Raw genomic sequence first — 112,000 nt, 5'->3', positions numbered from 1 at the left:
TCAAATTCTTTGGTTTGAACAACTACTTATAAAACTGAGAATTCACAAATAACAGTGTTGCATTTTTAACTTTAGTTTGTTCTTTTTTCCTCCAAAACCATAGCTGAAGAAAAGGAAGAAGATACAAGAGAATCTGAACTCCAAGAATAATGGACATAACGTAAATTACAAAAACATGGAAAGAAATTAGTTTTAATTCAGTCACACTAAAGTTCATTAATTGAGAATTTGAACACGTTTTGAACTCTCTCACTGAAATCATTGGTTAATTTTGTTGAGTATATGACTTTTATTTCTTTAGTTTATTAGTTGGTTTGCTTGCTTAGTGTTTGAAGCAACAGACTTGCTTCTTTTTTTATCTGAGATAAGATTTCCACTTTGATCTTTACTCATTCCTGGCCCTTTTCTTCCCTCCCTGTCCACTCCACCTAAAAATATTAAATGCTATCTTCTCTGAATAATTTTCAACACTTTTATAAAGTTTGTTATGCATAGTTTAATGGATCAATAAAATTTACATTGACTAAATTATATTGACTTATTTTTCCTCCTAAATAATATTATTTTTTTTCACTTTCTGTTCTTTTCCTTCTGGTCCGATAAAATTGCAAATACATTCGATTCAATTTTCTGTATATCCCTCCAAGAGATTTTGTACAATTCCAAACCAAACTCTCCTGCTAATTATGATTCTAAGGGAATTAAAATTAAACACAACCAACTTCAACCAATGGTTTAAAATGGTTGAAAGAAGATACACAGACTGGTGGGAAATAAGCATGGGAACAAAAACCAAGATATCTTCTTGGCTCTATCAACATTCTGCCTTACTCCAGTTACATAAATGTTCCCAACATATTCCATAGGACTTACAGGCAACCCTTAATCCAAAACAGGTAACGTGTCCATTGCAACAAGTGACTCTGGACAGCATATATCCCAAGGGTGTGTTTCAAATTTTTTTACTACTGTTTTGGTGGGTGTAGCTAAGTGGAGAGGCATGTGACTGAGTGACTTGATGTCATTCACGCACATTCACATGACATCCCACCAAGTGATTAATTTGGTTCCCATAGTGTTTAAATTCATGATTCTTAAGAAACATCTTAAGAAACCCCAAAGACAAAATCCAGCTAGAAAACCAAGGAGTCTATGAAATACCATGCAAAATCTGCCCTGCAACATACATAGGAGAAATGAACAGGAGAATAAATGCATGCATCGCAGAACACAAGAACGCAGTAAGAAAAAAAAGAAAAAAATTTCCTCCCCTTTCCAGCACCTTAAAGGACAAGAAATTAATTTTGAAGGAACCAAATTAATCTCCAAAACTGAGCACTTCAACAAGAGAATAATTATGGAAGCTATCGAAATAGAGAAACACCCCCACAACATGAATAAACGTGATGATACCTCCTGCCTACCAGACATCTGGAAACCCGCACTAGTCAACAAACGAGCCCCACCCACCACCCAGGCCATTACAACACAAAACAATGGACACACAGCCAGCACCAATCAGCACTAATCTACCAATCATGATACAACCACACAGCCAATCAATCCACTTACTGAAACAAAGCCAACACTCCACACACTCCCACCAAGATTTATAGAAAGACGGCAGCTCCGACCACATATATATATATACATACGAGCTGGTCTTGTTGTATTTTGGTCTTTTCCCATGTAAGATTGAGACTGTCTTGACAATGTTTTGGTGAGGTCTCACTCGCCATCTTCAGGCTGGTGCCTTTGGCTTCATGCTTGTGTGAGCAAAGTGTGATCGGAGCTGCCGTTTTTCTATAAATATAGGTGGGGATGTCTGGAATGTTGGCTTTGTTGCTTTAAATGGATTGATTGGTTGTGTTGTCACATCTTGATTGGTTGATGGAATTGATGTTTGGTGAGGGTAATTGATGACCAAAAAATATCCAACATCTTAAGAAACCCCAAAGACAAGATCCAGCTAGAAAACCAAGGAGTCTATGAAATACTATGCAAAATCTGCCCAGCCACATACATTGGACAACTAATAGAAGAATAAATGCACGCATAGCAGAACACAAGAATGCAGTCAAAAAGAAGAAAAAACTTCCTCCCTTTTCCAGCACCTTAAAGCAACAGGACATGAAATTGATTTTGAAGGAACCAAATTACTTTCCAAAACTGAACATTTCAACAAGAGAATAATTATGGAAGCTATCGAAATAGAGAAACACCCCCACAACATAAATGAACGTGATGATACCTTCCACCTTCCAGACATCTGGAAACTAGCCCTAGTCAGTAAACGAGTCCCAGCCACAAATACCAACACTCGGACCCAGAACAACACAAGACACCATCCCCAATCGCCCTCACCAAACATCAATTCCATCAACCAATCAAGATGTGACAACACAACCAACCAATCCATTTAAAGCAACAAAGCCAACATTCCACACCCACCCACCTGTATTTATAGAAAAACAGCAGCTCCGATCATGCTTTGATTGCACGAGCATAAAGCCAAAGGCACCAGCCTGAAGATGGTGAGTGTGACCTCATCGAAACATTGCCAAGATACTGTCAATCTTACATGGGAAAAGACCCGAATATGCCAAGACCTGCATACCTATACCTGTGAAAATCTACGAAAACAAATACACACACACACACAATGTAAACATTTTTGAGTTAATGTAAATGCTCATATGATTAATAGGCAATTACCAGTTGGAACGGGATCCAGAACCCACCACTGTTTCAGTTCTATGATAAAAGTCTATAGAAATATCTGCCCAGGGTGCTGAAGGCTCAGCTACAGTTTGGAGGAAGCCTGGCATCTTCCCTTGCCTTCACTTCACTGAAGCACAAATTGGCAGCTGGAGTCAGAGCTTCTGATGTCCTTTTTAAGGGAAGGCCACCAAAACTGTCTCCTTATGAGGTGTAAAGTTCTTAGAAACCCAAAGTGTCCCCCCTGTTTGGCTTGCATTATTTTAAGTCTTTGACTGGCAGGCACATACAGCTTGGTCCCTACTGAAGCCTGTTCATCCTGAATTTTTATGGGTATTAAACCAGGTGTCATCCTTTAGCACAACCTTAAAAGCAGATGCTGTGGCCCCATCCACAGGAGGTTTTTTCCCCCCCCCTGTGTTCTCATGGTCACTTGGGCTGCCAGCAGGTGTGGTGAGAGTATAGGTTTATAGAGTATAGTATAACGTCTATTTTAGAGCTGTTGTACTGAGGCATTCTTAACAAAGCATCAGCCAGGATTTTTTTCCTCCTGGTAAGTAGTGTAAGTAGTGTAAGGTACCACCGAAAGTATTGGGCCCATCAGAGATGTTTCAGAGAGAGTTTCCAAGGAGTTTTTAAGGCTTCCAGGTTTTTGTGATCAGTTCATACCTGGAAAAGGATTTTACTTCCCTCCAAGAAATGCGTCCAGGAAAGGAGCACCCATCTAACAACATAGGCTTCCTTTTCCCACACAGCCCATTGCTGTTCAGTTTTGGTTAGTTTTTTAGACATGTATATACAAGGCTGTAACTGTCCATGCTCATTCTCTTGCATCGGTATGGCTTGCATCGGTACTGCTGCATCACTGGCATCTCCTTAGATGGCAAATGGTTTGTCTGGGTCAAGGTATTTTAGCACTGGCTTGGCAGAGAAGAGTTGTTTGAGCTTTTTAAATACCCCGTCATTCCATGGTCCATTTCAGTGGTTGGCTCAGAACGGCAGCATTCTGACAAGGACCTGACACATGCATCCCATTCAATATATAACAATAAATAGGACAATTATCTGTGCATTTGTAGAAAATATAAGTTTCCTGACCGATTATACATTTGGTAGGCTAACATAAACCACCTCTAAACTCACCTGTACTATGAAAAACACCTCTTGAGTTTTGTGTGATTGCAAATGAATTTATTTCTTTAAACCAGCAGATGATGTTTTTAATTAAACCCATTAGATGTCGACTTCCTGTGGTGACGTTATCGTGCTTGGAGCTGAGGAACAGGAGTTCTCATAACCTCTATCTCTAACTTCTTCGTTTGAGCTCATTTCTGAGTACTGCAGATCCTGAAGGGACTGGCAGATTAGGGGGAAAACTCTGAAGGCCCTGGGGTGATAAGGCAAATCCCCCAGTGGGTATGAGAAACTGACTAAATGGACGAGGATCTATCCTGCACTTAGTCATGACCGGAGCGATGGCGGCCACATAAGAAGGAAGCAGAGAGAGAAAGCAGTTGAAATCGAGACATCTGTTAGTATCATTGATAACCCAAAGAAAAGGAGAACAACATGAAATTGGCAGAGAGGGTAAGCTGGAAAGAAGGAGGCTCTGTGATGGAGAATGTTTTTGCAGTCCAGATTTTTGCCAAAAAGTAGTGAGAGCTGAGATGCTGAGTTGAAATTGACAGCATGAATAACTTGAACAGAAGTGAGAACTAAAACCCAGCGTGGACAACAGGAGTGGGATATAGTAGCTGCTGAGAAGACTTGGAAAGCACACAAAGGATTATGTAACAGTTGGGTTGGTTGTTGATTTTTTTCCTGCTCTTCCCTCTACTCTTTTGTCTTTCCAAAAAATAGCTGAACTTTGAGCTTTGAACAGTTTCAACTGTGAACAATAAACTCAGGTAACGAATGGAGCAAGTGCTCTTTTTTTTTTCTTTTTGGAGAGGACACCTTATAAATATACAGTATATACTCTCCTCAGAAGTTGGAACTGTACCAGAGACAATAGTGAGAGAATTGTTTTGGAATGATTGGAGGGCTTCTTTACCCACCCTGTTTTGTTTTGTCTCTGTCACTGGGCTTGCTATGCTTACTTAATGTGACTGATGGAATGGACAGTGATACTGAGGAGAGGGTGACACCTAGTGGATTATAAATTTGAACCGTGAAGTCTGATGCAAGAAAATCAATGGTGACACAAGTATATTTATATATAGAGAAACTAATTATTAGAATTGAGTACCTGTATAATTGACACAACTGAGAGACATCTATTTGTATAAGATAACAGTGTGATATATAACTCTATGACAGTGGTCCCCAACCTTTTTATCGCCGCGGACCAGTCAGCCTTTGATAATTTTACCGTGGCCCGCTGAGCGCGCGCAGGGGTGGGGGGGCGTTGTTCGCGACGACACATTGATTGTTTATATATCAGATTGTTTTGATTAAACAACTTTTATTTTATTGTATTTAAACATGCCTTACAAAATAAAATACAATTACATAAATATAAAGTGCTTTAATATGCCCCCCCCACCCGGACAGACTTATGTTCCTCAAAGACCATCCTGAACCCTCAACCCGGACCAACCTTTCTGCCCGCCCTCCCCCTCCCCACCACATTCGGCGGGCAAAGAACAGAGCGCGCGCGCGCGAATGCCGTGGAGAGAGAGAAAATAAATATATATATAAATATATAACTGTTTGGGAGTAAAAGCGGGGAGGCGCACCTGGCCGGGGGGGGGGGGAGGAGGAGGAAGGAGGGTGGGAAGGAAGCTGGCAAGCGAAGAACAGAAAGTAATTAGCAAGGATTAAAACGACCTGCCGGAAAAAGGAGAGGGGGAAAAAAAAAACACCAGATCTGACGGCTAGTGCAGCCTCCACCGGAGGGGCTGCAGAAACACACACCGCCAGTCCTGTCCTTCCTTTCCAACCAGTCTCTCTCCGCACGCGCATACACACACACACACACACCACACAAACACACACCCGCCGGCAGATATGCACGCACACACACTTTTTTTTTTGCAATTGGCAGAACTACGGTTTTCTTTCTTTTAAAAAAAAATAATTAAATGGAGGTGGGGGGTGTGTGGAGAGAAAGGGAGAGAAGCGGACACATAAAACCGAGCCGCACTCACGAACCACAGCATGCATCTGGGTGACAGGGAGAAAGCAGGAAAAGCCAAGGAGAGAGCTTTAGGAGCTTTAGCGGAACAAACGGTGGTGGTGGAGGAGGAGGAAGAGGGTGGCGATGATGATTGGGGGAGGTTTGAAAAAGCAGATCCAAGCGCAAAAGTTACTGAGTCATTTCAGTGGCGGCCGGAACAGTTTTCTTGACTCCCTCCCTCTCTCTCTCCTCTCTCACTCTCTCACTCTCTCTTTCCCTGGCGATGGATCGGTGCGGGAGGGGGGGAGAGAGAAGGGAGGAGACGGCGAGGGAAGGAGGGAGAGAGAGCCGAGGGTGGGACCAAAGGGGGGGGGAGAGAAATGCATTTAAGAGGAGCGGATTTAAAAGAGCGATCATGGCCCCCGGCCGCTGCGCGGCCCGGTGCCAGGTACTCCACGGCCCGGCACCGGTCCGCGGACCGGGGGTTGGGGACCACTGCTCTATGATATATAACAATTAAGGATCAAAAACAGAATAGAATAGTATATAGGAATGTTTAGATATTGAAATGTGATATTAAGGAAGGTTAATTACTGTTAAATATTGAGATATATAATTATTGATACTGCTGATATTGATGATAAAGTAGAAATAAAATAGAATCTGTATGCAATTGTGGATGAGGATAAATAGAGGGATAAAGATGGCAACTTCAGTGAAGTCAGGGAAAAAACAACATCCAACCCTGCTTCAACAACATCCTCCCCCTCAAATCAAAGATCAACTGAGAGCGCATTGGGCCTGAAGAAAGGTGGAACGATGGCAGGAACAACGGGACCAGCACCAACAATGTGGACTATGCAATTGATGCTCCAGATGATATAAGAGACATTGATGAAAAACCAAGAAGCGATGGCTACAAATCATGAAGAGACAAGGAGGAATCATGAAGAAATGAAAAACAAAATGGGAGAATTGAAAGCAAATATCAAAAACATGGATGACAAAATTGAAAGGATACAGAATGCCTTAGTAATCAACAAACAGAAAATCCAGAACCTTGAAACAAAAATAGAACAAACAGATCAGAAGATGGAAAAAATGGAGCTGAAATATATACAAGTCAATAAAGAATTAGAGTTATCAATAATCCAACTTGAAAATGAAAGAGCTTCATTTTATCTAAGATTCCAAAACATACTGGAAGAAAAAGAGCAAGAGCTGAAAGAAAAAATGATCGAAATCTTCATTGAAATTTTACAGAGAAAGGAACAAGAGTTGAGAGGAGACATCAATGAGGCTTACCGTGCGCACACTAATTATGTCAGAAGACATAGGCTCCCGAGTGCATGTAAGATTTGCCAAAAAAACAACAACAACTAGAGACAAAGTATACAAAAAAACCCAGAGAAGGGACGATTACATTCAAGGGAAAAGAGTTGATCACACTTAAACAGATTCCACAGAGAATTCGTGAACAACGCAGACAATATCAATTTTTAACAAATCAGTTAAATAAAAACAGAATAATGTACAGATGGTTGGTACCAGAAGTGATTCTGGTATCTTGGCAAGGAAAAAGATATAAAATAGAGAATATAGAAGAAGTGCAGGAATTCTATGAAAAATACTGCACATGGGAAGAAGAAAAAGGAAGTAAAGAGGACCTAGAAAGTAGAAGTCAAGAAGAAGAAACATCAGAAGACAAGGAAAAAAACAGGAAAGAAGAACAGAGGCAAGAAAGAGAGAGATTAGAAAGGGAAGGCACAAGGGGGAAAAGTCAGATATAAACCAAAGCAACAAAAAACACTCCATCTAAAGATGGATCAGGAAATAACAATTATCTCGATAAACTTGAATGGACTGAACGCACCTCCCCCAAAAAGAGTGCAGATGTTTAATAAACTTAGGAAACTGAAGGCGGATATAACCTGTATACAGGAAGTGCATATTAAAAGGGAACATAGGAATTTACTGGAAAACAAAAAATTAGGGAAATTATATGCAGCACTGGCAGATAAAAAAAAGAGGGACAGCAATCTATATAAAGGAAAAAATAAACTCCAAAGAAGTCTACTCTGATGAAGAAGGCAGGATGCTAATGATTAAATAAGAGACAACAGAAAAACCGATATTATTAATAGTCATATATGCACCAAATCAGAAGCAAGAGGAATTCTATAGGAAATTACACAACAAAATAAATGAATTAGAATATGAAAATATTTGCTTAATTGGGGATTATAATGCAATAGTGGATTAAATAATGGACCATGAAAGCAAAAAGAAAAACAAAACAAAAAAAATACATTACCCAATTCCTTTTTTGAGATGGCAATGGAATATAAACTACATGATATTTGGAGAGAAAGGCATAAAACAAGAAAGCAATGCATCTTTTATTTGAAGCCCCACCAGGCCCTATCAATAATTGACATGGCCTGGATATCATCTGATCTATGTAATCAATTAAAGGAAATGGAAATTGAAGCAACTGAGTGGGCAGATCATAACCCAATAAAATTAAGATGAAAAGGCCAAAGAAGAAGAAAAAGATGGTTGATGAACTCAAATATGGTAAATAAAATAGAATACACGAAAATGCTGGAGAAAAAATTAAAACTATTTTTTAGAATAAATAAAAAAGATGACACCTCAATTCAAAATCTCTGGGATACTATGAAAGCATACACAAGAGGCCTCACAAAAAGAGCAACGAATGTATGCAAAAAGAACTTATGGAAACTGAAGCTGAACTACAGAAAGACCCAAAGAATAAAATTAAAAAAGAAAAAAGAGAGGTGATAAAACATAAGATCAACTTAATAACTCAAAAGGAATTAGAGAAAAAAGGATGATATACCAATTAAAAGATGATGAGGGAAGAATTCAATACAAAGCCGAAGAAAAGAAGCATATTATTCATAAATACTTTGCAAAACTAAACGCACAAGATAGTATGGAGGAAATCAAAATAAAACAATATTTAAACACAGAAAAGATAACACCAATCTCAAAAGAACAAAGGGTGGCGATAAACAGGCCAATAGCGTTAGCCGAAGTGGAATTAGTCCTGAAAAACCAGAAAAATAATAAAACCCCAGGACCAGATGGAATACCGGTAGAGCTATACAAATATAATAAAATAATATTGGAAGAACTAGGAGTGGAAATGTTTAATGAAGTTTTAGGAAAAGCAAAGATGCCTGAATCATGGACAGAAGCAATAATATCGCTACTCCCGAAAGAAGAAGCCAACCTACAAGAAATTCAAAACTGCAGACCAATTTCATTACTAAATTCCGATTATAAAATATTTGCAGCAATTATGGCAGGAAGAGTTAAACAGGTTTTAAATGAATGAATACACCCAGACCAAAACAGATTTTTACCTCACAGACATATTAAAAATAATACGAGAGTTATCCTAGACATAATAGAATATTACGACGCACATCCATAAAAACAAATGTACTGTTTTTCCTTGATGCACAAAAGTATTCAACAATGTAATTTGGAAATTTATAATAACATTATTAGACAGGATGAAATTCGGAGAAAAATTTACAAAAATGATAGAAAAACTTTATAACAGTCAGATAGAAAAGTTCTGATGAACAGAGAACTAACAGAAAAGATTGAAATAAAAAAGTGAGTCAGACAGGGATGCTCCCTCTCTCCTTTGCTGTTTATATTAACTCTGGAAATTTTATTAAATGAAATTAGGAAGGACCAGGGAATAAAAGTTTTGAGACTCAAAAATGAAGAATATAAGGCCCAAGCCTCTGCCGAAGACTTAGTATTTGTTCTAGAGGATCCATTAGAATCCAGTCTGAAATTAATTCAAAAATTAGAAGAATATGATGAAGTGACAGGACTAAAAATCAATAAAGACAAAAGAAAAATGATAACCAAGAACATGACAAAAAAAGCAAGAAGAGGAACTGGAATTAGCAACTAGAATGCAAATAACTAAGGAAGTGAAATACTTGGGGATCTGGGTGTTGGCAAAATGTTCCACAATTAAAGACGATAATTATAATAAACTAGTGACACAAATAAAGAAAGATTTAGAAAGCTGGAAAAATATTCAGCTATTACTAATGGGACGTATAGCCACAGTCAAGATGAATATTTTACCAAGAATCTTATTCTTGTTGCAAACCACACCTATTAACTCGGGTAAAACTTTCTTTCAAGAATTAAACAAAATAACTGCTAGGTTCATTTGGCAAGGACGAAAAGCGAGGATTAAACTAAAGTCTATGCAAGACAGCAAGGAGAGGGGAGGTTTAGCATTACCAAATTGGGAATTATACACATTAGCAGTAACAATAACATGGGTGAAGGATTGGATAGAGCTAAAGAATAAAAGAATTTTGACCTTAGAAGACCATGATTTGCAAGCAGGCTGGCATACATTCCTATGGAATGATAAAAATCAAACACACAAATACTTTAAAAAACATTTAATTAGAAGAGTGTTATTGCAAAACTGGCTCAAAATCAAAAAAATCCACTATGTGAAAATCCCGAATTGGCTATCACTGACAGAAAGGACAATCCATCCAAATTTTATAGATATGAATAAAATGCTAAGATACAGAGACTTAATTGACAGACAGGGAAATTTAAAAACAATTGAAGAATTGGAAGAACAAAACACTGGAAAAGTTGATTGGCTAACCTACTTGCAAATCAAAACTAAACACAGTAATGATACTAAATTATATGACATTGAAAGAGAACATAAATTAGATAAAATAATTCAAAGCTCAGATAGAAAGATGATAGAGAGAATATACAAATTTCTCCTGAAGCATAAAATGGAAGAGGAAATTGTGAAAGAACAAATGATAAAATGAGCACAGAACTTTGACTATAATATTGAATTAGATAAATGGGAAAAAGTTTGGGGAACAAACTTAAAAATGATACAGTTGCATACAAGGAAAACCAGTACAAAATGTTTTACAGATGGCACCTGGTACCAACAAGGTTAGCTAAAATATCAACAAATACCTCCCCAAAATGTTGGAAATGTGAATCAATACATGGAACATACTACCACTTATGGTGGATCTGTGAGGAGGCTAAATTTTTTTGGAAAAGGATCAAAAAGTGGCTAGAGGGAATAGGAGGTGTCAAAATAGAATAGAAACCTGAAGTTTTTTTATTAGGAATAATGACTGCGAGTAGATATAGTTCATACCTTTTAGCCCTCCTCCCCGGCTGGGATGTGCATAATTGACCCCACGTGGTGCAGGTTTCACAAGATCATAACCCTAGCCAGATATGTTGTATTGGCCTAAGCCCATTATGATGAGTAGCCCTAACAGATAAGGTGTTGTGCAATATCCTAGCCCTATTTTTTCAGATAAGACGTCTTGAAACTTACCCCATCAAGAAAGATGGCAAGACTCTGTGTACATGATTAGTTTAACCCTAGATTAATTCTATGGACATTCAAGGGTGGTGGGAGGGGGGGTTGTGAAATAAAAAAATGTTTTTTATTTGTAATCAATCTCCTAAGGGCTGCATTTAAACCCACTTTTTTCCCCTAGAAGGTATTTATTTCTAGGCAATGTTGGTTTTAATTTTTGTTGAGACATGGGGTTTGCATTTAACCATTTTTTTTCTCTAAAAAGTATTTATTTCTAGATAGATTGAAGCCCACCAACAGGAAAGGACAAGGAATATTAACAGGAATTAAAATGTTCACAATAGGCCACCCCGCCAGGTTGCATGCAGGGGATAAGCCTGTTCATGCATGCCTGGGACATGTCTGGACATGCCTTACATGCCCACCCACCCTACTCCCCTGTGATTCTGGGCATGCGCAAGGCACACTTGTCATTACAAGAGCTGGTTAGTTTGCCTTAGTTTCAGCTGTCTCTTGAAGATGGCAACCTCAGATGAAGATTTGTTTGATATAAATTTGACCCCCAAACTTCCCAAGTATGGGCATAGAATAAGAAAAAGACCTGGCTTCATTGAAGAGAATGAACATATAAAGCCCTGTTATTGCAGATTCTACAAAATATCAAATGGTAAGTCAATATAAAAATTAAGAAAACAATATTTTGATTAGTTGAAACACCCCAACCTAATTCTATCTTATTTCCTGTTTTAGAAACAGTGGAGCCTCAAAATGTCAGCATGCCGCAAGTTCTGGAAGCATGTGTTATTAAAATAATACATCATTGTTTAATTAGATGTTTAAAATCAGAAGATAATGTGGATGGAAACAGTGAAACAGAACTTATTAACAGCTTATGTATTCAGCTTTCTATGCCGCATGTTCTCTGGGTCATCATCAGTATTACTGACAAAGTGAATAAATTATATTTCACCCGGGATACACTTGACGATCTCAAGACATTCATACAGTGTATCGAGAAGAGTCATAAACCGCTGTCATTAATGTCAAAGATGGAAGCTGAATTGCCATTGGCTCTGAAGAGGATCATATGCCAAAATGTAACAGAAATTAATTACAAGAAACTGTTAAAGCTATGAAATTTATAATAAAATGTGCTTTACAAAACATATGAAAGGTGTATTATGTTTTTTTTCTTTTGCTGACCCTTCTGTTTAAACTTGTCAGATGTTAAACACAGAGATACAGTTTAATTAAAGCTCATGTGATATGGGCGGTGAAAAGAAAGTGGGCAAATATTTTTTGGATGGTTTTGCGGTCATAAATGGAACCCCCACGTCTTTTGAATTTCACGGGTGTTTTTTTCATGGGTGCCCTGTCTGCTACTCTGAAAAAGACTTCAACAAATTACTTGATTCAACATATGGTAGCCTGCACAGCCGTACTAGGATTAAAGAATACCTCAGGGCACAGGGTTATGCTGTGCCCTGCATCTGGGAACATGAATGACGTGCCAACTGAAGCAGTTTCTAGTTGAGAATAAGCTCCCAACTCCTTTGAATCCTCGAGATGTGTTTTTTGTTGGTAGAACAAATGCTACATGCCTGTACTGCAAACCAAAACCTGGTGAACAAATCTTATACTACGATTTCACCAGTTTGTACTCTTTTGTGAATAAGACCAAGGAGTATCCAATTGGGCACCCTCAAATCATCTATCAAAACTTTGGGGACCTAAAGCAATATTTTGGGCTAGTCAAAGTCAAAGTGTACCCGCCAAGGAATCTCTATTTCCCAGTCCTACCTCACAAATCAGGGGGCAAATTAATGTTTAGTTTGTGTGCAACCTGCACAGAAAAACTGCAAACCTCCTGCTGTAAACACAGTGATGAGGAAAGAGCTCTGACCAGAACATGGTGTACTGTTGAATTGAATGTAGCCTTAGAAAAAGGTTACAGAATTGTTGAAATCTATGAGATCTGGCATTTTGAAAGAACTTCAAATGAGCTATTTTCAGGATATATGAACATGCATCTCAGACAGAAACAGGAAGCCAGTGGTTACCCTGAATGGTGCAAAAACAGATCAGGATAAAGAGCGATATATGCAGGATTACGAAAAGATGGAAGGTGTCCGTTTATGACATGGCCACATTGAAGTAAATCCTGCCAAAAGACAGATTGCCAAACTCTTTTTAAATTTATTGTGGGGCAAGTTTGGCCAGAGCACCAATCACCTGACCACATCAGTGGTGACAAACCCTGAGGAATTATTCAAATATCTTTTGTGTCCTATTATGATGTTTCTTCATGTGAGTTTGTGGATACAGAGACAGCTGTCGTGACGTGGAAAACAGCCAAGAACCAACCCACCAAATCCTCATGCACTAATGTATTCATTGCCAGCTTTACGACCGCTTATGCATGGCTAGAATTATACAGACTACTGGAGGGGCTGGGCGATAGGTGTCTGTACCATGACACCAATTCAGTCATCTTTGTAAGTAGAGAGGGGGTGTGGACCCTAGAAATGAGGGTCCTCCGAAAAACTCTAAAAGTAGTGTATAATAAAAGGTTATTAAAGAGTGAGGATTACTGTACACTGCCTTACAATTATTAAGGATTATGGAAAACATTGCACAATTTGTAAACCCTTTTTCCTGTATTATAAGTGGGCCGTCCAATTCTGGCAAATCTTTTTTTATCAAACAAATGTTAGAACATGGCGATGGAGTATTGTCTCAAAGTCCTCAAAATATTGTATGGTTTTATAGCCGTTGGCAACCTCTGTACAACCTCTGTTCCCTTATATTAAGTTTATGGAAGGTCTTCTGTCTTCTTTTGAAGATGATGTTTTGTTTCCGCCAAATCAAATAACTCTAGCTGTGATAGATGATCTCATGGTATTTGCCAGTGACAGCGACCAAATAGAAAAGGCTTTTACACAGTACGTTCATCACAGAAACCTGAGCATTATTCTCATACTACAAAACCTGTTTTTTCAAGGTAAGAAAATGAGGACAATAGCTCTGAATTCCAAATATTTGGTTTTATTCAGAAGTCCCCATGATCAAATGCAAATTGTCACACTGGCCAGGCAGATGTATCCCACTAACACAAAGTATTTTTTAGAAGTATTCCAAGATGCCACTCACAAACCACACAGGTACCTATTAGTAGATTTGTCAGCCGCCACTCCAGAATCCTATAGGCTAAGAATGGGACTCTTCCCCCCTGATTGGCCTATTGTTTACACAATGAAAAAGAAGAGTAAAAAGTTGTAGCCCGGTTACCTTAGCACTAGTTCATTTAAGATGTCAGAGAGGTTACGTAGAAATTGGGGGCTTTTAAAAATCTTAGTAAAGTCCAGACCAAGACAGAGAAAAGCCATCTTATGCAATGCTAATAATGACCTGGTGGGGTCAATAGCAGAAATAGCACTGAACACCCTAAAAGGAAATCTTCCTCTGAAACCTTCATAATTCTGGTCTCTAAAGAGTAAGAAGGGTGTCATTAAAAAGCTGAGTGATAGAAAGGTTTCACTCAAAAAGAAGAAACAGATCATACTTCAGTCAGCTGGTTTTATGGGTCCCTTACTAGGGGCTGCTATTCCTCTGTTGACTAGCCTGTTGGCAGGGTAAACCATGGACCATGCAGAGAAAATGTATCTGGTGTTGTGTCTTCAGATAGAGCAGCTACAGGGCAGGACACCTACTATGGGGACTACAGCCACTAACTGGTTGGATGATGAGATGCGCAACATACTTCAGAGGCATGATTTGAGTGAGGATGACAAGATTAAGCTCTACAATTCTGTACTGCAGAAGTATCTGTTGTGACTCAGCAGCAGCTTGCTGTGAGTTGCATTGGGATGCAGGAATAATAAGCAGCTGTTGCTCATTAGGGTCTTCTGCAGATAAAAGATGGATGGTGCCACGCCTTAGTTGCAGAAGTCAACGTTCGTTTGTGGTTCGTGGTTCGTCGTGTGTGGTTCATCGTTTCGAGATTCAAAGAGGCACTTGGATAAGTGATTTGCTTTCTGTAAACCTGATTCAAAGAGGCACTTGGACAAGTGATTTGCTTTCTGTAAACCTGATTCAAAGAGGCACTTGGATAAGTGATTTGCTTTCTGTAAACCTGATTTGCTGTAAGAGCTTTTTGTTTTTGTTTTTAACTTTTTGCCAGAGACTTTATCTACTTTTATTTTGGGCTCGCAGCCAGCTTGAGCCAGGACTGATAAAGATATTTCCTTTGAAGTTCTGTCTGACTGTCATTTGTGAATGGGTGAAGAGGGGGGGTCTGAACAGGTATCTAAGACTGACCAAGCAAAATGAGTCTGAAAAGGACAAACTGAATCTCATTTATCCACCAGGAGAGCCTCAGCCACCTCCAACATTACCAGAACAGCTGCCACAACCAACTCCACAGACCACCGCTATGGATGATATCCTAAGCAGTGTGAACGCTTGTTATAGGAAAAATGCAGAACTTTTGCTGAACAAAATGAAACAACACCAGGACATCTCAACCTGGGATGATCGGGGTACCTTTTTATACAAAGGTGTACCTATTCCTGGTACTAATATTTTAGACTTGGTGAAAGGCGCCTCGCAACACCGAGCCCCTACTGAGAAGCGGAAACCTAAAGGATGGGATGATTTTATGAATGCTATGGCTGAAGTGAATGTTCCAACTTCTGTGTTGGGGTCTACTGCCGTTAAAGAGCAAATAGAAAAGTTGAAAGATACTCTGGTTGTTAAGGATGACACTGCTACTAGCCCCGACTCTGTTATGACAGCACCTTTTGGGGCTCAGAAGGCTATGTTTACAGGCACACCCACTAGCCCTTGGACAATAAAACCTAGAAGTTGGCTCAGGTTTGGTGACTGGCTCAATTTTTAAAATGAATAAAAACACAGTGATACACGTAAAAACATTTAAGTCTTTTTCTTTATTTTACAGTAAGGCATGCATGCCTACATGCAGTGGTGACGGTTACAGGGTCCAAGCCCCTTTATAGTTTTTACAAACAGCTTTACCATTTGATCATTTTTAATATCTGCATTGAAGTATATCTTTAAAATATTTTCATAGGTCACTCCTTTAGTACGGTTCAGTAGAAAAAATGCACAGCGTTGTCTGCAGGTCACAGCACTGGGGTGTTGCAATTGGCATTGGTGAAATGTGTACTTCTCAGCTTGCTACTCTAAAAACATCACTATGGTGCCAGGAAAGTCATGGCTATTCGGAGGTCTTCCATAAAAATAAAAAGTTCACCATATCCTGGAGATGGAAAGTAGAGGGCCAGCCAGTGCTCCCCAGGAAGAGTGTGAGGATGGGTATTTACGATTAATCCAAAAGGTCTTTTGGTGATCTGTCTCTGGGGTAACAAGTCACAAGGGTAGACCCCTAGAAAGTATTTCCAGAGAACAAGTGGAGGAGCTGCTGTACTCACATATAATCAAAAAGTATATTCCTTGTGTGATGTATTTCAATAAGGTTTTCAAAGATTGCATAGAGTATCATGTTAACGGTGTTGGGGAGGGGCTGTGCAAATCTAATTTCGGCTCTGAGTTTACCGTTCCTGAATGAATAGTGCTCAGAGCATCCCTGATCAGGACTCAAGTCAAAACAATACAACGTATACCCTCAGTTAAACTCTTCCTGGCTGATTAACATCGGTCTGTCTTTCATGCCTTTGCCTGTTGCTTGCACCATCTGCATGTACTCTCTCACAAAAAGACCATGCTAATAATCGGGCTGAAGAGGCTTTGCGGGGATCTGTTCGACATCACAATGCGGGCGCAGAAATTGACATTACAGTATTGAAAATTGAATGGATTTCTTTCATAATCCCCACTAAAAGCTGCATTGTCCACAAACCCAATCACCAATTGTTTAGGCAGTTGACCCAGAAATAGATTTTCCTGATTACACACAAGACTACCTGCGGGAATGCTGTAAACCTTCATCCACACTCGATCAATGGGGTATTTGGCATTGGAGGTGAACAAAGCTTCTGCATGGCCAAGGCGCACTCTCGGGGCTACTTTTACACATTTTACAAAGAGAGAAGCCGCTAGGAGTTGCACTTTGTAATTCTCATTGCCATCCTTCATCACGCAAAATTCATTTCTGCTTCTTGTGAGTTTGACTTTCACATCTATGCCATTAATTAGCAGTCTGTCCTGAAAAAACAGATTGCTATGCAGAGGCCCAAGCAGGTCCCATTTACGACTACTGGCCATGTGTCTCGCTTTGAAACCAGAGTTCCCAGCCGCTGTCAGTAGAGTACTCTCCATGAGATCTGAGTCATCTTTGTAAAATCCCCCAGAAGTAAATTGGGTGCCCAACGCATCACCACCAAAGTTGAGAATCAGTTCAATTATGGCCCTATATGAATAGCAATGATGGCTCTGGGTAATGAGTTGATCTCCCAAGGTAACATCCAGCTGGTTAAACAGAGATGCTATGGAGTAGTTGGCCAGGGCCATCTTTGCCCCATCATCAATATCCGACCCGTCCGCTTTTACAATCTTGCAACTCACATACAGGAGGGTGTTGTTTAAATCTGTGTAATGCTCACCATGCCCCGTGATGAAAAATTCCAGGGGTCCATTGGACATTAGCACTGAGAAAGGGGGGATCTCGATATAGGTACTGTTTTCAATACTGGTCTGTGTAGGCGCCAGTTCTACAAGATCCAGTTCAGATTTAACACATTCCTCTGAAGCAGAATGATTAAATGACATAATGTATTAGAATATGTCTTCCTTGTCACAGGGTTTCCTCTTCTGCGCACGCCTCCTCTTGGTATGACGGGGCTTTTTCACAAGTCTTCTCTTTTTAAATGGAATAGGCGGGCCTGATGCGTAATTCTTCCTGGCTATGGCCAGCCCTGACCCATCCTGCCCATTCTCAACAACACGGGATACAAGATGCCCCGCAACATCTCTGGCAATGTTTTTGGCATCAGATTTCACATGCGGTTTTATGATTTCTAATCCTCACCTCAAAAAAGGCATTGCTTTTTGAAAAAGTCCAGGGAACAACCCTCCTAAACCAGTCCCATACATAATGGGGGCTCCTTGGAAGTCTGGAAGGCCTCCCCCAGTTTGTACCCTGTAGTAAGCCACATAGTCTTGAGGTCTCCTGTGCTCCTTGTTTACAACTATCCTTCACTTTTCCAAGGCCTAAAATGAAGCTTGACAATCACCTTCCCGTGATAAAAATGCATGTTTTTGTCCTCGTCGGTTTTGATTTCTATAGTAACGGTATCAATGTGATGTTTGCTGACTGGCACATAATGTGGACGGTCATAGGTCATAGTTATGAAATCATTGTCTTGTCCCTGCACAGGTACACAGCGTAGTAATGGCACATAGAAGTCACCTACTATCTGGAGCTCTACAATGTCTGTGTAAACATATAAGGTGCTGAATCCAGGAAACATACCTAACAGATGTCAGAAGTTCTCCGCTAACTAGAATGGTATGAGGTTCATCTCCTTTAAGATTAATTTTTCGACCCATTGAATCATAATGTAGGGTTGTCTTAGGTCCATCCTTGGCATTTGATATAAGTTTGTTACTTCCCATGGCCCTGAAAGATCCAACGATCTCACTAATTGAATAGTAAAATTAGAATTTTTGTTTTGGGGAAAAATTGCTGCTGATGCATTGCTGGGGAGGGCGATATAAAAACCTGACATTTCAAAGATGTTGTACTTCAGTGGCCTTAACCCAACTGTTGAACTTCTCTGGCCAGCCATTCCATTTGACTAGAAACTCTCTGTGTCTCCCCCGCCCTCTTTTTTGGATAAATTTCTCTATTCTGTATATACGCTGTTGGTCAGCTGGAACCTTTTGGAGCTCCTTAAAGTAAAAAGCTCCCTCTACCGGGTCACCTGCGTAATCATTTAATCTATACAACACTCTTTCCCCACTTGTCCCCAGTTCTTTGACAATGAATATCTCATCTGTATAGGTTTTCTGATAGCCCTTTTCAAACTTCCCCTTCAGTCTAGATACCCTGAAATGATCCCCGCCTTAAGACATTTTTCTTTTCTTTTACTTTTTAAACCTACCCCATAAAGTCTCAGCCACACATCCCTTTCGTTAGACAAATTTACGGCTTTAGGAGCAGTCCCAATGCTACGATGGTAAGCGCTATTTTACCCCTGAAGAGTGTCTGCCAAAATGTCCACATACCGATGGGTATTTCTAGCTGTGAAATATCTCCAGAGTTTGTTTTTTAGGATTCTATTAAACTTCTCTATAACTGCTGCCTTAGTTTCACTATGTGTGACAAAATGATGAATGCCATAACGTGTTAAAAGTTTCTTCAGCGCCGTATTCAAGAACTCTTTACCTGCATCTGTCTGTATTTTTCGGGGTGCACGTCCTGTTTTCAAGATATTCTGGAAGGGGGATGTAACTTCCCTCCCTGATTTATCAGATAAAGGGGAGGCCCAGGCATATTTAGATAACACATCAATAACTGTTAAGATGTATTTTTTTCCATAGTTTTCTTTAGAAATTTTGGAGACATCTATGAGGTCGGCCTGCCATTGATGATCTAAGCTGGACACTACTGTTTTATTTCTAGGAAAATTAATTCTTGCAGGCTTATGAAGCGTATAAGCATCTTGCCCTGACAGCCACATCTTGACTTGCTTCATGGTCAGGTTTTTATCATGTTTTTTACTTTCCTGAAAAGGGGTATTTACTCCTCCATAACTCCCTACATATCCTGGAGTATAATAAATATGGCTTAGAACCTTTTCATGCTTCATTATATTGAAAGTACACTGACAAATGGGGCAAGCGTTGACATTAACACAATCTTTTATTGGCTATACAGAGTTCAGAGTGTCATGTCCCCACCATCAGAAAAATATCCCTCATCACCACTATCAGAAGCAGAATATAGAGGTGCATAACATGCTATTTTACAATTTGTTGAGTCTGTATTCCACAAATCATGTCTGCAGCCGCAATCAAACCAGTCTGTACACAAATTGCAGCTCCTTAACTCACTGTTTAGATAGCGTGGTCTCTGGGATAGCTCAGAACCCCAGTTATAGTCTAGACCATAAAAATCTGCAGAAGCTTTATGACCACGGCAAATAGCACTGGAATATAAAATCGGAGTGTCTTGAAGAGCTTGCTGTCTAGGAGTTATTATTTTGGAGTCTGTAAAATATAAACCGCATCTTGTTAGTAAGTTATCCACTCCAGTGCCATTTACAACATCATAAATAAAAAAACATATTTACTTACCATTGCAGGGCGATAATGAAGGATCATTTGCTGTTTCACATACTGTCCAGTAAGTACTCTGCACATCATCGTTAAAATTACAACACTCCATGCTGCAGCCATGCAAAACAGGTCTGAATAAAAAACTTTCTTTATCATAATCCTTGCAACAGGGTTTGTTGCATTCTGGGGGCAGGGGTCTTGTGTCAGAGCATTCGATGCTGGCTTTTGCTGTTGTTTTCAAAACATCTTTGGAATCAGAGGTTGCCATCTTCAAGAGACTGTTGAAATTAAGGCAAACTAACCAGCTCTTATATTGACAAGTGCAGCTTGTGCATGCCCAGAATCACAGGGGAGGGGGTAGGTGGGGCGGGTAAGGCATGTCCGGACATGTCCCACACATGTCTCTTGCCCATGCCCAGAATCACAGGGGAGTGGGATGGGTGGGCGGGTAAGGCATGTCCAAACATGTCCCAGGCATGCATGAACAGGCTTATCCCCTGCATGCAACCTGGCAGGGTGGCCTATTGTGAACATTTTAATTCCTGTTAATATTCCTTGTCTTTTCCTGTTGGTGGGCTTCAATCTACCTAGAAATAAATACCTTTTAGAGAAAAAATGGTTAAGTGCAGACCCCATGTCTCAACAAAAATTAAAACCAACATTGCCTAGAAATAAATACCTTATAGGGAAAAAAAGTGGGTTTAAATGCAGACCTTAGGAGATTGATTACAAATAAAAACATTTTTTTATTTCACAACCCCCCTCCCCACTTGAATGTCCATAGAATTAATCTAGGGTTAAACTAATCATGTACACAGAGTCTTGGCATCTTTCTTGATGGGGTAAGTTTCAAGACGTCTTATCTGAAAAAATAGGGCTAGGATATTGCACAACACCTTATCTGTTAGGGCTACTCATCATGATGGGCTTAGGCCAATACAACATATCCAGCTAGGGTTATGATCTTGTGAAACCTGCACCACGTGGGGTCAATTATGCACATCCCAGCTGGGGAGGAGGGCTATGCACGTCACATCCGGGGTTTGGTGGCTGTGCACATCACTTCTGTTTAGGGGCATTATCTGGTGACGTAATAAGCACGTGGGTTTGTTTACTTTAATGACGTCACTGATCAAAAGTACTGATAATTTTCATTAAAAAAAGGTATGAACTATATTATCTACTGCAAAATACAAAAAAGAAATCCAGTATTTAATGTTACATATAATTATGGCGGCGAGGATTGCCTTTGCCCAAAAATGGAAAAACAAATTAATTCCAAGCAAAGATGAAATAATAAGAAAAGTTATGGACTGTGCTGAAATGGACAAATTAACAAAAGAAATCCAGGGAAAAGAAGAAACAGAATACTACAAGATATGAGATAAATGGTATAGGTGGATGGAGGAAAGAAACAAGGATCAATGAAGGAATACAACAAAGCCCAAAAATAGTAGTTAAGGACAATTAACAGACATATTTATGTATCCAAGTGGCTTAAATTTACTAGAGGTAATCAGCCAATATAGCAGACAGATGAGTAAAATAAGAGGGTTAAGAATGGTGAAATGCAAATGAAATATAATAGAAGGGGAAATAATATAAGGTGAGCAGTATCGATTGATAATTGCTATTAGAAAGAACAGGAAGCTCCTGTTCGTATTGTATTGTGTAAATGTGGTGTACGTCTAAGTAGTTTCTATGTATTTTACCTGTTTGTAAATAAAAAAATAATTAAAAAACCCCACTAGATGTCACCCAAGACTGTTGTACTGCTATTACATTAAAACATTGGGAAGATAAAAATGGAAGCAAATTTAAACTTACCTGCATTTCCTAGACAAGGCTTTTATTCAACAATTATATTTATTTAAAAACTGAATTTGGGGAGTGTATACCTGTGATATTCCCTTATTTCATTTGTAACACTCTAGTTCTCCATCTCTCCCTTCCTCTTCTTTTTTTTTAAAAAACCTGTTAAGGCAAGGATGGGGAACTTGGCCATGCTGGCTCAGAAATTCTGGGAGTTGAAGTCCATAAATCATAAAGGGACAATTGTTTTGCACTTGTATGTTAAGGAGAAAAATGCATAAAACCTTTTATTTGTAGTCCTAGAAAGCTTCAGACTGGAAGGACCTCTTTCCTAAAGCATTTCTCTACAGTCCTTCTTTTATACAGATTCCTCCAATCATCCAAGGAGGAGAAATGTATATAAATTGCATTGTTATGATGATCATACTCTATTTATCTTTTTATCAAGGCTGACCACTGTTGCTGCTCTTACAAATCTAACGTAGGATGAGTTAATGAAAATAATATGTCCGTTCCCTTTTACAAAGAGTTGTCTCAATGGCTCAAGAGTAACAGTAATTTGGTGCCACTCTCCGCCCCCCAAGAACTGGGTTTTTTATACCATGCATTGATTACTAATTGAAGCTGTTGATTTTGAACTATAAAGCCCTTCATGGCTTGGCACCCAACAGTCTACAGATAGTTTTGCTCTAAGCAATTAGATTTAGGATGGAGAAACTGAATCCCACACTTTCAAGGTATTTTTTGGGGGGGGAGCTGAGGCCAGGATAGCACTATCATTGTTAGTTTTCTGCAAACCTTATGTGAGCCCGCTGAGAATTTTTATTGCTCTGCAGCATAGAATATGTTTATTTATTGAATTTTTATGTCACCCATCTCCTCTATAAGATGACTCTTGAGTGGCAAACAAACAAACAATAGGAAAAAAATAGTCAATGAAACTTTGATTTGTAAAAGTGTTGGAAGAAATGTCCTTCTGGGTTCGGCTCCAAGTGTGGAAAAAGACACTGGAGACATGGAGGCTGTTGGTATCCATCTGGGTGTGTGTGTGTAGCAGGGGTGGGTTTCATCCGGTTCGCGGCGGTCCCTGCGAACCGGTTGGTCGGCAAACCTGGAAGTAAGTAACTTCCGGGAACGGTGAAGGGCCCACCCGTGCGCCTGCGCCCGCTCCTTACCCAGTTTTGACGAGTTCTGCGCTTCCACGCATGCGCAGGATGCATACAGCGCCTGCGCGATCCTCCAGGAGCAGCTGGAGCATTGCACAGACGCTAGTACACATGTGTGCGCTGCACGCGTGCATGAGGATGCCGCGCGTGTGTGCGAGGACGCTGCCGGCCTCGTTCCAACCGAACCAGTTGGAACGGGGCGAGAAACCCACCCCTGGTGTGTAGGGCGGGTTTTGCCTGCCTGAAACATACACACACACAGGGATGGAGAGACATCGTACCAGAAACATCTTTCCGGCCTAAACGGTCAGGACTCATTATGCAGCCTCATGAACTATGTGAGCCAGCTACTCCCACACCTGCCCCTTCTCCCCCCTATGCTGTGCTTGTAACTTTCTATTCCCCCTTTCCCCTCCCAATGCCATGCTTGTAACTTTCTATTCCCCCTTTGCCCACCCTTTGCCATGATGTGATTTTCTATTGGTTTATTTGTAGAATGCTGTGATTTTTCATTAGTTTACTTGTATCATGTGTGATTATATATGCCTTCTGATAAACTTCTTTTGATGACGCTGTAACTAACTTTTTAAATAAAAGAGACCTTCGATGTTTATTCGAAGCTCGCTCATCCCGAGGAATTCTGCCTGATATTTTCCTTTCAATTCGGCCAAGGACACATGAGCGGCCCTCCAGTGTGGCAACAACACCGCAACTGGTGACCCCGACGTGATTTGTGGATCGAACACATCTCTTGGCACCCCATTACTCACTCAACTGGAAGAAGTCTCTGCAAACCAGGGCTGGTCGTCTGCGGATGAAGCACCCTCCCTTATTTGTGAGTATTGGAACAGGATTTTCTAAGCCTCAGGTAGCTCACCTCCACAAACTTAGAGAATTAGCCAAGTCCTCAAATTTTGTACTTAAAAAAAATTTGCCCTGCCAACAAAAACTGAATTAATTGCTTTGCTAAAATATATTTATGAACACTGCCCGGCTTATCCGGAAAAGGGTTCTATTAAACTATCCACATGGATTAAATTAGGCACCTGTTTGCATGAGCCCCCAAGGGCTCCGGTGAAACTCCTCGCCATATGGTGGCTTGTTATGGAATGTTTGCAAATTCATGAGGAAGCCATGACAGGGGAACCGGGCCCTCCACCGCCATATCAAACGAATTCCAAATTGTCCTCGTTAGAAGATACCACTGTTTTGGTAGCCTCTGCACCCACGCTGCCCTCACCGGAGGAGCCGACAGGTATAACCTCCCCTGGCTGACTCCTCTCATACTGCATATATCAAACCTGTGGTGCTGCCCCTTCCCTTTAATCTGTGGGGACGCGATTTAATGCAGCAGCTAAAAGCAAAACTCACGCTACAATAATGACCTCCCCCAACCTAGCCCCCTTGCGGTTGACTCTTGTGTCAAAGGCACCCATATGGGTTAATCAATGGGCTCTCACATTGGAAAAATTAGAAGCTCTTCAAAATTTAGTCACTGAACAATTACAAAGGGGTCACATAGAGATATCCCACAGCCCTTACAATACCCCAGTGTTTGTCATTAAAAAGAAATCTGGCAAATGGCGATTTCTTCATGATTTGCGAGCAATTAATAAAATTATACAACCCATGGGTCCTTTGCAATGTGGCCTACCTAATCCAAATTTAGTCCCGCAAGGTTGGGATCTAGTGGTAATAGATATCAAGGATGCATTTTTCTCCATACCACTGGCTAGCCAGGATCGCCACTTGTTTGCTTTTACAGTCCCTGAATTGAATAATGCTAAACCGACTGCCAGGTACCAATGGAAAGTATTGCTCCAGGGTATGTTAAATAGCCCTACCATGTGCCAATTTTTTGTGAACCAGGTTCTGCAGCCATTTTGTTCCTCACATTCTCAACTTTTAGTTTACCACTATATGGATGATATCCTGGTGGCTGCATCAGGGCCTGCAGGCACCGCATCAGCCTTTCTGGATGAGTTAATTGGATGCTTGCAACAGGGAGGCTTGTACGTAGCACCGGAAAAAATACAAACAAAAATGCCCTTTCAGTATTTGGGCCACAAACTTTTGGCTTCTTATGCATCCCCATGTTTACCCCAATTACACCTGGCCCCTACTACTACTCTTGTACGCTTGCAACAATATTTAGGCTCCATCAATTGGGCTAGACCCTACATGGGTCTTACCACCTCACAACTGGCTCCTTTATTCTCAGCCCTTACGTTGGGAAAAGCCCCAGGTGACTTGATCACCCTTTCTGAGTCATACAAAAGCATTCTCCACTTAATGGAGGAAGCCTTGCAGAAAGTATGGGTAGACCGAATGCAAGCAAATGCCCCCTTAGTTATAGCCTTACTCAATACGCCCCAGCTACCAACAGGAGCGTTGTTACAAAAAACATCTCAAGTACTGATTTTGGAATGGTTCCATCTCTCCCACACCCCAAGGAACTCAGTCAGCCAAAAACCAGACCAGTTTGCCTCCTTTATTTCTAAGGGCAGGCTCCGCTGCAAACTCCTGACAGGGACAGAGCCCACAGTCCTGTATGTTCCTTGTTCCCTGCAAACATGGGAAATACTGTGTGCCACCTCGGAGCAGCTCCAGTTCGCTTTGGCGGACTGGCCAGGGGAGGTTTCCTGCCACCTCCCCCCAGATCCAAGGCTCAGCCTCACTAAAGCTCTCCCACTCCAATGGAAGCCTCCTTCAATGGCCTTTCCTATCAAAGACGTTATAACTGTCTTTGCTGATGGGAGCAAAAATCGGGGAGCATGTGCCTGGCAGGAGGATGGTACATGGCACACGCAGCTCACAGAGCCACAAAAATCTGCTCAGAGAGCTGAATTGGCTGCTTCCATCTTGGCCTTTCAGTTATTTGACAAACAACCATTTAACTTAATTCTTGATAGTCTTTATGTGACTCAGATTATAACCTCTTTGTATGAGTCATATCTCTCTCCTTCTATTGATTCACAACTTTTGTCTTTGTTCCTTGCTTTACAAGGTCTTGTCTCCTCTCGCTGTCATTTTTTTCATGTCTCCCATATCCGAAGTCATCAGCCCTTCCCTGGGCCTCTCCAGGAGGGCAATGATGTTGCTGACGCTGCGGCATCAGCCCCCCCACGCCATGTCAATGTTTGTTCTGCTGTCACACCTTGGGACAGCCACTCTTACTTTCATCAAAATAAAAAAGCGCTCATAAAACAATTTGGCCTTACATCGGCTGAGGCATCTGCAATCATTCAACAATGCCCCACCTGTAGCCGGCAAGCGCATTCCCTCCCTATGGGGGTTAATCCCAGAGGGACAGAATGTTGCCAAATTTGGCAAATGGATGTGACTCAATATCCATCCTTTGCTCCTTGGAAGTATCTACATGTAATTATAGATACATTCTCTGGCTTCTTGTTTGCTACCCCACAAAGGGGCGAAGCCACAAAACATGTTATCAACCACTGCATTCGAACCTTTGCATCGCTGGGACGCCTAAAAGAGATAAAAACAGACAATGGGCCCGCTTATACTGGTGCAGCCTTTGCTGCTTTTTGTAAACAGTGGGACATTGTGCATAAATTCGGCATTCCATATAACAGCCAAGGACAGGCTATGGTTGAGCGCGCTAATCAGACTCTTAAGCATTCCCTTGATCGCTACATTGAAACAAAGGGGAAAGCGCCCCCTAGCCTCCCAGTTTTGCAAAACATTCTTAATCTTTGTCTCTATACGTTACACTTTTTAAATCTCACCGGTCAGCCGCCTTCCTCAGCAGCAACTCATCATTTTGCAACTCCGCCTTCTGCGAACTCTTCTCGACCACCTGTCTACTATCGCTGCTTGCCTGACCTGACGTGGCGAGGACCTGCTGACCTGATTACCTGGGGAAGGGGCTACGCTGCAATCCAACTAAAAGACAAAGTTTTTTGGATCCCAGGAAGGCACGTAAGACCATATTTGCCCAAACCACCTACACAAGCGCAGAAGCAGCCTGACCATGACCAACAAGCAGGAACCACAGCTTGAGGCTGTCTCTGTCTCTGACCTGGAAAACAGGGCAGTGCACCCTTCATCCTACCACTCTTGGGTGTCGCATGGAACGTTAAACAATTGCGTATTTTATCTGCTCAAATGGAAACTCTAGCTAACACCACGATATTTGGGCTACAAGCCCTGCAGGTGGAAGTCGACTCTTTAGCCGGAATTTTAACTCAACATAGATTAGCTCTGGATTACTTGTTAAGCAAGGAAGGAGGCCTATGTGTTTGGTTGAATGCTACCTGTTGCCATTATTTGAACCAGTCCGGAGAAATTGAAACCAGTGTGGAAAAATTACATGATATCGTTTAAGCAGTTAGACAAACATATAAGGCCTCGGACTCCTGGTGGGATTGGCTGACCTCCTGGCTATCTAATTTTAGCTGGTTGGGAAATACTGTCAAGACCATTATAACCCTTGTTGCTTTGCTGGTACTGTTGTGTTGCTGTATTCAATGTGTACCCTCTTTATTAACTATGTGTAAGAATGTACTCTCTAGCTTGGCTCCACAGAAGAAAATTCACATTGTCAACCACATGGAGTTACACGAACAGTCAACCCCTTTCATGGGAAAAGATCCCTTCCGCATGCCCAGCAACGAAGAGGGAGACACTGCCTTTTAAAAACAAAAACAGAGGAGATGTTGGTATCCATCTGTGTGTGTGTGTGTGTGTGTGTGTGTGTGTGTGTGCAGGGTGGGTTTTGCCTGCCTGAAACACACACACACACACACAGGGATGGAGAGACATCGTACCAGAAACATCTTTCTGGCCTAAACGGTCAGGACTCATTATGCAGCCTCATGAACTATGTGAGCCAGCTACTCCCACACCTGCCCCTTCTCCCCCCTATGCTGTGCTTGTAACTTTCTATTCCTCCTTTCCCCTCCCAATGCCATGCAGCTTGTAACTTTCTATTCCCCCTTTGCCCACCCTTTGCCATGATGTGATTTTCTATTGGTTTATTTGTAGAATGCTGTGATTTTTCATTAGTTTACTTGTATCATGTGTGATTATATATGCCTTCTGATACGCTTCTTTTGATGACGCTGTAACTAACTTTTCTAATAAAAGAGACCTTCGATGTTCATTCGAAGCTCGCTCATCCCAAGGAATTCTGCCTGGTGTTTTCCTTTCAATTCAGCCAAGGACATATGAGCGGCACTCCAGTGTGGCAACAACGCCGCAGGAGGCTGCTCGGAAAGATGGTTTAATGATGAACAGGACCACACGGCTTGAGTCCTGAACAGAAAGGGTGATCACATGCTTCAATGTTGGTGGAGAAGAAGAGAAGGAAGGGCTGAGATGCTGAGTCCCTGGTTTTATGCCCTCTCTGGCCTTTGATCTTGAGCTTGTATTCTGATTGGTTGTCAGACTCCCATGGGGCCATGCAAGGGCAACTCTCTAGGCCAGTGATGGGCAACCTTTTTGGCGTGGTGTGTCAAAAATCGGCAAAAAATCGAGCATAACTCGCGTTGTGTGTCACTTCGACAAAAACATAATTTTGCGCAATTTATAGTTTAAACTACAAAAATATATAATTGCAATATAATTGTATTTAATAAACCAAAAACAAATTATTTAACATACCTGCTTAGTAACTTCTTTGTTCATCAGTCACTTTTTTCAATGCCATTGTAACTCTGGTCACTAAATGTTTTCCCCCTTCCTCGAGACTCCTCACTTCTTCCTTCATTCCTCTTGCTTATCTACCTTCACCTTATCTGTCTTCTGCTCTTTCCCTCTCTTCCTTCCTTTCTCCTTCCATCCTCTCTTCTTTCCTCACTCACTCCCTTCCTCCTTTTCTCTTCCTTCCTCCTTCCATTCGTTCAGCTTCATTTCTTTTGCCTATCTACCTTCTCTGTCTTTCTGCTCTTTCCATTTCTCTCTTCCTCTTCGCTTCTGTTCCTTCCTCCTTCCCTCCTTCCCTATTTCTTCCTTCTTCCTTCCTTCTGCCTATCTACCTTCACCTTCTCTGTCTTTCTGCTCTTTCCCTGTCTTCCCCTTTCCTCCCTCCCTCCCTTCTTTCCTTTCTAGTTCCATCTTTTCTTCTTTCCTCTCTCCCTCCCTTTTTCTTTTTTCCTTCCTTCCTCTTTCCTCTTGCCTATCAACTTCATCCTCTTTGTCTTTCTGCTCTTTCCCTCTCTTCCCCTTTTCTTCCTACCTCCTTCCCTCTTTTCTCCCTCCCTTCTTCTTTTTCTTCTTTTTTTCTTCCATCTTCCTCCTTCTCCTCCCATTCTTTCTCCTTCCATCCATCTTTTCTCCTTCCATCTTCTCCCCCCTCCCTTCTTCTTTTCCTTCCCCCCTCCCTCCTTCCTTCCTCTCCTTCCCTTTCTCGCACACAGGAAGGGGAGGGGAGGCTTTCTAGTCGCTTTCACAGCATTTCTTTATCTAACTTTTAAAAAACAGTGTGCAAATCAAACTTGAGATTTTCGTAACCTGCGAAGCACCAAGTTATTATCTTCTGTTGTTACAAATTCGCAGCTACTCCATTCTTTCCGATAGGGAACTGCATTTCCCAAGATGCCTCAGGTCCTCAAAGCGCTGAACGGGGTTTTGCAATTGACTCCAGCGAGGCCCGGTAGCCACCGGCTGGCGGACATCAGCAGCGACTGTAACGACCGCGCGGGCGAGGTGCGGAGGAAGAACGGAAGGTCCCTCCCGCCCGCGACGACGGCTCCAGCTATGGACGAGCAGGCTGGCCCCGGCGTCTTCTTCAACAACAACAACAACGCGCTGCTCTTGCCGCCACCTCCGGGTGGGAAGCAACCACGCCTTGCAGACTCGCTTCCCACTGCAGCACAGGGGCCGCACAGGCGTGGTTGCTTCCCATCCGGTGGTGGCGGCAAGAGCAGTGCGTTGTTGTTGTTGGGGCCAGCCTGCTCGTCCATGGCTGGAGCCGTCGTCGCGGGCGGGAGGGACCTTCCGTTCTTCCTCCGCACCTCGCCCGAGCAGTCGTTACAGTCGCTGCCGACGTCCGCCACCGCCGCTTCTAATTAATATAATTCTCCCTCTCTTTTTCACTCTCTCTCCAGCACACAAACGCAAATGCATAGGGCAGCCCACCTCACACACAGGTAACTCCGGGCAGCTTACAACATTATGATGCACGTCTCCCCATAGGAGAGGAGATGGGGAAGCCGGGGGCCCGGAGATCACCCGGGGGATGCCGAGGATGCCTTACCAATCGAAAGCCGGCGTACCTCGTCATAATGGGGGATGGATTTCTTGCCAGGAAACGCGAGGGTTGGACAACAGTGGAGGCTCGGGTTTGTTTTTTTCCCCGGGAATAAAAGTGAACATAAGACTTCTAAATCCCCAGCAAGAAAAGAAATGCAACTGTAGTGGTCTCTCCCCCCCTTCCTCTAAAGAACAAATGTTATCCTGCCGCAGAAGCGAAGAAATCTCAGATTTCGCCCTTCTGCAACAGCCTCCCTCGGGATCCCGCTCCTCCGCTACCGATGCATCGCGTCCCAACAGCGGAACGTCTGGTCACCTTAGGGATGAATCCTGTGCGTGTCACCCCAAATGGCTACGCGTGTCAGCACTGACACGCGTGTCATAGGTTCGCCATCACTGCTCTAGGCTGTGTTTTGAATCCAGGTTTGGTTGAGTTCTCAGATGCCATGTGGTGAGTGGGTAAAGGCTAATCATGCCTTAATCCCATCACCCTGGAGCTGAAGGGGAGAACTCTATTATGTAAAGCGACTGGCTAGGGCATCTTAATGGCCCATTGGCAAAGGGGGATGGGCAGGAAGCTGCAGGGAGCTACTCTGTGTTTAAAACATGTTTCTTCCTTTTCACATTCAGGGAAATATTCTGCTTTTTCAATATTTCCTAGGATATTTCATTTTTCTGGGAGAGGGCTGGGTGATAACTTCCTGCAACAGCACACAAAAAGGTAACCTTGATTTTTGGAATGACTAGCAACCCAAAGAAAGCAGAATTGAATCATCCTGTGATAATTCACCTAGGATTAGTGGTCTCTTCAGGGATTTCTTACATCAACTTGAAGCCTATAGTTGCTGAGCAGTTCTCAGTTTCTAAACTATTCAATTTTTTTTAATGGTCAACTAATTGTATATTATTTTTATAGTAATATATTATGAGCAGCTCAAAGTCAGATGATGACTAAATTGAATTAAATAAATAATCCAGGAAGCATTCTAGATTATGTGAATAGCAGAAACTACTTTGTTATAAGAGGGGAAAACTATATAAATTGGAACAGTTAGACAAATTTAAACTGCTTCAGCTGTGGGTAAAACCAAGGTTCGCAAAGACACATCCTTTTAACAACAGCTGGGCAACTTTGTGCTATAGTAAGAAGGATGTGAAAATGACCCCTGGGCGAATGGTGTAACTACAAGCTTTTATTGCAAATTTCACTATTGGCCTGTTGGAATCCTTATTTTTTTCTTCCACAATGCAATGGATGTTGTGGCCAAAATCCATCCAGCTACAATTTGATTTTTACAAATTATTTCAGAAAATTAATTGATAAATCCACACATCAGTAGTAGATGTACAAAAGAACAATTATTCTAGTACAAAAGAAGAACAATTGTTTATTATGTATGCCGTTGGTATCTTAAGAAAATGAATGAGTAACATTTTAGACTGAAATTTGAGAATGCTGCTGTTGCCAAAGTTATGCATACTTATTTCCTGACCATCTAGAAAATGGTTTCAAATGTGTCAAGATCTAAAAAAGCTTGTCTGAATAGTGAGAGTTGTGTACATTCATCAAAAACACGTACATCTATTTTAAATGCATTTCCACTCATTTCCCTGCCAGTTTTCACCTACAGCAATCATTCCACCAGAGGGCGCTATTCCGCTTCCTTTAAGCTTTGCAGAAAGTCCAACTCCATTTGGCTCTCCGTTCCACGTTTTCAATCCAGATAGACTGTATAATATATATGACTTAACTTTCACAGCTACTGTACTGCCTGAATTTTCAATTATTCCTAAAAGGTTTTAACAAGAGATTGGACAACCATTTGTCTGAAATGGTGTAGGGTTTCCTATCTAAGCAGGGGATTGGACTAGAAGATCTCCAAGGTCCCTTCCAACTCTGATCCTATCCTATCCTATTCTGCTTTTGACTAGAAGACTGTATGCAGGGATTGTCTTGTTTTTAGTTATGGTATGTACATTAAATTATTGTAGGTGTCATATGCATTCCTATCATATCAGGAAATCTCCAGCAAATATTATATGTCAGCTTAATTTTTATCAGGATCATGGATTTTAGAACAACAAAACAGTAAACAGTCATTGTTCAATTGTACTGCAAAACACTAGCATCTTATCATTACTAAAATTATCTAGTTGAAACTAAGCCAATTAAAATGATATAAGCATCATTCTTCATTAATTCCAGGCAACTTTATTTTAGATTAATTATAGTTAAAATGTGCATTCTAAACTTTAATTTAAAGTTCAAATATAGTTAAAAAGTAGATTTTGTCCTTGTCAAGGAATTATTTTAAAAAGAATAGAAAAAATCCTGTCAACATGGTTTACTTGAAGTTCCAAACAAAAAATCTTAGTGAGGCCTTTTCTTTCTATTAATTAGTCAGTTCCTGAGTTCAGAACAGATTTGACTCTTAGCCCAAGAAAACAGACTGCAGTGCAGTCTTTTTGGCTATGAGTCTCCAGATATAAATTCAATTATTGTCTAATTGTCCAAAATGATGTGTTTCCAGTTAAATGCAATATTGGCTCCATGAGTTAACATTTCAACTGGTGGATTAACCATCTGCCACCTTTTCTCCTCTTTCATCTCTCTGCAGAAACACATGGCTAGAGATGGGACCTAATAAAATAGAAAATTCAAAATGTGCATGAGAAGGGATACAATAATTTGAAGAAAAACAAAAAGAAGCTTTATATATGGCAACATCATAAGACATGGTATTCAGCCGGTTTGGACCAGTTCGCCCAAACTAGTAGTGGAAATCGCATGGGCCCATCCCTTCACCCCGGAGTTATGCCATCCTATTTAACTATATTTTTGAGACTAGGCACATGTGCAGAAGATGTGTGCATAAGCAAAGCGCATGTGCGGGTGGATGGGCATATGCACGGAAGGTGTATGCATGTGTGAAGCTTGTGTGCACGCCCGGGGTGAACCAGTAGTAAAAAGAAAAGTGAAACCCACCACTGAACATCATAATACGATCAAATAGTTTTCATTATTTTTCCATTTGAGTTAAGGATTAGGCACTTGAGACTTTTTAAGGACCTCTGGAAGGAAGAGAGAAACTATAACCTTGCTTCTTGCCCAATAGTTAGAAAGAAGATTGAAAACAAGAAATTCAGAGTCCTCTGAGGTCTACACATGGATCATCAATGTGAAAATGCAGCATCTGAGTGACTTGAGCCAATTACTCTCTCTCAGCACAATTCACCTTACAAGATTGTTGTTGTGGGGAAAATAGGAGGAGGAAGGAATATTAGGTAAGTTTTTCAACCTTGAGTTATTTATAAAAAAACCAAAGGAAGATTAAAAAGAAGTAAATAAATTTGAAAAACATGAACCAGGAACCTATGTCAGCAATATAAGGCAGGTCTGATCTTATACACTGGTCTCCTTGGTTTATTTTCATATGTAGCACTGTATTAAAGATACTGCTAGCCAGCTTATTTTATTTCTATCCCCTTAACAAAAAGGGACTGCTTTACTTCAGAAATTGCCAAGTGTAATGCCTGATATTTCCTAAAAGGTAAGATAAGACATCACAAGAAAAGCTGTATCTGAAATCCTTGAAATTTCTTGCAGGATGGGTAGGTACCCCAGTCTAGTGCAAAGCAGTTGTTCATATTTTGAAAAATAAACAGATACACTGAAGTTCTCTTAGCCCTGGTTAAGGCACCAAGTTAGAAAGCAAGAGATCATTAATTCAAGGTCTGTCTTAGCCATAAAAGCCGGGTGACCTTGGGCTAGTCATTCTCTCTCAGCCCAACCCATCTAACAGGGCTGTTGTGGAGGAGAAGGAACGTGTGTTGAATATGTGTCTCGCCCCCCCCCCCACATTGAGTTATTTGTAAAAATAATAAAGTTGGGATAGAAATAAATATGAACCTCTAGACTCCACAGGTATTAAGACTAGGAATGATGCAAACTCGAATAGTTCAAAACCTTTGAATGGTGCCTAGTTGGTGAAGTCAGAATAATAGATATAAAATGTTAAATTATAAAGAACCAAGAAAAGGCAAAACTAAATAAGGAAGTTATAATGGCAATGTACAATGTCTTACCCTTTGAACAAACTTAGCAAATTCGCTGCTCTCCCTGGCAGGCAAACCCAGTAATGGCCGAGGGAGGGAATCCAGAGATGAGCAATGAGCAATAATCAGTATGGTGCCTGTAGACAGAAATGAGATTTCTTGAAGTGTCGTATTAAGGTACTGGATATGAACGCTCCTAGACACGTTTTCTCCAATCTGTGGTGTAGAAAAATATTGGGTATCTTGGCTAGACAATTTTGAAGTCCCTAATTCTAATACATTTACACCATTTTGGCAACCAAGGGTTTATTTTTCAACAGCTGGAGGTTTAAATAGTGTAGTATCAGCCCCACTCAGCAGACTGGACTAGGGAATCAACTTGAGGAAGGAGAAACTACTTTTATTCAGCTTGGCTGTAAAAGCAGAATCTTGTAAGTCTGATTGTGTTGCACCTCATCCCTTTCTTAAACTCTAGTGCAGGGCTGTCAAACTCACGGTCCACGGGTGCATCACACGCTGGCCGCGCCCATGTCCAGTTTAGCGAAGGGGGGAAAAGCAATACATCACATGACACCGCCATGATGATGTGAGTTTGACACCCCTGCTCTAGTGAATCAGGGTGAATGAAGTCTGCCTGGCCTACCTTTGAATGTTATCTTATTCTAGACCTTAAACATGCTCCAGCCGCCCTGTCCAAAGGCAATGGCTTAATGGGGCTTGTGAAAACTTGGAGGATTTTAACTCCATTCTTTCTTGTTCTTGTTTTCTTTCTTCATAGATATAGATATGTCAAGCTTATCATTCCAGCATTTCTTTCATTTTCTCCTATTAAAACTAGGAGGAAAACACACTGCTGTCATTGACATAAACCAAATCTCAGTGGTGCCCAAAATTGAGCCACAGGAAATCAGAGATAGTTGCCTGCCCCAACAGAGGAGAATTTTCTATAGCAAAGGCTTGGTTTCATTTTAATCACTGACTGAAGAATAATGAAGCTTTACCTTTTGATGAACAAGTATCAGAAATCTGTTTTATACTTGAAGAGCATCTGTTAATATAGTCTTCATAGCTTTCAGACGGTATCAAAGAAGAAGAAGGAAAGTGACATCTGTTAAAAAACAATTACGTTAATAATTTAAGTGTAGTTGAAGTCTCACATTATTATTATGTTTTTTCTTACTTGAAAGTTCTTAATCTGATTCAGAAGGATATTGTTCAGGTCTTTTGCCTGGATTGTTTATACCGTACAAATATAACTTTATATCTTCCTTCTTATATTGTTACTCAAATGCTCCAACTATACTTTTTGTGCTCAGAAACCTGAATCTCAAAAAATATGTGCACTTTCTTCATATATAAGGCTACTCTTTGTCCTCTTTTATCCAATCTATTCTTTTGATTAGTTATATACTTCATTCCTTACTTTTCATTCATGGGTTTGATATCTATTAAATCATATGTGCTGTCCTGCATTAAGATTCCCAGTTATTCCTGATATAACTTGACATGTTCCTTATTATTCTTTACATGCTCATTATTGGGTGCCTCCACACTTTGCATATGCCTCCCAGTTCCATTCCAAGTATCTTGACCCCTTCCAGTCCGGCTTCAGACCTGGTTACAGCACAGAAACCGCTTTGGTCGCATTGACCGATGATCTCTGGAGGGCCAGAGATGGAGGCTATGCGTCCATCCTGGTTCTCCTTGACCTCTCAGCGGCTTTCGATACCATCGACCATGGTATCCTTCTGCGACGACTGCGGGAGGTGGGAGTGGGAGGCACTGTTTTGCGGTGGTTCTCCTCCTACCTCTCGGACAGGTCGCAGTCGGTGTTAGTAGGGGGGCAGAGATCGTCCCTGAGGCCCCTAACATGTGGAGTACCTCAGGGTTCGGTCCTATCCCCCCTACTATTTAACATATACATGAAACCGCTGGGCGAGATCATTCGGAGGCACGGGATAAAATACCATCAATATGCGGATGATACGCAATTGTATCTGTCCGCCCCGTGCCAACTCAATGAAGCGGTGGACGTGATGAACCGGGGTCTGGAGGCCGTTAAGAACTGGATGAGTGCTAACAAACTGGTGCTCAACCCGGATAAGACCGAGTGGCTGTTGTGTTTCCCCCCCAATAATTTGGCTAATACACCAACGCTTAGGCTGGGGGGTCAAATTTTATACCCCTCAGATAGGGTTCGCAACTTAGGAGTCCTCCTGGATCCACAGCTGACTTTTGACCATCAGCTGTCAGCTGTGACCAGGGGGGCATTTGCCCAGGTTCGCCTGGTCCGCCAGTTGCGGCCCTACCTAGATCGGGGGGCCCTCACAACAGTCACTCGAGCCCTTGTGATCTCTAGACTGGAATACTGCAATGGGCTCTACATGGGGTTGCCCCTGAAGTGCATCCGGCGACTACAGCTAGTCCAAAATGCAGCCGCGCGAGTGATAGTGGGCGCACCTCGGTTCGCCCACGTTACACCTGTCCTCCGCGAGCTGCACTGGCTGCCTGTTGGTCTCCGGGTGCGCTTCAGGATAATGATGACCATCTTTAAAGCACTCCATGGTAGTGGATCTGGGTACTTGAGAGACCGCCTTCTGCCGATTACCTCCCTAAATCGACCAATCAGATCGCACAGACTGGGCCTCCTCCGAATTCCATCTGCCAGTCAATGTCGACTGGCGACCACACGGAGGAGAGCCTTTTCTGTTGCTGCCCCGACCCTATGGAACGAGCTCCCCATGGAGATCCGCACCCTCACCACGATCCAGACCTTCCGCGCAGCCCTCAAGATCTGGCTCTCCCAGCAGGCCTGGGGATAGGCTTCCAATTACCCGCCCGAGTGTTTGATTGCTGAATGAAAGTTGTGTTTTATTATTTTTCTTTTGTTCACAAAGTGTTTGTTTTGACCTTGCACTTCCCCTCCCCTGTGGTTGTAAGCCGCCCTGAGTCCCCTCAGGGAAAAGGGCGGCATATAAATCCCAATAAAACCTAAACAATAAAAACCTAAACCAAGTATTTGATGTCACACTATTTTCAGAACTTTCTTCTCCCATCCCCAATAATTCAGTTTAAAATACTTTAGATTGTTTTGCAAATCACCTTCCAAATACGTTTTTTCTCTTCTTGTGAGGTGTAGTCCATCTCTTTTGAACCTCAACTGCCATCTCAGAAAGGATCTAAACCATTCTAATTGGCATCTTCTGACAATCCATTTGTTCAGTTTTAATATTTTCCAGGAAGGAAGCAAGTTCCTTTTTATGGATTATTGTGCCAACAGATTGTGGCTTCAACCTTTCTGAGCAGGGAGTCTCTGATTATTGCCATCCATTACTCCCTATTTCAGGTTTAGGGCAGGAATCCTTCCCTTTTCAAGCTTATATTTTCAGTCCCTCAGGTCTGTGGCAGCTGCTCTTCATCCATGCATCCATAACGTCATCAACAGGGAAGTCCTTAAAATTATTCTGAACCTCCAAAGTGTAAAAGTCCTTCCTGACAGCTTTGAACCTTTCTGTCATATTCCTCCATTTCTTTTACTTTCTCTATTTTCCTGGAGATGTCTTGGTGTTCTTGTCTGTATAGAAGTGCTTCCTGTCTAGTCCAAGATTTCTCCATCTTCCTTGATAAGCTAGGAGGTGAACACTGTTGCCTTTAGCCTCTTCACCCTATCTCCAGAGTAACAATCAGCCAAACCTTACAACACGTATAGTTCTTTTCTTCAGGAAGGTTACAAAAACATTTTCCTCCATCTCTAAGTTCCTGTGATGAACAACAAGAAAACAGATTCCTTCCCCTTGATCTCCCTTGCCAAATAGCTATTGAGCAAAAGCACAACCAGCATGTAAACAATTAACACACAGTTTTGCTCTACCAAACATTGTAATACTTAAAAATTGCATATTTATGGATATATTGGGGGTGTGTGTGTGTGTTGAATATGTGACTGCTATGTGATTTAATATGTAGATGTTTCAAAGAAACAATATGAAACCTTCCATTATTGGTTGCAATCATGATAAATATTTATTCACTGATCTGCATGTGCTTTGCAAGAAATATCCAATTGGTACATTAAAAAAAAATACAAAGGAAATACAAGTATAATTTTAATGTCATGTATAAATTTGGCACTGAATTTTCAATGTTAATGACAAATTTCAAGAGAAGGTAACATCATTTTCAACTGTATCCTGTCTATTTCACACCCCTTATATAGTTTCAGAAGATCTAAAGATTATTGCAGAAAACATTTCAGGTGGTATCATTGTTAAAATACGATTTTGACCAAAATAAAAGCAAAATGATGCTGCTAACAACCTTGCTGAGGAACATAATTTATTGCAGAAGTTGTCTTTCCTTTGCAATGCACGCTTAAACCAACAGAACCTCAAGTCACTTCTGTCACCTAAGCATTTTTCACAATTTCAGCATCAATGTAAGAGATATTTCAAAATCTGAACTGTACTTTGCTGCAATCAGTCAACGGCTAACATTACTTCCTGTTCTGTTTGTGGGTTTGCAAATGTTAAAAAACTGTTCTGAACCACAGAACTAAGTTGCTATGGAAAATATGGAAACAGTATGGCTAGTAGTTGTAGAAAGCAAATAATTTCTGGCTGTCCATATCAACATATATGACAATGAGTTATTATTTACCTTGTGTGATTTTCAACTTAAAAAATCTTGTTGCATTTGTTCAGTGTGACTCTTGGTTTTACTCCTAAAGTTGCTTATTAATTGGTTTTTTTAAAAAAAATCCTCACAGAGACTACCCAAAATAGTATAATAGTTTTGTATGCCCCAATGAGAATCATTGGCACATGCCATTTTCAAATTGAACTTTGATTTATGAATAATGCCATTCATTCCCTTGCACAAAGCAATTGCTTGCTTATCCAAATCATTCACCAGGAAGGCATTGCATTGGCTATTAGAATAAAAACTGTAGGCATAGGAGTAGCATATATAAGCTCCAGAATCTAAGATTTCGAGAGTTCAGATCAAATGCATTTTTCACATGGCATCTGTTTCTAGCTATAACCAGTGCAATGCTTTAAAGAAACATATAAGTAAGATATAAGGCCAATTGCCTTCTTGTTTTAACAGTTTACCCCTAATCCTCAATTGCATAGAAACTAGGGATAATTCTGTCATTACCTTCTGTACTTCAATATGCAATCAGCAAAACTAGGCTGGACTCAGCTTCTAATCAATGTTGTAACTATGACTGGTCAGGACATAAAACCAGTAAAATCCACTAAGGCGTGTCCCAGTTACTGACCATGACTGGCAGCTGATCAGAAGATTAGCAGGGCATCATTGTTCTAGAGGGTGGTGAGGATAAGCCAAGAGATTGCATTTAAAATTAAATGCAATCTATTTGGATTTGTAACTCACCATAAGTAAAGTGACCCCACCCTGATTGGTTTTATTTGACAAGACTTCCATAACTTTGGGTGGGTAATTTCCATTTAGTTACTCCCCATTACATTGACATAGTCAGCATATGAGAAACATATTTGAATGGCAACACCTACTTGTATGTGGTATCTATGCTGTAACCAAGCTCATTCAGTTCTTCTTCTGTCGTAAAAGAGGGAGCAGTTGTGCTTGCCTCCCATTTAGTCCATTCAAACAGTCCAGGTTCTATCCGAATTTTAGCTTTCTGTTCTATCCGAAGCCCTGTAATTGGAAAACATTTAAAAAAATAAGGAAGACCACTGTTCAGATCTGATTCCTTCATTCAATAAATATCTAGACTTCTTTAGCTTCTAAATTCAAATTAAAAACAAAAAAACAAAGTAAACAGATAACATCTAAGAAGGAAAGAAAATCATAGATGAGTATGAGACTTAAAAGGTGTAGACTTGACCTAAAATGGATTTTCTCTGAAGCAATAGAAGATAAAGCAAGATGGTTTTGAAATTTCCCTTTTACTCAGAAGGGCAGGGAAAATTAGAAATAACTAGTTAAAAAGGATATACTTCTGTCCCCTTCCCCTCCCCCAATAAAAGGAAAAAGGGGAAAGGGAAAGGACAGTTTAAAAGCATTACAATGATTAATTGTAATCATTGTAATTGTAATTAATTCATACAATTACAATGATTAGGAGGAGAAATGTTGAAATGATGTATCTAGAATGCTCTTTTATAAGCTGCTTTTATTGGCAGCCATATTATTGAAAAAGTAATGTGAATTTCTTGTCCAAACCAGAGGAATAATTTCCTTGAATTCCAATCCTTTGAATCCCAATATTAATACCTTTGGAGAGGGCTGGGATTGTGGTACTTAAATTACGCTACGTAGGAAAAAAGAAAGTTATCTTGTAGTAACAGGAACAGAAAATTGGTAGAATTTTCTCAATAAACAACTGTTCATATTGGAAAGCCTTACCTTCTATTAGATGATAAGCAGTTTGAATACAGTATAATGCTGGAGAAGAGTATACACAGCCAACAAACACTTCTTTTTCTAGCAAGGCTTCTCCTATTAGTAGAAAATATTAATTTTTCTTTTTTCCAAACAAAAAGGGAATGGGCGCAAATCAATACATTTTCATGAATATCAGTTGAATTTTTTTCAAACAATCCAACTGGAAACATTTAATTGAGTTCTGTACAGTTTTAATGTGGTCTCTTAGTGGATTCCATCCTCTCCTTATATACACACACCTTCATTCCCACAAGCACCCACCCACAACCCCTTTCAAAATGAAAAGAAGCTATTAGAGTCTTCATGATAATTTGACTTTAATAAGTAGATAGATCATTAAAATGTTATATAGTGTAAAAAGGATTATTAATTCATACTTATGTCTATGGAATATGAGCTTGATATAAAATCATGATTCTACATTGTTTCTAAGGATGCTCCTAATGCTGTTCAGGCATTATTCTCCCATAGCTAACTAAATATAGTATTAAAATACATTTTCCCAAAATATAATGACTTTTATGACCCAGACTTTTCTCTAAGACTTAATGTCAGGTGCATCCAGTTTAAAGAGGCTTATAATTATGATGTACGTGTTTAAAAAATAAATTTGAATGTAAATTTGTATGGGTGTTATATCAAAAAAAGCCAAATAAGAATTTCTTTTAAAACTCCTCATTTTTCTTCCTCAGTTGCTGACTAATATACTAAAAATCTTACCAGTCAGTCTAGATTGAAATGTGCCACAACATGATAAAGGAGGATCATATTTATAGCGTTTAATATAATCATCTTGATTTGGTAAACTGGAGGGGAAATTGAGGTCTCGTCGATAATATTTTCCTGAAACAAGATGACATTAACCTTATTTAATTTAATTTTGTTAATTACCCAGCTGATCTTAACATGCTGCTCTGGCTAGTAAGATTATTGCTTAGTTTTTCTTCAGAATTATAATCCCAATCTTTTTTCCAAATGTAAACTATCATGAAAATCTCCTGGTGAATGGATGTTTTATTTATTTACATGAAAACCATTTTAAATTCCCAGTACATTTGGGAACTGATGTAATACAAAATAGATGAGTCATTGTTCTTTTGTTCATTTCTCCTCACATAATCCATCGCTTTAGATCACACCTCCAATATCAGATCTCTAAAACTTTACTTACCATCTGGTCCAAAACATTGCTGTACCCAAGATTTCCCAAACACCTGGTCTACTCTTTCTCCATGACAAATTACCAACATGTCTCTCTGGGTTGTGGTTTGTGTTGACAGCTGAAAGAAATTATTTTATAACTCTGCTTATTGAAATTATTGAAAGATTAGTAGTTCAGATGAACAAAAGTGAATTCATATAGCAACTAAATTGATGAGATCTGATCAGCCTTTTTCAGCCTTCACAACTTTGCTGGTTGGGGAATTTGGGGAGTTGAAATTCACACACCTTAAAGTTATCAAGGTTGAGGAATGCTGCATTTGACTGTATTATCATTTTATATTTATGCAGCGAACTTGTGAAACTCAGAACAATGTGAATAATGTAGCATGTTTCAAGTAGAAAAAAACATTTGCTTGAATAAAGTCTATCAATAATAGCTTTCTGTCTCAAGAAAAAAATGTTGCTATGAGAAACTCATGAGTAGGATGTGATGTTTGGTTATAGCTTCTATGAAGGGGCATCTACAGCAGGCTACAAAGGAGAGCAAGTGAAGAAGTCAGCCTCATGGCATTGCAATATTTGATTACAAAGGGCAACTATCCTTTGCAACAGATCTTCTGCAGATACACTGAAGATTTAGGTAATATGTTACATAGTTATTGAATATTTAAACATTCATTCACTATAATTAAACTGTTAAGAATACAGTGTAGACTATCTTTTCCAAAATGCTGTCCCCCAAAAATATTAGATTACAGTATCCATCATTTTCAAACAAAGTACTATGCTATGTGGAAATGATGAGAATTAAAGGCAAATGCCTCTGAGAAAGCGCCAGGTTGAACTTAGTCAATTAAGATACTTTCTGAAAAATGATAAAGGAACATATAAAACTAAAACCATAAATATTTCTGTTGGGTATTTATATCAGAAAAATATAATAAAGAGACTATGTATTTAATATTACATGTATTAACAGCAACTAGAATTGTATTTGTACAACATTGGAAAAGTGTGGAGATCTCTACAGAAGAGAAGATAATAAAAAGATACTACAATGTACCAAAATTGATAGATTAACACTTGAAATTAAAGGGAAGGAAGACATGGAATATTTTGAAGTATGGAATTCATTTTATCAATGGTTAACTAACAGAAACAGAATTGAAAACATTTAAAATTATTAGAGAAGGACTAATTTTACTATGAGGGCTTATTGTAATATGTTTATTATTAATATGAATTAGTATTAATAATCAATAAGTATTAATATTATGAGAAAACACTGTTATTATATGACCACTACTAAGGAATATTATTACTATCATGATGTTTATTGCTCAAACTAATTATAACCAGACAACACACTGTTCATATAGATGTTGAAATTGTTGCTCTTTCTTTATATAGCAAAAAAAAAAAAAAAACCCTTTCTCAGAAGAATAGCAGGAAGAATTTACTTATGTGGATGCTGTAGATAGAATAAAATCTTTAGGGTAACTTTTTAAAAAGTTGGTTGACTTCTGAAAATAGATGTCATTGCCCTTTGGCAATTTTGATAATGTTACTCTTTCATAAGTATAATCTTTATTGTCATTGTACTTAAATACAATGAAATTGGTTTCATCTAGAAATCCTGAACTAAAATTTGATAACTGGATAAATGTTTTCTGTATCTAAATGTTTAATACCTAACTTGTCTTCCCCTTCATTCTTACACATATTCCATAGATCAAGATCCCTGAATTTCAGTTACCTGATGAGCAAGCATTTTGGCTACATTCCTTGGCACTGGACTTGGAATCTTTGTTTTAAAGCATGTTTTGATTTGGTTCTTAGGATGTTGGCCTGCATCTGCAGAGAAAATATATTCTCTGAAACATAAATAGCAAAGAACAAAACAGAAAACAGTGAGAACATTTGGAATCTCATATATCTTTGGACTGAATGTAAGATAACACATCTCAGAAGAGTAATTTCCCTCATAAATGGAACACAGTGTTCTTACCAAGAAACCTGCGTCTACACAAAACTGTCTCCTGTGACTAAAGTGGGAAGTAGGAATTCTAGTACTCTCCAGATAATTACAATGCTCATAACTCAGTATATAGTGAATAATGGGAGTTGTATCTGAAATATATTTGTGTTGGCAATAAGGAAATAAAAAGAAGGAGAATTATGGGCTCAATGTGCTAATCAGTGAAACTAAACCATTTAGTGACAAATGAGCAATACTCCATTTTCTTAGCATTCCTTACTAGTATAATTAAACCTGCATTTTGTGCAGAGTAAATGGCATATTTCCCCTTCAGAGCACATCTATCTATTTTTGATGCTTTCTAGCATCTACATAAAAAAATGCCTCCATAGCTATTTTAAGCAAAAACCATTAAAAAAAACCAACATCCTTAGCTGTCCAAGATACAGAAACAGTTGTAAGATTATCTCTCAATGTAATGGCCGTGACAATATATTCATTTTCATTCTGATTTCATGAGTCTGCCTTGCAATGCTAAAATGACAGATAGAAAGCTGAGACCCAATTCCATTCATTGGCTGGGTTACTCATATTCCTTGAAGTGGAATGGGGTGTATCTTTTGGTTGTTATATGATTTCATGTTAAATTGCATTTAGATAGGGATAGCACTAGTAAAGATCTCTCTCTCCTCTCTCTCTCACATACAAGCATACACAAATAAGTACACAAAGCTCTTAATTTAGGATGGGGAAGCCTTATGAGCTGATCACCAGGTTAATCACTTGTGTTGCTGCAAGTGAGGCCCTGTCCAGTGGTGGGTTTCAATTTTTTTACTACCTATTCTGTGGGGGTGGCCTGTTTGTGGGCATGGCTTAGCAGTCATGTGACCAGGTAAGAGTGGCCAACTTGTAAAACGTGGTGAAACTCATTTAACAACGCTCCTGCTTAGCAACCAAAATTTTGGGCTCAATTGTGATCATAAGTTCTTTTTCTTTCTTTCTTTCTTTCTTTCTTTCTTTCTTTCTTTCTTTCTTTCTTTCTTTCTTTCTTGTATCCCTCTCTTCCTCTTTCTTTCTTTCTTTCCTTTCTCTTCCTCTTCCTTCCTTCCTTCCTTCCTTCTTTCTTGTGTCTCTCTCTCACTTTTTCTTCCTTCCTTTCTCCCTCCCTCCCTCCTTTCTTTCTTGTGTCTCTCTCTCCAACTTTCTTTCTTTCTCTTTCCTTCCTTCCTTCCTTCCTTCTTTATTCCTTTCTTTCTTTCTCTCTCTCTTTCTCTTTCTCTCTTTGTTTCTCTCTTTTCTCTCTCTCTCTCTTCCTTCCTTTCTCTTTCTTTCTCTTTCTCTCTCCCCCCCCCCCCCCCGCTCTCATGCACACATCCCTTCCGGTTGGCGAAAATTTTTGTTTTGCCAGCTGGGAGGCTGGCAAATGAACCTTACTATCCATTTAAAACTAACCCTATCACCCTAGCACATTTAACTAGAGTGAGTGAGGTGGGGGTGATTTTCATGGGGGCAGAAGGGGGACTTAGCACTTGGCACAGAAGGCTTCACTCCCGAGATGCCCCCGTCTTCCTATCTATAGCCAGAGGCATTGAAAGCCTGAAAATTCTACCACATTTTCATAAGGGAAAGCAGCTCCATGGATTGTATTGGGGAATTGGGCCAATGGGGCAGCGATGACTGGAAAGGAGAGACGTTTCGCTTTGGGGGCTCCTGCTTCGCTTGTCTCCCGGAAGGGCTTAGGCGGTGGCAGTAGTGGCGGCTCCTGGGGAGTGAAGTCATCATGGCCATTGTCTCCCCTGAGCTGCCCGCCATGTCTCTGAAGCACCTGTCGCTTGCAGCAGCAGGAAGAAGGGCAGCATAAAGCAGTGTCGCCTTAAACTAAAGCCTCTGAGTAATTGGGAAAGAAAGCCACGCTTGGAACCTGCCAAGCACGGTTTTCTTTCCCAGTTACTCAGAGGCTTTGTTTTAAGGTGGCACTCCTTTACACCGCCCCTCCTCTTCTTCCGCACTAGATTTCTTTTCTTCCAGAATGGCAGGGGGAAAAAACCCACCTCACCTCTGAGCTCCAACACTCTGCCAGAAGGGTAGGGTGGGGGAGATGGGGGACTCCTACTTACCTGTGGGGATTACTGGATCTTAAATGGCTCATGCAAGTACAGTAGGTGTGTCATTCCTCCCTCCCTCCCTCCTTCTCTCTCTCTCTCTCTCTCTCTCTCTCTCTCTCACACACACACACACACACACACATGCACACACACACCATTTCTCTCATGTGTGCCACTGACAGCTCTCAAAGAGAAGGAAGTGTAAGGACTCATGCCTTGGGAAGGGGTTGGATTAGATTACCTCCATGTTCCCTTGCATTCCTTTATGTTCTCTTTCCCATTTAGTCACAAACAGCCCCATTCACTTGGAAGTTGGTCACAAACTCCACTCATCCCACATGCGCCCTGGTCCCACCTGAGGAGGTGGGCTGTGGGGCGGGGGAATGGAGCAGTATGTGGCTCCGCATTTCTCAATCTTCTTCCCCGTCTCAGAGCTGTGCATCCAGCACAACTAACTGCCCCGCCTTTCTTGGGGCTTTGCCTTTTTCTAGCAAGTGGGTAGGGGCTGTGCTGGGGGTGGCTGTTGTGTGCCCTGGAGCTGTGGGCAAAGGAGCAGCCGGTGCTCGGGGCAGCTGAGATCGGTGGGACTTGGCTCCCCCCGCACCCCAAGTCTGGGTGCCAAAACTTTGGTCCTGCCCCCACAGGCTTTGGACACCAAAGGCACTTGGTGAGGTTGTGCAGATGTCTGCCACCTTGCTTGGCTCCCAAAATGGAGGACAAGAGAGAAGCAGCGGCCAGAACAAGGTCCAGTGTGGTCCCCAGCCCTTCCACAGAGGATCCTGGGACAGGGACCCTCCTTTGGCCCCGCTGTTTCTGGGGGGTGCAGAGCCCTGGGGAGCCTGGCAGGATGGGCTTCCTCCAACCACCGGGTTCTCTGCTCCTGTTCCTTCCTTGGCTGTTGGAAGAAGCCCACACATGCTTCCTTCTCTTTGACAGCCACCTGATTTCCAATGGGGTGCGGAGAAATCCATGCGTTAGAGGGAAGAGAAGGCTGAGCATCTGCTAGAGACTGCCTTTCCTCCCTCTCTAATGCATAGATTTCTCTGTTGGAAACCAGGTGGCTGTCAAAGAGAAGGAAGCGCGCATGGGCTTCTTCCAACAGCCAAGGAAGGAATAGGTCAGGAGCGGAGGATTCAGCTGTTGGAAGAAGCCTGCATGGCACGTGATTCCTTCTCTTTGGAAACCAGGCGGCTGTCAAAGAGAAGGTAAGTTTGCACCGCACGGGCTTCTTCCAACAGCCAAATCCTCTGCTCTGGTAAAGGAAGTGTGTGGGTGAGGCAAGCATGGTGTGGACAGGTGGGGTGAGAGAGAGAGAGAGCGGTGATTGGGTGGGTGGGGGGAGTGAGTGGGGGAGCAAGCCAGGGGCTGGACCGTACCAATAAGGGGCCTCCAGGGGGCCCGGTATGCAAACAAATGCCCAATTTCTGCTACCGGTATGTGCATACCGGGGTGTACCGGTCAGAATCCACCTCTGGTCCTGTCTCTAAAATGATGAGTTAAGACATTTTCAACCAATTAATACTAACCTGTGTTTAACCCAGGTATCTGACTCATTGGCTTTTTCTGTGTAATTTTCAGGGAGAAATCCCCGGCATCCAGTTTGGTGAGATATACCAATTGTCCATCCATCACATATTTCATGTTGCTGTGACCGATCAACATATATAAGATCCCCTGAATTCAACATTAATTCATCAATATTTTGAGGCTTGTACTGGAATAAGACCCTTAAAACCTTAATAGAAGCCAGTAAAAAAAGTCAGTATTAAATTGAAAAATATTTTGTCAAATCCAAGAAAAGTTACATTTGCATATTTGCATCCATTAACCTGATTCATAATGTTGACATGCAATTATAACCATAACCTTACATCATTAAGCATGTCCTTCACTTGGTTAAGAATATTTCCAAAATTCATTTCAGAATTAAATCCCATTGATTTCAATAGAATTTATTTAACAAAAAGGAGATGGGATTTGACTGCTGGAAAATCAGCTATATTATATCAATAGTAGGAGAAAACATAGGGTGGACAAGGTGATGCTCTTGAACTTTCAAGAATGTGATAATCTGATGGTGTGAAATGTTATCATAGAAGGAATAGTTGTCTTCTGCAACACAATTATCAATGCCAGCCAAAATAGTTGCTCAGTAATACATAGTTATTATGGTTAAATCAAAGCCTTTTCAGATCTCTCTGATTTTGCACTGTAGTTATTTTTATGTATATGATTCAAATTTTAATTCAGTAAGAAATTCCTCAATAAATAAATTGACAAGTATAATGTTTTTTTATTCATTTGGATTCCTTTAATCTACTTTTCACATTTGTATGGTGAATAGTGATCATGTTTTGTTCATATTTATGCAGAAATATTGAAAATTTAAAAGATTTCACAAACTTTTAAGCACTGCTCAAACAGATTTTAATTTTAAGAGATTTAACAAACAGCATGCAAGTGTGATGGAAAAATTACTTTAGTTTATATTTTAGTGAAAGCTTATCAAATATGTATTTCGTGAAGTAAAACTCAGTTCTACTTTAAGTTCAACATATTCAAAATTGTATGATGCAATATTCCCATCAAAACTATGCATAAATTATAACAATTTGGGCAAAAAGTATACAAGATTCATATATTAATGAAACAGTGGAAAATGACATTCAAGAATATTGATTTGAATAATTCTTTAACAGGTTCAGAGCAGTTATTCATACATATATGAGTATGAAAATTAATATATCTTTCTGAGTGCCATTCTAAACATCTATAAAAAGATACAAAAATGGGTGAACTTAGAAACAGAGCAAGCCTGAAGTGGATGGATTCCAGGTAGCACTTACTTGATAATGGACGAAGCGCATATCCCTGGAATAGAGAGCTGCCACCCACTGGCAACTTTGCTTAGGGTTGATTGATTTAGCCAGTTGTTCCAATGTCTTTTGGTGATGAGGATAAAATTTGTGGGCTAAAGTGAGGTGGAGTTGCTTTATTGAAGGCTTCACACAGCAATCTGTAGACAAAACATAACCAAACTGTACCTACAAGGCTGTATCAGGTATTACTGTATTATTCTCAGACTTGCATTTGAAAAAGTGTTGCAGCATTGAACGGATGCACAGAGAAATCATTTGACCAACGCTTCAGAAAATACCCCCCTTGCTTTCAGTGGTATACATAGATCCCTGTATTCTTAGAAGTTAAATACATACAGGCAAGTATTAGAACATATTCTAATACTCCCAAAGCTACACGGAAGGGGCTGCTATATAGAAGGAGAATGTAAAGGACAGCTCCCCCTCTCACAAACCTGCTTCTCTGCTTGTACCAGTAGACATCATGACCTCTGGATTATTGTTACCTGCTAAGACTGTGGCCTCTGCAGCAAAAGCAGCAGCAAATGATTTGATGACATTTTCAGGGCCATCACTAAGAAAGAAGCCAATGTAGGTGCTGGAAGAATGTAGTGACAGGGAAATCATCACAGGAAAACTGCTGGAAAATTGGCTACCGGCTTTTTCTAGTGCTTGATATAAGCCATCAACTTTTTGGTCTTCACACTGGGGGAAAAAAATCTTGAGTTAGAGTTACAGACTAAAGAGCTGAGTTAACTGTTGAGTGTAGTATACAGTGATATATAAAACTAAAACCTTTAAAGTAAAGATGACATGGATATGATGAATTATAACAACTGAAATAAGTATAGGTCATTTCATCCAGCTACTGGCTTAATTTCTGAAATCCAAGATACTTTCATGCCACCACAAGTCTCCTGACCATTTTCTTGCTGGCAGTTGCTCAGTTCTTCTCATGAACAAATTGGAACTCTTCCAGCGGGACACCAAGGTTGTATGAAAACCAGCATCCTGTCAGCATTCCATTCTATTCTACTCTATCCTACTTTCTCTGTTTCTCTTGCAGCATTTCTTCTTGCAGCAAGAGAAAAAAGCCACTCACTTGAAAAAGCACAGGGAAATAATGTCAGTGGTGTCTTGCAGGAGTTACTCAGCAGAAAATATTAAGGAGGCAAAAATGCTTGTCTACTGAATCACCTGCCCAACATCTCCAGGGCTAACACTGCACAATAAACTTCATAGTATTTCCTCCTGTACCACAGATGAGAATGAAGTTAATGAGCTCAGCTATGGAAAAGCATCACTGATGTAAGAATAGCAAGTGTGATACAAATCCCAGAGTAGCAGACATGCAGAGTGAAATTATCTCTGACCTTAATCTTTAGCTTAACCCAAATAGTGCATTAAGCTTTACACAGCAAGGTAAGATTGCAACAAGAGATACCAGAATGTTATTTAAGTCATTGTCATCTCACACACAAAAGTAACTTACTGTGAAGAAGTCAGAAAGGGTAATGTGTGGAAAATTTTCATGGGCTTTGTTTTTTCCACACTGGCATTTGCTTTCTCTCCAAAACTCCAGCAGAATGTCATTCAAGGGGCCCGTTGGACACAAATAGAGGGCATATTCCTGAGGGATGGGATCTTCTAAAGAAGGATCATTGCAATGAGAATGCAACCTGCAATTAAAAAGGAGAATGGCTTCCCTTCTGAGAATGGATAAGGTTAAAAATTAGGCAACTTTTTCTTGCATTTTAGAATACTTTAAAAGGAGAAAACAGCTGTTTTAAGCCTTGTAGATCCTGAAAGCACCCACTCCACTCCTTAAAAACTGGCTAATTTTCTCAGAATGTATGCTACTCCCACCTATTTTAAAGTATGGCCCTTCACATGTTGCATAAAGCATCCGAAATTACCCATAGAAATGTAGAATGGGAAAAGCAGTAACAATACTATTTTTTTTTTATTCAGGACAAGTTGTGCTGAAGCTTTTCAGACAGATGACTATCTGATGACCTCCACTGAAGGGAAACAAACCACTTTGTAAGTCAATTTCACTAGTTGATAATTTATTGTCTTGTTTATGGAGATACTCTATCATCCAGGTCATGGTTGTCCCAAAGGTACTTTTTCAAAGGTGGTTTTTTATTGTCATGAAAATCCTCCTAGAGCCTAATTTAAATCTATCATAGGTTCTGTTCCTGCCTTATGGAGCAATAGAGAAAAGCCAACTCGCTCCTCTGCATGGCAACCATTTAGACTTCTGCTGTCATATCTTAGTCTTCTCCTCAGTAAAACAGATATGCCCATCTCCTCCATTGTTCCACATAGGAATTGGTTTCCAGGTCTCTTATTAACTGAATAGCCCTTGTCTTTATTTGTGCCAATTGATCAATGTTCCTTCAAACTATGATACCAAAACTAAACACATCTCCAGAATAGAAATGTTAAAACTACAATTCTTGTTACAAAAAATTCCACTGAAATTATTCTAGTTTAAAAGCACCCTAGGTTCATCCTTCTCAAGATTAAATAACAGCTAAGCCTACAATAAGATCTTTGGAATAGATTTTCCTAAATAAGCCCCAATTTCAGAAGCATATTTTGGTTGTATGCTGCTCACAATCATTTAACTATAAATATTATGAAATAAATAATAAATACATATTTGTTCCCAGAACTGTAAATGTTACAATTTTTACACATTTAATAATCACATTTTTAAAGAATCTGATCGTGTCAGTTTCTGATAGTTCTGATGACAAAGCAGTCTTTCTCCACTGCCAAGTTAAATAGTTGTCCACCCGTCCATGAGTCACTAGAAAATAGTGCTAGCATATTGTTTGATTTTTCCTTGGCAGTTTCCCACCCCACCTCTTGTTTCTATTCTGAATGGCCGTGTCCATTTTTGAGCATGTGCTGCCTTTTGTTTAATTGTCTGGTGTTGACCTCTGTTATTTCTGAGGGATTCCAAGCTAGTGGGAAACAGTTACCAATCCCAATAATACTGGAGTGGGACAGGAGGGAGTTTGGGGAGATGATAAATTTAGACAGGTGGCATGATTCCCCTTTCCTGCTTTACCCTGCAGAGCAAAGCCAGAGAAGATGAGATTGCATCTTAATTTAGGAAGCTCACCTAACAGCTATTAGACTTGCTGAAACAACAGATTTTGAAACAATGTCCATTCAAAACCATAGTAGCTGACTTGCCAAAGACTGCGGTTTTGAAATATCACATTAGATATGGTCATGTTGGCTGCTTTTGAAAGAGATACATTTTTCTCTTTTTTTCACACATTTTCAAGTAGATACTGTTCTTTCAAATCCATGTACTTCCTCACCTTTTTTAAATGGGGAGGAGAAAAATGACAACAGAGAAGATTGCCAAGAAAGTGAAAAGAAAATTTATGTTCACATCACCTTGAAGTGGCCAATAGAAACTGAATAACCCCCTTTGGATCACTCGACTGAGCCGTGTCAACATCATGGGCAGTGAAACATGTCATTTCGAAATTGTTAGTGGTTACTGTCAATTTTGGAGGGGAAACAATACAGGAACAACTAAGAATGACTTAAGATTGCCTCAAGCTTGGGCCAAGGATGAGAAGAAAATTCTCAAGGACCAAAAGAGCAAAGAGATAGGCCGGGAATTTCATACCTTGATTAGATATTAGTGGGAAAGGCTCCAAGATAGGTAGGCCGAGTGTTGAAAAACACTGTACTCCTTGCATATAGTCGTGACACCAACATACTCTGAGAATCTCTTTATCAGCCATATTTCCCTAAGGCAACTTTAATGAATATCAAGATCCAAAGCTCTTCTTCCATATCATTTTTGAATTATATGTAATTCTATTCCCTAGATCAATGTTTGTCAACCTTGGCTACTTTAAGATATGTGGACTTCAATGTCAGAATTCCCTAGCCAGCATAGAATAGCTGGCTGGGGAATTCTGGGTGTTGAAGTCCCCAGGTCTTAAGTGACCATGGTTGAGAAATACTGATCTAGATTTCATTTAACATAAATGAAAATCAGGGCTCTTCACAATAGAGTTATTGAATCAGAAAAAAAACATTCAAAATAAATTTCTCTGCAGCAACATGCCATAGGACTTTATTTAAAACTTTTAAAAAGTTGTCCATTTTATATCAAATTCTGAGCAGCTCCCAATCAGTAATTAAAATCACACCCAAACTTACCATTGTATTGCTGCTTCTGCTGTCTTTTGTCCAGTAGCTGCCAAAGCCTTTAATCTAAAGAAAAACAATATATTCATTTTGAGCAAAAAATGTGATAGATAATGTTTAAACAATGTCACTAAAGATTTGGCTTTGCCATATGTATAGCTATTGCTCTAGTGGTTAAAACCCCAGGCTAGTAATCAGGAGATCAAGAGTTCTAATCCCTTCCTAGTTAGGTATGAAAGCTGACTGGGGGACATTGTGCTAAAACCCTATATAGGTAGTCCTCAACTTATAACAGTTCACTTAGTGACCATTCAAAGTTACAACAGTATAACTTAGGACCACTTTTCACCCTTATGACATTGCAGCATCCCCATGGTCATGTGATTTATATTCGCACGCTTGACACCTGACTCACATTAATGACAGTAGGAGTGTGGTGGGGTCACATGATCCCCTTTGTGACCTTCTGACAAGTAAAGTCGATGGGAAAGCCAGACTCACTTAACAACCGTGTTATTAATTAACAACTGCAATGATTCAGTTAACAAATGTGACAAGAAAAGTCGTAAAATGGGGGCAATATCAATATATATATAGCAGTAGACTTATATACCGCTTCATAGGCCTTTCAGGCCTCTCTAAGCGGTTTACAGAGAGTCAGCATATTGCCCCCAACAATCTGGGTCCTCATTTTACCCACCTCGGAAGGATGGAAGGCTGAGTCAACCCTGAGCCGGTGAGATTTGAACCGCTGAACTGCTGATCTAGCAGTAGCCTGCAGTGCTGCATTTAACCACTGCGCCACCTTGGCTCACTTAACAAATTTCCCGCTCAGCAACATAAATGTGGGGAAAATAGGAGGAGGGAGATTAGGAAGATTGTTTACTGCCTTGGATTATTTATAAAAATAATAAAGGCAGGTTAAAAAAAAAGAAAAATCACTAAGTTCAAACCCTGGTGCTAAAAATATTCTTGTACATGCAAGCATTTCAGTAAGGCATTACCTTTTTCTATCTTTTCAACTGACCTGGTATAAGGATGGAAATTGTTAGCTATAACAAAGTTGATGTGCATATAATTGTCTGTGAATCAGCAGCAATTCTCCAGTTCAGGTCCTCTAGGTTTAAAGATGGTTTTTACTAAAGATAGTAACCACCATTTGGACATTTCCTCTTATAATTATCGGCATGCAAGAATTACAGAATACATGAATTTTAGAAAACTGTGCCCTGATTAATTGGAGAATTAGATTACCTCTTCTTAAGAAATAATGAATAAAGCAATCCTATCTGTGATTTAGCCTTAGATAAAACTTAATGCAGGTAGTCCTTGACTTACAATAGTTCATTTAATGACTCTTCTAAGTTACAATGGCACTAAAAAGTGACTTATGACAATTTTTCACATTTATGACCATCCATGGGCACATGATCATACACTATATTGCCAAAAGTATTCGCTCAACCATTCACATAATCAGACTCAGTTGTAAGTGAATACTTTTGGCAATATCATGTAATTCAGATGCTTGGCAACAGACTCACATTTATGATGGTTGCAGGGCCCTAGGGTCAGCAACATGCCCCCATGGTCGGCAACAACTAGTGGAGTAAAATCCTCAGGGACTCCTTTGCCTTTTACTTTTTATCAAAAATAAGCTATTATTAGTTTAGATTCACTCCTTAGCTGATATAGATTAGCAGCTCATTTGTACGTGTGACTGGGAGAGAGAAGGATGCTATGGATCCATCAGTATTCTTAGTATGTCCTTTGATATGTCTCTTTAGCCCTTGTTTGATGTTGGGCCCAATGTCAGAATGAACCTGCTTTAGAGGCTTTCATGCAGCTGAGTTTATCTCTCTGAAGTTGGAGCTCTCTCCGCACCTTCAGAAGAGAAAAACCAAAGAAGCTTTTATTCCTTAGATACCTTTCCAGGAATATTAAGGTTGTGGCCCACATCAGTTGTCATTCAAATACTGCAGCCCCGTTGAATTGTATTTATTTAGAATCACAGTGTATCCTGCCATTCTACTTCAAGAAGCTGAAGGTGACTAGCAGCAACTGTATTAATAAGCAAGCTGTTATAGCCTATACAAAAATAATCACAGAAACCCAACAATTAAACACATATTGATTTTTAAAGAAACAATGGACATAGCCAATGAACAAACAAATGTTAGAAGCTAATTTAAATTGTAGTTAACTATAAGCTAACTAAACATGCTAAATAATATCTCCCTGCCAGGGAAAATAATCAGGAAATGTTTTTGTCGTCCCACTCAGAAAAGATATGAGTCTATGAGGTTCTTAGTATATTTAAGTGAATGAGAAATGTAAATATTCCCCCCCCCCCAAAGCCTGCTCCTAAACCTTTGTATTGAAATTATTCCTAAAATGTTATTTGCATTGTAAGAAGTAATTCATCAGAGCAAACTCATTTGAAAGCAGCCGGCAAAAATTATATGTTGCATTCTTTAAATGCCTAGTATGCTACATAGCAATGTAAAAGCTAGCACTTTTAGATTTAAATGATAGAAATTGGCTATCCAAGAACAAAAGGAAATTGTTCAAAGCACCCCTAGAATTCTAAAATGAGAATGCTGGAAGGGACATTGTATAATAGCTCATTAACTTAGTTGCCTGTTTGTTGCAGGAAAATTCAAAGCACCCCAAACAAGTGGTTGCCCAGTTTTTACCCGTGAGGACTCTTAAAAGACTCTAAGAGTCTTCACAAAATGACACATTCAATAATTCATTTGCTTACAATCATAGAGTTTTAAGAACTTCCAAAATTTTGTCCCCTTTAAGAATTTAACTTCAATAAATTCCAAACAATTTCCAGTTTTAATATTGTATTTGCTTTGCTTTGGTTCAGATATACTTTAGATGATTATATTGTGATTGAATTTAACGACACTGTCAAATAACCTTCTCCAGCAGATTGACCTGAAAAATGTAGGCATATCCAAGAACTGAATTTGCTTTGTTCTCAAAGGAGATGCTATGCTACAAATGAATCATTGATGACTCCATGTAGTTTTTTAAATTGTTTATTTATTTATTAAATGTATATACCTCATTTGAACTTTGGTGCTGCTGTAAATTATTGCATATATACCATCGAAAACCAGGGCAACCAGCAGAGAGATGCTGAACCGTATAAAACCAGACAAATCACTAGAAGCCAAAATCACAAGACTACATCTGATTTACTTTGACGATGACATGTGTGCAAATTCATTGCAGAAATCAGTGATGCTAGGAAGGGTTAATAGAGCAAAAGATCTCGCTGTCCCGATACCATCAAAGCTGTACCAAGATGAACATCCAACAAGAAAGAAAGCTGTGCTGGACAGCATGGAGAGCACTTGCATTTAAAATTGCCAAGAGTCGGACACGACCGAATGGTTAAAACAATAATATATCACCCATCTCATGATTGAGTAATTCTGGGTGGCTTACAGCACAATAAAAACAAAAATATATAAACATTAAAACATTGAGAAACATTAACATGTTAAAATGAACAGGAATTGGGTAAACTGGGAACCAATACATAAACAGGGTGGGGTTGAGATGTTCTTCTCATAAGCTCTTTCCATGAGCTCTTCTAAACATAAAAGGGTGGATTTCTGTGACAGTGTGAAAATAACTGTACTTACGCTACATGTACAGAGAAACCAGTGGCCAAGAGAGGCTCCAGTAAGGAATTGGTACTTCTGTTTTTTCTCTTGTTTAAGACCTTCGAATAGAGCTGAGTCTCAGCTGCCGCCATCTCTTCCTTTCCTTCTGTAAATGTGTGTATAGAGAAAGAGAGGCAGAGTCTGCTAAGATAAAATCAAACCCTCAAAACCTCCTTCAGTCTTTTTGACACAAGCTTATATCCTGTTTTTACAGAATGCTGCGGTTCTTACAATTATTACAGTAGGCAGACTACAAAGAGGAGGAAAAGGAAAGCAGATTTTTAATATACATGCCATATAGCAGCAGATTCAACATGACTTATATTGCCTTTGAGATAGTCTTGGGTCCTGGAGACAGCCTGGATTAGTATCTGCATGTTCCTTGGCAAGATTTTGGAATGCTTGCCATTGCCTCCTTCCTAGGGCTGAAAGAGAGTGACTTGTCTAAAGACACTCTCTTGTGCCTAAGACAAAATTAGAGGATGTGGTTGGTGGTATCTTTGGTGTCTGCACCCAACTGGCTCTCTTTCAGCAGGAATTACCAATGAATTAGCCACATTCCATATTGCTGCAAGTCAGTGTTTCCTAGTTTGTAATTCTTTATATTGAACTCAATGGCAGTCCAGTTCTGACAATTCTTGGAAAATAGACAATTGATGTACTCATCAAAGCTAATGACAAGACTTCCTAGTAAAATTAGAATTAAGTCAATAATCTTTAAGGAAAAAAATAACTTCATCCAAAACATTATATCCCCTTTCCAAAGTACATAAGTGTTGTGTATCTTGAGTCATAATCTTATCTGAATTGTTGTTGTTTTTTTGTTCTCTTCCCACTCTTTCACACTCTCCATTCTATGTTCAATCACCATTTGTAATTAAACTCAGGAAGTTAATTTATGGTAGATTGGAATCTGCATGTAGAATCTCCAGATGTTCTGGAGTACAATAGATTCCTCATAATCTCCAACCACTAATTTTGCTGACTGCCACATGTGAATGGAAATTCTTGGGCAAGACATATGGATAAACCTAGGTTGGAAAAGTTTAATATTCCCTGATATGACAAACTGCTCTCCTGGATTTAGAATGCAAGCAGGAGACAGGACATCCTGCTTGCATTCTATTGCTGAGCATAAGTTCCTCTGAAAATACTGGGTCAAAATCCCACTTATGAATTTCAGGAAAAATACTATTTCATCCCTACTGATGTGCTATGGGTCATAACTCTCAATTAGTATGTGAGAAGTCAATTGAGCTCTTTCCTGGACCAGGAGACCTTGCTCACTGTCACTTATTCCTTGGTCATTTCCTTTTTGGATCACTGCATGTACTCTACGTGGGCTGTCCTTGAAAACCACCCAGACACTTCAACTGCAGCATGCACAGTAATGTGTGTGTGTGTGTGTACATTTGCCCATGTAACACCTCTGTTGTATGTGGTGCACTGGCTTCCAGGGTTTTGTGTGTGTGTGTGCAATTCAAGATGGGCATGCTCCTGGTCCTTTCTCCCAAATATTGCCATCTGATTGGAGCTTGGAAGTGTGCCTTTTCCATGGCAGCCCTTGCCCTATGCAACACTCTGCGTCCTGAAATTCAGCAGGCCTCTACCTTCCTAGCTTTTGGTGAAGCTTTAAACTTCTGGCTTTTCCCTGAAGTGCTGGGATAAGATTGGATGACAGCACATTAGAAGTCTGACGGTGCAAGATTTTTGTTGTTTTAAATATTTTAATTGTGTTTAGCTTTATAGATTTACTGTGATTTTATTTATCTTTTGGTCTTTTATTGGGAGCCACCCAAGTGGGCTGAAAGATGGGTGACTATATAAATGTTTTAGATGATTGATAGATAGATAGACAGACGATAAACAAACTACATCTTCGATTACCAGAATCTCTTTATTCTTGTCTCTCATACTTGTGGGCTAATGTAATAATCATCCTATAAAATAGAACACTTATCCAATTTGGTTTTGCAGCTTTTGTGGAAGTAGTGCAAACAGAAACATTATCACTCTTTATTGTCCAGTTTAGTCATTGAACATTTCTGCTGGCACCCACTGAGGCAAATAATAAATGTCCTTGTCTGCAAGACCCATTTTCTCAAAAGGTGGCTTTTTTGGACAAAAGACAAAAAACATACAGTCTCTAGCAGTATTTTAATTGTCCATTTATCTAAATATTTTAATTGGTGTGAAGCTTTTCATGCATACTTCATAATTCTTTAATTTCCTGTCCAAACTCAGGATTTACATGCATTGCAAAAGATCATGAAAGATCCTGGATATTGTTATAGGATTATGATAGGCAGGTGTTTTGTTTTTACTGACCACTGCTATCTTTTCAGTATCTCTGAAATTACATCTCTTCTCTGTTTGAGAGGCTATTTTTACCAACAAATAATGTATTAGATGTTATTAGCTATCATATCAGCAGAATTTCTACTAAAGACAATCTGACCAACTAAATGATCAGTTTCAACTGTTTTGCCTGAAAAGTAAAGGCAACAGTTTCCAAGATTCTTGGACATATTTGCATCTACCTCAAATGCTCCCTTCTCTTGGTTACAATTAATTAATAGGACTGGTGCCTTTTTACCTTCCTGGCCTTTGGAACAAAGCCATTCTAGGCCACCTGATATCTTTGGTCTGATTGAATTACATTAACACCACTCATAGGATCATCTGTGCAAAGAGTCCACTATCAATTCCTGAAGGGTCGGTGAACATATTTGCAAAGAATACTGTGGGAGTTTTGACTAGAAAACCTTTATAATGAAAAGAGGGAACATTCAGGCTTTTCAAGATGAGTTCAGTGGAACAGGTAAGTGAAACCCAGGAAAGAAGAAAGAGGGTTAAAATGTTTTCTTCTATTTTCCATTGCGTGCCACATTTTGGAAGCTTGTTTCTTCGACTATTGCTTGTTCTCTCAACGAAGTCCCCCTAGAGAGAAGTAGGTAGGAGCCAGATGAGGGCAAGTCTTTTTGAACTCACATGATGGTGAGTCATTAGTCTAGCATACAATAGATTGTGCACCTGGTTAATTCTGATTGTAGACAACTCTTTGAAATCCAAATGCACTAAATGAGAGGGGTATAAGAGCACCTTCATTCATTTCCATAGTACCAGACAGTTGCAGGAAAATTATCACCTGTTAACCCAGCTGCATATTCAGCTCTCCACTGGATTTCTTCAACCACAAGTTCAATAGATTCTAACACTGGGCAATTTTCAAATCAGTGAGGATTGTGGGTAGAGTATGAATTTATTTAGGAACAGGTTCACTTCTAGCTCAATACTAATTGTCATGTGTGTTACATAGTACCCACATGTGCAGAGGTGGATACATGTACACAAATGCATTAACTCTATGTGCACAATGGAAGAATTCTCCCCATGAAAATTCCATGTACACACCAAAATAACTAGTTCATAGTAATGGAAATCATGTTAGTGCTAAGGACTTGTTTTATTTAACAGTTCTTTTTTTTTTGCAGAATTATAATTGTGCTATGAGCAGAATATATTTTTCCTTCATCAATATGTTTCCAGAGAAAATATAATTATTGGGGGACATACAATAAATTATGTCTGCCCACAGCAAACATTCATCCATGTAATGAATAGGGCACTAATTTTCAACAGTTATTCCTTCACCAGGCTGCATTCCTACTTCCTCCAAATCCAGTCCAAAAATATGGACCTGGTTTGAAGGATGTAACCTTCTTCAGGAGGAAGAGAAGTTACAGGGAAAATGAATAATAAATCCTTTGTCTTCCCATTTCAGATATATCTTTGTGTCAGTGATTTCCATTATTTCTATTATAGTTCCTACAGACAATATTAAACTGAAATGATATTTGTTCAAGAAGCACTTCGAAAAGAAATGGCATGCATTTAATTAGGTCATATTTAAAACATTTGGACATAATTAATCTACTCCGGGGTGAGATTTGGTTTATTATATACATATACCTAATGTTTATGCTCAGTTTTCATATACATTACTAAGCCAGAATCCTTCCAACAATCCTGAAACATAAGTTTAGTTTAATTTAGTTTAATAAATTTATAGGCCGCCCAATCCCAAAGGACTCCGGGCGGCTTACAACAATACATTTAAAAATAGAAGTTAAAAGCACAAAAACATAGATTAAAAAGACCACAACATACATAAGATAAACTTACTGTGCCGCAGTTGACTATGGGACTCACAAGACATCTGTACCTATCCTGATCTAGGCCCCAAGAACAGATTCCAGTCTTGACACCACTGAAATTATCTCTGCTGCAGAAGATGAATTGCCAGATTCTAATATTTGTTTCTGCTACAAAAGGATATTCTGTATACAGCAAGCAAATGTGGATCACAGTGAACATGAAAATGGTAAGAAGCATAGAATTCTTTGATGTAATACATTATAGGTTGTTGCCTCTCTAAATGTTTTTCAAGCCCTGTATTCTTCCTTTTTATACTAATGTTTGTTTGTTTTTTTGTTTCTTTTAGCAAACATGTCTGACATATTTTAGCTTTTAGAAGAAGGATAGATACCAGGAAAACTGAAAAGATATAGAGTTAAAAAGAGAATGGTATCAGTGAACATATTCATTACTATTCAGGACCCTTCTTTCTTAATTTGAATGAAAGAATGGAAATAATAGTAATAGTAATACAATTATTGACAGTTCTGTCTTGAATATCTGTGCCTTGAGTTCTGCCTATGAACAGTCAATATAGTTTTCAAACCTGTCAAGTTAAAAATGGGTAGTAGCATCTTTGTTGGAATAAGTCTTCTACAAAACAAGCATGACAATTTGTTTTGGGGACACAACCATGATGTAAATTTGGGGTCGTCTCTCCACCATTGTTCTGTACTTAAACTCTTGGTTGTTTTAAGATTATTTAAATGCTTTTTTTCTTTTCGCTTGCTTTCTTTTAATAAATGAATATTTTGAAATTCATGATAGCCATTTTATGAATATTCAAAAGTTCCATCATATGTAAATTCATTTTTTGTTCCTGTTTCTGAGAATGTTCTGGATTATACAATTCACTGTAATCTGTTTTCTGTCACAACTTTTCAAAATTAAATCATACATACTTTGTTTAGAAATAAAATATTGATGGGAGGTGAGAATGACATACTGTTAAAAATACTATAGAAAGAAACCCATGTCAGTGTATAGTATCCAAAAGTCAGAGGGTGCCTGTGAAGATATTAATCCTGCAACATTAAGCCTTGCAACAAAACCAAGCATCTACTTTCCTCACACATTTATATCAACAGCATCATCATAAGCTCCAACAACTTTACACACTATCTTCACATGTTCTTTCTCTAATGGGATATATGCCATTATCCACCAGCAATGACATTCTGATTCTACAATAGACAAATCTTGAGACAAAGAACTAATGAACACAAATTTGATATCAGGGTTCAAATAAGGACAAAGGTAATCCCAGGACACTCTAGGTTAAAGATCCCAGGGTTACTGTTTTGGAAGAAAGAAGCCATACCACAGAGTGAGAGGCTGTGGAGCTCACATACATCAAAAGAGTATTTTGAAAGGCCTTAAGAGTGGCTTTTTCAACATATTACAATTGGTATTTTGAAGAGGTGCTTGTAATCTGAATAATTCTTATCCCAACTTGAAATCCTATACCAATTTCACCACTCTATACATGCCTTTTAATAAAATTTACTGTTAAAAGATGCTATCAGGCTCCTTCTCATCATCAACAAAAACTTTTCCTTTTAGAAATATGTTTCAAGCTTTTGCATGTAAATTCATATGAAGGAAACTTGGGTCTTTTAAAATGTTATCTTGTTATACAGTAAAATCTTATAATTGCATGCCTTTGTAGACATTTTTATTTCTCACTTTTCTGTTTGATTCCCAGAAGAGATCGCAGCACCTCGGTGCCATTTTTTAATCCCACTAAGGCTGCTTGTCTTTATCCTTGCCTTATTTCTCACTTTAATCATAGCAACAGCCATTGCCTTGAGTGGTGAGTACAAATTATTTATTAGGTTCTCAGTTAACAGTTTGCATTTTTCATGACTCTCCCACCAAGAATAATATAAATTGGATACTAAAAGTTGCATCTTGAATTATTGCTGTTGAAGTAATGCTAATAAAAAACCTCTCATGAGCTTTGTAAAGTAAGACAGTCACTAATAGGTGTAGTCTGGTCTTCCCCCATCTTGATGCGCTCCAGAGATGTTGGACTTCATTCCTCAATTATTCCCAGGAAACCTGGCCAAAGTACAAATTGCCTGGGAGATCATGGAAACTGAAGTTCAGCTACTTTGAAATGCAACCCTCAGCCCTGGGAAACAGGTTATTGCAGAGAGTCAAATCCTTCTTGAGACCCATTATATCATTTCGTTGTACTCTCACTTTTCCTAAGTATTTCAGGTACCTGCTAGCTTTCTTTCACAAAGTCAAGCACCTGAAAGTTCGCTAAGCTTTCAATCATTTCTATTGCTATACAAAAGTCAACATACATAGATTACCTTTTGGGGGACATGCAGTCACATTGACTACATATAATACCACCTTTATTTATCTAAGTATCAGCAAAGTTGAAGTGGCACTGGATTTTCCTCAGTCTCTATTTTCTTATGGAATAGTGTCTCATTTTAAGAGCTACCATAAACTAAGAAAAACTAGGGGAAAATAATTAACCAAGATTTATGGTTCACAAAAAGCTTTCAGTACAGAAACATATGGGGGACAATAGACAGGCTCACAAATGTCTATGTAAACATTTTTGTATAACATATGGGATTATAAAACATATGGGGAACAATAGACAAGCTCACAAATGTCTATGTAAACATTTTTTATTGACGGTGAATAAGTGTTAGCCATTTCACATTATATTTTGTTGCTGTATGAGGACGTGGAGGAAAAGCAAATGGGAAAGAAAGAGACTCTGGATGGAGAAAGTTAGAGAAAGGAATGGGTTTCTATTTTAGCTTCCATCACAAAACAATTATAACATTTCCTTCTTTCCAATGTTCAGAGAAAGAGAGGGAGGTTGCGCACATAATTCCTGTTCCAATTTGTGAGGGCCAATCGAATATCAAAATGTTGCTGTTTCATTGTAGATGGTATTTTGAATGAACAGCATAATAACATTTGTAACCACAGATGATTCTTCAATGTACCCTTTTTCATTTCTTCCTTATGCATCTCTTTCCTTGTACTTTTTAAAATAAATCTCGACCTTGTGTCGATTTAATACAATATGCTTTTTTCAGTTTATTTCAATTGCAACGGGAGGTTTCAGTGCCGATCTTCCTTTAAATGTATTGATCAAACAGCAAGGTGTGATGGCGTCTTCAATTGCAAAGACGGAGAAGATGAGTACAGATGTGGTAACATTCAGTTTTATTATGGATGTTATGTGCTATTTCCTATCAAGGATTGTTTTGAAGTGAAAAAGAATGACTACGCCAACATATAGAAATTTCCATATTATGTTTCAAGCTGTAGATAATATTCCACATTACTAAAAGGAGAAAAGTATTAGCTCCAGGGGACCCTTTTGTGAAGGAAATAATAAAATGCATACAATGTTTCCTTCTCAGTGAGTCTTTTTTTAATTTTAAAAATTTAACATTCCTGCCAATATGAATACATTTCTTTATTGTGCACTCATCAGAAACTACAATTTTAACTGAGCATGTGCAGAAAAACTACCATTTTATACAATGGTGGAAAGAGCTGTTGAGATGACCTTGAAGAAACTATGTGAAGGCAAAGTGATTTAAGTTCAAGACAGGAAGAAAACATTATAAAAAACTGAGTCCACTTTTTCTTTACTCTCTTGAGTTTAAAAGGAAAGGAGGAATAAAGTAGCTACTGTATATTTTCAAGTTTCTGTTATTTATTAATAAAGTAGTATTCCAATATTAGTTGTGGAGCCTGTTTCTTTCATCCAGCTTGCCACAAAGGGGTGACAAATGTTAAGAAGGTTCATTTATTCCAGAAGCAGCATTGATTGCAAAAACGTCTTTAAAAAATCACATAATAAAGTTATGCACAGTATTATATTTTACTTCCTGAACTAGTCTACTGGAGGTCTTACCCAAATAGCGTAAAGAGAGAAAAGCAAGAAGCACTTAGCCGCTGCAGTTGTCCTGTCCTTACAATAATTATTATTAAACACCTGGTGACTTTTTTTGTGTCTCCTTAGTCAGACTGAGCGGCAAAAGGGCTGTGCTGCAGGTGTTCAGTTTCGGAACCTGGCGGACTGTGTGTTCCGATGGCTGGAAAGACAACTATGGGAATGTTACATGTAAATACTTAGGATTTTCAAGGTATTACTTAGCAATTTTGTAAAGTCACAATGGAAACAAAATGAGTCAAGATGTAGTTTGAAAGTTTTTGCTATACTATATAGTGAATTAGCTTTTGCATTTGGTGCTTCTTTTTTAATCACTGATTTTGATAAGCAACAACACAATTTTCGAAGATATTCAAAAGCAAAACTTTGCCAAAATGCAACAGGCTTGGTGTTGCTGACAATTATGTCAAATCTGCCAGGAATTTTAGACACTATATGGCACTGGAGAGGTAGGTCTCTTTGCAATGTTTACAACTATGCAGAGCAGGGCACACTATAAAGTAGTTGTTGTGCTGCAAAAGGAAGAATTGGATGCTGATGCTGTAATATATGGAGAAGATGCTGGGGATGCTGATAAGAATGAAACTCCAGCTTTCTGAGGAGGTTGTAAATTTGCTATTCTGCATTAGATTTGTTTTATAGTCTATCCCAGATTTCAAAAATGAGGTAATATAAAAAGTCTTAAATATACGTAAGAGTTAAACAAAGATTGTACTGGAACATATTGGTTAATTCTTACCTTCTGCAGTTTTGTAAGTTCATCTGGCTTCCCAGTGGCTGCCATTGAGAATGAATTCCAGAAATATTTTGTTACTGCAAATCATTGGTTATCAGCTGATCAACTCACATCACCACAAAATGCTACTGATTTACGGTATGTTTTAGATACTTAGCTTCAGAAAGACATGCAAACGGGCTCCATGGGCTTCCATGGAACTGCAGAATTTAAACCTATATTATCTGCATGTATGAACCATCACATAATGCTGTTAGATAAGATGCCCTGTGTTACTAGTCCTTCACCATTTCTCAATTGGCAAATTGGTAATATGCATTGATTCCTGTTCTAAAGGAAATGTTCATTGATTTAAAATGCTTTCCCGTCTTCAATTGAATAGAACAACTAAAATAAAAGTCCTAATTCATTTCAATTCTCATTCCTAAGCCTTTGCAGGGGACAAGTAGCAATGAGTTTATTAAAATGGCCAGTCTCTTCCTGGAGTTAATTGTAATACATGTCCATGTAAAGTAATGTGACCTCTCTCATATTCAAACTCATGTATATAGTTTATTCATGATCTGGACATTCTTAGGATCAGAACACCAAATAATTTACATCTGGGAGATTCCATTTTACCCTATTGGGTCTTTAATATGGAAAGGAAGTGCTCATATATTAAATTAAGTATCTGTTTCCATATATCTATGTGGAAATATGTATGGAAATTCAGACTTCCAGTGATGAACTCATATTGCTGTTGGTGAAGACTATGCTGACAAAATATTTACAAGATTGAGCCAATAATCTTTCTTGTTAAACCAATCATTGCTAATCTAGTCCCTTTCAAATGTATTTTGAGTCTATCTCCGAGGGAGATGGGCAATTAAGAAATATGAAAAGGAAGGAAGGAAGGAAGGAAGGAAGGAAGGAAGAAAGAAAGAAAGAAAGAAAGAAAGAAAGAAAGAAAGAAAGAAAGAAAGAAAGAAAGAAAGAGAGAGAAAGAAAGATGGCAACTCTTAGAATTTCCAGCCAACATAATGAAAGCTATCTGGGAATTCTGAGAGTTGTAGTCCTAATACATTTGGAAGGGATGAATTTAGGAAGGCTGGTTTAAACTTATAGACTAAACAAATGGTATTTTGATGAATAAAGCTGGCAGGGAAGAACAAGTAATAGACTTTACTTTTTTCTATTTCAGAGAAGAATGTATTTCAGGCAATGTAATTGTCTTAAAATGTTTAGGTAAGTGATTTGGAAAATGGTATAGAATGTTAACCCAATTTCCTCACATGAACTAGGGAAGAATGCAAATGTTCAAGTATAAAGACTGGAAAAAATCATTATGTGCAAGTTTAGTTTTAATGAAGGGCAGCTATACAAAAGAAGATTATCAGTTTCAATTAATTTCTGTGAAACTTATGGAGGAGAACCTTCTGGTGGTAGCATGTTTGATATAACTGCAGTCCCCTAAAATGATAAGGGCAAAATAAGGATAACAGCAACAACAACTATTTACATAAATAATATCTAAATCATCCAATTCAGGATTATTCAGAACTAGAAAGATTTAATCTTTTCTATTAGATAAATTAAGAATGAGCATTTTATAGTGACCGGCATATGCCAGTGATTTTATTTTTTCATTCTGCCAGCATGTGGTACCAGGATTTGGTACTCCCCACGTATTGTCGGTGGAAATGTGTCCCTGCTCCAGCAATGGCCATGGCAAGCCAGCCTTCAGTTTCAAGGATATCATTTGTGTGGGGGATCAGTCATTACCCCACGGTGGATTGTTACAGCAGCCCACTGTGTTTATGAGTAAGCATCCCATCTAGAATACTATTTTCTACACATTTTGTGATGTTATCTCCAGTTTCCTGTTCCAATTTCCTTGTTTCAAAATGCATCCATATGAACTCTCTCACTGGATATTGTCTGAGTTTTATCTTTCTGGTCTTCATGGGTTCAGCCTATATACATGTTTGCCATTTTCTGAAAAGGTAGTCTCTCTATTGTTTTTTTAACCTGACCATGCTGCTTCACATTTGGCATCACAATAGCAGCAAAACATTAATATTTATCATCTGTATATTTTAGTTATATGTACTTTTCATTACAGCAATGACATGGAAATCAACTTTCCTTGATTGTTTTCCAAAATGCTGGTGTGATATAGAGGCAACTAATTATCGCCACCTTATCCTGGTTGGGCCTGAATGGCTGGATGTGGGCTATAAGAAACTTTTAAAAAGTGAATAAATATGATACAAAGTCATCTTAACAAAATGATGCAATTATAATTTCATATTACATAGGAAATATCAATTTGGTTTTGTGCTCAAGCTGTAAACTTCTGCAACAGTGCCAATAGAAACCTTATATTTTCTTTCTATTTTTCTTACAGAATCACTCTGAGTTATATTTCAGTGGCTATCTTCAAGCACGATGTCTATGAAGATTCTCAGTCATCCAGGTCATGGTTTTCCCAGAGATGCTTTTTCAAGAGCAACATTCTCTGTTTTTCCTCAAACGCATTTCAAAGACATCAGAAGTGAAGAAGCTTTTTGGATGAGAAATGAAACGTCTTCAAGGAAAAACAAAGAAAGTCCAGTTGCCTCTTGAAAAAGCACCTTTGGGATCATCTTCAAGCATGGTTTTGATGTTTTAATTTGAATTCTGGAGCTGATCAGGAGAATGGAATTATTTGCCAAAATGTCCCTGAATATTGCTATGAAAAGGTGATGATGATGGGAAATACAATATAAGACTTCTGCTGACACCGCTTGCAGAAGTTTATACAAGTAGTCCTTGATTTACAACTGTAATTGAATTTGGAATTATGGTCATAAGTCTTTGCAGTTGTAAGCTGAGGCATCACATGACCAGACCTTATTTTTCATCATTTTTTTGTGGTATTGCTTAAGCAAATGCCATGGTGGTTAAGTGAATGCCACGGTGATATGATATGATATGATTCATATGATTCTATATATTTGGAAATGAAATCTTTTACATCAAAACTTATTGAACATAAAATTCAAAACTCTACACACATCCAATTTTAAATGTTAAAAGATATTTAAATGTTTAAATGTTGAATTTCTTTTTATTTGCAATGTTTTCGCTGAAACAGTTTGTACCTACCAGGAGCGTGGAGTGTTCATGTGGGTTTAGTAATCCTGGAAGAAAGTCCTGTGAACCCATACTTAGTGGACAAAATTATATACCATAAAAATTATAAGCCTAAAACAATGAAGAATGATATAGCATTGATTAAGCTGGCTACTCCACTTGCACTAAATGGTAATTTTGACTCTCTTGATTTTCTTTTTCTCTTGTTTTGTATTTAAAATTCATATTGAGAAGGGTAGCCTAGATTTCTCACATGTATTATTTGCTACAGAGTTAGTATTCACTTTTGGAAAGAATATTTTATGACCATGAGAAGGTGAGACCTGTATGAAGTTAGAATAGTCTTTTTATGCTTTTCATTTCTCTTAAATACTGTGTACTTGCCATGGAAAGGAAGAGTAACCATTTCCAGAAGGCTTCTGCGCAGGTTTCTGATAATGTGTGATCTGATGCTCATTTTGCAGAAGCAGTTATGATAGACAGGAAGGAAGGAAAGGTGTGGGTTATGATTCTTATCTCAGTATAGCTACCCTGTGTGAGAGACTACCAAAACCCAATTTGCAGAGAGAAACTGTTTCATAATCTGTACAATTTTAAGAGTAGTTGAAGACAAGCCAAGAAGACCAAGAAACATGCCTTTTGTTCTTCCTTTTTTGATAACTTTGGGGTGATTGAGAGTTTGTTATATCTTCAAAATAAAATCCAAAAAGAGAAGTCACCTTCTGGTTGGTGATTCAATCGTAAGTAGTGGTGGGTTTCAAATTTTTTTAGAACCTCTTTTGTAGGTGTGGCCTGCTTTGTGGGAGTGGCTTGCTGGCCATGTGACTGGGGGGAGTGTCTTGCCAGCCATGTGGCTCGGTGGGCGTGGCTAACTTGTAAAATGTGGTGACACTCACTTAACAATGCTCTTGCTTAGCAACCAAAATGCTGGCTCAGAAACTCTGGCATTTGAAGCACACAAGTCTTAAAGCTGTCAAGTTACAAGACCCTTGCACCCCTAACCCTTTAGGAAAAAACCCCCAGGGGTGTTCAAACTTGACAGATTTAAGACTTGTGGACTTCAATTCCCAGAATTTCTCCTCCAGTCATGTTGGCTCAGGAACTCTGGCATTGAAGTGTGCAAGTCTTAAAGCTGTCAAGTTACAAGACCCTTGCACCCCTAACCCTTTAGAAAAAAAAACTCTGGGGTGTTCAAACTTGACAGATTTAAGACTTGTGGACTTCAACTCCCAGAATTCCTCCCCTCGCTTTTCATCTTGATGATGTGCAGATGGACGGGGGGAGGGAGCTGGAACCGGTTCTAAACAGCCATTTTGAACAATGATGAGAACTATCTTGAATGCATTTGGGTCAATATTAAAGGGGAGGGGGATATGACATTGTCATAGGTCTATACTACAGGCCACCCAACCAAGCAGAGGAAGTCGATGAACTTTTTGCTAGTCAGCAAACTAAGGTATGTAGGAAGCACACCACAATAGTAATGGGGGATTTTAATTACCCTGACATCAACTGGGAAACAAACTCTGCACCAAGTGGAAGATCCAACAGGTTCCTAACAAACCTAGCAGACAACTTTGTTCCCCAAAAAGTAGAGAAAGGAACAAGGGAATCAGCCATATTGGACTTAATTCTCACTAACAGAGAGGAAATGATAGAAGGTGTTGAAGCCACAGGAACCCTGGGGGCAAGTGACCATGCAATATTGGAATTCAACATTACACAAACACAAGTAGTAGAACAAAGTCAAACTAGAGTCTTGGACTTTAAGAGAGCTAATTTCAATAAACTTAGAGAGAGCTTGGGAAGAATTCCATGGATGAGAATCCTCAAGGGAAAAACAACTCAAGAAGTTTGGGAAATTTTGAAAAATGAGATTACAAAAGCCCAGTCTAGCACAATACCAATGAAGAAGAAAAATAACAGCTACCAAAAGAAACCAGCATGGCTGCATAAAGAACTCTGACAAATTGAAAGACAAAAAAAGATAAGTATAAAAAGTGGAAAGAGGGGGATATAACTAAGGCAGAATATCAGCAAATAGCTGAGCCTGTAAAGATGAAGTGAGGAAAGCTAAGGCTCACAATGAAGAAAGGCTTACCACAAAAGTAAAAAATAACAAAAAAAAACCTTCTTCCAACATGTTAAAAACAAGAAAAAAGTTAAGGAAACAATTGGTCCATTGCTGGTAGAAAGTGGAAAGAAGGTGACAAGCAACAAGGAGAAAACAGAACTATTTAACTCATTTTTACATCTGTCTTTACACAAAGGGAAAACACAGTCCAACCTATCAAAAACAGCACCACAAAAATCAGATTAGGAACACGAGTTGAAATAGGGAAGAAAATGGTAAGTGAGTACCTGTCTACCCTAGACAAGTTCCAATCACCAGGACCGGATGGATTACACCCAAGGAACTGGCAGACGAGATTTCAGAACCACTGAACTATATCTTTCAGAGATCCTGGAGCACCGGGGAACTGCCAGAGGACTGGAAAAGAGCTGATGTGGTTCCCATCTTCAAAAAAGGGAAAAAAATAGATCCAGGAAACTACAGACCTATCAGCCTGACCTCAATACTAGGAAAGATTCTGGAAAAGATAATCAAGCAATGAATTAGCGAACACCTAGAAGTAAACAAAGTAATAGCCAAAAGCCAACATGGGTTCGTCAAAAACAGATCATCTCAGACTAATCTTATTGCATTCTTTGACAAAGTGACAAAATTAGTGGACCAGAGGAATGCCGTTGATATAATTTACTTGGACTTCAGTAAGCCATTTGATAAAGTAGACCATAACCTACTACTAGATAAAGTAGAAAAATGTGGGCAAGACAGCATCACCACCAAATGGATTCGTAACTGGCTGACCAACCACACTCAATATGTAGTCCTCAATGGAACTGCATCTACATGGAGGGAAGTATGCAATGGAGTACCCCAAGGATTTGTTTTAGGCCCAGTACACTTCAACATCTTCATCAATGATTTGGATGAGGGAATAAATGGGGAACTCATCAAATTTTAAGATGACACCAAACTGGCAGGATTAGCCAACACTCCAGATGATAGGCTTAAGATACAGAAGGATCTTGACAAACTTGAACATTGGGCACTATCTAATAAAAAGAAATTCAATGGTGAAAAGAGTAAGATTCTATATTTAGGCAAGAAAAGCGAAATGCACAGATACAGTATAGATGGTACCTTGCTCAACTGTGAGAGGGATCTTGGAATCTAGTGGACAACCATTTAAATATGAGCCAGCAGTGTGCAGCAGCTGCCAAAAAAGCCAACACAGTTCTAGGCTACATAAACAGAGGGATAGAATCAAGATCACATGAAGAGTTAATACCACTTTATAATGCCTTGGTAAGGCCGCATTTGGAATACTGCATTCAGTTTTGGTCGCCACGATGTAAAAAAAGATGTGGAGACTCTAGAAAGAGTGCAGAGAAGAGCAACAAAGATGATTAGGGAACTGGAGGCTAAAACATATGAAGAACGGTTGCAGGAACTGGGTATGTCTACTTTAATGAAAAGAAGGACTAGGGGAGACATGATAGCAGTGTTCCAATATGTCAGGGGTTGCCACAAAGAAGAGGGAGTCAAACTATTCTCCAGGGCATCTGAGGGTAGAACAAGAAGCAATCAAGGAGAGAAGCAACTTAGAACTGAGGAGAAATTTCCTGACAGAATTAATCAGTGGAACGGCTTGCCTCCAGAAGTTGTGAGTGCCCCAACACTGGAAGTCTTTAAGAAGATGTTGGAAAGCCATTTGTCTGAAATGGTATAGGGTTTCCTGTCTAGGCAGGGGGCTGGACTAGAAGACCTCCAAGGTCCCTTCCAACTCTGCAAAAAAATAATAATCCAGATTTTAGAAATTATGCAAAGTATGCAGACTCATTTTCCCCCATTAATAGTATCATTTTATATTTTACTCTTTCATCATGTTCAGTGAAATGGTTTTATTTTATTAAGTTATACTGTTCTATCATTGTTGTATGTTATTATGGCACAATCAGCCAGATGTTTAGAATGGATTTGGCATTTTTATTCTACCTTCAAGTGCTTCCCAAGGATCTGGGCTAGGCAGATGTTTTTTAATGGTGTTAAAGATATTGTTGTTATTATTATTTGACGGGTTATGGATTTCTGTAGATTCAGAATTGGATTTTTAATTCAAATAATTTAAAAACTGGATGCTCAATTCAATAATAGGAAGTCTCTTGTCACTTTTCCAATCCTCTATAATCTCCCAATGCAGTAGTTTTACAAAAGTAGTATTAAAAAAAATCTGTATTTAATTTTTTAAAAGTTCTGAATCTTTAGAAAAAAGATGAGGGCTGTGATCTCAGAGTGGATGTTGTTTGCTTAAACAGGTCTTATAGAGCCAATTTGCCTTCCTAATTTTGGAGAACATTTTCCAGAAGGAAAAATGTGCTGGATATCAGGATGGGGAGCGACAGAAGAAGGAGGTATTCATTTAAGTTTTTGAAATTTTCTCAAACAGTCACATGTGAAAAATGAATTCAAGACATTCTCATAAATATCTTTCTATAAGCTTCTCAATAAACCCTAACCCTTTATTTCTAAAAGAGAAAATAAATTTATGAACACAAAATAGAAATAAAATTACTATGAGCTGTTATTGCTTTGTGTACAGGTAATCCTTAACTTACAACCATAATTAAGCCCAAAATTTACGTTGCTAAGTGAGAAATCTGTTAAGTGAGTTTTGCCCCATTTTATGACTTTTCTTGTCACTTTTATTAAGTGAATCACTGCAATCTTAAATTACTAACACGGTTGTTAAGTGACTCTGGTTTTTCTATTGATTTTGCTTGTCAGAAGGTCGCAAAAGGGGATCATAAGACTCTGGGACACTGCAACCGTCATAAATGTGAGTCAGTTGTCAGGCATCCAAATCACATGACCATGGGGATGCTGCAATGGTCATAATGTGAAAAATGGTCATAAATCACTTTTTTCAGTGCTGTTGTAACTTTGAACGGTCACTAAATGAGCTGCTGTAAGTTGAGGAGTACCTCTACCAACAAATAAATAGCTAGAAATGTGAAGATCATCTCCTGTCTCCTGCTTTATCTAAGGTAAAAGACTGCAGGAGATGTTCCAAACATCTGACAATACCAAATTGTCTACTTCCTACGTATAAATACTACACATTACTTTTGCAATATATGGAAATTTGATTAGTTTGATCTGAATATGATCAATTTTTGACTTTGCACTCCTCTGAATTTTGCATTGAAATTCCTGCTTAAAAATTACAGACATTAAAAAAAATGTTGATTTTTTTAAAAAAATGTATCCCACCATTTTATGTTGCTAAGGTGGCAAAAAAACATACTCCTTCCTCCTCCTCTTTTTCCCACAACAGCCCTGTGGAGTGAATTGGGTTAAGGAAGAGTGACTGGCTCAGAAGTGGTATTCAGCAGGTTCTGACCAGTTCTGGAGAACCAATAGTGAAAATTTTGAGCAGTTCGTAGAACTGGTAAATACCACCTCTGACTGGCCCTGCCCCCATCTATTCTCTGTCTCCTAAGTCCCAGCTGATCGGGAGGGAATGAGGATTTTGCAGTAACCTTCCCCTGGAGTGGGGAAGGAATGCAGTTTTTACAGTATCCTTCCCCTGCCACGCCCACCAAGCCACACTCACAGAACTGGTAGTTAAAAAAAAAATTCACCATGTGACTGACTCATGCCTAAGGCAGGACTAGAACTCACAGTTTCCTGATTACTGGGCCACGCCTTAACTACTAAACCAAACTAGCTCAAAATTGCACTATATTAGGACAAATCACAAAATGTGCATAGCAGAAAATGCTGTACACAAAAAATGCTTATCATGAAAAAACATATACATGACAAAAAATTCATTTTTTTAAGTTGCCAAAATTATACAGTAATTACTTTAGTTGATCATACACAAAATAAGTCAGATTTGGGAAGACTGCTCCATTCCTGATCCTAATTTTCATCCACTGGAAAGTAGTGGGAATTAACTTCACCTCTCTAGTTGAGATTCATAATTTAATGTTTTTCTCATTGAATGTCAAACATTTCTAAATTGTTTTGAATTAATTATTTTTGGATATTAAAATTCCTCCTTAACAAACAAATAAACAAAAATAGTTGATACATATGATCCAATATCTTATAAAACAGCAATATATAAACATAGTTAATGAATATATATATATGAATATAAGACTAATAAAATATATTAAATTGTAGGAAATCATCTTAGGTTATAGTGTATATTTTATCGCTGCTTATAGCTTTTTTTTTTACAAAGTCATCTTATCACAGAAATGGAAAAGCTAATTATTGTCTTGGGATATCAGGTGATACTTCAGAAACCATGAAATATGCTGGTGTCCCTCTAATTTCTAACAAAGTGTGCAATCATGGAGAGGTCTATGGAGGAATTGTAGCATCATCAATGCTCTGTGCAGGTTATTTAAAAGGAGGCATAGACACCTGTCAGGTAAGAACATTTCTTATTGCTACATGTCTAAATTTTATTCTTGATTAAATGTGTATTAAAAATATGAATTCTGCTGTCAGTCTTATGCAAACATACTATCTTTTAAAGAAGACCTCTAAGTGGCATTTGATGACAAATTTTCTTTATCTCAGCCATCGAAAAACGTCCATGGGTCACATCAGCCTGTGGTCAAATTATAAATGCATGCAAATAAAAATGATATAGGAGATGTGCAGAAACATCACTGGGTATATTGTAAATTAAGAAATTCACCTACTATGTTTTGTTTAGGAGAATATAAGAAAAGGAAGAATGGCAAGAATCGAAAGCTTAGCTGTTAAATATAGAAGAATTCAGTTTAAGTTTTTGGCAAAGATCTGCTCCTGCTTCTTACAGAAATATCCCTCTTCATATATGTTGCCTTTGGAGATGGTGGTTTGGGATTCTGGATGTTGTTTCCTATCTTTTATGGAGAAGCCCAAGTTGAGGGAGACAGTAGTAGAGAATAGCCATGATCAGCCTGATAGGCTATAATAAACTGTATCAGTGTTTCTCAACCATATCTGCTTGAAGATGTGTGGACTTCAACTCACAGAATTCCCTGGCAGCAAAGCTATGAATTTTGGGAGTTGAAGTCCACTCATCTTCAAGTAGCCAAGGTTGAGAAAATACTGAGCTATATGACAATGACAAAAGGAAGTTTCTTTTTTCATAAAACTTTTGTCAGTCTCTCAGAAAAGTCATGCTGTGAACTCATCACAGAGACAGTCTTCCTCTTCATTTGCAGTTGCTAAGCAGCTTGAATAAAAGCTTACAATTGTTTCTTTAATTAATTGCTCTACTGTTTTCTAAGATGGCAGTCCTTAAAGTATGAGGTAATTAAAAGGTAGCAAATGTTCTCCAGACTATATAGGCTCAGGTAGTGCAATATTTTTCAGGCATGGCCACATTATGTTTTTCTGTCTCTTTCAGGGAGACAGCGGGGGGCCACTGGCATGCAAAGATTTGAATACCTGGAAGTTGGTGGGAACAACCAGTTTTGGGGTGGGCTGTGCAGAAGAAAACAAACCTGGAGTCTACAGTCGCATCACCTCATATCTGGATTGGATACATGAACAAATGGAGGTTTACTCTCTTGATAGTTTCTTTTCTGGGCTTAAGCGTATTGTATCCAGTGGGAGCAGGCAGACAATTATGTTTCCTTTTGCTCATTTGCAACCTTTTCTCCGCCCCCCCTGGGGACATCAGTAGTGGGGGATAAAATAGTCAAGATGGTGGCCTCAGACTCCAACCCTTTTTGGCATCCATCAATGTAAAAGGAAATGGACTTCAATGATGTGGTTGTGTTTATCATCTTAATTCCTTCTTCCCTGCAGATGTTTGTGTTTTCCTCTGTTGTTGCAAATATGTGAATGGCACAACAGAAAGGGATTTTCTGATGTTATACTATATTAAGTTGGCAATTGTAGGGGCAATTGTTGAAATCCAGTTGAAATTGTTTATTGTGTGGGTGGGAAGAAACCAAACCCAACTCTTCATTTCCTGTAATAGGAAGAAAGACTTTGATAACATGCAAAGATTTACAGTATGCCATAAGGCTGAGTGCCAATTGAACTTTGATAGTATGGTAGTCCTGCCACACCCTAGTATGCTTCTATTTATCCAGGGATAAAATAGAAGAAAGATTAGATTTGCAAAGTTATGCTTAATCATTTCCTGCTTGGTTTTGCATTGCCAATCAGAGGCAATTACTTCAGGAATATGAGCACGTATTCTTAAGAGAGAAGCAGGCTTCATGCGAGGCACCTCCCAATGTAATATTTTACTAATCTGCAGAATGGCAAACAGCGTAAGAGTGATCTAGTCATCCGACTGATGCTATCACTCTTTTATCACTCTTTCTCAGCAGTCCTTGCTCAATCCTTAGACTATGCAATGGGTGCAGTAAAGGAATGAACAAGCTCTATTGTAAATGAAACAGAATCATAGCTCCTTATCAGCGAGTTATGGATGAACAAAAAGCTACACTTTTAATAAGTCCATTGAAAGAGTTTTAGAATGCAATGACAATTTAGGAAGAACATTTGTTGTACATGAAAGCTGCATCATTGTTAGCCTAGCACCTTTCCCATGATTGGTCTATGTATAGATCTTCTGATTTTAAGTCAACATCTTTCCATAAACTTTGGAGATGCTGATTTTGCAGATCTATGTAAATATGTTCACTAGTATTATCTCCATATGAACTCTCCACATACGTTTGACAGTAAATTGCATTAACAATGACAGCACCCTTCTGTAATGAAGAACATAGTTATCAACTATGTGGAATCATAACTTTTAGTTTTTTCAACCACAGACAAAGGAACAAGTGGTCAATTGATTCCCATGAATTACAGTAAGTAAGATATTTAAGTACTTGGACAAAGTATTTCAAGCCTCTAGGAAATTAACGGCCCAAGTAAATCCTGTCACTTCTGCTGCCCAAAGAGCACACTATAAACTAAATTTTATAGGCAATGTGGCAAATTACATTCCAGCATCAGTCAAGCTATTTATGGCCAAAATAGTTGCACAAATTTCATGCGGGATGCAACTTGGCACATATACAAACCTATGGGTTTATGAAAGCACTTAGGACTTTGTTCAGTATCCCAAAATGGTCTCCTAATGAAATCTTGATTTTTATCCATAGAGAGAAGAATGGAAGGGAGACAGTTAGCATCATCATCATCATCATCATCATCATCATCATCATCATCATGCATTCATCAAAATGCTCTACAATTAATTTTCAGCTTTGATAATTTTTGTACTTTTTAACAAAAGTGCTGCAACATTTCCTGTAACTACACAATATACTTTTACAATAGAGATTTTTTTTACCTTCTTTGGATGACTTTGTGCAGTCTGGAAATGAAAGCTTATCTGTAAACCATTGGTCCTTTAAAAAAAATATCCTATCCATAATCTGATTGCTTTAAAATGAAACCAGAATGTAAGATCTGGCCAAACTGAGCAGAACAAACTAAAGACATGTTTAAAGAATGAGCTAAGGTTCTATACCAAGAATGGAAGAAATACATATAAAAGGGGAGAGGAGACTACTGAATGCTACTGTATACTATATATGGAATTCTGATAGAAATACAGTTAGATATCAGTTGAATGTTGAACTTATTTAAATATATGTTCACTTACTTACATATTTGAACACAGCTTGGCTTTGGTACTTTGTCAATGTCGATGGTATTCAAATGGTGCTCCAATTGTTTTGGGATTGCATGTAAGGTATCCATGACTATGGTACTATCTTTGCTTTCTTTTGCCACAATCATTCTATTTCTATTTGCAGATCATAATGTTTTGTTATCTTCTGCAGTTCATTCTCTTCTAGTCTACTTCTCCAGGTATTGCCATGCCCTCTATCCAGACATTTTTGTCTTTCTTATCAACAATTGTTAAGTCTGGGTGTTATGTGTCAGATACTATTTGAATTCTAAAGTCCCAAAGCACTTTAACTTCTTTGTTTTTTATTACTGTATTTTTGGAGTATCTCCCCCCCTTCAAAAAAAGAGGGTGGAAATCTGGGTGCATCTTATACACTGAATGCAGCATTTTTGGCCTCCTGAAACCCCACCCCACTTATCCCATTTTTCACAAAAATGGATGTGCAGATGGTTTGGGATGCCTGTACAGTGCTCCCAGGGGCTGTGAAGGGCAAAAACTAGTGAAAATGGACCCATTTTTCACAAAATGGGGTTGTTTTTGCCCTCCCCAACCCCCAGAAGCACTCTGCAGGCCTTCCAAACCCTCTGCATGCCTTTTTTTGTGGCAAAAAAACAGGTGTGTTTTCAAGAAAAATGAGCATTTTTTGCTCATTTTTGCCCTCCCCATCCCCCAGGATCACTTTGCAGGCCTCTCAAACTCTCTGCATGTCCAGCTTTTCACAATGAAATGCGACATGCAGATGGTTTGGGAGGCCTGAAGAGTGCTCCTGGGGGCCGGGGAAGGCAAAACCCTTTTTTAATTTACCTCTTGGTGCGTCTTATACTCCAGCACAATTTTTAGTCCACAAAATTTGGTACTTTCCAGTGGTGGGTTGCAGGCAGTACATCCCGGTATGGGCGTACTGGAGCCTGCCCAGAGCACCAGATACCGTTACGGTACGGTACTCCAGAAGGTGCACCCATCCACCTGCGCTCCTTACCTGTCTTTAAAGTCTTTGGTGCTTCCACGCATGTGCACAGCATGTCCAGCACCTGTGTGACACTCTGCCGAGCAGCTGGAGTGTCACGAAGGCTGCGGAGGCATCACTGGATGGTAAGATGCATGCGCACATGCTGTGCACTTCCATGTGGATGACACCGGGCCCGTTCCAACCAGTACGGTTGGAACAGAATCTGGAACCCACCACTGGTACTTTCTGTATTTTATAGTCCCACTAGTTCTTGCTTGCAGGCAAATGGTACTTCTTCCAGTGCACCATTATTGCTACCTTGTTGTGCCTTTGTCATCAGTCTGGGTGATCTTTCTGCAGCAGCTAACCAGGTGATTGACTGTTTCTTTAGCTTTTTTACAGAGGTGGCACTTGTTGCTGTCTTCTCAATTCTGACTTTGTATGCATTTGTTCTTAAGGCTTAGTGTTGTATAGCCAGAATTAGCCCCTCTGTCTCTTCAATTTTCCTGCTCTTAATCATTGCCAGGTCTTCTTAATATCTGTTTTGCCTGATATTTTTTTAAAAAATGCACTGGCCCTGTTATAATTTGTCTTCCAATGTCTCTTTTCTGTTCTTCATTTGTTCTTTCTTGGAGGTCAGTTTGACCTTCTTGGTAGTTAGTAAGCCTTCCTGGTACACTAGCTTCAGTGCATCTTATTCTCTGTGTTTCAGATATTCCTCCAATGGCCTTTTTTCTCCTTCAACTGTCTGATTTACTTGTAACATTCCATGCCCACCTATTTTCCTTGATAAATGTAGTCCGTCAACACAGCTGCAAGGATGAAGATCATGATTCATTGTCATTATTTTTTCTGGTCTTCCTATCCAGGGCCTTTAGTTCCCCTTGAGTCCAGTCCACTCTTCTAGCGTGTATCTAAAGATTGGAATTGCCCATGTTTTAATTGCCTTGATGGTGTTTCCTTCACTGAGTTTGGACTTCTCCATTCTTTTGATGTATTCACTTCTCACCTTCTCTTTACTTCAGTATGTTTAATGTTGTCAGCTTGAAAGATTGTCAGGTATTTGCAGTGATCATCTCCATCCAGTCTCTTGGGATCTTGATTCTTTCAGTTTTCACTATTTTTCCCTCTTTGATGCTGAGTGTGGCACATTTGTCCAGTCCCAACTCCACTGTTATATCTGGACCACATATACAGACAATGTTGAGCAGTGATTCTGTTTCAGATGGTGTTTTCCCATAGTTTCAGATCATCCATGAAAAGGAGATGGGAGAGCCTGGTAGATGTTTTTGATGTTTAATAGATAGGCCCAGAGTTATTCAGTATTGTTAACAGAGGAATCAATGCAATTACAAACAGTAATGGTGAAAGTGAGTCTCCTTGAAAGATTCCTCTCTTGATATTAATTTCTCCCAGTCTTTCACCATTAACCAGCAACTGTGTCTTCCATTGTACAATTGATTTTTGCACAAATCACCTGATATTACTTACTGTTATTTGTAGGGACTTCATTATTCAATCATATAGAAGAGATTCAAATGCCTTCTTGCAATCATTCCACACTACATACAAGTTGGTCTTGCTTCTCTGGCAGTTTTTCAGAATCATCTTGTCAATTAGTTGTTGGTCTTTTGTTTTTCTGTTGTTTGGGTTTGCTCAGTTGGAGAGAGCTTGTTTTCCACTGTATGTTGTTGGACTGCATCAGCTGCCACAATAGTTAGCAATTTTAAAGTTGTTTGTAAGCAAGTAATTGGCCTGTAGTTGCCTGGTGCTGCCCCTTTTGTTGGATCTTTCATTATCAGGTACATTTTGCCAGATGTTAGCCACTCTTCAATTTCACCTCTTTGCAGTATGTTTTAAAACTGATTGGCAATGAATAGGTGTAGAGTAGTCAGATGTTTCAATCAAAAACCATGCAGTTCATCTTCACCCAGTACTAATCAATTCTTGATTTTCCTTGCCCTTTTCTCCATCGTTTCTGCTGTTATTACCAGTTCTTTTATTTCCATTTCTTTTTTATTCTTATCTGCCTCCTTTAGCCAATCTCCGTTCTTGTTGTATTTCTTTGGGTTATTCCATATCTGTGTCCAGAATTTCACTGTTTCTTCCTTGTCAGGTATTAAGTTATTCACTGCAGTTTCACAATTGATGGATTGGTAGAAACATTTCTGATTAGACTGAAATTGGAGATTCTGCCTATAATTTGCAACTCAAGATTTGTATCTGCTGATCTTCTTGGCTATAGCTGTTATTTGTTGTTAGCTGTTATCTTCCTCTTTTCTAATTAGTATTTCTTGATTACCGTATTTTTCAGAGTATAAGATGTACCAAGGTTTTGAAAAGGTAAATTAAAAAAAAAAATTTGCACTCTTCAAACCTCCCCAAAATGGCCTTTTTTTCCACAAAAATGAGCCCTTTTTTCCCCAAAAACGGCATGAATAGCCTTTAGGGGGCATGCATAGTGCTCCTGGAGCATAGCCCCCCCCCCCAAAATGAGCAAAAAATGTCAACTTTTTTGTGAAAATGGGCCCGTTTTTTGTCAAAGGAATTGCCTGCATAGCCTTTAGGAGGCTTATAGAGTACTCCTGGGGACTTGGGGTGGGGCAATTGAGCAAAAATAATGGTTAGTTTTTCACTCATTTCTGCCTTCTCCAGTCCCCAGGAGCTCTCTATAAGCCTCCTAAAGGCTATGCGTGCAATTCTTTTGACAAAAGCCTTCTACAGTCTCTGCACAGCCATTTTGGTGAAGAGGTGGGGGTTTTGGAGGCACAAAATGCTGTATTCAGTGTATATTCAGTGCACCCAGATTTTCAGCCTCTTTTTTGAAGGAAAAAGGTGCATCTTATACTCCAAAAAAATACAGTAGATTTTTTTTCGGTCTTCTTGTTCATCAATTTCTTACAGTAGTGGCATCTTTTAATGCTTGTGTTAGCTGTTTCTTTGGAACAAACTTCAAAGCAGGCTATCTTATTCTGTTCTTTTTGTACTGTTCTAGATGTTCAATTATTTTTTCTTTAAAATTTTCTTCTTTGGTGATAGAACTGGTTTCTGAATGAAAACAATTCAAATCTGTGTTGGCTTCTGCTACTGCCAACTCCCTCTGAGTTGCCTTTGGGGTCCATATGGCAAGTCTTTGATTTCTTTGCCTTGTGTAGACTTTTGTAGCTCTTCCAATGCTGCTTTTGTCAATACTTTATTTTGTATTATAAATCATTGATCTGCTAGTCTTTATTTTGTTATTTCTGATTCTGGATGTTGTTTTCCAGATGTAGTGCATTCATATCAAATATTCTCTTCTTGTTGGACTTGATCTGTAACAATAGATTATTATTTCTTTGTTTTCTGCCATTGTATATTTGTGATAAGTAAACACCCAGTAGTTCTGCAGCTGATGGCCCTGGTTGCTCAGCGAACAGTCCTGAGTCCTGTAGCCCATTTTTCACCAAATGTCCAGGAACCCCAATACCTAACTTGGTCCTTGTTGACCTGGGCAATGACCAAGCCAGTGTAAGTTTCAGTAATTTACATCTCACCATAATTTTTATGGGAGAGACACTCTTTGTCTGACTGATGAGATCTAATTGAACCTCAGGTATAGCTCTCACCTTCTTTAAAGCACACAAGATCCACAACCATGTCAAAACAGTGCCTCAGTGGGTGTTAGGGTAGCCCATAATTGGTCAGATAACACAGATTGTGTTGTCTTTGCTAGGAAGCACCAGAGTCAAGCTGTGTTCAAATCAGTATTATTATATGATTGCCACATAGTCAGAGAGATGTTCAGACTGGATTTGGCATTTCTGTTTGTCAATCAAGTTATTTCCAAGGACTTGGAATAAGCAGATATGGATGGTTGATGGTGTAAACCACCCAATGGGGTACTATGGCTGCTGGTAGACTTGAAGCTGTTATTCCCAGTGTTGATCCAGTGGCTTAACTATTACATCACATAAAGAGAAAGTCTATTCTGTCCTACAATAGGGAACAGAAGTAATCCTCTCCTGGGGAAAGGAATACCAATCTCTAGGATGATCTCACTTTCTGGTCCTCAATATTGACTAGATCCTCAGTAGTCCTGGCCTCTGGTTGCTGCTGCTAACTGCTAGTTTGGTATATAGTAAGGCCACCCTCATCCATGATATGGTGTTGGATGAGGCAGCTAATTAGGCATGTACAACCAGGTTGGGTCCAGTGGGGGATCTTTCCATTTCTGAAATATACCTACATGGGGTTTGAGTCTGACATCAATTGCAGTCTTGGGCCAGGGAGGGTGGGATTGTCTTCTGAGAAGACCTAATGATTTTTAGAGACACTGTGCCATATATTAGCCAAATATGAAGTACCATGATTGAGATCGGCCCCTAGGAAGCAGTTGGATTTGTTGCTGCTCCACTTTGTTGTGGAGTTGATAGTGGAATCTCCTAGACCACTAGTTCTTAACCTTTTCTTCATCATGGAAGAAAATACCTTTTGTGGCTATGGACCATGACCATGGATCCCCAAGACTTAACACAAGATTTAAATCATAACATTTCTTCAAGCCTTTGTACACCCCCTCCCTGTGACAACATCCCAGCCTCCCAGGGATCCATGGACCTCAGATTGAGAACCACTGTCCTAGACTGTTGGGTTTGTGAGACTTCAATCTGCTGTCCTGGGCCACTGAACTGGAAGTGGCTTGAGAGTTCACAGTCAAAATCACATGACAACTGCAAACATAACTTACACAGATGTCACACACGAGGTCTTTTTCCTTTTTGGGGACAGTCTCAATGGGATTTGAAAACAGGGAACGTTACAGTTAGTCCTTTGTCATGGTGTGGTCACACTGGGGTCTGCATGCATTCCCTTTTGAGAAATTGATAACACAACAATTTAAGAACTGCCAACGGAGTAAAGCACCTGTATTGCCACAGATTGCATTACAACCACAAGACATACAGTATTTAGAAATAGGAAACTTGCTTTTCATCTAGCATTTAAGAGAACTAGATTTCACAAGTAGTAATGTGTTTTAAAGGATCCTAGTACAAAGAAAAGGATAATAACAATTTCATACCATGGTTGCACATTGGGAACATGAAGTAATCCTTGCTTAAGACAAACCCTACTCAATATATTTAATGATATTTAGGGATGTGCAATACTACTACTAATAATAATAATTTCTTGGCCTGCCTAGAAAAAGTCAGAATACGTGGTATAAAAATTTCATCACTGGTAAAGTTCCATAAGAAAAGCGCTTTAAATAACAACAACACCAACATAATATTTTGTAGCTTCTAGAAAAAGTATCTCAAGTTTAGCAAACCTTAATTCTTCAAGAACAGTTCATGAAAGCAGAAGTTCCATCTTAGCCATAAACTGGATGACACTCTGTCATTCTCACCCCTAGAAATAAGAAAATAATGGGAAGGCACTTCCGAAAAACTTTGCCAAGAAAACTGCAGAGGCTTGTCCAGGCAGTCACCAGCAGTCAAAATGAAACTTGCAGAGATAAGAAAATAGTATATCTTAAAAAACAGGATATAAGACAGTGGGAAAAGTTTGCTCTTAAGAATATAAGGACATAAGGAAGTGAACTGCCACTGCCCTGGCAGCAGAGAAACAACTTTGTCTCTGATAACGTCATCAGAAGGACACTCCATTGAAAGTATATGCATGGTTAGGTACATAATGGATCTAGCTGATCGTTCAAACCTCCGGTCCTGGATTGTGAAGTTTTTTAAAACTCAAAATGAATACTTTGAATTGGACAATATACTAAATGGCAACCAGTCAACTTCTCAAAACTATTCTGTACCATAAGTGTATGTAATGTTATTAATGCACATAGATTGAGAATAATGAATACTTTGTGACTTAAATAACAAACCTATATTTGTGAAATAACTCATGAATGATTAGCTCTGCTCCCATACTAGGAGGAAATGTCACTATAATGTCTAAATAATCTTCAGAGGCAACCCCATATTATATATATCACAAATTTGATGTATAGATTATATACATACAGTATATGCAGTATTTCCTCATAATAATTTCAGTTATCTTAAAATAAGCATCTGGATGGAATATTTATAATTGGTTCTATATTATTTAACCCTACCTGATTTAACTTTGAAAAGTATTGCAAGAATTGTACAATAACGGCTTATACTGTAAAACAAAATAAACAAAAGCAAAAATAGAAGATAAGAAATTCTAAGGAGAGCTAAGAGGGATTCTGTAATAAAGTCTCCAGAGTCAGCCCAATTAGATCTCTGAATTTCAAATGAGCTTGCAGATGTCATTATAAAGTCCTTTTCTCTATTCCTTGTGGAATCACCAAAAATGGCCATAGTGCTAGAAAATTGGAGAAGGTCAAATGCTTTTATCTTCAAAGAGAATTCCAAGATAATTAAGACCTATCAGCTTAGCCCTGGAAGTATGGTGGATCTAGCTTATCCTGTAGAATATCTTATAGAAGGGACAGCAGTGACGTGCTTACAGGGGAGGCAGGGGAGGCAGAGCCTCACCACTTTCATCATGAAAAGAAAAAAATTTTTAAAGGAAAAAGGCTGAGGTAGTTGCTGCCAGAGTCAGAGTGGATGACTCTGCTTAGTGCTTAACTGTTTAAGAAAGCCTCTAAAAAAAAGTGCCCTCTGCAGGAGGAGGCGAGAGAACCATGTGCCTCATTTAATCTATCTTTATGATCACTTGAGCAGAGTTTATGATCACTTGGCTGATGCGCATGTGCAGGATGGGAAATGGCTGCCCAAGCTAAACGCTGGGCTTACAAAGAACGAAAAGAATGAACAATCTGCGGATTGAGATCCCGATGATCGGCGAAAAGGAGTCCTGGCAGGAGATTAACTACTGGGCAAGCCGGAGAGGCATCTGCTTATGTGGGGGGCTGCTGCTGGATGGTCCCTGGATGGTTTTTGCAATTCCATTCTGGCCTCAGCGGTGTTGAAGACAACGGGCGAGTGGCGGGAGTTTTTCTCAGCTGCGCAGCGCTGCCGGTGAGAGCCTGGGTTCGGGGTTTGTGTTTGACTGCTCTGGGTGGTGTGCTACACGAGGCAGCTTGTGCCTCGCCCTGAGGAAGGGGAGGCTGTATTCCAATGGCAAAGTGGTCGGGACTGGGCGGCTGGTTTTGCCGCCGCCGCTACAGTTTCCCCCAGACCGCCTCCCCCCCACCCCCCTTGTCTCTCTGGTGCGGCTCCTTCACTGCTTGCTGTTGCTGCTGCAGGCGGCGGGTAGATGATGGTAGCGTTTCTTTCCATCTCTGGGTGCCTGCAACATCTTTTGACGGTACCCGCCCGTCTTGCTGAACCCCTGGGGACTTTACTGGACTACCTCCGCTCCAGAGGGGGAGGAAACGATCTGGGCCCCCGTAGAGACTGGACGAATTGGGAGGCTGACTACAATTGCTGCCGCCATAGCCCTTCCGGACGCCCCCCCTCCCTTCCCCCTGTGGCTCAGCCTTTGTATTATCACTGCCCTCGTTCTCTCCTGAGCTCTGTTTGTTTGGACTTCTTCCCTTGGTGGACTGGGAGAGTTTCTCCTATAGCCTGTCATCGATATTGTGGAGCTTTTGTCTACTTCCCTTGCTGGTCATCTGGCCCTTTTCCAGCTGGGCTTTTAAACATCAAGTTTTGCCTAACCATAATCCCAGGGCCTCTGGACGTGCTATCTCAGCCCCAGCTGCTTTGACTATTACTAGCTGCAACCACCCTGGGAATACCATTACCATCTCAAATAGCACTTATTTAATTTCATCTATCATAGTGCCTTGGTTTTTGGACAAACGGGGATGCCCACTGCGCATAGGAAGGCCTTCTGCTCCCCTCAACTGCCTTAGACTCTTGGGACCTTTTCAGCCTTACTGGAGGGGGGGAAATGCGACTCCCCCCTGCATACTCTCTGTGGACTGCTGCTGGGCTTTTAACCATCTCAGCCAACTTAATCGTCATAGGAAGGGAGAGGAGCGGAGTACCTCTCCCTCCTTCTCCTCACTCCTGCTTCATCTAAGAACTGCGCAAATTTAATCTCTCCGCAATTTTATGAATGAGGTGTGTATGGTGTGATTGCTGATTTGTGTAGCCACTTTTTAAATTCCTGTTATCATTGTAACTTGTTTTTTAATTGATTCATGTGGGGATTGTATGGGTGAGTGGCTGTGTATATTTGAATGGACTGGGAATATAGTCTGGTGCCTCCTCCACTGAGTGCTATTGCAGAAGTGATAGGGGGGCCCAGGCCTACCTCCCATCCTAGAATGACTGATATAAATCGCCTGCCGGAAGGAGCGGAGGCCGTGAGAGGGGAAATGAGGTCTACGGTTGTGGGGGGTGGGCCGGAGCATTAAGGTCATTACGGGGAGGGGCAGGTACGACGGGAACTTCAGGGCTAGCCATTACTGGGGAAGGAGGGTCTGCTACGTCACAGCGATCCCTCCCTTCCGGCCCTGTTAGATCCACTCCAGGGCCAGATGGCGAGAATTGTCAGGGCCCTGGTCTCAGGCTGTTGTTGCTAAATGCCAGGTCTGTGGTTCACAAAGCTCCCCTCATCCGGGACCTAATATTAGACGAGGGGGCAGACCTGGCATGTATTACTGAAACCTGGCTGGGCCCGGAGGGAGGAGTCCCCCTCACTGAAATGTGCCCAGAAGGATTTTAGGTGCTCCATCCAGGGAAGGGGTGGGGGAGTGGCTGTCATCATCCGAAGATCATTAGTTCCTCGTAGGATCCCTGCTCCGGAGCTTGTCGGGTGTGAGTCCCTGTTGATGAAGTTGGACCTTGGGGGTCAAGTGGGCTTGTTGTTAATGTACCTACCTCCCAACAGCGTTGCAACAGCCCTCCCCTCGCTCCTTGAGCCAGTAGCTGAGCTGGCAGTAGAGTTCCCCAGGCTTATGGTGCTGGGGGATTTCAACCTGCCCACGCTCGGTGAACGCTCTGATGGGGCGCAGGAGTTCATGGCTTCCATGGCAGCCATGGACTTGACCCAAGTAATCCGGGGTTCGACTCACTCAGCAGGTCAGACACTTGACCTTGTATTCCTCTTGGAGCAATGGAGGGGTGATCTAGAGTTGAGTGGTACTAAGATGATGTCATGGTCAGATCACTTCCTGCTGAGGCTTGACTTTTGGAAACCAATCCCCCACTGTAGGGAGGAGGAACCGATTAGGTGGTTCCCCCCCAGATGCCTGATGGACCCTATGGGATTTCAGACGGCGCTTGGAGAAATGCCTGACACTCTCGTCCACAGTCCAGTCGAGTCCTTAGTTGCTGCTTGGAATGTAGCGGCAACAGGAGCTCTAAACCAGATTGCGCCTTTGCGACCTCTCCGAGGTAGTGGATCCAGGAGAGCTCCTTGGTTCACCGAGGAACTCCGGGAGATGAAGCGCCAAAAGAGATGCCTAGAGCACCGCTGGAGGGCCAGTAAATCTGAGTCAGACCGAGCACTGATGAGAGCCTATATCAGAGCCTATCTTGTGGCAATACGGGCGGCGAAATGTTTGCATTTTGCCACTCTTATTGCATCCACTGAATCGCACCCAGCCGCCTTGTTTAGAATAACCCGCTCCCTCCTGAAAGGGAGGGATGCGGATGACACTTTGCAAGGTAGAGCTGAGGAATTTGTTCAGTTTTTAACGGATAAAGTCGCTCAGATTTGGACAGACCTGGACTCCAATTGCACGGTACCAGCCGAGATACCGGGGGAAGGTCTTGAGCAGAGCTTATGGAGCAAGTTTCAACTTGTCGCTCCTGAGGAAGTGGACAGGGCCATGGGAGCAGTGAGTGCCTCCACTTGTATACTGGACCCGTGCTCCTCCTGGCTGGTCTCGACCAGCAGGGAGGTGACACGTGGCTGGATCCAGACGATAGTTAACACCTCTCTCCGGGAGGGATCATTCCCGCTCCTCCTAAAGGATGCGGTGGTGAGACCCCTCCTGAAGAAGCCGTCTTTGGATCCAGCCATTCTAAGTAACTATTGTCCAGTTTCCAACCTCCCCTTTGTTGGGAAGGTTGTTGAGAAAGTGGTGGCCTCTCAACTCTGACGGTCCTTGGATGAAGCCGATTATCTGGATCCCTTTCAGTCCGGTTTCAGGCCTGGTTACAGCACGGAAACTGCTTTGGTCGTGCTGATCGATGATCTCTGGCGAGCCAGGGATAGGGGTCACTCCTCTAGCCTGGTGCTCCTTGACCTCTCAGCGGCCTTCGATACCATCGACCATGGTATCCTTCTGCGACGGTTGCGAGAGGTGGGGTGGGAAGCACCGTTCTTCAGTGGTTCTCCTCCTACCTCTCGGACAGGTCGCTGTCCCCACTGGGGCTCCAACCTACTGGCAGAGCCATGTCTTTATGTTATGACAGTTCTGAGATAAAATATAGACAAAAAACTCAGAAGCTCCCTTTAAGCTTACGTGTTTATTCAGCTGAACAAAGACAGCCCCCTTTAAAAGAAAGGAAGCCCTGAGTATCAAGAAATGCTTGCATTTATACTCTTTTAGTACATACGTAATCCACCCAGCAAAGCTGGCACACAAGAGATACCGAAGTCACCCAGCATGGCTGGAACATGATAAATAACAGAAAGAAGAATAGAAATAGTCATCTGCTGCCCATGGAGGTCTTCCAAGGACATTGGGTGTCACCCTAGGGATATTGGGTGTTTCCCGAAGAGCTTTCCAAGGTGTGCAGCAGTGGTGGGTTCCAGATCCCATTGCAACTGGTATGGTGCAACGGGGCCGGGCGTCCACCACATGCACTTGCGCAGCACGCATGTAGCGCTCACATGCGTACTTACTGCCGCGACACTCCATGACGCTCCAGCTGCTCGGCGGAGCTTTGCGCAGGCGCCATATGTTCTGTGCTCATGTGCGGAAGCCCCGATCTGCTCAAATACAAGTAAGTATGGTGTGCATGCAGGTGGGCCCTCCAGAGCACAGTACCAGAATGGTACTTGGTGCTCCCAGCAGGCACCAGTACGCCTGTACCGGGGCGTACCGGTCGTATCCCACCACTGGTGTGCAGAGATAATGGAGCCATCTACATGTACGAGCCTTCTATGCTTTCTCCAGATTCCTGGTCAATATTTAGGCCCTTACGAAAAGATAGGAAGGTTGGGGTCAACCTCACATAGATGTTCCAGAGGGCAAGAGCAAGAGCAGAGAAACCCTCCTCCTGGATCCTGCCAGCCAAGGTTTATGTTCTGGACAGAGGAGACTGCTGGTTTGAAAGAGGAATCAAAGAGGCTACCTGTATAAAAATTCATCAGTCTTCTCCCAACAGAGGGAGAGGGATTCAACATTACTTATTTCCTGTTTACAATGCAATCCTTTCAGCAGTCCCAAGACAGTTTCACAGCGGTTTGCACTCTTTCAGGTGATTTTGAGGATACAGATTAGCTCCCAGGTGGTTTCAATGACTCTCAAAATGTTAAGGTCTAGCTGATGCAAAGAGTATAAATCCTTTCCATTCCCCACCAGTTACTTAGTACTGAAGCAGTTTCTTGGATGAGAAGTGAAAGATCTTCAAGAAAAATCAAGAAAATCTAGTTGCTGTTTGAAAAAAGGACCTTTGGGTCATTGTCCAGAGCAGCTTTCTCCAACAGAATCACCATCTTCTTTCTAGGAGTGAGAGCGCATAGAAATTTGGACAGAAATGAAAATGTTCTGGGTTTTGACTATTTGCCTAACCACAGGGTTCAGCAATGCCGGTTCTTGTAAGTGTACACATTTTCATTATTTCTCTATGGTATGTGTAAGGCGAAAGATCAAACAGTAAGAGATTAAAATATATGAATAGTAGAAGCAAAGGCAAAATTGCTCAATAGTAAGCCCAAAAGGAGGTAATGAGAATTTGGAAAATGAAAATAGAACAAGAGAAGAATTATTAGAATATGTAAGAAATAGTTCTCTAGACAGCAATTCTATTAGAGGTTTTTTTTTTTGCAGATAAGATTATAATTAATGGAATTATAGCCACAATGTTAAATAATTATGTATTTGTTATTTGTAGAGACAATGACATATGATAAATAAACCGGCCTGTTAATATTGTGTTCTGTTTCCAATAGCTACCAGGCAATGCAATATTCCAGGAAAAGCAAGAAGAGCTTGTGGCCCTGCCGGCATCACTGAAGCTCAGTGCAAAGCCAAACATTGCTGTTTTGATTCAAAAGTCCCTAACGTCCCCTGGTGTTTCCATCCTGCTTCAGTAGAAGGTTTGTATCTTTCCCTCTAAGTCACTGCTGGGCTACAAGTTTCTTTCAGTTTCATCAATGTGACGATACAGGTAGTCTTCGACTAACAGCCCCAAATTTATGTTGCTAAGTGAGACACTTGTTCACTGAGTGTTGCCGCATTTTACAACCCTTCTTGTCACAGTTGTTAAATGAATTGCTGCAGTTGTTAACTTAATAATACGGTTGTTAAGTGAATCTGATTCATCTATTGACTTTGCTTGTCAGTAGATCACAAAAGATGAGCACATGACCCTGAGGCACTGCAACTGTCATAGATATGAACCAGCTGCCAAGCTTCTGAAATTTGATCATGTGACCTTGAGGATACTGCAATGGTCATAAGTGTGAAAATCGGCCATAAGTCACTTTTTTGAGTGATGTGATAACTTTGAATAGTCACTAAATAAACAGTTGTAAGTCAAGGACTACCTGTATCTGCGACTGTGAAAATGAATAATTTCAGGATCCTGCTAAATTGAAACCTAAATCATTTATATATTCTGTGAGCCTGCTTGAGGTGCCATGAATTCTGCATGTTATGCTACGACCATTTGACACAGAGAGTGCCAAACAGTATAAACATTAAACTCAGCACTCATATTGCTGCAGAAATCACTGTGCTCCATCCATCCAGTTCTGTCCATGGAGAGGGAACGTCATCTTTCAACTTGCAAGCGTGAGCATGATAAAAGCTTACATGATTCTCAGTTGACTTGAAAGCATTGCTGGAGTCTGGAGTCTCACCAGGCTCTGCTCATTCGCATTTCACCTTCATTAGGGAATGTCTGAACCAAAGTAACACCCAAACCAAAACCAGGTAACGTCAGAGCAAACAGGTTAATAATCAGGAGGCTTAAAATGTTCTATTGCAAGCAGTAAGATGAAATCTCATCTTTATCAGATTGGAAACAGCTACCCCTCTCATATAACAGACCAATGTTGTCCCAGGTTTTTTTGGCTGCTGGAACATAAGGTTCTTACTTTCTGTTCTATATACTGAAGACAGTTGATTTTTCATTCAGTGTTGCTGATAAAGTAGCAGCCCTTCCTCCTTTCCATATTAGATAGTCTAGTAATGACCATGTGTAGATTCATTTTATATTCCAACAGAGAGAGCATAGAAACTTCAACAGAAACTAAAATGTTCTGGGTTTTGACTATTTGCCTAACCATCGGGTTCAGCAATGTAAGTGTACACATTTTCATTATTTCTCTATGGTATATGTAATGCAGTGGTGGGTTCCAGATCCCGTTGCAACAGGTACGGTTGCAACCGGGCATGGCGCCCTCCACATGAATGCATGCAACGTGCACACACATGTGCGTGGCACACTCATGCATCTTACCATTCAGCGATGCCTCCGCAAGCCTCTGCAACACTCCAGCTGCTCAGCGGAGCATGGCACAGGTGCTGTACGATCCATGCACATGTGCAGAAGCGCTGAAGGATTTAAAAACAGGTAAGGAGCGCAGGCGGGCAGGCGGGCAGGTGGGCCCTCCAGAGCACCATACCAGAATGGTACTCGGTGCTCCGGGCAGGCTCCGGTACGCCCGTGCTGGGTCGTACTGCCTACAACCCACCACTGGTGTAATGTGAAAGGTCAAACAGTAAGAGATTAAAATATGAATAGTAGAAGCAAAGGCAAAACTGCTGAATAGTAAGCCAAAAAGGAGGAAGTGAGAATTTGGAAAATGAAAATAGAACAAGAGAAGAAATATTAGAATATGTAAGAAACAGTTCTCTAGACAGCAATTCTTTTAGGATTTTTTAAAATATTGCAGCTAAGATTATAATTAATGGAATTATTGCCACAACGTTAAATAATTTTGTATTTGTTATTTGTAGAGACAATGACATATGATAAATAAACTGGCCTGTTAATACTGTGCTCTGTTTCCAATAGCTACCGAGCAATGCAATGTTCCAGCAACAGCAAGATTAAATTGTGGCCCTGCCGGCATCACTGAAGCTCAGTGCAAAGCCAAACATTGCTGTTTTGATTCAAATGTACTTCATGTCCCCTGGTGTTTCCATCCTGCTTCACTACAAGGTTTGTATCTTTCCCTCTAAGTCACTGCTAGGCTATACATTTCTTTCAGTTTAATCAAAGTGACTTTATCTGTATGATGTGAGTGTGAAAATGAATAATTTCAGGGGCTTGCTACATTGGAGCCTAAATCATTAAAATATTCTGTGAGCCTGCTTGAGGTGCCATGAACTCTTCATGTTATGTTATGATCTTTTGACCCGGAGAGTGCCAAACAGTATAAACATTAAACTCAGCACTCATATTGCTGCAGAAATCACTGTGCTCCATCCATCCAGTGCTGTCCATGCATAGAGAAAGTCATCCTTCCACTTGCAGGGGTGAGCACGATTTTTTTTTAAATTCTCATTTAACTTGAAAGCATTGCTGGAGTCTGGAATCTCTTAATATTTGCACATCCCCTCACTGGGGAATGCCTGATGAAGGTTTACAGCCCTGCCTAAACCAAACTGATACCCAAACCAAAACCTGGTAACTTCAAAGTTTAATAACCAGAGGCTGAGAACTGTTCTTTTGCAAGCAATAAGATGCAACTTTATCTTCATCAGATTGGAGACAGCAACCCATCTCATATAAGAGAGCAACGCTGTCCCACATTTTTGGCTGCTGGAGTGTAAGATTCCCACTTTCTGTTCTATATATGGAAGACAGCTGAATTTTCATTCAGTGCTGCAGATAAGTTAGCAGCCATCCCTCCTCCCATGTGTAAATCCAATTTATGCTGCAACAGGAATGTCACAGCACCTGGTATCTGAACCAGTTAACTTACTCTCCCTAATGGCAGGTATAACAATAGCTAGGATTGGCAAAGAAAAGAATGAAAGGAAGGGAGGGATTTCGCTTTTTTAAACTTTACATAGAATCATTGGGCTGGAAGGGACTTGGGTGGGTGTCTTCTAGTCCAACCACCTGCAGGCAGGAATCCTTATACCATCCAAGACAAATGGATGTCCAATCTTTTCTTGAAAACTTAGAGCGATAGAGCACCCACAACTCTGGGAAGCAAGCTGCTCCCTTTTTGTTCTTTGCCAAATTTCAGTGGATGCCCTTTATTACCTATTATATGTTTCCCCATTAGAACTGCTGCTTTTAAGTCATTCACAATAACAGAAGTAGTAAAAAAAATAGGTTGTGCTTTTATATGATCTCTTCCCACTCTTTAAAATAGGCCTTTGTTTCTAGTAGTGTGGATAGAAACTACACAGCCTGGTTCTCCTTTGTATAGAATGAGTTTTTCTCAATCTTGTTTTTCAGAATATGTTTCAATTGCTGTTCTTTAAAAATATAGAATCTTGTTGTAAAGTCCCAGAAGTTTCCCCGAGTCACTGAGATGCCAAAGAGGGTGAAACTCGAGATGAGGCTTGCACAAAGCAACAGTTTTTTTATTTAGGCCAAAATAAAAAGTCTGGGTGACAAAACTATATCCAAATCGTACAGCCAAAGTGCATGTAAGGAATAGCCACATCCCTGCAAGAGTCGCTCAGAGTATTATATACATTTTACCCTGTTCATTACCAATGTAGTCTTTAAAACGTTCTTTGTTCAGGGACCTGTTTCTGTCCACCTTATCTATGGAGCATTCCTATAGCCTTGTGTAGGGGAGGTTTCCCTCCCTGGTCAAGTTGTTTATTCAGCAGAATGCTTTCAGAGTAGGCAAACTCCCTACTCCGGTTCCTTTATCTATGGGGCCTGATATTCCTGGGTAACAGTTTCTTCTATATTTTCAAGGATGTGCCTCACTTTGAAACCAAGAACAGAAATGAGACACAGAAGCGAGATACCAATCTTGCACTAATGCCAACCAGTATGAAGTTTGCAATGGATTAAGCTAGAATTAGTTCCTAACAACTAGTTTCTGACAGTATACAATAATATAAGCAGAAGCCAATTACAAAGTGTAATTCCTAATAAATGATTTCTAGCAATATATCATATCAGAAGCAAACAGCAAATCTTGGTTTGATCACTATCTTCCTTCAAAACCAAATGGGTAAGGTAATATTGTTATAATGACAATTTTACAAAAGGAGACATTTCAATAACATCACAAGACAGATTGGGAATTACTGGAAACAGACCCTTGCAAGACAAGTAACAAGTACTGCAAATTGCATCAGTCTATTTAAAGTTTGCTTCTTTTTTCACAGTTTGTGGTGAAAAGTGCTATGATGAATCTACTAAATTGTAGTTTTATTGTTGTTTTTCATTCTATTCAGCATTATCCATTTTGTTTTTATTCTAGCGTGTGTCTTATAAAATGTTTTCCACCAACCCAACACTTTTAACAGGAAATAATTCAGTGATAGGAGATACTTCTCTGCATGAAGAGCTGTTCACCCAATTCTTTTCATGACTGCATTTCGTTATGACTCTATACTTTATGAAATCCTGCAGAAAAATCCTGCTGAATAAACTAATTAAATTCTTTTTCCCTGATCTAAGAGGAAGTACTAACAAACTATGACTGTGGAACGCTTCTTTTCTGAATCCTGGTGCCCAACAATATTTGCACTCTCTGAAAAATAAAGCAAAGCAAACCATGTGATGTGTTTAACTTCATCTTAAGTCTGTATCTCCCTTTTTCTCCTTGGAAATCAACAAATTCTGCCACTGCCACATTATGGAGAACAACTCCAGCCCCAGACAATGCAAAGTATTTATTTGGGTATATCCCAACTTTCTGTTCAAGTGTTTGGGTGTGTGTGTGTGTGTGTGTGTGTGTGTGGCGAGGGCGGGGGGAGAGCTCCTTTTATTTACTCCTGCATGAATCTTTGTATTTGCTCTGTTTCTCCAGCAATTCAAAGAGATTTTAGTTGAATAATCTTGCTCTACTTCAGTTTCATATTCAAGAGACCCATTTGCAGGACCCAGATTATTAGTGCAGTTATACCTTTAATATGGTCCTACTTAACCCCAGGTTTTCCTAATTGTATGGAGTTCAAACTCCCAAATTCTCAACAATGGTCTTGCAGGCTGGAGAATTCTGGACAACCTCCAGAATTCCCTAATTTTTACAGCCATTGCTGAAAATTTTGGAAGTTTGAATTCCGCAGAATTGGAAAAACCCAAGTCCATGCATCTGGAAGATTAACTAGTTGGGGATTCTGCAGGTACAATTAAATCCTCCTAGATCAACATGCTTCCTCCAATTGAGAAAGGCTACAGAATTCAAATTACTGCCAAAGGTATTTAATATATTACATATTTAAAGATACTAAAATTATTTCCAATAGTTACTTTTATTTAAAAGTATCAGAATTTCTGCCTAACCAATATTTAATTATGTAGCATCATTTGCAATTCCATATGTAAACCTTTAGAATGTGGGTAGGTATAATTCTTTCCTTTCAACATTTAACAAATGCTTGAAGATGTTCATGAGGCCACCTAAAGAGCAATGCCAATCATTACCATGAAGTACTGGTCCCTGGTGAGCATCTATTAACTGGACGCAATTTTTTATATGTCCAGGTCAGTGGTGGGTTTCAAATTTTTTTAGAACCTCTTCTGTAGGTGTGGCCTGCTTTGTGGGAGAGGCTTGCTGGCCATGTGACTGGATGGGAGTGGCTTGGCAGTCATGTGACTGGGTGGGCATGGCCAACTTGTAAAATGTGGTGAAACTCACTTAACAACACTCTTGCTTAGCAACCAAAATGTTGGCTCAGAAATTCTGGCATTTGAAGCACGCAAGTCTTAAAGCTGTCAAGTTACAAGACTCTTCAACCCCTAACCCTTTAGAAAAAAACCCAGGAGTGTTCAAACTTGACATCTTTAAGACTTGTGGACTTCAACTCCCAAAAGAGAGTGAAGCCTTGCAAACAAAGAGAGAGAAGCATTGCAAGTACATCCAGCCCGGAGCATTCCATGAGGCATCGAGCTAGCTATTGCTGAACACCCAGAGAGAACCAGAATGGCCATGCATGCCCCACCAACTCTGTATAATCCAGCTACCGAATACTGGGAATTGTACATGCTGTGATTCGAGTGTTTCCTGGAAATAAATGACCTCACGGGTGTTCCAGAAGCCCGGAAAAAGAATTTATTCTTAGGGTACTGCGGCTGCGAAGCATTCAAGATGGTGAAAAATCTTTCAGAATTGACCCCTCTGCAAGCCGTATCCTGGTCTATGCTACAACAAACTCTGAAGACCAACTATGCGCCGAAGCCATCTAAATACGTTTGCCGGTACCAATTCAATATACGGAACCAGACGGAGGGTGAATTGATCAACGAATATGTGGTGGCTCTCCAGAAAGCCGCAGCCTACTGTGAGTTCCGTGAGCTAGATGATCTAATTCTTGATCACATAATCTTAGGGGTGCGAGATCTGCAGACAAGGTTTCTGGCCAGATCCAATCTCTCCCTACAGATCGCACTAGATGAAGCTAGAGCATCTGAATCAGAAACCCAATCCATGGAGACCATCCAGTGCCACAGCGTGCTGCTGGATGCACGAAAAAGTATCCACTTCCACCACGAGACCACAGAGCCCGAGAGCTCTGAGAGCAAGGAGGAAGACAGCTACCACATGCACAGTAGCTGAACAAAGCTGGCACGGAAATTCAATTCCCCAAATCCGCCCTGTGCCAGCTGTGGAGGAGATCATGTCCGATCATCCTGCTGTTTCTGCGATGCCATTTGCAAGCGATGCGAGCGGAAAGGGCACATTGCCAAGGTGTGCCACAGCGATTTTCCTGTGACCACAGGACAGCCCAAGGGGGACTCAAACAGCAAACAGCGACCCAAACCAGGGGCTTGGCAGAAGTATCCACGGGGTTCAGAGAGCGACAATAGAATTGCCAACCTCACTTCTGCCATATGAAGCCGCCCGGGACGCACACAAAAGCTGAATGTCACTGTTCCGGTTAGACATATCTGGACCATTCGCCCAAAAAGCTGAAAGTCACTGTCCTCATCGAGGACTCTCCATGCAAAATGGAGATCGACACCGGTCATCACTGACCATAATCCCATTGTTAGTACTGAAGCAAACGATCCCTAAGATACAAAAGAGATACCTCAGAAGCCCCGACGTCCGCCTACACGACTACCAGGGGAACCAGGTCCCCATCATGGGCCAGGGCACCTTCTGGGTATGCCACAAGAAATTCTGCAAAAAATTCCCTGTGACAGTGGTCAGAGATGACCTGCAGAGCCTACTGGGGCTTGATTGGTTCCAAGCCCTGGGAATAGAAGTGACCAGAGTCAACTCCATAGAAGAGGACACGGAAGCTGCCACTGAAGCCGCCGCTGAAGCCATCTTTAAGGAGTTTGAGGATGTCTTTGGCACCGGTCTGGGTGAGTATAAAGGAATCCCCATCTCCTTTAGCTTAGACCCCGCAATAGCTCCGATTAGGCTAAAGCCCAGGAGAGTACCTTTTGCTCTCTGGCCAAAAATTGACAAAGAAATTGATAAGCTCGTGAGCTAGGGCATCCTCAAACCAGTCGATCATGCATGCTGGGAGACGCCAATTGTGACACCTGTCAAATCTGACGGGTCTGTATGCATCTGCGCTGACTATAAATGCACAATTAATAAAGAGTTACAACAAAGCGCTTACCCTGCACCCATTGTACAGCACCTATTGCATTCCCTCGGCCCCGGAAAAATCTTTGCTAAATTAGATATGGCACAGACATATCAACAGTTGCCAGTAGATGGCGCTACTGCGGAGGCCCAAACCATTGTGACGCACAAAGGTGCATTCAAATGCAACCACCTACAATTCGGCGTTAGTATCGCCCCTCGATTGTTCCAAGGCATCATGGAACGACTTTTGCAGGGGATACCAGGAGTCATCCCCTATTTTGATGACATTTTGGTATCGGCCGCAAATGAAGCGTATGAACAGATCTGACTAGAATCCGAGACAAAGGCCTCAGCCTCAAAAAAGAAAAATGTAAAATCAATGTATCTGTGACACTTCCCTTTTTGGTGTTGGCACAGTCCTTAGCCACTGCATGCCTAATGGTGCTGAAGCACCCATTGCATTTTACTCCAGGACATTGTCCGCCGCTGAGCATAACTACAGCCAACTGGACCACGAGTCTTTGGTTGCAGTAGCCGGAGTAAAAAGATTCCACAAGTATCTCTACAGCAAAAATTTCAAACTGATCACAGACCATAAGCTGTTGCTAGGATTGCTGGCTGGGGATCGCCCCACCCCAGTATCACTATCTCCCCGGATGACCAGATGGACAATATTTCTGGAAGCCTATTCCTACCACCTCATCCACCGACCGGGCACCACATTAGGACACGTGGATGCCTTGAGCCACTGCCCATTGCCCGAACTTCTTGCTGACCCCACCCCCAAGACATTGGTCCTCCTTATTGACTGCTTGGACTCTGGACCCATCTCCTCCAGTGATGTTGCACACCACTCTGCAAAGGACCCCATAACAAAACAAATTTTGAACTGGGTGTGGAGTGGGTGGCCCAAGGGGCCTGTTGGGTCTGAATTCAAAATGTATTTTTCCAAGCGGGATGAATTGTCGGCTATTAACGGTTGTTTGTTGTGGGGGGACAGGGTAGTCAATCCCAAACAATTGTGGATAGCAGTCCTTGAAGCACTGCACGTAGGACACCCGGGGATTGTTAAAATGAAGTCCCTAGCAAAGAGATGTTTGGTGGCCTAACGTGGATAAGGAGGCAGGCAGATCAGCAGGAGCAACAGGTCCGTCCAACTTGCACAAAGGAAACACCAAGACTGAACTGCGCAGGTCAGGCAGAACTACGCAGAAGCCCACCTACCTGCATGACTACGTCACTAGTTAGATGGTTCCATCTTAGAAGGGAGGGTGTTAGATATTCCCCCCTGCTGACAGACTGCAAGAGGTTTCCACCAGGTCCTCTGTTCCGGTGGGAACAGAGGTTGAATCTCATTGGCTAAGAGGTCTGACAGATCCTTTTAAAAGGGGATGCTGCCCAACCATTCCTCAGTCAGATGTTTACTTGACTTGTAATAAAAAGCTGTTGTTTACTGAAGCCTACTGTGCCTCCTTTACACAATCCAACAGTAGATTTGTAGAACCTCTTCTATAGAAGAGGCTAGAACTGGCAGGAACCCACCCCTGGTTCAGGTATATGCATATAGTGTTTCTGTCTTCCCAAAATATATCTAGATATATATCTAACAGGCTCTTAATGCATGACATAACTTCACAGTCATTAAACTATGATTTCACAGACTGAGGCATTATGCAAAATTAATAGTTGGGCCTCAAGTAGATAGGAAATGCAGTATTATTCCAGTATCCATATCTGCAGGCTCTGGAGTCAAGTCAGATATTTCTAGCTTCTCAACAGTTCAAGTAAGATTAAAATCTTTATGCTTCTTTGACTTGTTCTGTTTTATTTTTTGTAAGTGCCTTGTAGTATCAAATGATCTTTAAAATAATTAGGCTTTTAAATGTGTTTTTAAATTATGGGATAGGGTGGGGTCAGAAGAATTTGTTTTGGAAAGGGTGGGGGCAGGTGCAGTGAGTTTATATGTGGATATGGAAATATTAAGGTTTTCCCACAGGTATTAACTCTCAAGATGGAAACTTGTAGCGATACAATTTCATAAACCACTTGCTGCAGAAACAATAGTTTCACTTTATGCTGTACAGATCATTAGTTAAGATTGATTATGATGGGAAAAGTGGAAACAATTCCAGGCAGAAGGCCCCAATTCAAGAAAAAAAAAGACAAAATTGAATGGTTCCACAGGATTATAAAGAAACTAAGATGTTTGGCAAAGGATCCCTGGGCAAAGATTTAGCTAGATTTAGCCTGGAGAAGGGAAATTAGGGAGAGGCATGAAAGCACTGTTTAAATATTAAATAGCTTGCCATACAAAAGTTAAATAACTTTCTATATTCTCTGCTGTTCCTGAAGACAGAATTAAATTTAAAGGCCTAAATTACAGATGGTGGGGATAAATTTCCCCTGAATATTAGAAAGAACTTCATAATGATAGGAGGTGAACTGTGGAAATACCTGGGATGATACTTTGGTAAAAGTTTACAAGAGATGTTGGATAACCAATTGTGATGTTTTAACTAGATTATCTACAAAGGTGCCTCTTACTCTATGTAATATTCAGCAATGGTATGAATGCAAGCAAACTCCAGTTTGTTGAATTTCATGTTGCCAATCATACCAAAGTTATTTGTGTTCAAGACAGCAGCTCTCTTCAGACTTTGGTACACAAAGCCAGTGCCGGAAAGTATTGGCATACACCACAGGCAGAGCAAAGAACTGAGGCAATTCCTCTATCTTACACAGCTTGATCTGCCTTCTTCAGAAACTAAGCCCAAAAGGACTATTTTGTCATAATAAATAGTTAAAAGAACTTATGAGATACATTGTAGATACATTGTACAAATACTTTTAAAAGATAATAATTTTTAGTACCTCCACATTAAGTAGAAGGAAAATAAAAATCAGAAGTACTGCTCCATTATTTCATTTCTTTTCATGCTTAAAGTCAGGCTGTAGTCTATAAAATACAAGATCTTGCCCTGAAACAGCTAAAAATGGAACTTTAATGTGAACAAAATATAATCCTAACGTCTCTGAAGCTCACCCAAAAGATTGAAACTGTCAGAAGAGCCCAGGGTCTTCAATGGGAGTAATATCACTACCACACTCTCCACGGCAGGCAAAGGGCAAAAAGTCCTGGCAGGAGAAGTGAAACTCTTGGCTGTAAAATGTTTTCCTGTTATTGTTATGAATCTAGTGGAAGTTATTTTGCCCTGTCATTAAAAAAGCTTAGGGTATTTAAGGACTGAAGTGTTTTATGGTTTGTACAGTTGGGTAGCTGTTATAGAATCACAAACACAAGTGAGTATTTAAAATTTATCTTAACTGTGCTGCAACATTTTTGAAGGAGAAAGACTGATTTAATATTTCTATTATAGTAACTTACAATTATAAATTATGATCATGTGTATTTGTATATTTAAGGAACATTGAAGAGCACAGATACAGGATAAAGGAATGGAGTATAAGACCTGTTTAGTACTAACTACGGCCTTGTGTTTTGGATTTGTTTGCCCTCAAAAGGATAGTCACCCACCATGTAAGTATATAATATTGATTAATAACTTAAGCAAGGTGAATGGACGATAAAGTTATGGGTTAACTGTTAATGGGTTAATAAGCAAGCAAACTGGTTGCTTCTTTTTATTTGCTATATTATAATATATTCATATGAATCCATTATAATCATATTAATATATAAGAGTGTAGAAGGGGGCATGATGGCTCAGCAGTTAAAGACACTGAGCTTGTCAACTGGAAAGTTGGACAGCCCGGGTTTGAGGCCTGAGTGCTGTGTGATGGGGTGAGCTCCAATTACTTTCCCCAGGTCCTGCCAGCCTAGCAGTTCTAAATCAGGCAAATGAGAATACATAAATAAGTGCCATTTTGATGGAAAAGTAATAGCATTCTATGTGCTTTGGCGTATAGTCATGCTGGCTACGTGACCAAGGAAATGTCTGCATAATGTTGGTTCCCTTGACTAACCAATGAGATGAGCACGTCCCCTAGAGCAAAAGATAGAAATCAGTGGGCACCCGACAGCTGGAAAGGGCAAAGCTTTATCTTTATCTATATGACTGTATGTCTAGGTGACATAGTTCATAACCCAAATATATGCTTGCCCCAACTAAAGAATGTGGGAATTCTAAAGTCAACGGGTCTCATTAGCACATATTTTGAGTAGACATAGGCATGATTGTTCTCCAGGACATTATTTTCCCCTTTGGGTCTGGCTCTCTTATTATATCTCTTCAAGCATTAGAGAACCATCCAAAAACATTGGAGTAATGGGTGCATTATCAGATATCTGAATAGATAAGAAGGACATGGGAAATTGGAAAAAAAGATCAAATGGGAGAAAAAGGAAGACACACTAGCATACTTTTTTTTAACTCCACAGTGAAAAATACAGTGAAAAATAACAAAAAACCTACCCCATGTATAGAACTACATTTATATGAAAGTACTTTTTCCGGCACCAGAAAGATTAGCTTTTCGATCATGAATGTGCTAGAGCAAGTGAGGAGCCAATAGCTGCATCATCCAAGTGATTAAGGTCCTGTCAGTTTTAGGCAGAAGGCAGTCTGGAGGTTACTAGTCAACCTGAGAGAATGGTCGCCAACCTTTGAGGCTTGGTGGCCCAGCACAGGGGGAGAGGGGAACTAGACCCCACAAATAACAGATTGGTGTGCGTGCACACATCAACTTGTGCAAGCGGCAGGACAGCCTGCATGTGCATGCATGCACAGCACATGTCTATGGACGCTGGCCTGTTGCACACGCAAGTCAAGCTATGCACATGTGTGTGCATACCAGCCCACTTTTGGCGCTGCCCAGTTGGGAATAGGCCATGGCCTGGTAGTGAGCACTATGATATGGTATATAAACCTAAGTGCTATTGCTATTGGAGATACTTCATTTCAGCCAGAAAACTTCTGATTTCTTAGCTGAAGTAGCCTGGCAAATAGTGTCAAGGATTTGTCCCCGTGGTACTCGGGGGAAATTACAAGCAGGGATGTTGGCAGGGGAGAGGAGGAGAGAGGTGGCAAATGGGGATATATGTGTAGTCACCTGAGTGTTGTGATTAAGAATTTTTGTTAGGATATCTAATGCAGCTATGTGAGTCACAGCATTTGTGTGACAGTGGTGGGATTCAGCCAGTTCGCACCTATTCGGGAAAACCGGTTCTTAACTTTCTAAAAGGTTCAGAGGACCGGTTATTGGAAGAAATGTTCTTTTGGTTTTTTTCCGCTTTACAGGGCTAATCCTGTAAGGAAGGCAGGAAGGAAACATTCTGGTGTTGTTTCTACCTTAATCTTTATTGCCCTGCTTACAGAAACTGCCTCTTCGGTTAACCCTGATTACATTGTAATAGCTAAGGCGAAGCGCCCATCGACCTGAGTAATGTTGAGTTGGCCATGCCCACACGGTCACATGATCATTAAGCCCCGCCTACCCATCTGGTCATTAGGACAGAGAACCGGTTGTTAAATTATTTGAATCCCACTACTGTTGGGTGAATATTTCATTGAGTGTACATTATTTTTTGTGTTGTCACATTTTCTCAACAAGATTGGAATGCTTAGATTTAGTGTGCACTATCCCAGAAAATAGGCCATCAGAATTCTAGACCCCTAAAAAACATAATCCTTGTATTTCCTACAACCAGAAAAACCTTTTGGAGAATTTTGAATCTAGATTTAATACATTCTGTTAAAAGTCTAAGGAAATCAATGCGGGATTCAGGTGTTCAGATACTGTATATCTGTCTAGGGAACCTGCCAACATATATTGATATTATGGCTATATTATATATTTTTTTCTTAGTATATTAAACAATATATGTTGTGTGGTATGTTTAATAGACTGGATTTATTTATTTATATTCTCAGTAAAAGCAGAAATAGTTAATATAAAAGAGAATATTTGAATCAATACATATGTTAAGAAAGTGTAAAACCATATAGAGAAGGAGCTGCTATTAATAATCATGGGATGGTTTGAAAACAATTCATAATTAAGATTCTATGATCCACTCTATCGGCAGAGAATTAGCAATTGTAGTTGTTCCAAATGTATTACTAATTAACATTAGTACAGAATGATTCTTACTTCTAAATCAGGGGTGTCAAACTCAATTTCATTGAGGGCCACATCAGGGTTGTGTTTGACCTTGGTGTGTGGCCAGGGGGTGGCACGGCCTGCTCATCGTCACTTGTCTCAGGGGCTCCTGTGGGGCCTGAGTGCTCTGCCAGCAGATATGGGCTTCTGAGCTCCATTTTCGGCTGTGATGGCCTCCTGAAACCCTCTGCCAATGAAAACGGAGCTTGGGAGGGCCACGGGCACCCCTCCCGAGCTCTGGCTTTGCTGGCAACGGCCCCACTATTTCCAGGTTGGCTCTGCAGGCCAGATCTAAGCCCCCCGCAGGGCAAATCCGGGCCTTGAGTTTGACACCTCTGCTGTAAATAATTGGTTATTACCGTTAGTATTGCGAGTCTTGTATTTTCCATTCCAAAATAAAAATGAAATAAGTAAGAGAAGAGCATATCAGAAAAAGAGCCCTGCTAGATAGATCTAGTCAGAAATACTGACTACTGAATTAGAGAAAAATGTATTCACAAAGAAGAAAAGATTGTAGGCAACTGCCCAGTTCCTTTCTTCCAAACAGATGCCTGTCAATGTCTAATGGAAACCAGTGAAAGAGAGGAATGTGAATTTTCTTCAGGAAACATTACTGCAGAGCAGTGCACAGAAAATGGATGCTGCTTTGATGCATCGGTGCCTGATGTCCCCTGGTGCTTCAAACCATCGGGTGAAAGAGGTAATGACAGGTGGGCAGCAGAAAGGGCGATTGTCTATGGAGATTCTCAGTCATCCTGGTCATGATTGTCCCACAGGTGCTTTTCAAAAGGCAACTGGACTGTCTTTGTTTTTTCCTTGAAGATGTTTTGTTTTTCATCCAAGAAGCTTCTCTGGTTCTCCTTTACCTTTTCAAAACTGAAGAAGCTTCTTGGATGAGAAGCAAAATGTCTTCAAGGAAAAAACAAAGAAAGTGCAGTGGTCTTTTGAAAAGCACCTTTGGGAGAAAGAGATCGTAATGCTTGGATTTTTTTTTTTAGATTAGATTAACAGAATTGGAAGGGACCTTGTAGGTCATCTAGACCACCCCCCTGCCCAAGCAGGAGACTCTACACCATTTCTGACAAATGGCAGTCCAATCTTTACTTGAAAGCTTCCAGTAATGAAACTCCCACAACCTCTGAAGGCAAACTATTCCATTGGTTGATTGTTCTCACTGTCAAATTTTTTCCCCTTATTTCTAGGTTGAATCTCTCCTTGTTCAGTTTCCATCCATTATTCCTTGTCTGGCCTTCAGATGACTTGGAAAACAGCTTGATCCTTTCCTCTCTGTTGCAGTCCCCCACACAAAAAATTGGAACCACTGATATCATGTCTCCCCTGATCCTTCTCTTCATTAGCCATGTCCAATTTCTGTAACCATTCTTCATATGTTTTAGCCTCCTGTCTCCTAATCATCTTGGTTGCTCTTCTCTGCACTCTTTCTAGAGTCTCAACATCTTTTTTATAGTGTGGTAACCAAAACTGAACACAGTATTCTAGGTGTGGTCTTACTAAGGCTTTATAGAGTGGTATTAGTACCTCACTTGATCTTGATTGTATTCCTCTGTTAATGCAATTTAGGATTGCACTGGCTTTTTTGGCTTCTGCTGCACACTGTTGACTCATATATTTAACTGATTGACCACTAAGACTCCAAGATCCCTCTCACAGTTACTGCTATTAAGCCTGGTTTCACCGAGTCTATAGGTGTACTTTTGGTTTTTCTTGCTTAAGTGTAAGACTTTACTTTCCCACAAATGTGCTTCGCAGAAATGCTCCTTCTGTCAGGCCTGGAAGCCATCTTTTTCATTGGGCCTTCAGGCCTGCCACATTTAATGCTGTGGGAAAATGGGAGGGGGGACTATTTGGCGTATGGGAGATAAATAGTCAAAATAACAACCTTTCTCAGTGAGTCAAGGACATCTTGCCCTGCACCTGGAGGGATATGACTGGGAGGCATCGCCAGTTGGGACGGTGCCTGATTGGGCCATGTGATGGAGATGTGAGTGCTGGGCAGGGACTTGGATTTTCATTTTTGTGGGGAAAACCTGGAAGCTTTCAGATTTGGGTTTTCCCAGATGAGCCAATATGACATCTCTAATAAAATGGACCTTTGAGAGATTTCTAGCCTCAGAGTCTTATTTCATTGGGGGTGTTACTTGGAACTCTGACACCTTCTTTGCAAAGTGTGCTAGAAAAAGAAAATACTCTTGGAAAAATTCACCCTACGGTATTAGGAGAAAAGAAAAATAACAATTAACATTCTAGGAAAACATTCCTTAAGTAAAATAAGTTCTCATAAAATTGCAGTTAGAATTTTCTTTTTTAGCTGATTAAAAGGTTTATTTCATCCTATACCAACGGTAGCTTCATATATGCTTAGAATAGAAATGGATCATCTTTTAGATGTTGTTAATTCACAGCTTCTAGAACTCCTGACCACTAAGCTTGCTTCCTGAAATGACTGGAAATTGTGTTGTTACACAGTCCTTTCAGCAGTTCCTAGAAAGTTCCACACCCATTTGCATTGTTCAGGTGACCCTGAGGGCACAGCTAAACCTCAAATTGGCCTCAATGACTCTCAGAAAGAGTGCTAACAATCAGATGACTGCAAGGGATATAAATCCTTCTGTTCTTCACCCCTCAATCAGAACTGAAGAAGCTTGTTGGATGAGAAACAAAATGTCTTCAAGGAAGAACAAAACCAAATTGCCTTTTGAAAAAGCACCTTTGGGTCAACCATGACCTGGATGACTTCATAGTGATTAAATAAATATTTTGTAGCTTTAAATAATCCCAATCAAATATATTTTCAATGCATATGGTTGTTTAAGTGGAAAATCTCCATCCATAGACTAACATCCTGTAAGAAAGTATTAGTATGGGAAATTTTACCATGAAATGCATTGATTTAACCTTAGACCAGACACTAGTCAAATTCAAGCCATTAGTAATAAACATTAATTCAGGCAGCATGCAACTTTATTTTTTAACCCATAGCCAAGCTTATTATCTGGAAAATATAGTGACCTGAATATTATTTACAATAACAGCTTCAGTAACCTATGCAAGGAAAATGATTCCATCTCAAGAAAGAAAGGAGTGTGGTTATCACGGGATCACACGCAAAAGGTGCAAACGGATTGGATGCTGCTTTGATCTAAAGGCATACTGGTGTTTTCATCCCCCAGTAAATAATGGTAGGTAACTTTTTGAACTTGTAAAGAGCTAAAGAAAGAAAGAAAAGCAATAAAATGTATATCCACTTTCCCCTATTTTCTTAAAAATCTATTCTTTCCCCCTCTTATTTTATCCAATATTCTAAAGCAGATATATCTAATCTTGGTGATTTTAAGACTTGTATACTTCAACTCCTAGAATTCCCTAGCCATCATGGCTGGCTGAGGAATTCTGGAAGTTGAAGTTCATGGGTCTTAAAATTGCCAAGGTTGAACCCCCTCTTCTGTAAAGTGTCTAAATAAATAACATTAATAATGTTAGCATATTGTATCAATATCATTGCACTGAAATAAAGTAAGGTGTCAAGATTTATATTAGCATAATAAAATGTGGGGGGTGGGGGGGGAGAAGCAAAACCAGCTCACAAGTCTATTACATCAATTTCTGGTAAAAGTATGTTGACACACTCAAAGAAGTTACATGTATCTAAGAACTTCATTGTGAAAGCCAAAGCAGCCATCTCTTTAGTTTGTTATGTTGGCTGGAGAAAAACCAGAATTTACAGCCCATCCAGAAGAGGACTTCTGTTACTTGAATTCTTGGGTTTGGTTTTTTTTTTAAGCTTATGTTTTCTTAAGTTTTCTCACTAAGCATTTATTCATATAATGTTTTCAAAGATCGTCCACTCTACACTTATCCCTGATTTTTTAAAAAAATGAAAAATATAAAGAAGAATGATTTTATTTATGTAACGTGATTCATTTTTCTGAATAGTTTCTCAACACTGTGTAATGGAAGGGAGTGCGAGGCTAGAATGTGGTTACCCAGGCATCACCGCTGAGGAATGTCAAGCAAAGGGATGTTGCTTCAATTCATATGACATTAATACCCGGTGGTGCTTTCATCCTCTGTCGGACACAGGCAAGTATCCACACATGGAAGCTACATTTACCTGAAACTGAGAGAGAGAAAATCAATCTGAGATGAGAATACATTTAGGAGTGGCTAGAAGGTGTGAGAGATAGAGTTGAGATGGTGGGGAACAAACCCCCTGGGACCAGAGAGGATCCATTTTGTAAACAAAAACCAGATGCCATCAACAAGTGAGTGTGATAAATGGACTGCAAACAGTTTGCTCCAACCAAGGAGTGACAGAAACTCAGTAGTTATACTTTGGGATAGATGTAGATGTGGGGGAGGGGGGAGGAAAGAGAGATGGGTGGTGTTTTTTTTATTTTTTAGGCTGTTCAGAAGTGAATTTTTGTTGTGTTAGCGTCAGTCTTATTTGCAATTAAACATCTTATCTAATCAAACTGAGTCTTGACTTTCCTGGAAGCATGCTCAGTTCCATGAGGAAGAAGTATTGTTGTAGTGGCTTGTTAATAATTTCAATTGTTATCTAATCAGCATTGTTTGCCTATTATTTATAGTATGACTCTGTAATAAAATGGTTTTATCCCTGAAAACTGCCATAGCAGACTTCTGTCTTAAAGGGAGCAAATAAATATTATCAATAAATATATAAATTAATTCATAATAGAATTCTTTATTAGTCCAAGCATGATTAGACACACAAGGAATTTGTTTCCTGTGCAGAAGCTCTCAATGTACATGCAAAACAACAGAATAATGATAATCATAATAATAATACCAATAAGAAGTAAGTCTTTGTTTGAGATGGAGGATCTTTCCACCAAAATGAATCGTATTGTTTTTCTACATTCATTGTTCTTATACTGCTTTATCAGCAAGAGAATATATTTCAAGACATCAAGACTATACTTCTTTATTCTTTGTTTTAAGTACCTGCAAGGCTATGTGGAATGGCACCCAAGAAACGAATGTCGTGTGGAACTCCTGGCATTTCTGCTGATGAATGCATGGCGAAAGGATGCTGCTATGAACATTACCAGTATGCCAACCTGGTTCCCTGGTGTTTCCATCCACATGAAAAACAAGGAAATTATTCTCTCTGAAGAACAACATTGAAAGAAATATGGTTTATTTAAAGAAATGCTTGCAGAGTGAAGGCCAATAGACATAATGTTAGTATGTAGATTTCTTCATATTCTTTGTATTATGTAAATGTTTACTGTTTGATATTTTGAGAATATTCTGCATCTCTTCTCACTTTTTCAGAAGGAAGAACTGTTGCATCATTACTAGAATTATCAAGGAATAAATCAATGATTTCATATTTTTGCACAATTCCGAATGATAAATAACAGACAAGTCACTAAATGTAGTACATTTTTGATCTAAATATTCAAAATAAACAATTTGAAAGTACATTAAGGTTTGCATTCAATACATAGATTTAAAGCTTTGGTTGTTGGATTAAATAGGGCCATTTCTATAGCACACTGATGATAGGCTCTTGCCACTTCTTTGATAGATAGCTGTAAAGGCATGTACACAAAGGTATCCTTGGATATCTTAGCCATAGAAGTGGCCCAAAATATGGGAACTACGTTTTTAAATAAGAACAGGGCAAATACAACCATGCTACTCGCTTCGAACATCTTTCCAATTCTATTTTCTATATTTTAAAGCTATATGGGTAGCCCACATTTAGCCTCGTACAGTAACTGTTTCCAGTTATAACAGTGATGAAAAAGTAACTGTGACCAATCCTCACATTTATGACACTTCTAAATTTCTAAAACAAAGGAAAGCTGAATTAAAACCATAAGCACATTCATGTTTTCACTTAGCAACCATTTTGTTTAACAACTGAGTTTCTGGTCCCAATTGTGATCACTAAATGAGGACAACCTGTAATTAGCTTGACTTCTAAGTATTTAAAGGTCATCCACACCTGAATGTTTAGCTTTTAAGAAAATCAAAACTGGTTTTCTTCCAGATTAGTATCCGCATAAAAGTAAGACTTCATGGGCACTTCATAGCATCTGAAACTTGTCATGTCCCAATTCTTTCAGTATCCAGACTTAAAGAAACCAGACTTTCCCATGGCTTTTATTGCTTTATTTAGTTCAATTTTAATTGGTTCTGATATTGGGATTAGTGTTTAACTATATATATATATATATATATATATATATATATATATATATA

General features: G+C 39.8%; 3 protein-coding genes across 3 annotated transcripts; 2 read left to right on the top strand and 1 right to left on the bottom strand.

Annotated features, from left to right (window-relative positions):
- Positions 1-32,106: 32,106 nt before the first annotated feature.
- On the bottom strand, positions 32,107-57,602 carry UBASH3A (ubiquitin associated and SH3 domain containing A). Its single transcript, XM_032219223.1, has 14 exons — positions 57,114-57,602; positions 53,464-53,517; positions 50,756-50,942; positions 49,770-49,968; positions 49,252-49,421; positions 47,932-48,140; positions 44,079-44,196; positions 42,330-42,438; positions 41,879-42,001; positions 41,120-41,212; positions 40,264-40,408; positions 35,728-35,834; positions 34,757-34,863; positions 32,107-33,311 (listed from the first exon to the last, which is right to left on the bottom strand). Exons 1-14 carry the CDS (start codon positions 57,224-57,226, stop codon positions 33,174-33,176), a joined length of 1,872 nt encoding a protein of 623 aa, XP_032075114.1. The 5' UTR covers positions 57,227-57,602; the 3' UTR covers positions 32,107-33,173.
- Positions 57,603-59,937: 2,335 nt separating this feature from the next.
- On the top strand, positions 59,938-83,681 carry TMPRSS3 (transmembrane serine protease 3). Its single transcript, XM_032220380.1, has 13 exons — positions 59,938-59,955; positions 61,374-61,518; positions 63,037-63,144; positions 64,403-64,519; positions 65,341-65,464; positions 66,020-66,145; positions 67,191-67,234; positions 67,645-67,810; positions 69,126-69,295; positions 73,508-73,603; positions 75,494-75,636; positions 76,609-76,761; positions 83,589-83,681. Exons 1-13 carry the CDS (start codon positions 59,938-59,940, stop codon positions 83,679-83,681), a joined length of 1,503 nt encoding a protein of 500 aa, XP_032076271.1.
- A 19,164-nt stretch (positions 83,682-102,845) lies between these two features.
- LOC116510586 (putative gastrointestinal growth factor xP4) lies at positions 102,846-111,216 on the top strand. Its single transcript, XM_032220195.1, has 6 exons — positions 102,846-102,925; positions 103,049-103,163; positions 106,293-106,445; positions 108,799-108,945; positions 109,700-109,846; positions 110,729-111,216. The coding sequence occupies exons 2-6, from the start codon at positions 103,082-103,084 to the stop codon at positions 110,899-110,901; spliced, it is 702 nt and encodes a 233-aa protein (XP_032076086.1). The 5' UTR covers positions 102,846-102,925; positions 103,049-103,081; the 3' UTR covers positions 110,902-111,216.
- The last annotated feature ends 784 nt before the right edge of the window (positions 111,217-112,000 follow it).

This window comes from Thamnophis elegans, chromosome 6, assembly GCF_009769535.1.
Source record: "Thamnophis elegans isolate rThaEle1 chromosome 6, rThaEle1.pri, whole genome shotgun sequence".
NCBI classification, from domain to species: domain Eukaryota; kingdom Metazoa; phylum Chordata; class Lepidosauria; order Squamata; family Colubridae; genus Thamnophis; species Thamnophis elegans.
This window is presented reverse-complemented; position numbering and strand designations above follow the sequence as displayed.

What these genes read in the sequence shown, in the direction of transcription:
- TMPRSS3 (XM_032220380.1), top strand. An exon ending in CAAAATGCTACTGATTTACG is followed by an intron (nt 66,146 to 67,190) that starts GTATGTTTTAGA and finishes TTTCTATTTCAG; the next exon opens with AGAAGAATGTATTTCAGGCA. An exon ending in GAGGCATAGACACCTGTCAG is followed by an intron (nt 75,637 to 76,608) that starts GTAAGAACATTT and finishes TGTCTCTTTCAG; the next exon opens with GGAGACAGCGGGGGGCCACT.
- UBASH3A (XM_032219223.1), bottom strand. Translation starts at nt 57,226, where the DNA reads ATGGCGGCAGCTGAGACTCAGCTCTATTCGAAGGTCTTAAACAAGAGA. An exon ending in GCAGAAGCAGCAATACAATG is followed by an intron (nt 50,943 to 53,463) that starts GTAAGTTTGGGT and finishes TTTTAATTGCAG; the next exon opens with GTTGCATTCTCATTGCAATG. An exon ending in GCAATGTTTTGGACCAGATG is followed by an intron (nt 42,002 to 42,329) that starts GTAAGTAAAGTT and finishes ATCTTGTTTCAG; the next exon opens with GAAAATATTATCGACGAGAC.
- LOC116510586 (XM_032220195.1), top strand. Translation starts at nt 103,082, where the DNA reads ATGGAGTATAAGACCTGTTTAGTACTAACTACGGCCTTGTGTTTTGGA. An exon ending in TCATCCCCCAGTAAATAATG is followed by an intron (nt 108,946 to 109,699) that starts GTAGGTAACTTT and finishes TTTTCTGAATAG; the next exon opens with TTTCTCAACACTGTGTAATG. An exon ending in TCATCCTCTGTCGGACACAG is followed by an intron (nt 109,847 to 110,728) that starts GCAAGTATCCAC and finishes CTTTGTTTTAAG; the next exon opens with TACCTGCAAGGCTATGTGGA.